The sequence below is a fragment of the Mytilus edulis genome, chromosome 8, assembly GCF_963676685.1.
Source record: "Mytilus edulis chromosome 8, xbMytEdul2.2, whole genome shotgun sequence".
Lineage (NCBI taxonomy): Eukaryota > Metazoa > Mollusca > Bivalvia > Mytilida > Mytilidae > Mytilus > Mytilus edulis.
The window spans coordinates 57,717,975-57,831,290 of NC_092351.1; the positions used below are offsets into that span (position 1 = coordinate 57,717,975).

Here is a 113,316-nt window from a genome sequence, read left to right on the forward strand (position 1 = left end):
ATGAGTCTTATGTAGACGAAACGCGGGTCTGGCGTACTAAATTATAATCCTGGTACCTTTGATAACTATTTACACCACCGGGTCGATTCCATTGTTGGTGGACGTTTCGTCCCCGAGGGTATCACCAGCTTAGTAGTCAACACTTCGGTGTTGACATAAATATCAATAGTGTGGTCATTTTTATAAATTCCCTGTTTACAAAACTTTGAATTTAAAAAAAAAACTAAGGATTTTCTCATCTCAGGCATAGATTACCTTAGACGTATTTGGCACAACTTTTTGGAATTTTGGATCCTCAATGTTCTTCAACTTTGTACTTGTTTTGGCTTTATAAATATTTTGATATGAGCGTCACTGACGAGTCTTATGTAGACGAAACGCGCGTCTGGCGTACTATATTATAATCCTGATACCTTTGATTACTATTGTACTGATTGTTATATTTGTTTTTTTTTTAACAAACCTGACCGCCACATCTAAAATTTAACACAAACTTAAGGTAAATGCAGTAATTGCATTATTCTGCAAAATTGTAATATAAAAAAAAAAAAAAAAAATAATATGCAAACAATTCTCAAGATTTTATGATTTCATGCCATCTTATCTTTGTCTCTTAACTGATAAAACTTCATTAGATGAGAAGAATTTCTTAATTGTAATACAATATTACAAAAATATCAATATGATCGAAACCCTTGGATGGCATACCTTTATAGCGCTTCCAAGCTTTGATAACAACCCATAGAAGAGTGTTTTTTTTAGGTGAATGTTTTGTGCCGAGGATATTAACATCCGAATGGATTTTGTCTGTTTAGATGTTCTTCATGGTCATATTTGATTTGGACTTCCAACTTTGAGCGCTACAAATGCAACTTATTTGCTTTAGTTCTTGTATATGTTTTGGAGTTTAATATAAAGTCTATTTTCAATGAACTAATACACATTTTGTGGTGGTGTTTTTTCTACTCATTTGTCGGGTTTTCATTCTCAATTTTGCTATGTAGACAAACCAGATTACCAACCTAGTATAATTGATGAATTCCAATTCAAAAAGACAGCAATCAGTCAATCAATCTATGATGGGTTTAAACTAAGTAAGTCAAGCTTTTGATTGTGTCAAATTTATGGATCTGCTTACCCTTCCGATGAAACTGAGATCACCTTCAGATTTGTGTACCATTATTTGTCTGTTTGTCTTTTGATTTTTTTTGCTGGGCGTTGTCAGTTTATTTTCGATTTAATAGTTTGACCGTCCCTCTGGTATCTTTTGCCTCCTCTTTTATGGACATCTTACTTTCTGAATTGACCTTTGAGTGCTCGGGTTTTTGTGTTTATACTATATTTAGACCAAAAACCGAAAGACACGTTTTGATAAAAAAAAAGATAAACATCTGTCGATGAAGTCACATCCTATGTACTTAAGCCCAAATGTTTCCTTGTGAATTAATGCAGGACCACATTAACTGCTACTTTGTACATGTATATTGATCTTTACAGTGCGTCAAATTTAATTGTTGAAATATTACTACGATAATTTGTATGTACATTTTCATTGCCAGTTTCAGATTGAACCTACAACATTTGTAAAATATTTTGTGAGACGTAATTAATAGTTCGCGTAGTTTTTAAAAGTTTTATTTTTGTTTATGTAAGTATACATGGTATATTTCTTATAATAATTGTATGGTATCTTTTTCTAATGTAAGTTCATTTCACATAATAATTGTATGGTATGTTTTCTTAATGTAAGTAAATTTCACAAAATATTTGTATGGTGTGTTTTGTAAATGGAAGTATATTTCACAAAATAATTGTGATGGTATGTTTTTCTAATGAAAGAATAATTCACATAATAATTGAATGGTATGTTATTCTAATGGAAGTATAATTCACATAATAATTGAATGGTTTGTTATTCTAATGGAAGTATATTTCACATTTTAATTGTTAGGTTTGTTTTGTGTTTTGTAAATGTGAGTATATTTATAATTTCCATTCTGGTATCTACGATGAGTTTATTCATATAATAATTGCATGGTTTGAAAATAGTTGTCATGTAATTATCATATGGCAAACGTATATCTGGTAATGGTAAACATTACTAACATTGAACCAACCAAAGAGTAGGGTAACCTGGCGAAAAAAGTTTAAATCTGGAGTCGAGAGTTGGTAATATGAAAACAGTCGATTTATATATTTATTCTCATGTGGTTTACACTTTTATCTAGTTTAATTTGCTTTGAAATAACTTGAAATACCCCATTACATCTTGATTTCACAGATCCATATCCGATGTCTGATACGTTAATAATTAAGTCGGTTACAAGTACTAAATTGCTATAGAATAGTATATGAATAGTCGTCAAAATAAGGGCAAGACATACAATACATGTGGAAAGGGTGTAAAAAATCATCAATTCGCTCCCCGTGTTTCAAATCTCATTTTCAACTTTAAAAAACCACATTCTACTATATTCTTTACAAGGACAGTCTACAGTATAAGCTGTCCTTGCTGAAAACAATTGTGATTCATACACGAATGACATTGATCAATTCAATATATGTACATTTTGAAAAAAAAAAACTTGTTGGGTTCTTAATTTTTTAATTGACCTTCATGTTTTTTTTTTGCTTTTAGGCCATGGAGTCTGTTGCTAAGTTCCTGAATGCCGCTATAGTTTTACCATTTACAGCTGGAGACGCATCTGAAAACCAAATAAACAATTTTAATATTCGACCCCACGATGGTAGTATCAGCGGAATGATTCTTATTTCAAGCGTCTTGGTGATTGTTTTTCTTGCTATGTTTGGAATAAGATTGGTGGATTCAAAAGTAAACAAGACTATACCATATTTGACATTACGTTCCTATCTGTGTGTCACAATTTTCCTAGCTATAGTTGTGTTTATTGCTCATTTCATCATTTATCGAGTGAATCGTGTAAAACATAGAAATTTAGCTTTAACGTGCTTAAGTAAACTCGATGCTGTTGCTCAATTGAAACTTGTATTTTTATGGATTTTTACGTTCGGAGGTATTTTGTATGCTTCGGTAAAAGTGATCAGAGTGCCATGTAAAGCAAATACACTAAAGGACTATAGGAATATCGGGTGTATCGACAACAACTTCACATACTACAAAGACTACGAAGAGGCAAGCATAACTTTTCATTGCCTTCAAATTTCATTTTATTTCATACAGTCTTGTTTTATACATTTCTTCATTCGTTCCAGCTTCAGGAGTTCATGGAAAATTTATTATAGTTTTGTATTTATAGTTCTCGCTAACATATCACAATGGGCGCATTATTTTGCGGAAATATACAAGGACTCAAACTCAAAAAGTTATAAACTATTTTGTCCAATGAGTAATTACTCAATTGCTAACTGCTACTGGGAAATTGTTTTGAAAGAAATAGAACCATACTTAAGACCAGTTGAGATGGAATATTTCCTGTTATCAATGGTTCTGATTGCTGAACTTTGGCCATCTAAGAAAACTTACTCAAATGAAATTAATTTGCCTGAAGATGATATCGCAAATGAATACACACCACTGGAATCACCCACACCTGGATTACGAAAAGAGCAAAATGTGTGTTTGTCAAGTCGTGTACGGACTTGTATGTTCGTTACTTTGGTAGTTATATTTTTTCTGCCTTGTTATATCTTCAGTTACTTAGCATTAGAAGAACGCGAGAAGAAAGCGGAATCCGCCAATGTAACAATGAAAACTGTCCATTTATTTTATGATATATTTATATCATTGATTGAGACAATGCTATTGATTACGAGCTTTTATATCATTTCTCAATGGTCATATTTTAAACCCATGAAACGAAAAGAAGGTTTTCATTTTCATCATAAGATGATAATTGCAAGTTTTCTAGGTTCCATTGGATATTTATCATTAGTTATTCTATCGTGCATGCATGAAGGAAACGAAAATATGTTAATCGCCCAGAAATTTCTAACAATGATAAAACTCTACTTTCAAGTTGTTTGCATTCTTCAATTGCATAATTTTGAAAAATGTCACCGAGGCGTTGGCGAATACATTTATCTTGCACTATCGATTCTTAATCTTTGTTCTTGGATTGATGGCAGTATTTTTGGAGGTATATCTATTTACGATGAAGAAATGTTAAAAGAGGTATATGATATCACCACTCAGAGACTCATAATTAACGTTTTATTTCCCTTTTTAATATTCTTTAGATTTAAATCCTTCATCTTATTTTATGGGATTTATCGCCAAACCTCAGTTAATGATACTATTTTAAAAAACACTGATCATTTACGATTCGATGAGTTGTAAATTGTCTACATTCGATTCATTTTATAAAGAATTGTTTTCCTATGTGAGGGTGTTGATGAGGAAAACATAATAGAAAGTAATAGGCAGAAGAAGCAGAAAAAGAAAAATCACAAAAATACTATTAAACTCTGAGGAAAATCAAACGAAATGTCCTTAATCAAAGGGCAAAATCAAAAGCATAACCACAGCAAATGAATGGACAACATACAGGAAAAACTAGATTTAAGAAACAGAGAAAACAGGGCAAACAAATAAAGAGTAGATGATAATGGGGTGCTAAAATATATATGAAGAAAAGAGCATAATGGGGTGCTAAAATATATATGAAGAAAAGAGCATAATGGGGTGCTAAAATATATATGAAGAAAAGAGCATAACGGTGTGCTAAAATATATATGAAGAAAAGAGCATAATGGGTTAAACATATAAAGAATAGAGAAAAAAGGGCCAAAAAAATTAAGAAAAGATAATATTCCCCATCCACACCCTCCTATGTGAATAATAACTGATTTAGATTCAGATGAAACGGGAAATTAATTATTAGTTATGAATAATATTATGATTCACATGAAATGCAACAATTTACTAAAACTGTTGTCAGATCGTTATCTTTTCTTTTTAATATTTGGTTTTGTGAGATAAGTTATTGTTATAATTATTAAAAGATGATGAAAAATACATTTTCATTTTTCATATAATTACTATTATGTTGAGGAATTGTAAATTTGAGAAATATTAGTGATTGACTCTTGGTTGATAAAAGTCCATTGGCAAATATTTCATGCATATCTGGACGAGAACAATACAACAATGAATACAATAGGTAATTCTTGTAACAAATGTCATCGGGGACGAACTTTGAGACACAACACTAATCGAATATGTCGAAAATAGTGTATGGCTATTGATAATTATAGATTATCGTTGATTATCTCAACGAGATTGATTTTCTCGCTTGAGCCTGTACGGCGAAAGCGAGAAAAGCAATCGAGTTGAGATGACCAATGACACTCTGTTTATCGCTATTTTACCTATGACGACGTTGTCAATTTCATGTCAATTTCATTAGCACTGCCACGTGCTCCTTTAGATTCTAGCGATAATTTTCCATCTCAAGCGAGTAGCATGCTATGAAAAATTATCACAAAAAAGATCAAAGGAAAAATGCACAAAATAGCAATAATGCAGTGTGTATGCAATACCTACAAGACACCGATCATTTAATATTAAAATAATTTTGTGTCTTGTAGATATGATTTGAAACAATATTTCCCCCATCATTTTGCGCTAATGTTAATGTGATCATGTTTATATATAGCATGATATTAAAGTACAGCTGTTTGCGTTTCCTGATCAAATCCTTACATGCCTTAGTTATTTCTCTTCCTATAACTAAATTGTGAGATAAGTGTTTCAGGCTGCAAAGAAAAGATATTTGGCGGTTGTACACACTACGATACGTTTTTAAACGTAAAAAAAAAACCAACATAATTGCAGGATCAGTAAAGGTGCTAAATGTAGTGTGAACTACAAAAGATCCTATGTCATCTAGAAGTTTGTCAAAGTCATCTGTAAACATGCCTATATGGTCAATTGATTGATAGTTAGTGTTCAAACGCTATCTTCAGGACTATTGGCTTGTAATTCTCATCAACGGAGGAAGACGGAGTGCCCAGAGAAAACAACCGTTTTTCGGAAAGAAAACTGATAATCTTAGTTAATAAAGATTTGAATCGAATGCACCTGCAACGTGCAAGATTCGAACTCACAATCCCTGTGCGGCTATAAAACATAAGAAAATCATGTTATTACTTTGTCTTACAAGTTTCCAACTTTAAAAACAAAAAACAAGCATTAAATCAACAATTGCTAAAACAAAAACCCACATTTCCACTGCAACAATGGTTACCTACAATGTTTAAATAGCAGCTTTGGTTATTGCAAAAAATTAAAACAATTTGAGGCACCAATATATACTGTGAAGCTAACTAAGTAAAGCCAAAATGTAATATAAATCTAACTATTGAATATAATGGTGGTATACCGATGTTCATTATATTTCACAAGTCCGTGTATTGAACACATAAAATGAGAGTTATTGTTTTGGGGATCGTAGCTCTAAACGGAGTATTTAGGAAAGGTGTACTTGTCTACATTATTAATATCTTATTCTATACATTAACTAACCATCGACTTATCACAAGAATCAGTTTGTAGTTAGTGTAAAAAAAGGATTGATAAATTGGTGTTTAACACGTCTTTTAACACTATTGTTCTATTTCGTGGCGGTCAGTATACTTTTGGTAGAGGTAACCAGATTACCCTGAGAGAACCATTGATCTTTGGTAGGCTAATTGACAATCTTAGTCAATAATGATTGGATTCGAGAGAACCTGTCACGAGTTAGATTCAAACTCACTATTGCAGTGTTGACAAGCTAGTGAATCGGCAGCTCGGCAACTAAGACCACTTCACTACTGAAGCCCCTAAATGAAAAGGAACAGGAAACAATGAGCATCGACATCATAAAACATGGTTGGTATATGATGACCTAATTAAAAAGTCAATAGTAAAATGAATTGAAAAGTACAGAAACCATCATTTAATTAAAAAAAAAACATTCAAAAAGATATTACGCGCTTACCAATTACATGTAATGTGGACAAGATATTTGAACACCAAATAAAATTGTACTTTATAAATGGTCATCGGAAGATAATGATACATATGAATATGCAAAAATAAGAAAACTTTGCCACAATGTAATGTCATAAGATACTAGAATTAACAGTTTTTGTCTAAATTTCCCAAACATTCTGAAACGAATAAATAAGATCATACTCTGTCTCAACATTTGCTTATCGTTGATTTTAAATTCTTCCCTACAAATTCTTAACATTTACAATTTTTCTCAACAGATTATTAATGTTCTGTATGTGTTTTAACAGGTTCTAATTATTGTGATTTGTCTCAACATATTCTCAACATTCGAAACTAATTGTTTTTTGAAGACTTGCATTTTTTTTTCATTTGAAGAAAAACAAAAACACCCTAATATTTGTTTTAATGACAAAACTCAACTCTGTAATACTTTCCATCTTTCTATTATTAGAAACAACGTTTTATCAAATCAAAATCAAAGGATGAATTCTCTTGAGAAAGTTATGTCATCTACACTCTATTATAAATATTTCCTTGTATATCATATACAGGAAACGATTGAGTGTTAGCAGATATCTAATTAATGTGTCTCATGTAGTGGGTGATACTATTGCAAGAACTCGTTAGGACTTTTTCATTAGCTGTTTATGAATTGAACTAAGAACATTAGTGAAGCAGTTTAAGGGAACTATTTCTTGTAGTGGCGTATTTGATACATAATTTCGTTTGCAAATGTAAGTATATATCTCTTTATTAATATAACTTTTACTGTTAAGTCTGTTTTTTTTTAGATATCCTTTTGACGTAACTCTGCTGATGTATTCCATCATACTTTGAACGACAAAATTATTTCATGATGTGACTCTGTACCTATGTATCTTGTCATACCTTGAATGACAAAATTATTTTATTTATTAATATTACTTTTACTGTTAACCCACTGTTTTTGTGATATACATTTGACGTGCCTCTGTACTTATGTATCCCGTCATACTTTGAACCGCACTATTATTTTATTTATTATTATTACTTTAACTGTTAAGCCAGTTTTTGTTATATCTATTTTGCGTGACTGTATTTATGCATCCCGTCATACGTTGAACGACAAAATTATTTCATGTCTACCTGTGCGAATTTCAAACGCGCAATTTTCACCAGTACTCAAAACCCTCCTTCCTTGATGGGTGCATTTTACATAGACAAATAAAATCGTATAATATAATCAAAATGAGGATGTTAATTTGATGTATGCCTTTTTGTGCTTCTTCGTTACATTTGTTGTTTTTATAGTGATTAAGATGATAACACAATGTTGACTGCTGTACCCCTATTTTTGACATTTTTACCTATTGTGTCTGTTTGTTTTGTTCACGCATCGGTTACAATATAATGGAATTTGATGCGACTGTCATACAAGTGAGAGGTTTAGCTAGCTATAAAACCAGGTTCAATCCACCATTTTCTACATTTGAAAATGCCTGTACCAAGTCAGGAATATGACAGTTCTTGTCCATTCATTTTTGATGCGTTTTGTTATTTGATTTTGCCATGTGATTATGGACTTTCCGAATTGATTTTCCTCTGAGTTCAGTATTTTTGTGATTTTACTTTTTATATATGTAAATGCGTATAAACAGATACAAGACAATATGGTTAATGCCAATGAAACAACTCTCCATCTAAGTCAAAATTTGTAAAAAAAACCCAAAACATTATAGGCTAACGTCCGGTATTCGACATGACACACGAAGCTATAAAGCCCAATTAACACCCCTGTCAAAAAAGAAATAAAGAAAAAAAAATAAAGAAGAAATACCAGCGAGAAAACATTTAAACGAGAAACCATCGTTAGCATGGTTTAACATTTATCAACATATAAAAATTACAAGCCAGGATTTTGTTTTAGGTTTACACAAAACAGATATGTTATTTATACGAATGATATAATATGATTCTGCAGATTTTGATTTTAATAAGTTTTTGTAGTTGGATTGCTGTTTTTTATTATTTATTTATGTATCTATTTGAATTTTAGCAATGGAGCACGTAGCAAAGTTTTTAAATGCCGTCATTGTTCTACCATTCACAGCTGGAGATGCTTCTGAAAACCAACACACAAGTTCTTATATACGACCGTACGATGGTAGTATCAGCGGAATAATTATTCTTTCAAGCGTCTTGGTGATAGCATTTCTTGCAATGTTTGGAATACGATTAGTGGATTCAGACTTTTACAAGACCAAACCATATTTAACAATGCATTCATATCTTTATGTCACACTCATCCTATCTTTAGTTGTTTTTATAGCGCATTTCATCATACACCGAGTTAATCGCGCAGAACGTTCAAGAAAATCTGACGCAATAGCCAAATTGAAACTTGGATTTTTATGGATTTATACAATTGGAAGTATTTTGTATGCCTTGGCAAAGATAATCAGAATTCCATGCAAAGAGAAAATAGTCGATCAATATAGAAGCGTTGGGTGTATAAACAAAAACCTAACTTACTACAATGGATATGAAGAGGCTTACATCAGTTATCATTGCACTCAAATTTTGTTTTATTTTCTCCAGTCTTCTTTTATCCATTTCTTCATATGTTGCTGCTTTAGAAATTCATGGAAATTCTATTATAGCCTTGTCTTGATAGTTCTGGCAAATATGTCACAATGGGCGCATTATTTTTCTGGTGTATACAAAGACAAAGATAAAAGAATCTATAACTTAAATTGTTCTATTAGTAATATTTCAATTAACAGCTGCTACGGTGAAACAGTCTTGATAAAGATAGAGCCATACCTAATACCAGTTGAAATGGAGTATTTCCTTTTATCGATGATTTTTATTGCTGAACTTTGGCCATCAAATACCAGTTACACACAAGTAGTGAATATTATTGAAACAGATCGGGCAAATGAATATACGCCTTTTAAATCGTTCACAAATAAATTAACAAGAGTGGCTGTGTGTAGGTCAAATAATATGTGGACCACTCTGTGCGTTAGTTGTGTAGTTATATTATGTCTTCCTAGTTATATTTTTGGATACCTGTCATCAGCAGAGGGCGTGCAGAAGGCCCAATCCGCGAATGTCAAAATAAAAACTGCAGATATACTATATGATATATTTTTATCATTGATCAAGACAACTTTTTTGATAATAAGTTTTTATATGATTTCACAATCGTCATATTTTAGGCCCCTTAAACGAAAGAAAGGTTTCCATTTTCATCATAAGATGATAAGTGCTAGTTTCCTAGGTTCCGTTGGATATTTATCATTACTTATTTTTGCAAGCATATATGGTGAAAAAGCAAATTTGTTAATCGCTCAAAAAATTCTCACAATAATAGAACTGTACTTTCAATTAATTTGTATTCTCCAATTACACAACTATGAAAAATATCAACGAGGCGTTGGGGAGTATATTTATCTTGCCCTGTCAATATTCAATCTTTGCGACTGGATTAATGACAGCTTTTTTGGAGCTGTTTCCGCATATGACAAAGAAGTTTTACAATACGTATATGAATTAACAACTCAGAGACTCATTACTAATTTTTTGTTTCCCTTTTTAATCTTCTTTAGATTTGAATCATTCGTCATTATTTATGGTATTTTTCGTCAAACCTCGTCTGATAACATTGATATAAAGAATACGGAACATTTACTTTTTGATGAGATTTGAATGTATACATGTACTAGTATATAGTATACATGTACTAGTATATAGTATACATGTACTAGTATATAGTATACATGTACTAGTATATAGTATACATGTACTAGTATATAGTATACATGTACTAGTATATAGTATACATGTACTAGTATATAGTATACATGTACTAGTATATAGTATACATGTACTAGTATATAGTATACATGTACTAGTATATAGTATACATGTACTAGTATATAGTATACATGTTGTATATACATGTACTAGTATATAGTATACATGTTGTATATACATGTACTAGTATATAGTATACATGTACTAGTATATAGTATACATGTACTAGTATATAGTATACATGTACTAGTATATAGTATACATGTTGTATAAACATGAGTGTGATGTAATCATGTAGATGATGGATGCTTACTTATTTAAAAGTAAATGGGAATGAACTCCCAACCGTTTTAGTGTAAACTAACATGTAATTTTCTCTACATGGAAGATAGTCAGACCTAAGTATTTACATATATTATGTTTTGTTTTGTCATATTGATAATTATTTTAATAAATGTTGTAATATAACTTTTATCTTTTTATCTTTCTATATATAGAAATATCCTGTCATTATTTTTGTCATCAGAAATACAGGAAAACATAGGTCACGATAAAGCACTTTTATTTTAAGTATGTTACTAAAAATAAAAAACAATGCAATTGTTAAGATCTTTTGAGTCACATCTTATGCACTTAAAATTCCTATTTGAAAGTTTCCTTACATTAGATTACCACAAAAAGACTAGCGAGGATCTGTAAAGGTTTTTTTTAATGTTTTAAGCTAAAGTTTTTCTTTCTTTTTTTCTGTCCATTATGTTGTATTCTTTATTTTGCGAATATGATATCCGATTATTCTTTTGCCGATTATGTTTCATGCTGTAAACCCGAAACATACATCAAATGACATGTTTCCTTAAAGCTTGATTTATAAATTTGAATGATTGTTTGAAAGTTTAATCAAGTTATTTGTGTTACATTTCCCTGATCGAATTCTGTTTTCTATTGAATATAAAAAAGGAGTTATGTAATGATAGCTATCAATAAACACTAAATGACTAAGATGAACAAAAGAAGAGGACACCGTAAGACTATGAGTTTGACTGTTCCTCTGGTATCGTTCGCACCTCTTTTTTAACAATCATTCGAAGCAATACCGTAGAGTAAACTATGAAATCGCCAACGATAAAAAGATATGCGAAATAATTGTATGATTTATACAACAAGAGACGACAAAACACTACCATTGGAAACAGCCACAGCGGTAATCACTGGATTACAATCTATTTTGGCCATCGGCAGCACATAGGTATCATGATGTTGTGAAATGGTCGCAAATACCCGTTTACTATCTTCGCTAACGCGTTGCCAGTAAACTTAATTTGCGACCATCAAATCCCCAATTGATGCCGTCGGAGCTTAAAATACAGTTATCTCCTAATTGCAATGATTATTCTCTTCAATCGTTCAGTAAAAAGCTGATTCTGAATACGAAAAATATAGAAATAAGAAATGTAGTAATACCAGCAATTGAAATCCTATTGAAAAAACAAGAGATTGTACGTATACTCTTGGCACATTATTTTTTCAGTTAGGCCGAATAACTATGACCTTTTAAAATGTCTCAATAGAAAGTAAGATTATATATTAAGACATACAATTACGGAAAAAAGACATGTTCAATTATCGTGGGAACAGTTAACGAACTTTCAACGGTATCTATTGGCATTGCACAAACATCCAAGCTGACACCTTTTGTCGTTTAGTTAGTTATCGTTAAAGCAGAAACATAAAATACTTATGCATAAAAATATTGTATAATTCTGTGTGCATTGTTTGATATGTTTTTGAAAAGTTTAACCAGAAAATATTTACAAACCATAATTAGGCTGTTTGGCAGCTGCTTTTAACAAACCATTAACAGCCTTACTGATGTCTGTTAATATGGATTTTATCGCAGAAATGTTGTCACTGTTATATATAAATAAAGGCAACAGTAGTATACCGCTGTTCAAAACTCATAAATCCATGGACAAAAAACTAAATCGGGGTAACAAACTAAAACCGAGGGAAACGCATTAAATATAAAAGGAGAACAACGACACAACACTAAAATGTAACACACACAGAAACGGACCAATATCAGACAAAATCCCACGAGAATAACAAATATAACATCAAAACCAAATACATGAATTTGGGATAGACAAGTACCGTGACACGTCTTATCGCAATAAAAATTACACTCAAAAATAAGAGAAAACAAACGACGCAACGTTAAAATGTAACACACACAGAAACGAACAATAATATAACAATGGCCATATTCCTGACTTGGTACAGGACATTTTTAAAGGAAAAAATGGTGGGTTGAACCTGGTTTTGTGGCATGCCAAACCTCGCACTTTAATGGCTATGTTAAATATAACATTGAAATGACAACTTAATATTACAGGACTACAATACAAATAAATACGAGAACGTATTAGACAAAGAAACACATGATTAATGGATAACAAAAAACATCAGGTTTAAAATTCAATACGCCAAAAACGCGCCTCGTCCACACAAGACTCACCAGTGACGCCCAGATATAAAAGATCGAAAGTGAAAAAAAAGTACAAAGTTGTACAGCACTGAAGATCAAAAGTTGAAAAAGGTTGTGTCAAATACGGCTATGTTTTTATGCTTGGGATAAGAACATCCTTATTATTTAGAACAATTAATGCTATTGCAAACAGTAAATTTTATCAAATGAATATAACAGATATACATAATGAAACTAAAGTATTAACTCATTACAGAAAACAAACACGAATACATAATGCAAAGACCCACACAGAATAGACACACCTGACTCAGTCCAGGCCCCAACGCAGTAAATCATAATGACGTCACATACGATGGTGAAAAGGCATAACAATTACGTAACAGTTGAATTTATGAAATCTCTGAAACAGCAGAAAAATGACGTCACATATGAAAATCTATATCTCAAAAGTAAGATAGAATTAGGATTGACTAAAGATTATAATAGAACTAAATACTGACATTGCATTTAAACACAATGCATATTGCAATACTTATTAATAGCAATTAACTACAGCATATATATGTTCAGTTTGTTATGAATCCAACTCCAAACGTAAACCATCGCACAGACTACGTTGACCAAAATCAAATTTAATAAATGAAGGCGGTGATTATTTTTTCTTTCCATAACGCATAAATATAATAGAAAAGACGTCAACACATTTGACAAAATCCGATAAGAATTACAAATATAACATTAAACATTTAAACGAAATACATGAATTTTGGATAGACAAGTACCGTAACACGTCTTATAGTAATACGAATCACACTCAGCAAAACAGTCACAATCGGGAATAAGTCACGTTTGGTATTTAAAAGATTAGACGACATAATGACAAACCACAATCTACCATGTGGTAAAAATGTCCTTAGCTAGTTTGGTTAAAGACACATCGTATGGATCCACTAATTCGTGATGGTGTCCATAAAATTTACGGAGTGTCAATTTTAATCTGTCCTCCTCATAACTTTGTTGGAGCAGTTTCTGCGTAAGGAGCACACTCCTGTATATGAAGTCTGTATAGTGTGAACAAGCACGTGAATAACGTATCAATTGTGATATGTAAACACCATACGAAGGGGCAGATGGTATGTTACTGCTGAGAAATGGGAAATTGATAATTGGGAAGTTGAAATCGTCCCGTTTGTCATAGATTTTAGTGTGAAGTCGTCCATTTACGTCAATATTTAGGAAGAGATCAAGGTATGAAGCAGTCCTTCTAGTATCAGTAGTATCCTTAATTTCAAGTTCACTGGATTATATGATATGTAAGTATTGGCTGAAGTATGGGTTATTCAATGATAGAACATCATCAATATATCGGAAAGTAAAATTAAAGAATTTGGCAATGTGCTTTTTTTTGTCTTTTAGAAGATTCTGAATGAATTCTGCTTCATACGAGTACAAAAACAAATCAGCCAGCAGGGGTGCACAATTAGTACCCATTGGAATACCGATTGTCTGTTGAAATATAAATCCTCCAAACTCATCCTTTGAAACTGTCTTCATTTTATTCAATTGATAATCCATCTCCTTTTTGAACAAGTATGATTGCGAATTGCCTATAAAAAGCCACTAATTGGTATTTCTTTCCATGCATTCAATGTGATACTGACCGGTTTGTGTTTTCTCAGACTTGTAACTACTGCAAGATGGATGAATGCAACAAGAACAAAACATTTTTTCATTCTGTCAATCGACCAGGAAAGCATGAAAACTTGATTTTAGATTAATAAACACATAATATACATATTGCATGCTAATGTATTGATTTACTTATGCAGCTGTTGTGTGATACATGACTTTATGTATAGGTATTGTTTACATAAGCAGGTAATCAATATAAAGGTTATATAAGCCAAATCAATAATTTCATTACCTAACTTCCAACAGAATTTGGTTATACATATTGATGGTCTTCTTACACAGTTTTTGGATGAATACTCAGACTGATGCCAAAATACCTGAATAATGTCGTTTTTGACATTTGATTAACCGTTAAAGGTAACCCAAAATATTGGGTTGGACCGTAAAGGTTGTTATAATATGTTTTTAGGAAAAAATAACGTCTTTCGAAAATGGTTCTATGATAAAGACATATCAAAGATATCAAGCTGGGCATTTCATATGCAAAACAAGTGCTTCGTTTGCAGTAGGGGTAATTGGTCCCACTTCTTTGTTTCAATGTTATTTTGTATGATCCTAGCATAAGATTATTGAGATTTAACTCTTGTGCCTTAAAAGAGCATTTAACAGTTTCTGCTTTTGTCTCCCTTGACGGAGTGAAAAAGCGAGACATATGTATGCTGTTTCTGTCGTCGGCAGGGTATACACAAGTACCCGGCCCACCCCCTTAGTCATGGTCTATTGACTTTGAAACTTTTGCTTAGTTTGTATGTATTAGTTTGTGATTATGTCAGTTTATATCGAATCACTAGTGGTATGTCAGTGACAGTTTGTATGCAGTTGTATAAACGTTGGCACATCTCATTACGATGGAGATTATTTGACCCAGCCCCTCATTATAATAAGTTTATTGCTTAGTTTACATGTATAAAATTGGGTTTATGTCTGTTTAAATGGAACTAATTAAGTAAAGTAAATGGTGTTTGGTATGCAGTTGTATTAGCATTGGCACATCTTATTTCCATGCAGATTGTATATACTTTCAGTCATGGTTCATTGCCTTTAAATATTTGCAAAACTTGCATGTAAAAGTGTTGCTATTTTTATCTCGACATTTATCGAAATTACAAAAATGCAAGACATATCTCTGAGATAACAGTTTATATTAATAGTTAGCTTTGTTACAACTGGATCGCTCGACACAATGTTTATGTTCCAGACCATATGAGTATTTGGACCATACGCGTATGTTCATGACCATATGCGTATACTCATATGGTCCGACCGTACGCGTATGGTCGGACCATATGAGTATAATACTCGTTTGGTTATTAACGGGTCGGACCATATGAGTATTTGGACCATATAGGTATATGTTTTGGTAAATTACATTATAAAAGTTTCAATATTACAAAAACTTTATCTAAAAATACAATGATGGTTACATTACAATGTATTATTTTATAATTAAAATATACGTAAATTTATCAAATATTGATGCCATAGTTTGTTTCATGGCTTATAACACATGTTACATTTTTACAAATAGGCTTGATGTGACATTTTACTTCCACACGGTATCATAGCTTTTTTGCATTTGCAAGTCTTAGATGTGCACGATTCTTTTTATTTGCACCTATTGTTTGCGAGTGAAAAGCTAGCCTTTTTGTAGCTGTGTACAGTGATACCGAGGTCCTGGGCCATTCCGATATGTCTACGGTGTTTTTAAGAAGCTCTAGATCTCAAATATCGTAACATGACTGCAATACAACATATTCACAAGACAACTTTAATAAACTATGCTACTTTCCAGTGACTTCTTGTGTAACAGTTCATTAAGAAATTTTTGGAATTATTTTAAGTCGACATATTGCCATTCACTCGTAATAACAAATCGGTAATGACCATCGGTATAACATGTGCTTATTATAGTGTTGACAAGTAAGTGTAATTAACTATGTGAAACTTCTAATTTTTATTTAGCCTCTTTTTTTATATTATATAAATAATAAAATTACCTATATGACAGCGTCTTTTTAATGAATGGGCATACCATATAAAGAGTTTAGAAGTGTTAAAAGTAAACTGTAACAGAGTGTTAATTACCCCGATCATACGCGTACGGTCGGACCATACGCGTATGGTCGGACCATATGAGTATATACCCATATGGTCATGACCATACGCGTATAGTCCAAATACTCATATGGTCCGGAACATTCATAAATATATCATTAATAGTTGAAACCTTTATGTGAATGTGTTTGTCAGATTTCTGTTTGGTTGCTTTTTTTTTATTGAAGTGTACTCCAACATCTTCATTTCATGTAAAAAAAATACAAACAATAAAATGTTGTAGTATTCATATTTTGCACATTATTGAATTATTAAAATGTAAATTTAAATAAAAGATGCCCCATCCGCACTATCATTTTCTGTGTTCAGTGGACCGTGAATAGGTGAATATCTCTAATTTGGCAATAAAATTAGAAAGATCATATCATAGGAAACATGTGTACTAAGTCGGACCTCAACTTCATCAAAAACTAACCCGACCAAAAACTTTTACCCGAAGCGGGACGAACAGACGGACGAACGCACAGACCAGAAAACATAATGCCCATAAATGGGACATGAAACTTATTGTATAAATCTAATGGTAGTAATTGTAGTTCCATTCGGTTATCTTGTTTTTCAAGGCATATTTGGGTATTTCGTTATAACCACATAATTTAGAATTTATTATCATTCCATAAACAATTGCAATATACGGAGAAAGGGAAACAACTACAATGACATCAGGTAAATTGTTCTATATATAAATGAAAACATAATAACATTAGAATTCTAATTTTATTCTTTCTGAATCAATACTTCATCTTTAACATTAAATGTTGTATTATATCATACATTGTCAATTAGACAAAACAAGCATTTCCGATCAATACAGGTCATTTGGTAGGGTTCATATTCTTAAGGCCGTAGTTTTCTGTGTAGTGTTTTGTAGATGTTATTTTCGTCACCCCTTTATTTATCGTACGTTTGGCTGTTGTAATGTCTGTTTTTATTTTAAATTTTCTATTTGATATAATTGATATCATCATTTGCTCCTCCTTTTCGAAATGAAGGAAAACTCATACGATCAATTTAAGAGTGACATTCTTCTATTGATTTTTATTTACACACACAATCTCTTATGTGTGTACATAAAACTTCATATTATTATAGTTGTAAGATCGAAATTATTTACTTACACAACATTTTATCTGGGTGCAGAGCACTTCATTTTATAAGTTCTTGTTATGTAATGCAAACATTTATTTGCTTTGCAGATTTGAGAGATGAAAGTTGAAATTTTATTAATATGAAAATTTAATGATTTATATAAAGAAAATGATATAGTCGAATTTTAAGAGAAATGCATATATATACACCATTCAAGATGTGAATAGAATGAATATTTGTAAATACAGTAATATATAATAATGATAGTTTTTCGATTCATGCTGTTTATTATCATAATTGATATTATAATTTCATCAAACTACGACAAGAACATACATACAAATATAGCATATGTACTGAAGGTTGGTCCAGTCAGCAATATTTCACAAGTAGCAGCTAGCGGGATATCTATAGTCTAAATAAAATCAAATGAATTACGATTCTGTTGTGTAAATAAGCATTTCAGGATGTAACTTGTAACCACGGGAGCATCTGAAAAGTTATTAAATGATAACAGTAGTAAACAAAGGGTCATGGCGGAATTTTAAGGTCTAAATGTTTTGAAAAGAAATGTGAATGCATAATGTGCACGAAGTTTGCCAGCAAAGTTTAAGCATGTCCGAACTAGCATAATAATAGCAGTAGAGGATGTCTCGATTTGCTAAGACTGTCAGTACACGTATTCTAATTTATTAGTTGACTGATTGTATAATGAACTTAGAGTTTATTAAATTGTTTCTATTCTGCTTGAAAAACTCTTTTGATCTGTGCTAAATGTAACTTGTGTTTCGATGATGAACATATAATGTAACAATGATTTTTTCTCACACTGTTACAAAGAGACAAATATTGTCCTGTCTTCTTTAAAACATTCATTTCTATCGATGCAATATCTTGGGACAAGTTATTGTAGCCTTTATTGAACTTGTGAGCAGTGTTCCTAATTTCGTCCGGTTATTGTAAATTTTTATCGATAATTGCCGTTTCTCTTCAATTCCAGTGACAAATACTTCACATATATCTAAGGGAATAATGTAAAAAAAATGAGGAAAATTTTACGGTTCTGAAAATCAGATAAATTTTGAACAGGCACTTGAATAATAAGGTGAGGGAACACCTCTGTTTAGAAATATGTTATGTATCTGCGGATCTCTCGAAGAGTTATTTCCGGGGCTGTGTCTCTGTACATATCACACTGACGGCTAATCATTTTGTTTAACATTAACACTGATTTATGAATACATTTCACAGTTTACAAACAGAGAACTTCGGACACTTAGTAAATCATTATAATAAAAACGTTGACAAGTCTTCACGACTGCTTTAAAATCAGTTTGGATATTCATACAGTTGGTACATAACACTACAAGAAAATAACTCTGTAAAAGTCAGCTGAACGTTTTAATAAAGTTATATTGTTAAGGAAATATTAAGCTCCTCAATTGTCAAAATTAGTGTGTATCAAACTGCTATATATCCGATTAAACTTTTCCGATATATATTTAGTGTGTGGTTCAAGGTTTTTATTAATATTTTTGTCAAAGGGTCAAAGTAAATCTTTTGACAAAATTTGATTCAGACATTACGTCTAATAAGATACACACGCATTTATTATTTTTTTGGATATTTCCTTACTTACAGAAAAGCAAAGTTTAGCTGGTAAGGTTGCCATAGTGATAAGAGCCTCCAGTGGAATTGGATAAGCTATAGGAATAACATTAGCTAACGCTGGAGCGAAAGTTGCATTAGCCGCAAGGCGAGAAGATAAACTAGAAGATGTGAAAAAAAGTAGAGGAATTTGGGGGGGGGATTTTGCATTCAAGTCAAATGAGTCGTTGCTATCAGAAGCGATGTAAGATAACTTCTCCAATAATAAACCGTTAAATAAAAAAACAAAATTCCATTTTACATCTTTTGCGAAACATGGAAAAACTATCTCATCGAATGCGATAATAACAAAATATAATAACTAAACACAGGATAAAGAATAATAATCAAGAACGAATAATTAATAACTAACAAATATTAATACAATGTAACTTTAAACATTTATCTCAATAATGGTGTTCCTAAAGTTCAGAGAAAGAGCGATGAACGTTATATTTATGTCACATAATTCTATAAATATAGAAGAATGTAAAAATATCAACAAACCCGTTATACATGGGATCCTCCGGTCGACATACATGTACGATAGACATCAGGGCATATTCTGCATTTCATGTTTTTGTCCTTTTGGAAATTTGGTACATGTATAGCTGGCAAATTTGTGATACTTCATTGTGAGCACTATTCCCACTTAGGTTAAATCAAGGACTTTCACATTATACATAGACAACTTTTTTTTATTGAGGCCATACGAATTTATTTCTTGATATACAAATTTGGATGTTGCACGATTAGATGTATGTTTATTCTGTATCGTTAGGCTGTTGTCTAAGTAGGATTTTGAAAATGAATATCCTGATATTTTGTAAGAACTGAAAATAAATGAGATTGGATAAAATGAATATTTTGTAACACTGTTAAAAAGTAGGACACTGTTGTGAACAGATGTACAAATAAATTTGACGAGGTGCTGAAAAATATCGCTCTTTGAAGGTTTAGATTGAGTGTTTTAAACACTAGATAGTAATAGGCGAAAAAAAAAATAGAATAGAAATAAATGGAACAAAACAATAGAAATAGACAATAAAATGTGGTGATAAAATATAAAGAATATAGCTCGAGAGTAATGGCAAACAATATATTGCATAGAGATACATTACTTAACGGAAACAAAACACAGGTATGAAGAACCCCAACCCAGACTACCAATCTATAGTTCTAAATGTCATACCAATCCTGCATCATATATATTTAGAAGCTTCGATTAATTTACAACATTTTCTTGTCTTTTTTTAAATTAGTTTTTAAATGCACATCTATTTATGCATATTTTAATTACAGACTCATATTTGTTTCCTTATATTTGCTAACTCAAAACCCTTTACTGTGTATGGGTGTTTCGTCTTTATATAGTTGAACAAGAATGTGTTCCCAGTACACGGATGCCCAATCCGCACTATCTTTTCTGTGTTCAGTGGACCATGATTGGGTGAATCTCACTAATTTGGCAATAGAATTAGAAAGATCATATCATGGGAAACATGTGTACTAAGTTGGACTTCAACTTCAATCAAAAACTACCTCGACCAAAATCTTTAACCTGAAGCGGGACGAACGGACGGATGCACAGACCAGAGCCTTGCATTTAAAATTTAAACTTAAATATTGGACACGATTTGGTGGTGGAATCTGTTTTTCTAATGATTTTCAAACAATATGCAGGCAAACTTATTCCTTTGTTACGAATGATCTGCAAACAGATGTGTTCTTTCTATATAAGGTAATCAGGCATTGTCGCCTTTTTTCATGGTGTCAGAATTGGTAATTCAGAGGAAAGCTAGAAAATTCGACGTCATAATCGTATTTTAACTGATGAAGAACTGAGATTAAACGAACCTCACGTTCATTATTTTTTTTATACAATGGGTGCAGAAAGGGATAAGTTGACGAAAAATTAGAGAAAAATCTTATAAGCCACGAAACCGACCAATTGTGACATTATATATTTATGGCCCTTTTTGTACTTTATTTGAATTTCACCAAAAATTATTGCGAAAAAAAAGATAAACTACCTACTAGTTAGTCTATTTTAGTATGTTCATAAGATTAAATAAAACTGAAAGTTGGTGCTCGCTTCCTTACAGTGATATGTTCATTATGATGACATATTTCACATGTTTCAGTTTTTATCTTATGAACTAAACAAAAAAAATCAAAATATGTATGTACCATCTATTGGAAATGTCCACACAATACCATGTAGGTTGTATGGCAGTTTTTCTCCATTCCTGATAGCAATTGATATTTTCATATTTCTTTTACATAAAATATAGAATTGCAGTTGTTGTTTTATCTAAATGACGCATTTGAAGATAAAACCTTGCTCACTTGCTGAAGTGACCATAGTTTTAATTTCTACTTTCTAAAAGCATTTTCCCCTAATAATTCTATCGTTTACTTTTTGTTCACGACACCATTATTACCCGTATGTAATCCTTACAGAATCATTTCCCTTTTACATAACTTTTACCTTGAAAAAAGCTCAATAACTTTTTAATTTCATATTTAAACAAAACGATATCAAAGTATAAACACTTCTACCATTTTTTGTTCAACAATCTGTAATATCTTTTCCACTGGTATGCTATTTATGACATTTAGATATCAAAAGCATATTATTCTAGAGATTTCCTGGTCTGGCAGTGTATACCGGAAGCAAGTTTTTCATGGAGGGCATTAAGACAGGAAGTATGTAAATTCGAAATTCGAGTCACCGTTGTCCAACCTGGAAGTGTCAATGTTCCGGATATGACAGACAAACATATCGAGAAGTATGAATAATCATCAGTATCCTTTTCCTGTCTTATAACAGTTTCCTTTTTCTTTTGTTTAAATGAATCAAAAAACCATTTTGATCAATTTAAGTCCTGGTCATTGATATTTAACGATAAGCTTTACACATATCGTTGAAGGAACAAACGAACAAGATAAGCCAATAAATTGCAACGAAAGAAGTCGTTACATATTTGACCAAGTCTTTTTTTGAAAAAAATAAGGAAAGTAATACTAATGTTTTATTACAACTTCGTGCAAGATTTATCCTGGATTACTTTAAAAAAAACTAGAGTTCGCTCATTCTTTACCATGAAATTACTAAAATATGAAATGAACTATAATTCTATAAAGCATGTATTTTTACTTTTCGTTCTTAGGTTAAAACATTTGAGGAAACAGAATCTGGTAAATCACTTGAACAAGAAGACATAGCCAATGCTGTTCTGTATGCAGTTACACAACCTGATTACGTCGGAGTAAATGAAATACTAATTCAGCCTAGAGATATGCCGTTCTAAGCAAAACTACATTTTAATTTGTATTGACGCATAAACAATTATTTACTTAATGAGTTGTAGATTAATGTCTTTTGTTAAATGGTTATTTGTTAGCATGTGGGTTTTTTCAACATTTGATTAAAAAGTCGCCAAATAAATAATTGTGCACAAATATTCACTAAAAAACAATTCAAAGAAGATCTACATTTTAGTGGAAGAAACATGTGGAATTGCGTCAAAACTTGTTAATGAAAAAAAAACTGGTCATAGAAATGTTCATAACGGAATTGTGTATGATAGGAAAACTGAGTCTGAGTGCTTTGTTATCCTAGTTTTTGATATTTTTACTGGGAAAACGCTGTTTTGGAGACAAAGAAATGTGACAGCGTTCAGCAATGAAGATATGAACAGTTTTATTGATTATTTTTTTATATGCTTTCAAATACAAAAATGTATAAGGTTTTCAGCGTTCCTAGTGAAGGTAAAACAAGTTTTATAAACAAATTTGCTGGACTTTTTCTTCCAATTCGCATTAGACAACAATGCATATGACGTCATCGACATTTCTGCTACGATGTGTGCGCTTTGTAACGTTAAGGACATTCGATACAGTTTATTTTCATTTAGTCATTTTAATTCGTACATATACCAGAAAATAGACCTTCATGTGCTACGTTCAGTGATAAATTTTGTCGAAATTTGAGGCATTAACACACAATTTCGCTTTTTTATTAACATTTCTAGTCTTGGATAGACAGATCTACATTAAGAATAGACATTTTTAATTCGAAAGATACATTTTGTTTAAATAGGTGTACTCTTATTTTGTATATAAATTCTTTGGAAATAATTAAAAGTTTCATAATTTGAGAAAAGTAACGGCATTTTTGCTGTATATTTATCCAATTAAAATAAAAGCATTGTGACTTAGAAAAAAAAATGGTACAATACAATTTTCATATTCTTTCACGTAATTTTACCTAATAAATGTCTCTTTAAAAAGGGAGTTCATGAACTCGATTTCAATATAAGTTAGTTTGAATGATAAACAAAATCTGTCGAAATATGCATCTTTATCCAATATGTCACAGTAAGACGTCGCGGAAATAACATTTTATGTTAACAACGTCCATACATCTCCTGTAACTGTATCGTATGCTCCTTAGCTCTAGAATATTTTTAACGGTGTAATCAATATGTTTCAAACTGTGTCAAATGTTGTAATTTAAAATTGAGTAATCACTCACTAGACGCAATTAAAAAGAAAAAAAAAATATATGCGATAGATTTTAAGAATATAAATTGCAAAACATGTTTCCGAATCCACTATAAATAAATATGTTTAAATTAAAAAGCAAGTGCATTGACATCTGATGTTTAAATAGCTAATATGCCACAACTGGTGATTATATCCAATTATTCAGTATCAGTTTAGCAAAGCCCATACCACCGTCAGCATTATCGTGCATGATGTCTTTTAAGAACTAGAACGGAGTAATACAATTCATTGAGTAGTGAAATAGATACCTATATCCGAGGAATTCAAGAACAAGTTTACTATCCAAAATCATCGAGTTGACATTGACGGTCAACATATTGACATCAGGATCTCATAAATCTCTTGCAAACTTTATTACAATTATAAACAATTCGCCTCTTCCATCGCGTTGATACTTGTAGAAGTACAGTACAAGGCTTTGATAGTAGACATTCATGTTAAAAGCTTCTGTACATATCGGACAGTCAGATATTTGACGAGTCTGATTGATTGAATGTCCTGAAGCTAGAAAAATTTCATTTTCAAAACCAGAGCATCTGCCATTTGATATGATAGTCTAACTTTATTCTTGGGAATTATGCTTACATTCTTCGCACGTGATTCCTTTTTTGAAAGAAATGACTTCAATCGCATGACATTTATAACGATGTGTCGAAAATCTTCTGGTAGACTATCAATCAACGAAGGTACCATAAGCTCAGTAATCAGTACTTGGTACTGACATGATTTAAAACAAATCATATAAAATGATTGTTTCTAAATTTTGAAATTATACTCTGTCAGAAACTAATGTTTTAACTCCTTCAGGCAAAGTTGGATCGGGCTATTTCTTAGGGTCATCTTGGATTTATAGCTCTCTGACGTTTTTGCTACTTCTACATCATTGGCTTTGAAATATTCTGATTTGAGGGTTCCTTATGACGAACGCATGCAATGTGTATCGTGCTTTTTTCATTGCTTACATAGTATCAATGTATCTGATAGACACTACTATATCAGACATGTCACCGGATTTATTATAAATTGTGAGCTAAACGATGGATACCACATGTGGAGCTGGAGCTGTTTAACCTTCCGAATCTTCGGAGATCTTCTTAATTTTTGATGGGGTCGGTGTTGCTCAATCTTAATATTTCTATATTGTGTTTTGTAGACTACTTTTAGTCTTGTTGTCGTTTTGACTTTCTTTTTAGTTTTATATGTCTGGTTTTTGTACATTTTACACATAAAGATATTCATATAATACAATACAAAAGACTTCACATACTAATAAACCAGATGAAGTGGGATCAAATGAAAGTACAACATCTGCAAGGAGTTTTGTTCTCACAACCAACCCTCCTTCTAACCTTGGAACGTTTTTTTTTCATTCCTGAATTGCCTGCTGCGACTGCAAGCCATTAATATTATCTTTATTGTTTCGTACATGGATTTTTTTTCTTAATAAAGACAACTATCAATATACAAGATCGACGTTTTGTTTCATCAATTCTTTGACGTATATAAAACGATGATAATATATAATAAAAAAATCAAATGAATAAAACTGACTTCGTCATGGCAAAAAAAGACAAATAGACAAATATAAGTACATAAAACACAACGTAGAAAACTAAAGACTAAGCAACACGAACCTCACCAAAACTGGGGGTGATCTCAGGTGCTCCGGAAAGGTAGGCAGATCCTGCTCCATGTGTGGCACCCGTCGTGTTGCTAATGTTATTAAAAACCCTGTAATTAGTCTGATTCGGCAGGTCACATATCGTAAAAAGGGAACGGGATTGTAGTTACAACGTAAAAACATATCCGATATAATCTGTGAAATGGACTATCCATAACTGTCAACCAGCTCGCGATGACGTCCGTGAACTTTACGAAGGAATGAATTCAACTTCACCATTCTGAACTTTTGGTCATATAGCTTCCTCCTCTATCAAAGAAATCATGATAGGAAATACAAGCCTAGGGATAATGTATCAAATGGGAGAAATATTCTCCGTATGCAAGTACTGCTTGAATGTTACTACATAGAAATGGAAAGTTTATAATTGACATCATCTCTTTCGTCGTAAATATTTGTTTTTAACCGACCCAATTTGTAAATGTACGTCAAATATGAGGCAGACTTAACTTAATCTGTTGTATCTTTTATTTCTATTTCGATGGGATAGATGCGTTAAACACAGTCAACAAATTTTGAATTATTTGGTGAGATAACATCATCTATATAGCGGAAAGTTAAGTTTAAGGATATTGCTAACTTCATATCTTTCTTTCAAAGAAGTTCCTGTATGAAGTCAGCCTCATAATAATAAAGAAACAAGTCGACAAGAAGAGGGGTACACTCGGTTCCCATTGGAATGCTGACAATCTGTTGAAAAACACGTCCTCCGAACGTAACAAATATGTCGTCAATCATGAATTCAAGGATCTTGATAATATCATTTACAGATAATTTGTTGATTGAAACAGAGTGATTCTTTACAATAACATAAACGGTATAAATATTTCTGCACCAGAAAGATCTATCCCTCCCTATGATAATAAACCTGTATCTACGTTGGCCATTCTTTTTATGAAAAAGCAATACCAACTCTATCAATTTGTCTTTTAGTTGGGAATGAGGAATACTTGTGTAAAGTGTACAAAGTCAAATTTTTTAATACAATTGCAAGTTGACAGAGTCTCAGATTGTATGTACTCTTTGCATTATTTTAGCATCCATATCTGATTCATGCCACCTCTAGAATAGGCAGCTTCACAATATCTTTGAAGCCCGGCTTTGATTTCTTATAAAATAGATGTTAATTATTAAGAGGTTTCTTAGAGTACTTGGAAGACCCAGTAATATACCGTTATTTGTAAAGACACCTAAGTATATAGTTTAGGTATCCAATACAGTGATGGACAATCCAGTTGTTAACCATTGGTTGAAATTTCAAAGGAACATAGAACAGACTTATGATTATCCAGAATGTTCTCTTCTGTAAGTGTGGTGAGGATATATGTTCAGTTTCCAAGTGAACATATTTATCATGCAGTGTATGCAATGATATTTACACATAAAAACGATGGTATTAGTGTCTTTAAAGATTGGCGTTGCATGTGTATTGATAGACCCATTCAATGTCTTACTTCCGAATTGTATCAAAGACCTCACAACCATAATCCATTTGGAAAGAGTATCTACTTTTTCGTTCTCGCGTTCAGCCCATTGCCTGGAATAATCCTCGACTGAATTTATCAGTATTTTGATGTTGTGTTTCCAATTGATAAATTTAGGCTCACGATATTTTGTATAGGTATAAGACATGTTTGGTACAAACCTTTTATTTTGGATAAAAAGGTATTTTTGATTGAATCAATATTTTTTATTTATAATGAAGGATATTGCCCAAGTTGACGCCATCGAGACCTTTGTTGGCAAAGGGAAGTAAAGAAAATATCGTTCCTCTTTTTTATCTTTTCTAATGCGAACTGGTTTAAAAAATCTGCGACTTGCAATATCCTAAAAGATACCAAAAAAGTCATGTAAAACTGAATAGGTTTGAATGAGGGTGTTTAACATTTTTTTCCAAACATAAATTGAACAAAGAATGAAGTTTTGAAAGGGGAAATGAATAATGTTTCGTTCGTATGTTATGAATACCTAATAGCTATTGTTTAAATGGCAGCAGGTCATTATAAGAGACATTATGCAAAGTATGTGATGTATAATGACAATGACCAGACTGCGTATACGTCGAGAAGTAGGTTTGAAAAAAATCATCACATTCACCGAGCTAGGAAGGACTAGATATAAACCTATACCATCAATTGTATCATTGAAACCCTAAGGTGTCGCAGTTCCCCATTGTTGAATCCAGTAGTCCTCTTTTTGTCAATGGAAAGGCGTTGCAAGATGAGGTGTTTTAGTCATGTGGTATATATATATTTTTTAATAATGCGAACTGTCATAGAAACGATGGAATGATTAGGTTGATTAAAATGCTAGTAAAGAATTTCACTTGCATTGTTGTTGATGTCTTATCTATATGGCCGCGCATACGTTTGTTTAGCCTTGCTGTCGTTAAACTGACGCACGCATATCAATCCGCAAAGGTTACACTCTAATCTGTAGATGCCATTATAAGATTTACAATTCAGATCAACAAGAACCCCACCACAACCAGGCGTTGATCTCTGGTACTCCCGTAGGGTATGCAGATCCTGCAATGTTATGGATTTTGAATAGAGTTTTTATCCTTTATTGTTGTTTTTTATATCCTCATTTATCATTTTCTTAATAATAGTATGAAAAAATATCTTCGCTCCTTTTGAACTACATGCTGTTCGTAATATTACTACGTTATGGGTTAATTTCGTCTAAGTTAAATTAATATTAAAATATAGACCTGGACCAAAAAACAAGCTAACATGCTGTGGCAATTTCCGTAGTGGGATAAAATACAAAATATTTTGACTGGCATTGCTTCACTAGAGATTGTTCAATATAAAAACAAATTCGATACAACTTTTATACTTTTAAACTAGCAAGTCGAATTAGGATTTTTCGCCAAACATATTCCATTTTATATAAACTGTGAGTCATAATCAGAGGCTATGGTTTTCCATTTCAAATAGATGTAATAAACTATTTTGTTTTTAAAAGACCCACAGTATATGACATAAGAGTAGTGCTTAAAGGAAACTTACAATGTTAAATCTACTTGCTTTTATGACAATGCTGCAATTTAGGGATATTGAAAAATAATGGCAGATTATCGTTTTAATCCAATGAGGCAATAACTAGTTTTGCAACATTCACTTGATAATTTCCAACAACAATAAAAAAAAATATCATTGTTGCTTCAATTAGTCTTCTTAAGTGATGTATAGTTACTCCTATTGTCATGGATGAATGATAACAGATGATTTTGATATTATTAAAGTTCTTTGACCTATGTATTCCATGTTCCCTAACTTTTATTGTCATGGATGTATGTAAAAAGATGCTGTATACAGTATTACAGTACTATGATCTGTTTATTTATTACATTGTGTTAGTCATGTATGATTTTTTATTAAATTTTAGTTCATTTATATGTTTTGGTGTTTGGTGTGACGTCAATTTTCATTGAACTAGTACACATTTTATTTAGAGGCAAGCTGAGGCCCTTTTCCGGGTGTGGGATTATGTCGCTGTGTTGTAGACTAATTGGTTAACTTCGGCTGTCTTCTGCTCTTTTGTCGGGGTTTTGTCTCTTTGACACTTTTCCCATTTTCATTCTCAATTTAATCTTACTTCTATTGTCACGGATGTATGAATACAGATTCTTTAGACAGTATTAAAGTACTTTGATCAGTGTATTACATGTTATCATACTTCTGTTGTCATTGATGTATGATAACAGATAATGTAGACAGCTATTCAGAACTGGTCTGATTATTTAAGAGTTTCAAACGTCTGTTGTTATAGATGCATAATACCATGTTGTACACAGCATTTAACATGTTTAATAGTTTTGATATGCGTATTACTTTAGTCTGTTTTGGTTTTTCATTTCTTTTTCAATCGCCACTATTGACCTAGTATTTGGTATCTGGGCAATCGTTATGTAAAGTAAGCATAACATCAATTGTTACATAGTGTTACAACACAGACTTTCTTTAGAATATTTAAGCTAGTGGTCGTTTTTGATGGATGATATAGCACATTTGACTTGTGCTGTGAATTTGTTTTTAATGTGACATGTGGAAGCTTGCCTATCCGGAGCACATGAGCTCACCTAAGCTATTGATGGGGTTCGTGTTTCTCAGTCTTCGGTTTGCTATGTTTTTGGGCTTAAACATTTAGTTTATATATTTTGCGTTCATTTTTTCATTTTATTATTTCCATTTTGTGCCTTATACATGCACTATTTTGGAATAGTCAGGCTAATATGGGCTAATGTGCTATCAAAAATTATTCGGAATAGTAGAAATACTTGGTATAAAAACTACTTATCCCCATGATAATTGTGACTAAGTTTGGTGTAATTTAGTTCTGTACTTTCATAGGAGACGATTTTTGAAAAAGGTAGCGACAACGAAGGACGACCAAATGATGAGACTATCTTTTGGCCAGGTGAACAAAGGCGACAATGTCTGATGTCGTCACGTACAAAGAACCCATCTTTTTTGCGGGCCGTTCGAAAAGAAGGATTAAGATTGTGTGTATTTCGTCTAAATTATTTAGACAGAGTAACATATTTCCTACCAAATATTGTGCAATACAATATTGATTCCCTATCGACAGTTAAACTTCAAACATTTAAAACGCTCGGCGAGCCTCGAGTTTAAAATTTGAAAATTTAACTTTCTCTAGTGGATAAATAATGTATCACTCTCGATTCAGTTGTATAATTTATATGTATCAAGGTATTTGATATATCTGTTGTTCGTTGTTGTTTTTGTTTGTTTGCTTCCAGTTGTTTTCGTTTATTTTGGCACGGCTGTGTAATTTCCTAGACGCAGGTATTTTGAGTTTAAGGTTTGGAAGGACGTCACACTCGCATACACAATCGTTGGTTTGTTGTTATTAATTTTAAAAAAAATATTTCAGAATGTATTTACTAGATATGTAGTTGGAACAAATAAAAAGAAGTATGTCTATTTATTTTCTAATTACATAAAACTGTAAGATGAGATAATAAATTTTAATTTAATTAAGTGAATAAGAATCATTCAGGAAATTGTTTTGACTTGACTTTACCATTAACATTATAAAAACTTTCTCATTACAACAATAGCAATAATTTCAGCCGTTTAGAAGTTTTGACATTCTTTTTTCTGCTGATCTACATACATCATCACATTGCAAAGCCTCGTCATAATAATGATAAGCTATGTCATAATGACCAGATATCGCATAACATACTCCAAGTATTGTTAATCTATTAGAACGATATGGTAAATGCCTGCAGTTTGATATGTTTGATAAATCACTTAATGCCTGCTGTCTGTTTAAAGAATCCCCAATATGATGATAGCAAAGAAATCTAAGGCAGTGACACATTGCAAGAGATATTATACTGAACGAAGTGTCTTGAACCTCCAGCTGTAGTTCCTGTGGTATTAATGGTGAGTGCTTTACGTACTTTAATTCATATGTTATTAGAGCTAGTCTCATTCTGTCATTAAATGACATTGTATGATGTACTGTTTGTCTGTAACTATGTATGTGTTTTTCACATTCTTTATTTGAACAATTAAACGGAAAATCAAATCTTGATATAGCAAAATCAATCAGTCGTAATGTAGCTTTGAACTGTCCTGTTGCATAAAAATATGACGCGTATAACAACCAACCCGGAGTAGCATCTGTCCTGGTGCCATTTTGTAAATGTCTATGATAACATTTGCGTATGGTGTACGTGTTTTCTACTGTGCTTAGAGATGGTAGTAGTTGTGCTATAAATTGACTGGCTCTAGCATAATATAAATGACACACACCTGTAGTAAAGGAAGATGATTCGGACTTGATGAAAGATTCAGTTAATGTAAGTACTTTAAAACAGCTCGTAATGTTAGTTGGTGGCGTTATAATTTTATCAATTCTGTAAAAGAGATAGTCCAACATAATAAACGAAGATTCACTCTTTGGATATAATAAACGGTGAGTTGTATTTTCATGCTGAAACAGATTTGTTATCAATCCACCTATCCCTCCAAATTTTATACTCTCAAGTACACTAAGTAATATCGTATTGTTATTTTGATTGATCTTTCCTAAAAACATATTTTGTTCAGGTATAAAATAGTTCGGACAAAAGCAGATGTTTACCCATGCTATTAATTTATCTAGACATAAAGCAAAACAATGAAACAATTTAGATAACTGAAAAGTATCAATATCTTCTTCCTCCGAGACCCAGAATAAAGTCATCTTCAGAAAGTAGGAACACAATAAATCTTTGACATTATTATTTGTGTTAACGATACATTTCAATGTCAATTTGAGTAGACCGTAACATAATAATTGAGTGAAGTTGAACGAATGTATAAGCATTTGTTCTGCCACAGAGAAAGACAATCTCCATAGAATGCCGTTATCTGGTAAAGTTTTAGGTCCTATAGGTACTAATAAGCATCCATAATTTATAATCCTGTCAATTACGAAATTAGGGGGCCACTGCTGTCGATGACGTGATGCCCATGGAACAACGCTGTGCGGTAGATATTTACTCCGTAAACAGTATGCAACATCAATAGTCTGTTGTTGGTCTGATAGACATGGGCCGTGTACACATACCGGTGTCATAAATACCGAGCTCTTATTACAATCAATGAAGTCGACAACTGAAACATACTTCCTTTCAGATTTGAGTTTGGTTATCTTTTCAGTAATTTTCTCCTCCATTTTACCGTTAGAAAGTACCACGCAGGGGTCATCTTGCTCTATTGCTACATATCTGAGTCTAGCAAATCCAGGATAATCAACATCTGTTTCCATAACTAGTGTCCTACGTTGTATATGTTTAATGTAACTTATGTTCGGAATGACGTCTGTGTCTTCTCTCACGTACATTATATCTATGTCACTTCCTGGTAAATCTAGACCTTCTGCTAAGCTTCCACTTGATATTTTTGTTCCACAAGTCCATAGTGCATTGTCGAAAATATCTTTCAAGATGAACAGTCGTTGTCTCGTTCGTATATCTATTTCAGTACCAATTGCTTTTACTGAATGTTCGTAAAGGGATTTCTCTCTAGGATTATTTTCGATCCAAAAGAAGTCATCTACAAAACAATACATATTTTTACCGATCTATGATAATGCCGTTCGTAAACTGAAGTTATCTTCTATAAGCAATCATGCTTAATGGAAGGTTAGTATTGAGTAGTATACACACACAATTGACACATAGTTTTGTATAGTTTATTATCGATTTATGAGTTTGACGTATACATTTTTGAAACCTTACAGATATAAATATTGTTGTGAAACTAACTATTATTTTGTTACTTTCAAATAATGTCAGTCTTTAGTAGACTAAATAAAAGGCCAAATAAAGTACGTAGTTGCTGATAAAAGACCAAGACCTGTTACATACCGGAATCCCTTTGTTTAATAGTAATCAAAGGTACCAGGATTATAATTTAGTACGCCAGACGCGCGTTTCGTCTACACAAGACTCATCAGTGACGCTCATATGAAAATATTTATAAAGTTAAACAAGTACGAAGTTGAAGAGCATTGAGGATAAAAAATTCTAAAAAAGTTGTGCCAAATACCCGGTTTTTGTTAGGGAACAACCATTTAACTTAAAAAAAAAAGAAGAGTGGGGTTATTTTCTTTATTATAAAAGAAATATTCTGAATCTCAGTTTGATGAAGAAGAAAATAATATCTGGCTGAGCAGATGACGAAAAAAATATCCTAAATTCATAATTCAATTACCTTATAGTGTGAAATATTGAAAACTAAAATAATTTGAATGATAGCCTTGAAAAACTAAAGTTCAAACTTCACACTTTGCGGGAAAAACAATTCAGACTCGGACTCGGAAATATTATGGTTGCTCCCTTAAGGAATCTGCTTTACATTTATTTGTTTCCTGTGCATTATTTTGATATCGTCATTACAAATTTGTCATTTTCCTATGTTTGGCCAGGGTGATGTCTGTTTTTCGTTTCCTAATGGCCATGGTGTTGTCTGTTTGTCTTTTGTTTTTTTATGACTATTTTCCCCTTTTAAGACTGGTTTTTCATTTGTATTACAACAAAATCTAGTAGACGCCGTCATCGTCTGGGGTTCTAGACAAAGTAGATAATGATTACCTGTATTGCTGTCAGTACAATTCTGTAAATATTCCAGATATTCATTTGAAGATTTGTCAGGATATCTAAGGTTTATTATCCACTGTTCTTTTCTCTTCCTTCTTTCCAAACAAGCTTTATACACTCGTTCAAACTGTCTGATTGTTAGTCCGAAAACATCATTTGAAATTACCATTCCTCCATCTAAGGATTGGCTGAGTAAAGGGGTAAATTTACGCTTTCCACGGTATGGAAAACGTTTCACACCGTATATTTCCCAATAAGTGATTTTCCTCATTCCAAATAAATTCCCATCGTCACAAATGTCTTGGTTTGTGGAGTTTGCGTTCATGGTGCTCCTAGACAGGAGGAAACTACGAAAGTAGAAGAGGCCTGCAATAAAGTTGCAATCAGTTAAACTCAACTATGGATTATATGTGTTATGCAATGAATTTAAATGTAATTGACTTCCAATATATTAAAGACTTCCAATATATTAAATTATATACATATTATGAATCAAGTCAGGAATTTGACAATTGTTTTCGAGTTTGAGTTCGTTTTGTTTTTGTGTAATTAATTTTCATCAATAAATATATAATCAGTCCAGGTGTAAAACATTAAGTCGAAAGTTAAGTTACATATTTAGTTACGCTTCACATTTTGTTAAAACATATATATGAAATAACGTTTTAGCCATTTTGAAAACAGTTTTTTTTAATCAATTTGACAAATGGAATATCATAATTATAATCTCGTATAAAAACTGAACAGTTATTTAATCAAACGTATGCCATATTTGATGTAGAAGTTAGTTTTTTTCGATGTGTTCAAATTTACATTGAATAAAAATAATACATTTTGTACATTCCACCTTCTTGATTAAGATACTGCATCACATATATTAGACTAACACAACAGAATGATGTACATAGACAACACAGCATTTTTTAATTTCCTGATTTTAGTGGGAATAAGTAATGCCATCAGTCTTATTAAAATTGTATGAACTAAATTACTGAAGTTCTGTATTAAATTAATTAGAATTGAAAAGTGCAGAAACAATTTCACACGTGAATAGGTAACAATTTCACACGTGAATAGGTAACAATTTCACACGTTCATAGTTAATGTTCTAAGAATTTGGTCCAATAACACAATTATCGTAGTGCATTTCTTTTAGACAATAAATGAAAAATTAAAAAATCCCACCTACGCCTTTTCAAAAATATTTTTACAGTGTGTTGTACTTATTTTGGGCCAAATTATATGAAAATTATAGAAAATTTTATCAGCTCCTACTAAAAATATAGACAATTTTATGTGAAGTGGGTCTAGATATCTTTTGACAGCTTCAAAAATGCTAATTTTTTTACCTTTTTAGCTTGACCAAATCACTACTTTATTTTAAAATTGATGACACAGATTCTTAACATTGTAATATCATCCCCCTACTTGCTATTTGAGGCATAAAACATGAAAAAATAATTTTGAAAGGGGTATAAAACAAAAATTCACACTGTCCACACTATATTCGTGAATAACGAACATAAACAAATTGTTTCCCCGGGTCATATTTACACTTTCCTTTAAATCGTACAGCCATATATCTTTTAGATCATGGACAGGACTTGATACTCGCAAAATTTTGGCATTGAAGTTATGTATCAGTGCAGCATTGTCGCTTGTTCGAGTCAATCTGCGTCAATTTATCAACGAAATGCACGTGACTTTATTGATACAAAGGATGACCTATTTTAACTATATTTGTACGCGTAAAAGTAGTAATACGAACTTTACCATTATAATTCATATTCTCAACAAAAAAGAACAGTTACAACAAATTGCAGATACACAGAATGATGGCATGTTATTTGTCGATACTGACTTCATCAGTTTGTTTATCAGCTCACCCTAGTAGACACGCTTGCTATTCCTGCTAATAGAGTCACTTGGAAAAACAAAAACGCCATTATTCTATATTCATCACATCTAAATAACAGAGCCTTGCAAAAGTTCATCACAACCAACCCCAAGTTTAACATAAATAATAGAGATACTTCAGAATAGCTACATATAATAATGTCGAATCTGTCTCAAAATATGCTGTTCATAGCGGGAATCATATACGACTAACATATTCCCATTGATATCGGAAGCTATACCTTTATTGTAGAGCAATTACTAGAATACTTTGTTGGCAAGTTTTACTTGTGTAATCTACAAGTATTCGATAATAAAATGAACTTATATTCACTTGTCTGCTCGATTAAGGTGACAGTAATATACATCGATGTTCAAATTGTTTAAATCGATTTAAAATATGCACCAAGGTTAAAAAAACATGCATTTATTTAATTTTTTGCACTCCAAAAGGAGTGCGACTGGTTGTGTTGATACATTTACATACTGCGTTTATGATTTACACCTTACCGTTTGTCAATTGAACTTCTGGCTATACACTCAGTACATAATTGTTGATTCACAATATGAATTCACCGATTCAAAGTAGGAGTTTGAGGAACCTGAAACAAAATGATAAAAACTTCCTGCTAAATCAGTATACTTATTTAAACTTATGCTATCTGATTAAGTATACAAACTTATACTTATACTCTCTGATTTTGTTCGTATCACAACAAGGATGGGCGGTCACATGAGCGGTTATATTTATAATAAAAATTTGATTATAAGGACATCGAAACCCAATTTTTTAATTATATTTCGAAACCTATCTCTAGTCTTTTTTTTTATAACATACATTTTCCAATGGTCATATGATAAATGACCAATGCATTTTAGTATTTCTTATCATTTTGTATCATATAAGTTGTTTGCACTTAATATGTATTAGTGTTTTATTTGAGACATGTTCATAATATAACGTAATAAATGTTCTTTTCAAATTAAAAGTAAACTTATCAATCAAGGACTAAAAAATAAAAAATGACCAGGCGGTAAGGTTATTTGTTATCACTTCAATTTGACAACTATCTGTCGAATACAGGACAACATTTTGAAGCTGTGAATGTTACCGTACGGCCTTCAACGATGACACAACCAATACATGTAAATATATATGCTATATTTGAATGCAAAATGCCCCCATATGGCAATATATAAAACAGCTGAAGCGTTAAATACAATTGCATAATTTTAAAATACTACAAGAAAGAAAAAACATGTCTTTTTTTCTATGCATAAATTCCTTATATTTGCGAAAACACTCATTCAAAGGTAAACAATCGTGAATAGGACAAACAGTTTCGCATGTTTTTGATGAGCAGAAAATTGACTTAATTCATAAATATATATAGAATAATTCGGGCTCACCTGATATTTTACTGTGATAAAGTCAGTATCAAAAACAAAAAGTCCTTTATTCTGTTTATCGGAAATTAAAAAAAAAAATAACTGCAATAAATGAGAAAATAACAAACGAACTACTTTTTCGCGTCGAATGATTGCGAATCACACTTGACGTCACAGGCTGCGTTACGTCATTCGAAATTTTGTCACAGTGCAGTAAACATGGCATTCTCTTGCACACAGTATTGAAAATGAATTAATGCATGCGTTTTATTTTAATATTCTGCTTTGGACATGACTCTAACAATGCCAATTATAAAGGGAGCATACCGGTAAGTCAGATTTCTTTATTTTTCACAAAGCATCAGCAGTCAGAAAATTTACGATCAGATTTGTCATCATTTTATACAAATGTAGTTCAACGACAAATTATAATTATATTTTGCTTAGTTTAGTGATTAAAATTCCATTTATCTTGTCATAAATCGCTCAGTGTTCACCATGAAAACGATCACATTGATTTTAAATAATTTTAAGAAAGCATCGTAAGCAGACATTTAATACTACAAGAAAGTTTCTGATTGCGTTCCATTAATATATCCACCAGAACTAGAAATTAAAGAGACAACAGACACGGCTTCATCCGCCTCATTTTTAGACTTATACCTCGAATTTGACATACACAGTCATCTTAGTACCAGAATCTATGACAAACGAGACGATTTTGATTTTGAAATTATCAATTTCCCCCACCTTAGTAGCAACATACCAACTTCACCTGCATATGGAATATACATTTCCCAACTTATTCGGTATTCAAGAGCTTGCAGCTCCTACTCAGACTTTGTAAAACGTCACCAGTGTCTGAGCAGAAAGTTGATGAACCAGGGGTATGTCAAAGAACGTCTCGTCCTTTTGCTAAAAAAGTTCATCGGAAGGTACCCAGAACTTGTTGATAAATATTCCGTATCAACTTCACAAATAATACACGATGGTCTTGAAGTATAGATTTTGCGTACTGACGTTGTTTATCATCTTAATTACGTGTAATATTATTCTTTTATTTGTCTTTATTAATATTACTTTTACTGTTGTCTGTTTTTTGAGATATCCTTTTGACGTAACTCTGTGCTTATGTATCCCATCATACTTTGAACGACAAAATTATTTTATGATGTGACTCTGTACCTATGTATCTTGTCATACTTTGAATGACAAAATTATTTTATGATGTGACTCTGTACCTATGTATCTTGTCATACTTTGAATGACAAAATTATTTTATTCATTAATATTACTTTTACTGTTAACCAACTTTTTTTGTGATATACATTTTACGTGACTCTGTACTTATGTATCACGTCATACTTTGAACCACACTATTATTTTATTTATTATTATTACTTTAACTGCTAAGTCAGTGTTTGTTATATCTATTTTGCGTGACTGTATTTATGCATCCCGACATACTTTGAACGACAAAATTATTTCATGTCTACCTGTGCGAATTTCAAACGCGCAATTTTACACCAGTACCCATACCCTCCTTCCTTGATGGGTGCATTTTACATAGACAAATATAATCGTATAATATAATCAAAATGAGTATGTTAATTTGATGTATGCCTTTTTGTGCTTCTTCGTTACATTTGTTGTTTTTATAGTGATTAAGATGATAACACAATGTTGACTGCTGTACCCCTATTTTTGACATTTTTACCTATTATGTCTGTTTGTTTTGTTCACGCATCGGTGACTATATAATGGAATTTGATGCGACTGTCATACTAGTGAGAGGTTTAGCTAGCTATAAAACCAGGTTCAATCCACCATTTTCTACATTTGAAAATGCCTGTACCAAGTCAGGAATATGACAGTTCTTGTCCATTCGTTTTTGATGCGTTTTGTTATTTGATTTTGCCATGTGATTATGGACTTTCCGAATTGATTTTCCTCTGAGTTCAGTATTTTTGTGATTTTACTTTTTACTATAGGAGGTAATGTAAAAAAGGGGGGAGACAATAGAAGTTCCGTTCACTTGTTAACAACACCTCGATTTTGGCAAAAACAGTTAACAAAAAATGCAAAAATGCTGATAACAGTTAACAAACAGGGTTGAAAACAGTGAACAGCTTTAATTGATACCAGACAACAGTAAACAACACCTTGAAAAGGGCCATAACAAGTTAGCACAAAAGAGGTATTCCCCCCACCACCCCCTCATGTAAGCTGACTGTGAATTGTTTTAACAATCTTATTTCTTGTCGACTTCATATTTCAAACACTTTAATAGACGTCACTCAACTGTTAGCTGAAAATTGTTGCTTTTTTCAAAGTCATGTTCACTAATTTTCAACACGGACCAAATATATGAAACTTAGAGTTTCCCCCTCCCCTTTTTAAATTTATCCTAGATTCCTTTTGAATATGTTAACTTTTTTGTTCTTTGTTTTATGAATATCTGTCTTTATATTGACACTAAATCCACATCTTTTAAAACTGTATATGATCATGATGGTCCCATAAAAATGTCGAAAATGCGTACATTTCATTTTTTCTAGCTTCTTTCGTGCGATAGCGGTACCTTTTTGGTTACTATTTATGTGTTGCGTCTAAATAGTAATTGTGACACTTCATAGTGACTGAACAGGTAAAACACATACTTCCCAAGAAGCAGAAAGAAGAAACACCACTTGGAACAGCACCAGGCTATGTATTGGTATATACTATTGTATCATGAATAAAAACTCAGATTTCTAAATCTATCAAGTTTTCTATACATTTTCTGTTCACATTTTGATTTTCACAACAATCGTTCAAAAAGGCTAAACTAATTTTGTGAAAGTTTCAATCAATGACAAGACTTAGTGTTTCATTCGTCAAAAAAATCGAGCGTTTTTTGCGAAAATAATCACGCGCAATTTTGTGAATGAAAGGGGGAAAGTAGATCATTTTGCGTTGAATTTGAGCATGCCATTTGCGTACTAACCCAATAATTTTTATATCACGGCCAGTCTACTGATACTGACATTATCAGCGAGTACACATCAAAGGAATTATGTACAAATTACCGATAAACAATTTTACTGGGCAATTTTTATAATATCTAGATCATTGGTTCTGGTAAAGTTGGCGTCATTCAGCTGTTATTTCAAAATATGTTCTCTAATAAAGTTCGATGTTGGGGCGCCCATTCTAATATTTGATTGGGCATTTTCTGTAATTGGTGTTCTTGTGTGTGTTTGTGAATATATTTTTGTCACTTAGTGTTATTATTTTAGCAATTTATTTTAACAAAGTCATATAGGCGGAACGTTTAACTACCAAAAAAAAACAGGTTTAATCCCCCATGTTTCATAAAATATCCTGTACTAATCAGGAATATTGCAGTTGCTATGAAATAGTTCGGTTCTATCTATGTTGGCGATTGTTGTTGTTGCACTCTCATAGTTGATGTGCTTCCCTCGGTTTGAGTTTGTAAACCGAATTTGTTTTCTCTCTATCGATTTATGGCTTTTTAACATCGGTATAATAGTGTTGCCTTTATTTATAAAGATGTCATAGTTTGGAACATAATGTACAGTTTCATACTTAGTTGCATCAGTTTAAAGTTATGTTTTCTGCAAAAAGATTATTCATGAATCACAGTCGACATAATCATATATTTCCGATACTTTTCAATGGACAATTAAATCTGCAGGAAAATTGAAAAAAAGAGAGAAAAAACTTCCTTATAACAGAAAAACTGACTTGTTATTCTTAGAAACATCATTTTGCTGGTATTCAATCATTACGATCAAATTTTAACAATCATCAGTTTTAAACACTTGAATAAATGTATTTAAAAAGGAAAATGAAACTTAATAACAGTGATTTTAGTTATACATCTCTCTTTGTTTCTTTAATACAACAATAATCAGTGTACACATGTTGGATGTAGTAATGAATTAAAGTTTGTGTTTGTACCAAACAAAGCTATCTGCCAAAATTCCTAACTGACAGTCATACGTCTTCATAAAATTTTTTGGGATAAGATCAGACAAAGAGAAAAGCGCATTGCATACATCATGGACAAATAATGAATACTATATGAGTTACTTCATGACGATTTAAAAGGAATGAAGGAGTTTAACTTGTCAAATCATTTGACAGAAGCAGAAAAAAAAATCTTATAACCACACTCACCTTCCCCCTCTATGATGATCCAAAAATACAATCGTCTTGTATACGAATGATGACTTGACTGGAGCAGTTATGTTCAACGTAACCAAATCTCAACGATAAACAATATTACCACCTATATCTTGATTCTCTAGAGGAAAACCAAACAGTATATAAAAGAAGAACAAAAGATACCAAAGGGACAGTCAAACTCATAAATCTAAAATAAACTGACAACGCCATGGCTAAAAATGAAAAGGCAAACAGAAAAACAATAGTACACATGACACAACATAGAAAACTAAAGAATAAACAACACAACCCACCAAAAACTAGGGGTGATCTCAGGTGCTCCGGAAGGGTAAGCAGATCCTGCTCCACATGTCGCACCCGTCGTGTTGCTTATGTGATTACAAATCCGGTAAATAGTCTAATTCGGTAGGTCACATTCATGAAAGGGAAGGGGATTGTAGTTACGACGTAAGGAACATATCCGATATCATTTGTGAAACGGTTATTCCATAACGGTCAACCAACTCGTGATGGCGTCCGTAAAATTTACGAAGGGATGATTTCAACTTTACCATTTGGAACTCTTGGTTTAATAGCTTCCTTGTGAGCAGTAACCCTCTATCAAGAAAATCATAATAGGAAATGCAAGCACGGGAATATCGTATCAATTGGGAGATATATACCCCGTATGCAGGTGCTGCTGGAATGTTGCTACTTAGAAATGGAAAGTTCACAATTGTAAAGCGGATGGAACAGTATGTAAAGCTTAACATGAATATATACGATACATAATAACTTAAAGTGAAATGCAATTAAATTTACCTTTCCTTTAATGAAGATGCTTGTAACATTATCAATTAAACTACACCACTTTACGCTGTAGTTTTAGACATATGAAAATGAATGTATAAAACATTATTTCCTGTCGTAAATCGACAGTACTTGTCCTGGAGATTATTTGATTGGCTCATAATCTAACACATAGATATAGATACAGATATTCATGATACATTGATTTTTGTTGTTTTGGTTTTTTTCCTGTTATCATTTTATATACATTCAATGATATTTTACGAATCATTGCGGTTCTCCACAAGTGTGTTCATAACAGAATCCCAGAAATATATGATTCAATTTTTTGTTGTTGTCATGAGAAAGTTCTTTGATCTTACATCTGAACATAGAGAATGTTAATATAAGGTATTAGACACCTAGTTTTTGGCAATTCTTTGTATGTATTTTGTCGTTTTTTTTTTCTTTTTTTTCTTACCACGGTGCTGTCAGCTTGCCTTCGACATATGTGTTTGAGTATACTCTTTGTATATTTACATTCTATTTGATTACCCTTCTATAAAAAAAGGGCTCCCCATCACACACACATGGAACAAGAGTTTTTCATCGAAAACTATCTATAATTTCCGTAAACGGAAGTAGTTGAGAATATATCAAATATTCATTACATCAGACGGTTGACATTATCCATTTTATCAAATGTGTTTGATTATTTAATTTTCAAAATAAAACGTTATGCTTTAACCGTGAAGAAAAGAGTTACAGGTAATAGTCGTTATGTCAAAGTAAGGAGGAAATTAAATCTTAATATGAACCTAATGAGTTCATGGAATAATACAATTTATTTGAATGTACAGCTGTATTCCAAAATTGAGATAAGGGATGGACGTCAACAAAACAGTTAATTATTAGTTTGCAATATACATGGTACAATAGACAAAATAAACAAACATTTAAATGTCAACAGTTTGACCATTACGAATACATAGGAGGAACATTATAAGTTGCTGTTAACCTTTAAATAGCCCCATTAATACCCAAAGCAAATCATAACAAAACCCCTCTAGACAACACTGTATACATTTTTGCTAACTTAAGAATTTAGAAACATTTTGAAACAATTACCCGTATTAAGATAACCTTAATCTATTCGATGATATATTTATTTGTTAGATTCGATAATTAAAAACGTTTTATTGTTATTATTGCAGTCTGTGATAAACATTCGTTGCTTACTGCGTTAATATAGCTAGAATTATATAAAGCAGTCAGTTATGGAAGCTAAAAAAAACCCAGAAAAATCTTCCTGGTTAACGAATTGTAAAGCACTTGTTGAGATGCCTCTGGTATTGTTTGTGGTGAAACAAAGGGATGGAAAACTACTGATAAAAATTATAAATAACTTGAGTAACTTAACTTTAAAGGAAATTGAAACACAAATTTACCATGTTTACTAAATCAATTTTCGAAACCCACTCATTTCCTATCTTTATACATACATTTCCATGTAGTCGCAAGTAAAAAATAGTATGTGTATTAAATCTCTTAATAGCAAACAAGTTATTATACAAATTCCTGTCAGGGGTTATTCCAGTTCATGTTACTTTTCACCAACTAGTACAAGTAGACTTTTCCTATTGGATATGCTTGTCACTTGATGATTGCTGTATAATATCTCTTATATTATGAGATACCTCGAAAACTTTTGTTAGGGTTTGGCATACTGGCCTCTTGATAAAGCAGGAAGCATATAGTACTGATGGAAAATAATTCGATTATATTCTATTTTCATTTTCGCTTTTGAAAATATTAATTCAGAAGTTCCGTAAAGGCTCTCTATTAGGTTCTTTATTATTCCTTACTTTTGTAATTGACATAGCTGATTATTTGATAAGTTTAACTTGATTGTTTGCTAATGACACATCTCCTTCTTACTCCTTCCATCAATAGCCTGTACACAAAACAAGAATTCTTAAATATCGATTTAAAACAAATCTCAACATGTTCTGAAGATTACTTCATAAATTTTAAACCTAACAAGACAACCGCTATGACATTCTCCTGCAATACCTCCCCAGATGGTATTGATATATGATTTCAAAATCAAGAGCACAAACACATCATCAGACATTTAGCATAATCCTGACTTGGAACAGGCATTTCCTTGCGTAGAAAATGGTAGATTAAATTTGGTTGTGTAGCTAGCTAAACCTCTGACTTGTATGAAACGAGTGACAATCTGAATTATATATATGTAAACAGAGACTGTTACTGATAGGCCATGCGTATATTTGTCAGTCACATCAAGGGTCGCTAACTCTTACGCTACAGATCGATTGATAGTTTAAAATCAAGTAGAACAATTTGCCTCCTGTTACAGTGTATAAACACTTACGAATTACTTTTGATATCAATGATAACTTCCATAGGCTATTATACACATAGTTATATATATAGAAACCATTATAAACTATATTCTTAAAATTGAAATATGTCTCATGTGTATAGAAATTAACAAATACGAATATACGAATCATTTTAAGATCAATTATTGCATATATAATGCATGTGAGTTAATGGATAGTTGCACTCAGCCAGATTCCGATAATTTATAACATATTAAGTCAAAAACATGATTGTATTTGTAAAGCAGTAGTAACATGCTATAGCAACATAAAAATTATTAAATTGTGACACACAATAAACAGCACAGATCACTTTTATAAGATATTACAATAGACAAATAATCAACTAATTAGATGTGATTTCAAATAATTACACAGCTTCCAATTAATGATATAGATTTTGTTTGATATACATAATTAAGTTTTGTCATATTAGGCAACGAACAGATATATTTTGGTAAACTCTGAAGCCGTACCAATCTATACACATGACACATAAAAAAAATGGTAATCAACTTCAAGACTTTTCATATTACAGCAAGTTCATAATCTGTTTATTTCTTTGTATATTTGTATATCGCCCAACCTCAACATTTTCGTCATAGCACCACTAAGGAGCTGCGTAAAAAAATGTGAGTTATAATTATATTCTTCGTAATATTCAAAGCAAACACCTAATTTAATAATTACAAAATGTATATATTATTTATTTATTACATAGCTTTTATATAGCGCCTATCTAATAAACATAATTCTGTAAGCGCTTTTAAAATAAAATTGAAGGAATAAATATATCACAATGCATACAATAATAGCAAATGAATATATATATATATATATATATGAACATAATTTTTGTCCATCTGATGAGTTAAGCCTTTTCAACTGATTTTTATAGTTCGTTCTTATGTTTTACTGTTATACCACTGTCCCAGATTAGGGGGAGGGGTTGGGATCCCGCTAACATTTTTAACCCCGCCACATTATTTATGAATGTGCCTGTCCCAAGTCAGGAGCCTGTAATTCAGTGGTTGTCGTTTGTTTATGTGTTACATGTTTGTTTTTCGTTCATTTTCTTAACATAAATAAGGCCGTTAGTTTTCTCGTTTGAATTGTTTTACATTGTCTTATCGGGCTTTTTTATAGAGACTATGCGGTATGGGCTTTGCTCATTGTTGAAGGACGTACGGTGACCTATAGTTGTTAATGTCTGTGTCATTTTGGTCTTTTGTGGATAGTTGTCATATTGGCAATCATACCACATCTTCTCTTTTATATATAAGAATGAAACAGAAATTAAATAGAATAATGATGTAAATTAAAAGCATTGAAAGGGAAAATATATGTAGTAAAATTGAGAATGGAAATGGGGAATGTTTCAAAGAGACAACAACCCGACCAAATAAAAAACAACAGCAGAGGGTCACCAACAGGTCTTCAATGTAGCGAGAAATTCCCGCATCCGGAGGCGTCCTTCAGCTGGCCCCTAAACAAATATATACTAGTCCAGTGATAGGACTCAAATCTATGGCGGGTTCCAAATCTATGGCAGATTCCTAATCTCTGGCAAATGTGACGTTACAAACGTCAAACAAATCAAATCTATGGCAGATTTTTGTTTTCTCCAAATCTATGGAAGATCTTTTTCATAACGTCACGATTGAATAACGCCATATTACATCTTTGCCGACGCTTATGATGGGGGAAGCTATAGATTCGAACACCATTCAAGATGAAGGTATTTGATTCCCTCTACAACAATTTGCGGGTAGTTTAAAGGAAGTTGTGACCTTTTATCAGAAATAGGGACAAAATGTGCTGTACCAGCCAAAGCCCACAATGAATAGGGACACTATTGTTTTCAGTACCGGAGATTTTAGAAAAGAAGTTCTAATAAATATTTAACGGCTGGCAAAGTTCAAAAAGTGAAATATCAAATAACCAGATACCAATTTGATTTAAATTGTCATTTAACAAAAAAAAATATTAACAACTAAATAATAGTATTTGAAAGTTCAAACTGTTCATTTTAATTTATCTTGTTTTTATATATAAAACCTGCCTTTTTGTTAGTTAAGGGACTTACTAGTTAGTTTAATGAATGTGTTAAACAGATACATGTACCATGCATAGATTAAAAAAATATTTATTTAAGGAATGACTGTAATATTTTTTCTGTTTATGAAGAAATAACATAAAAAATTTGGTGCACACTGAATAACGCGCGTAGCGGGTTATTTAACAGTGTGCACCACATTTTTTATGTTATTTCGAATAGACAGAAAAAATATTACAGTAATTTCTTATAATTTAATTCTAAATTCCATTTTAAACCGTAGAAAACCATGAAAAAACGTTGATGACGTCACGGTCACATGACTGAATTATGTCTATGGGCTCATAACAAAATAACGTAAGCCAATCAGGAGACGCGTTACATCGAAATTTAAAATTTCACAAATGGTATAGACATGCTCCCGTCGTCGTCTATTTCCACTTGTTTGAGACCAGTCATTGGTTGTATATGTACTGTATTGTATTCCTATTTGCACAAAATTTGCCATAGATTTGAAAACAAAATAAAATTCCGCCATAGATTAGGAAATCATAAAACCTGCCATAGATTAGGATTATTTAAAATCTGCCATGGATTTGGGATGGCATGACGTCACATTTGCCATAGATTAGGAATCTGCCATAGATATGGAACCCACCATAGATTTGAGTCCTACATATATATCACAATGAATACCATAAAAACATATTAGAATATAACAGTCAACCAAAAAATTAAATAAAATAATGATGAAAGTATTTAGATTCCCTGCATTATATACACAAGTTAAATCTATATAAATTTCCTTGAAGGATTTATTCACTTAGCTAAGAGAAAATATAAGGTAGAAATTTAACCAGTAAAACACAGAGAAAAAATAAATAAAACTGTTTCTTAAATGAAATCTTTAAAACTAAAAATTTAAATAAGATAAAATAGAAAGGCTCTATCACTTAAACTTTTATAATAATGAATAAATATCACAGGTCTTACACATCACAGTACGACAGTCTAAAAATATGTGTATTTAAACCTTTTTTAAAACGAGGAAGCGATTGTTGTTTCCGTAAATGAATTGGTAGGTCATTCCACAATGTAGCTCCAGCTCGGTCGAATCGTCTCTCACCGTATATTTTAGTGCGGACATCTCTTGTTTTCGTTATGAGTCCTTCATTTTCTGACCGAAGTGTTCTAAGAGGAGCGTATAGTACAATCAGTTCTTCGAAATATTTAAGTGCTTTATCGTGTTATGCCTTAAAAGTCCTCTGGCTTGATATGGGAGTCTAGGGCTGATACCATGGAAAATGCTATATAATAATCTATAAATATATACCCAGAGATGGAAGAAATTGTAAAAATTAATGTTCGTGACCTATTTCATAGTATTGGTTTAAACTTTGTATGATATTAGCGGTCTGGTATAAACAGATCAATTGATGTACTAAAACCTAGAAAGTAAAAGTTTAAAATGTGATTGGTATTGCAAGGGAAGCCAATGCAGTTTCATAAGAACAGGTGTTATGGAATCAAACTTCCCTTTTCTTGTGATAAGTCTAGCTGCTGTGTTTTGAACGCGTTGCAGTCTTGCTTTAGTGGAAGAGTTTACATTATATAGCAAAGCGTTCCCATAGTCTAATCTGGAGGTGACAAGAAAACAGACTAGTGTCTCACACGCATTTTCAGTGATATATGATCTAATGTGTCCGATGGTTCGAATCTGGTGGTAACATGATTTTGAGACAGCTGTTACCTGATCTTCCAAACTCAAGGTCTTATCATAGCACCTCCATATTCCTAACACAGTTCGCATCACTTAAAATAGTGCCATCGAAGGGTAGCTCATATTTTGATAACTGTTTGACTCGATGTTTCGGAGCAAAGACGATGTTCTCTGTTTTGTCCTGATTCATGAGTTTCAGCATATTTAAAGTCATCCAATCGCTTATCTCTGACAAACACGTTTTGAAACGGTCGGATAGATCGTCCCAAACACCTTCCGGTTTTATCACTTGATATCCCGGAGTGTCGTCGGCAAACGAGTGGTAAAGCATTTTATGTCGCCTGCATATTTTTCCAACAGGTTTCGAGTACAACTTTGGTCCTAGAACAATATTGAAGACGTATAATTCTGTACATAGTAAATTTCTTACAACCCTGTAAATATCATGAATATGCAAACCAGGTTTCACTATAATGATCATTTATTTTATTTTTTCTAGGTTTTAGTACATCAATTGATCTGTTTATACCAGACCGCTAATATCATACAAAGTTTAAACCAATACTATGAAATAGGTCACGAACATTAATTTTTACAATTTCTTGCATCTCTGGGTATATATTTATAGATTATTATATAGCATTTTCCATGGTATCAGCCCTAGACTCCCATATCAAGCCAGAGGGCTTTAGCCCGAGAGCTTGATATGGGTCTTGGGCTGATACCACGGACCATATGGCAAATGACATGTTATAATTTATGTATCACATATTTTCAAGCAAGATAAAAAAGATAGCATATACCAAGTTATATTTGATATTTTGATATATTTAATTTCTTTCTGCGGTTGGAAAGACATTAAGCATTTGAACATGCATCTAACCCCAAACGGACACATGACTAAGTACAGAGAAACGTACACGTCTTACTCCGGACTGTTACCTTGTGATCCGGCACTTTCAAAATCCGTCTTAGCGTGGTTGTCTAAAACAAAGCAGGATTTTAATTTAAATGTGTCTACTTTGCTGTTGAAAGACCTTTAAATATGGTTCTGGTTAGATCTTTTTACTTCCCTGCGAAAAACTCTCTCGAATATGTTCTGAATATTTTTTTCCAACATTTTGTCGATATTATGATTGGTTTAGCAAGATATTGAAACACATTTTTATGCATGATATCGAACAATGAATACGCCTTTCCAGTTGAACCTGTAGAACCGTATACTCTGTGTACTTCTTATTGTGTTCAAAAATGAAATGTGTTGATTTTTTGCTCACCTGGCCCACAGGGCCAAGTGAGCTTTTTTCATCACTTGGCGTCCATTGTCCGTCGTCGTTAACTTTTACAAAAATCTTCTCTTCTGAAACTCCTGCGCCAAATTAAACCAAACTTGGCTACAATCATCATTGGGGAATTTAGTTTAAAAATTGTGTGGGAAGACCCAGCCAACTAACCAAGATGGGCGCTATGTCGAAAGATAGAACATGGGAGTAAAATGTAGATTTTGCCTATAACTCTGAAACTAAAACATTAAGAGCTGCCCCTGAATTGGTAATTTTAAGGAAATTTTGCCGTTTTGGTTATTATCTTGAATATTATTATAGATAGAGATAAACTGTAAGCAGCAATAATGTTCAACAAAGTAAGATCTACAAATAAGTCAGCATGACTAAATGGTCAAGTTGACCCTTTAAGGAGTTATTGCCCTTTATTGTTAATTTTGAAAATTTTTCATAAATTTAAAAAAAAAAATGAAATATTTTACAAAATAATTTCCTCTGTTACGAAAGGGCCAAGTTCATTACAGATAGATATAATTGTAAGTAGCAAGAACGTTCAGTAAAGTAAGAACTTCAAACACATTACCATCACCAAAACACAAGTTTGTCATGAATCCATCTGTGTCCATTGTTTAATATGCATAAGACCAAGGGGAGTGACACAAGCTCTTAAAAGCCTCTAGTTATATATAGATCTGATAGCTCCTATGTGTATTTAAAACATTTGACAACTTTTGAGTCATCTTGTGTAACTAAACAACAACTCAAAACAACAATTGAAGAAATATGTCATTATTAAAGTATAACACATACAAGTGTCACTATTGTTTTATACTAAACTATATGGATTTATAGTATAAAACAATAGTGACATTTGTATGTTTTGTGAAAATAATATACTCTGTTTACATATTATCAAACTAGTATCAATTAGAACATAGATCATCTCAGAAGTATTTGTTCATTGATCGTATGAACACACGTTTTGATCCTAAAGATTATAAAAACTCCTATAAAAAAATTAATTGCATGAAAAAACGTACATTGATTTTTTTCCAATAAGTTCATTTTTTTAACAAAATATCACAAAATCAATTAACCGAATATGCCAATAAACTGATAATTATGATAAGGATTATGATAAACAAATCACTGCTTTTAAGAAGGCCGTATCTTTCATAATTCTTTATACAGTAAATTTTTTTCTACTTCTTTTCAAATATGTCAAAAACTGTTTATTCACTACAGTACCAAACAAATAGTGAATGAGTTCCTTGAACTGGAAACATTATTTGTCATATCAAAATCATATTTAACAAGGATGCAATGTCTTATGTCTATAAAAATATGATTTTTTCCCTTATTTTCTCAACTGGATTAGTCCACCGCGGGTCATCAAATATTTTTGAACGGCAAATATTTGAAAATGCAGAACATTTTTTGAACATACAATGCATTTGAATGTTGAGTAAAAATTATTTTCTTTTCCTTTTTTTGGTTTGCTTCCTTGTAACTGTTTTTAGCTTAAATAATGACTTCTCGTGTCTTACTCTTGGTCATTAAGGGTCATTACTTAAACCCGTAACTTTTAGAATTACCATTACAAGTAATTAGTAAAAAAGAGGCTCTATCAAATATTACTGATATAAGTAACTTATATAAATATTAATTTTCCATTCATATAGACAGTAATGCTTTCACAAATTTCATTGTTTATTTTCCAACGAAATGAGAAAAAAAACTAATTATGATGAAACATTAATTGAATTTCTGACGCACTTAACTTTCAAACCTCGCTTGTCAACAATTGGTCTCTTGGGACTACCAACATATCATTTTCATTGAAAATCCTGAAGGTAAACTGATATAGTTTTTTAAATTAGGACTTTTATTATTCATAATTTGTATTTAAAACAAATACATATGATCCGTACATAAGTGTAAATGGTGTATACAATTTCTTTTTCGAGTGATATTCTTAAAGTAAACTTTTATTTGCATGATATTTGATGTACTCCTTTCAAATGTTATAAACTCTTAATTCTATGTGATAAAATGATGGAAACAAATCATCAATAATACATTTAGTCCATGCTTTTATTAAAGTTCAAAATGACTTTATTGAGTAAAAAATAATATTTAAAAAAATTACACAACTTAAAAAAAAATCATATAACTAAACAAATACTTGTTCAAGTAACGACCCTGATTGATGGATATTGATCGGTAATAATCACGAAGTTATAAATCAACAAATATGTATTTTAACGTTCTAGTTTACAAGGGACAGTCCTTAATAATACCTTGTTCACGCGTACATTTAATTCGAATTGAATTCGCAAATCGCGTTCACACACTCTTCTTTTTTTTGAATTCGAATTGATTCGAATTCGCTTATTCGAATTATCCAATCGCATAAGAAATACGTTTTGTTAATACGAATTAAAAGTTAACGTCGCTAGGACAGTAAAAGTGAATTTGACGCGCGTTGCAATTCGAATTGGAATTGACGTTAGGACGTAAAACGTTTCGAATGCGAATTAAACTAATTCGAATTAGTTAATGCGAATATAATTCGAATTACGTGTGATCTCAGCATTAGACATGTCGCTCTTTCTAGCCTACAAGCCTACAATTCTTTGTTTTTCTCCCGAAAACCGCTTGCTTAGCGGATAAACAGTAATAACAAATATGGGCGTCTTTGGTTTGACCCGGCCGGGAATCGAGCCCTTGACCTCTCGCATTAGAGGCAAACACACATCGACTGTTCACTGAGGCAGTCGGAAGAATAGAATATCGTACTTAAAACTCAAATGCAAATAACAATACAATTTCATAAAATTCACAATGTTACTAAAGCAAGCAAACAGTATCTAATCTATTGATATAATTTGAAAGTTCACTTCAATATTGACTTCAGAGTACATTAAATTCATCAACGTTTTCTGTATGCATTAAAAACTCTTACAGCAATTACCTGAGTAGTATGTAGGTGGTTAAAATCCTTAATGTCTGTCGAACCTCTCAGTCGACCTCCTATTGCAGCTATAGCAAGGTCTTCTAATTAAATTTAAAATCAATATTTTCTCGTCCTGAACATGCATGAATTATTTACCACAGGACGCAAAGTACACACAATCAATCAACTTCATAATGATGCATTCAAACATTACATGACTCTGAGACAAGATACTGTACGATTCTATAATAAAACATATTCTTTAAGATCACTCGAGAGCTATGAAACTTAAACGTTTAAACCAGTTATTTCTGTGCAAATCATTGCATGACTGAACACTTATGTCTAGCGATTTTAAATATTTTTTACTAAGGTACTTATTTAATGTTTCAATGGCACTATCTATCATAAAAAATCTTAGCTTAATCCGGACGGCCAAATTGCATAGATGAAAAAGTGGCGTATGAGAACCAATAACTTTATGCAGGAAATATGGAAATCTGAGTAAATGGGTGACGAAAGATACCTGAGGGACAGTCAAACTCATAGATCAAAAATAAACTGACAACACCATGGCTAAAAATAAAAAGCATACAGACAAATAATAGAACAGAAGACACAACATAGAAAACTAAAGATTAAGTATCACAAACCCCACCAAAAACGGGGAGTGATCTCAGGTGCTCCGGAAGGGTAGGAAGATCCTGCTCAACATGAGGCACCCGTCGTGTTGCTTATGTTATAACGAATCCGGTAAATAGTCTTATTCGGTAGGTCACATTCGTGAAAAAAGGGTATTGTAGTTACGACATAAAGAACATATCCGATATCATCTGTGAAACGTTTTTTTCATAACGGTCAGCTGCCAACTCGTGATGGCGTCCGTAAAATTTAGGAAGGGATGAGTTTAACTTCACCATTTGGAATTCTTTGTTCAATAGCTTCCCTGTGAGCAGCAAACCTCTATCAAGAAAATCATGATAGGAAATACAAACCCGGGAATATCGCATCAATTGGGAGATATATACTCCGTATGCAGGCGCTGCTAGAATGTTGCTTCATAGAAATTGAAAGTTAACAATTGGAAAGCTGAAATCATCTCTTTTGGGGTAAAGTTTTGTATTCAACCAACCCTCATTGTCAATTTCAAGATGTAAGTCAAGATATTGGGCAGGCTAATTGTATCTGAGTATCCTTTATCTCTAGTTTGATGGAATAGAAACGTTCAAAGTAGTCACCAAATTATGTATTATTTAGTGAGAGAACATCATCTATATAGCGGAACGTACAGTTAAATGATATTGCTAACTTCTTATCTTTCTTCATAAGAAGTTCCTGTATGAAGTCAGACTCATAATAATGAAGAAACAAGTCGTAAAGAAGAGGTGCACTATTGGTTCATCTTTGAATTCCAAACGTAACAAATCTGTTATCAATCAAGAAATCAAGCATCTTGATAATGTCAGTTTCAGAGATTTTTTTCTTGAATCGGAGTAATTCTTTACAAAGAAGGATTTATCTCTCCCCCAGATACTTGTATCGACGTTCGCAATTTTTTTTAATGAAACAAAGTAATACCAACTCTTTCAATTTATCTTTTAGTTTAAATGGAGAATACTTATGTAAAGTGTACAAAAGTCAAATGCATGTTTTAATACTATTGTAAGATGAGAGAGTCTTAGATTGTAAAAACTCGAAAAGATTTTTGGAATCTTTCAGTATCCACATCTGATTTACACCACCTCTAGAATAGGAAGTTTCGCAATAAACTTTAGCGCCCAAGTTTGATTGCTGCCAAAATAGATGTTAATAATATAGAAAGAGGTTTCGTGAAGCACTTGCTTGGAAGACCAATCAATATACAGTTGTTTGGAAGTTTAGGTATCCAATACAGTTCTTAATCTTTGGTTGAAATTCCAAAGGAACATAGAACAGACCTATGATTATCCTGAATTTCCTCCTTGGTAAGTGTGGTGAGGGTATATGTTGAGTTTCCAAGTAAATACCTAATTTATTTATCGAGCAGTTTAAATTTAGGTTAGTGGGATACAATCAAACTTTGCAAGGCGCGGTTTTTAAACTAACAACCTCAGTGTTGACAGGTTCGTGATTACTTTAGACGAATTACAATGAGCACTAAGAAACTGCAAGATTAGAACTAATGTATGACATTTTAGAAGTTAAGTGCAGAGAGGGACGTAGTAATGAAGTAACAATGAATGACATTAACGCCAATTATTAGAGTATGTGTACGTAAGGGGTTTTATACTATCAATGCATGTGGTTTTCTTACGTTTGGTGTCGAACGTTAGTCAAGGAACATGTGTCACACGCAGTATAATAAATATCATTTAATTTTTATTAGGTTAATAACTGTAGATATTTCTACAAAAACCTTTCTTCAAACGGCTTCAAGATGCAGGTCAGATTCTCAGCCCAAACTGAAATGATAAAATATCATTTGTTAAATCTATGATAACATTAGTTGCAAAAATTGATTTGTACAAGATATTACTCAATTTATTTCACTTGACTGGGCGGGGTTTAACTGGTTCGCTCATAATAAACCAATCCATCAATAGATGGGTGTTTTAGGATAAACTCATCAATGAAGTGTCCAGTCATTCTTTTGTAAATTTCTTTGATGGCACTGATAGGTGATTAGAAATCAACAATAATTATAACGGCAATCATTCTTATCGCACACATCCTCAAATAGACTGTCCTAATGCAAATTAAAACGTAAGCTCCGCCCGATCAGTTTAAATAACATTGGTAATACAAATGATGAAGAGGCCAATGTTAGAAAAAAGGAAAAAAGTATATAAGTTTCCATGAATATAACATTACAAATTGTGAAGTGTAAGTATTCGTTGTAAAACTAAAAAGAAAAGCTAAAGTTTATTTGAATTATTAGCATGCATAGTAAGTTCATAATTTATTTTCTCTTCGCAAAAACTGTAGGGAAACTCATATTTTCAAATATTTTCTTCATTGATATTTTATATAAATGAAGTTCAGCTATGTACGCAATTTTCCGGTTCGAGGTATACTCAAAAGCTGATACCAAATAAGAAATAAAGTTAAATTTACAAAATATTGAAAAAAAAGTCCACAGTTTAAATCAGTGGAATTTGTCAAATGCGAATTGGTTTAACTAAACTGATTACCTTCAAATTTCGGCAATGTCATTCAAATTATGACATTGATTGTAAATTTGGAATGAACACGGTACTTTGACAGAAAACTCCAATCTTGCATTCATTAAAAGAGATATGGAACTAATCCGATGAGAACAAATATGAATAATTTTAACACAAGTTTGAATCAATTTTAAAATTATAAAAATAAACAAGAAGTATAAAGGACAAGATGCAACTGCTAATGATGTGATTGACACGCTCTCGGGAATGTCAAAATTCACACAGTTTTGTGGGATAGAGTTCGTGATGCTTATCACACAGTGTATGTCAACTGTTCAAATGAATGTGCAATATATATCACATTTCTGTTTAGACGTCATCATTTTAAAAAGCTCTTCTAAATCGATCATAGTACATAACAACATGTATTCACGTGCAATTACTCATCTTAAGCAGAATTTATACTTCCTCTAACAAGAGTGATGTATTATGATCTTGATTTGAGAAAATATGCTGTTAACGATAATCATATCATTTGTTGATAAATTTTAACATGTTCTACTTACTTACAACATGTCGTCGACCCACAGCAGTCTCCATCTACTACTGTACCACACCAAGTCTGACAGGTATGACGACATGTGTTTACACCTGTATAATTATCCAAGGTTATTTATCTAAATAATTAGCAGTTGAGTACATACAATAGTTTTTTAAGTTTTAACAAAGCTTATTTTCACTGCTGTTTGTCTTCTCCTATTTCATCCATTTTTGTGTATGTCGTTCTGCCACTTAAAGTTTTGATTAACCTTTCAATTATTTTTATTTAAACAAAATTTGACGACCATCACACATTTGATACCGTGCTTTTAATCGTTCCAACTTAACTTATTAACATTGAAAGTACTTTTTCACTTAATAAGATGTTCATGTCTACAACTTGTGTCTTCTCGGTGATATTGGTGGCCATTATATTGTAGAATCCTAAATCTTATACATTTTTGTAAAGAAATTACAATAAAACAGACCAAAAAAACTCCAGACTCGGACATGAATTAAGAGGTTAATGAAAGATACATGTTTTGATTCAAATAATTTTCTTAAATGTATTACAGCAAATTTAAATAAAATAAAAAAAAAAACACATTTTCTTGAATATAAAGAAGCTTATGCTTATAGTTATCGAACTGATGAACATAACTTATAAATGCGATGTTATAGCTAAACATAATTGATCTTTAAACATTTGATGCCAAGTCCTTAACAGTATCGATTTAGCTCAATAATATAAAGCTACCATCTTTTACTGCACCAGCTTCACATTTCTACCAATAATGTCTGTTTGGTAATGGATGGGACGTCAAGATATGAAATATCAAACTTAATATGTTTTTGAAGAGATAATCATATTGAAGTATTGAGCTACTGGAGTGCTGAAACCCTAGGGACTAACAATCAACTAGCATGTGTATCATTAAGTTATATAATTTTGTACCGGAGCACCTGAGATCAGCCCCAGCTTTTGGTGGGGTTCGTGTTGCTTAGTCTTTTGTTTTCTATGTTGTGTCTTCTGTACTGTTTATTGTCTGTTTGTCTTTTTTTATTTTTAGCCATGGCGTTGTCAGTATATTTTCTGTCTATGAGTTTGGCTCTCCCTCTGGTATCTTACGTCCATCTCTTTGGGAAAATGTCATTATTTCAACATTTAACCAAAGAAGCGTCGAATGAGCTTTTGGAGCACCAAGATTTATCACATATAAATTCAGAGAAGATCTGCATTTAAGAGGAACAAAATTAGGACTTACATAAAGAGTAAACCTGTTTCATAAAGATGGTCATAACGGAACATAAGATACGGTTTAAACATCTGATAGCTTTGTTTGTAAGTATTTGATTGTTGTGCGGGGGAAATGCTGTGTTAGAGTCAAAGCAATATACCAGAGTTAAAAGGATGAAGTGATTTGGTTTTTATACATGCTTTTAAATATTCGACTTTGAGCGTTCCGGCAGAAGGTATACGTAAAACAAGTTTTATAAACACATTTCCAGGACTTTTTCCTCCCAATTTGCATTTGACAACAATGCATATGACGTCACCAATTGTTCCGATTGCATTTGGGCGCTTGGTAATGTTAAAGGTGCATCATAAAGCAGCCATTTTGTTGTTTTACAAAATAAACAAAGAAATATCGCTGATGAATTATTCACTTGAAAGTTAAAAAAAAGGTGAACCATTTCGTTGACTGATTAGAACAATTAAAGATGTACATTACTTCGTACAAAATAAACTAACATTGAAATGATGTTTTTATTTGTCATATTTTTACATTTTGAAATTCCATGTAGTTGACAGAAATTAATATCTTTTTTTTAATCTGGTTGAATTAAAATTTCACATACTGGATATAATTTGTCTACTATTAAAAACCTCCTGTCGAACTCCAAACGTCCTTTGTGTCGTTATGTCGATTTCTCATTTACGCATACCACTATTCAATTTTGATTCATATAAAAATATGAAAAATAAATATATTACTTTTATAGTTTTAATCGAAGAACACATCCATTTAGGAGTACACTATCGTGTCACTGTTAAAACCTAGCTAGTAGCCTCAATACAATATAGGAGTAGCTTTGTTGACTAACATATCAATAAACGGAATGCAAAATTGTAAAAGTCAATCGAAGATATGTCTTTAACTGTGCTATCAATTATCTGAATTACAGAATATTGGCGGCTATCAGATTTAAAATTTGAATAACATGAGACATTGAAAAGTAAGGGAGTTCTTAGAATATTTCATCATTAATCATGTTTTTCCTAAATTCAAATCAAATTCTAAAGAACTTTAATGGTTTAAAACTAGCAAATCGAATAAGAAATTTTTTGCCAATTATCTTGCATCTTACTAAAGCTGTGAGCCATTATCTAAGGCCATGCTTTTATAGTTTGAACAGATGTAGAATACTTTTTTGTTTGTGAGAGATCTAGGTATTCGCATTGGAAATCTACAGTTTTTACGACATTACTGCAATTAAGTCATGTTAAAAATGGTGACAGACAAACAGTTTATTCCAACAACTAATTACATCACATGTTTCACACCAAAGTTACTTTTCAGTTTAGCTTCAAATAATCTTCTAAAATTATGTACAGCTATTACATTGTCGTGAATGTGTGATAAAAGATGTTTTTGACAATTTAAAGTTATTCGACATGTATTTACCTAACTACTATTGTCATGAATGTATATAAGCAGATGGTGTAGACAGCATTACATAAATTTACCTGTGAAATACATATAACCTAACTCCTATTGTCATGAATAGATATAAAAAGATGTGGTGTGAGTGTCAATGAGACAACTCTCCATCCAAGTCACAATTTTTAAAAGAAAAACCATGATAGGTCAAAGAACGATCTTCAACACGGAGCCTTGGCTCACAACTAACAGTAAGCTACAAAGGGCTCAAACAATGACAAGTGTTTAAGCATCCAAACGTGAAAACCAATGGTCTATTTATGTTTGGTTACATATGCTGTAGACACTATTAAGAACTTTGATCTGTTTATTAACGGGGTTGTATCTTCTATTGTCATGGATGCATGATAATATATGTTGTAGACAGCATTACAGATATGCGTATACTACCAGTATTCGACAAAGTACTTTTTGTACCCAAGCAATAGTCATGTAAATTAAACATTATATTACTTGTGAGTTAGTCTTCCAATATAGTATTTCTTTAACATGATAAATATGATAAATCTAGTAGTCTTTTTTTAATGGAAGATAAAGTATATATGACTTGTGCTGTGTAATTGAGTTTTAAGGCAAAGGGTATAAATTAGCAAGATATTTCTGCTCATGTTAAACATATATCAGTCTCTATCACATTGCTTGCATTAACTAGCCAGCTATGTGGTCCATGTGCCCGCGTTCATTTGTTGTGTTTGATTTGGTATCTATACATGCAATATATCAATTTAATTCATATCGGTTCAGAATTAACTTATCTTATTGGATAAAAAGAGGCCACATGACAGTCTTTATTCTTCAGTAAATACTTCCATCGGTCATCAATAGAAGAAAACGGACAAGAAAACCGGTCGTTAACGGACGTTAACTTGTTAATGACATCATAGAAAATTAACGCCAAGTTTTTCAAAAATTATTATGTAATTAGTGGCGGTTGATATTGGCTTATTCACTTAAAACAATCATCCATAATTGCTGAAACGATTTGTACCTATAATTATGTCATTACATAGTTATACAAGAAGTGGTGTTTCTAATTATGATTTTGTTCATCGACAATATTCGACAAAATTGATGATAGCCAAACAATTTTCATAATTTATAGCAAAAAGACGGGCATTCTTACAAAGTATGATTTTAAGACCATGTATGGTACAAATTGCAATGCACCAAATATGCATTTCTACAATAAATGAAGTAATGTTAAAATAAAAAAGAATAGGCAAAAGTTAGGACAAACCCGAACAAGAACCAGACAAATACAATAGGGTGATATATTCGATAACATAGTAAGAATTTGGAATTTTGTAACAGCAAATATACACCAAACAACAGAACCGAGGTGTTGGCAACAGTTAATCACACAAACAGCAAACAGAAATTTATGCTTTCACCAAAATTATTATCGATCAAAACGTTAAACAAAATAAATTTCAATCATATAGTCATCTTAAGAAATATTCCATCGATATTGGTCTAATTAAAGATATATTCAAATGTATCAAGGTATTTGATTAAATCTGTTGTGTGTTGTTTTTCCTTGTTTGTTTCTAGAAGTAGCTAATTTCGCACGATCTCTGCAATGTCCTAGTTGTTGATTAGTCTTTAATTTTCTATGATGTGTATTGCGTTCTATTTTTGACTGTTTTTTTTTTCTTTTTTAGCCATTGCGTTGTCAGTTTAATTTTGATCTACGAGTTTTACTGTCCCTCTGGTATCTTTCGCTTCTCTTATGTAGCTATTTTGTATTTACGGTTTGTAAGGATGTCACACTCGTATACATGGTAGTTTGTTGTGATAAAACCTAAAATGTTAATGAATGTATTAACTAGATATGTAGTTGAAAAAAGTATAAAGAAGTATATCTATATATTTCTTCATAAAACAACACTGTTAAACAAGAATCTCAATATTAATTTATTTAGTGAATAAGAAACATTCAGAAAATTGTTTTGACCTCACTTTGTTTTCAAGCGAATACATTTTGTTATAATTTTATTTCAGTTTATTAGGTATGGTCTACATTGTATCATTATACTTTCTATCGTGTTATCAGATATACAGAGAATGACTTAACATCTCTTACAAATGTTTGCACGATATCACAAACGCATCAATTGAAACCTGAAATGTCATAGTTAGGTTCAATAAGACTTTTTCACTACATCGAAAGAATTTGTTCACACGTTTAAAAGTTTTGACATCCGTTTTTCTGCTGACCGACATGTCCGATAATCACATTGCACAGCCTCATCATAATACTGATAAGCTTTGTCATTGTAACCAGATATCGCATAACATACTCAAAGTATGGTTAATGTATTAGAACAATCATTTAATGGCCTGTAGTTTGATATCTTTGATAAATAACTTAATTCGTGTTGTCTGTTAAAAGTATCACCAATATGATGATAGCATAGAAATTTAAGGCAGGGATATCGAAGCTATCGTATTCTACCTCCAGCTGTAGTTCTTGTTGTATTAATGATGAAAACTTTAAGTACATGACATCATGTGCAGAAGTGATTCTCATTCTGTCATTCAATGTCATTTCAGAATGTTCATTTTGTCCGTATCTTTGTATATGTTTTCCACTTCTTTATTTAAACATTTAAACGCCTAATCAGGTGAACAACTTAATATAATAAAATCAATCAGTTTTAGTGTGACATTGAATTGCCCTGTTACATAAAAAAACGACGCGTATAACAACCAACCCGAAGTACCATATGTCCTGGTGCCATCTTGTTAATGTCTATGATAACATTTGCGTATGTTTTACGTGTTTTCTATTGTTATTTGTGACGGTAGTGGATGTGATTTGTTTTAACTGGCTCTAGCATAAAAGTTTGTATAATACATTTGTAGTAAATGAAGATGATTCGGACTTGATGAAAGTTTCAAAAACTGTACGTATTTTATAACAGCGTGGAATTTTAGTTATGCGTTCTAAGTCCATTTATTCTGTCGAAGAGATAGTCTAACATAACTAACGAAAATTCAATGTTTGGATATAATAAAGGTGATTTGTATTTTCATGATGAAATAAATTTGTTATCAATCCACCGAGTCCTCCAAATTATATACTCTCAAGTACACTAAGTAGTACCTAACTGTTATTCTGATTGATTTTTCCTAAGAAAATATTTTGTTCAGGTATAAAATAGTTCGGACAAAAGCAGATGCTTACTCCTGATTTTGATTTATCTAGACAATGAGAAAAACAATGAAACGATTTAGATAATTGAAAAAGTGTCAATATCGTCCCCCTCCGAGACCCAGAATAATGTCATCTTCAGAAAATAAGAACACAATAAATAGTAGATCTTTGACATACATATTTGTGTTAACGATAAGTTTTAAGGTCAATTTGAGAAGACCGTAACATAAAAATTGAGTGAAATTAAACGAATGTTTTAGTAAGGTTTCTATGTTATGTATTCACAAATATTGTCAACAATACAAACCAGTATTACTACACCTGGAAATTAGTAAAAACAACACTTTACACGTACCGTCAAAACTAATTGCTTCTTCTAAGACAACAGTCAGATAAAATATTAATCACTTCTATACGTATAAGATGTAACATTCTCAAATTTCAAAGGCCTACTGTAGTAGTCCTCAAAAGTACATGTAGGTTATATGCTTTTTTTTTTATCAAGACACAGTATGCATTTTATTATAATTTCATTCCCCATTTCCACCAATAATACAACTAAAATCACAAATTAGTGGAAAAAAGCGCTTATATGTATTCATATTGCTTGGAGTGCAATATTCCAATAAAAATAGCCTATACTCAAAAACCACTGATCTCAATATAATCAGCTAAAATATGGCAAGCTTTTTAGAAAAAAACATTACTTGTTTAGAATTTATTATCATTCCATTAACAAATATACGGAGAAAGCGAAACAACTACAATGACATCAGGTAAATTGTTCTATATATAAATGAAAACATAATTACATTAGCATTCTAATTGTGTTCTTTCTGTAGCAATATTTCATCTTTAACGTTAAATGTTGTATTACATCATATATAGACAATTAGATAAATCAAACACTTCCGATCAATACAGGTCATTTGGTAGGGTTCATATTCTTTAGGTACTTGTTTTCTGTGTACATGGTGTAGTGTTTTGTAGATTGTTTTCGCCACCCCTTTATTTATCGCACGTTTGGCTGTTGAAATGTCTTGTTTTTTTTTGTTTTTTTTTTCTATTTGATATAATTGATATCATCATTTGCTCCCCCTTTTCGAAATGAGGGAAAACTCATACGATCAATTTAAGAGTGACATTCTTCTATTGATTTTTATTTACACACACAATCTTTTATGTGTGTACATAAGACTTCATATTATTATAGTTGTAAGCTCGAAATTATTTACTTACACAACATTTTATCTGTGTGCAGAGCACTTCATTTTATAAGTTCTTGTTATGTAATGCAAACATTTATTTGCTTTGCACATTTGAGAGTTGAAATGTTATTGATATGAAAATAAATGATGATTTATATAAAGAAAATAATATCGTCGAATTTTAAGAGAAATGCATGAATATACACCATTCAAGATGTGAATAGAATGAATATTTGTAAATACAGTAATATATAATAATGATAGTTTTGCGATTCATGCTGTTTATTAATATAATTGATATAATACTGTCATTAAACTACAATACCAACACACATACACATAAAGCATATGTACTGAAGGCCGGTCCAGTCAGCAATATTTCACAAGTAGCAGCTAGCGGGATATCTATAGTCTAAATAAAATCAAGTAAATTACGATTCTGTTGTGTAAATAAGCATTTCCGGATGTAACTTGTACACACTGGAGCATCTGAAAAGTAATTAAACGATAACAGTAGTAAACAAAGAGTCGAAGCGGAAGGGTATTAATTTCCCAACGTCTCAGATTATTTTTAAAAACAAATGTGCATGATTATAAACGTGCACGAAGGTTACCAGCAAAGCTTTAGCATGCTCTAGTTAGTATAAAACTAGCATTAAAGGATGTCTCGATTTGCCAAGACTGTCAGTACACGTATCATATTATTAGTTGACTGATTGTATAATGAACCTAGAGTATATTTAATTGTTTCTATTCTGTTTGAAAAATGATTTACGTCTGTGCTAAATGTAACGTGTGTTTCGGTGATGAACAATTTGCATATATTTGTCAAAGGATCAAAGTAAATATTTTTGTCTAAATTTTATGAAAATTAAACGAGTCAAAGTAATTTTAGTCGAGGTGTAAGTTATCACCATAAGTTATATTCTTGGTCTTGTTAAAAAATTCAATTTGTAAAAACGTGCTTGTGACTGAGACAGCACTTCGAATATCTATACACACTCATTTGTTAAATGTTTGGATATTTCTTTACAAACAGAAAGGAAAAGTTTAGATGGCAACGTTGCCATAGTGACAGGTGCATCCAGTGGAATTGGAGAAGCTATAGGAATAACATTAGCCAAAGCTGGAGCTAAAGTCGCATTAGCCGCCAGACGGGTGGATAAACTAGAAGATGTGAAGAGAACGATAGAAGAATTTGGGGGAGTTTGCATTCAAGTCAAAACAGATGTTGCTGTCAGAAGCGATGTAAGATAACTTCTCCAATAATTAACCGTTAAGTAATGAAAAAACATCACATTTAATGTGTTATCTATAATAAAACATCGAAATATTTTGTCATCGAAATGTGGGAATAAACAAAATATAATAACTTAACACAAAAAAAAAAAAAGAATAATAATAATCAAGACTGAATAATTGATAATTAACCCATATTTAACTTTAACCGGTTCGCTCGTTAATGGTGTTCCAAAATTTCAGAAAAAAGGCGTTAAACGTTATGCATGTCATACAATTTGAGGAATGTAGAAAAATGTAAAAATATCACAAAACCCACAATACATGGAATTCTCTGGTCGATATACATGTACGATAGACATCGGAGCATATTCTGCATTTCATGATTTTGTTCTTTTGGAAACTTGGTATTGCTGGCAAATCTTTGATAGCTCGTTGTGAGTTTCCCCCCCCCCTATTCTCAATTCGGGTCAATTGAGGACTTTCACATTATATACAGAATTTTTTTTTGTATTGAGACCGTATGAATAATTTCAAGATATAAACATGAATATGTGATATGATAAGATGTCTGTTTATTCTGTATCATTGAATTGCTGTCTGAGAGGAATTTTGAAAATTAGTATCCTGACATTTAGTAAGTGCTGAAAATAAATAAGACAGGAAGAAAATGCAGAGGTGCTGAAAAAATAGAGATACATTAGGATAGATAGAAATGGAAGGTCTATCCGAGAAGAACCTGCCCCCTCCCAATCCTCCTGAATATAAAAAAAAATGGTATCGTTTATTTATTTGAATGTTTTCATTAATTTTCCGTAGCCACTTATAGTTTCCGAAATTGGTCCTGAATATGCGTCTAATTCTTTTAGGTTAAGGAGCTAGTGAGGAGGACAGAAACAGAGTTGGGACCAGTCGATATAATGATCAATAATGCTGGAGCATGGTATTATACACTGGTCAAAAACTTACACGAAGATAAATGGGATCAAATGATAGATGTAAATTGCAAAGTAAGTCAATAATAATAGCTGAAATCTATGACGCACGGTTAAACCTTTTCTTATGGTCAACAATTTCATTATTTAGAATTACAAATTACGAACGAATCGTGGATTTAGTCTTCTGCGATACCAGTATGATGTGACATATCCTATTCCGATGTCGAACTTAAACTTCCGACAGTTTAATAACTTGTGTACGCTTCATAATGTTTAAACCTCCGACAGCTTAATAACTTGTGTACGTTTCATAATGTTTAAACCTCCGACAGTTTAATAACTTGTGTACGCTTCATAATGTTTAAACCTCCGACAGTTTAATAACTTGTGTACGCTTCATAATGTTTAAACCTCCGGCAGTTTAATAACTTGAGTACGCTTCATAATGTTTAAACCTCCGACAGTTTAATAACTTGTGTACGCTTCATAATGTTTTAGCAATTGACAAGCAAGAATCCGAAAAATTCAAGTGGTTTGTATATAATCAAAGAATCCACATACAACCGTTGCCATGGACGAACAAACTTTGTCTTTACCTTTGTCCTAACAAATAGCCAATGAAAAGGATGTGACGTCTTTACACGTTGCTGGTAAGCCAATAAAAAAACGCAGAATCTCGTATCTCTTTTTCGTATAAATATGAATAGAATTCATAACATGTATTGGCCATGTTTGTGTTAATATCCAACTACATTGAAAAAATTAAGGAATCAACATGATCAGTAAAAGTTTTTTGACAATATTGATTATAATGCTTGATATGGAGTGAGGACATTGTTTATTTAGTATATCTCCTGTGATATTTTAAATAGGGATTGACTAATGGCGTCGGAGCAGTTATAGACCAGATGGTAAAGCGTAAGTCTGGTCACATTGTGAATATATCGTCTGATTCAGGCAAGAGGGTATGTTTTTACATTATCCATAAAAAATTTTATGGTGTTGTGGTTGACTAGTTTGTAAGTATTCAATTTGATTACGGCAATCTAAATATAACTAGTCAAAATGATTAAAGCAATCTAAATATTACTAGTCAAATTACTTAAAGCTATCTCTTAAAAAAGGCTAAAATTATATAAATCACGAAACTGACCAATTGTGACATTAAAATAATCAAATGTATTCATTGGCATATTTTGTACTTATTTGAATTTCCCAAAAATGATTGCGAAATTTTCTTTTACCTACTAGTTAGTTTATATTAAGCCTATGCCCATAAGATGAAATAAAACTGAAAGATGGTGCTGACTTCGTTTCAATGCGATGTTCCATTCAATTCTTATCTTATGAACAAAAACAAAAAAATCAACTGAAAATTTCAAACATGTATGGACCATCAATTGGGCATGTCCACACAATACCTATTAAGGTACTATGGTATTGTTTTGCCTTCCTTGATAGTAATTGATGGTTTCATTTTTTCTTTATAAAAAATTAAAAAAAAAAATTGTCCATGTTAAAAGTCATATACAGTTCATTTGAAGGATTTTTTTTTTATCTAAATGAAGATACTATATTTCTACACATGCTGAAGTGATCATAATTTTTTCAATTTTCTGCAGGCGTTGTTTTTTATCCTAAAAATTTGATCGGTTACCATACTTTTTGTTTTGTTTTTAATTTTATATCTAAACATTTTAGTTGAAACGATATCAACATATAATATGCCAAAGTATGAAAACTTCAATATTGTTTATTGTTTAACTATCTTAAATATCTTTTTCACTGGTTTGCTATTTTAACATTTATATATATCAAACTCATATTATTTTAGGGATTTCCTGGTCTAGCAGTGTATACCGGAAGCAAGTTCTTCATGGAGGGATTCTCCCAGACATTAAGACAGGAAGTTTGTAAGCTGGGAATTCGAGTAACCATTGTCCAACCGGGAAGTGTCAATGTCCCGGATATGGCAGACAAACATATCGATCCAGAGGTATGTATAATAATAAATTTTCCCCCTGTTTTTCAATACGTTCCTTTATTTTTGGTCAAGTGAATAAAAAAGTGATACTCATTAACTTAAGTTCTAATATATATCGGTAAGCTTTACAAGTGTTGTTGACGTAACAGACGAACAAGATAAGCCAATAAATTCCAATGCAAGAAATCGTTAAATAATTGACCGAGTCATTTCTAAAACAAACAAAACTATGCAGTTTAAGCTTTGTTCATGGTTGAAGGCCGTACAGTGATGACCCATAAATGTTAAATTCTGTGTCATAAGGTCTCTTGTGGAGAGTTGTCTCTTTGGCCATCATACCATGTCTTCTTTTTATAAGAACGTTTGACTATTTAAGGTTTAGTACAACATCATGCATTTTTTAATTTTTTTAAATTTTTCTGCAATATTTAAAAAAAAAAAAAAAATAGAAATGCATCTTTTGTCGTTTGTTAGTGCTATCATTCTTTGACATAATATTACTTAAATTTTCAAATAAAACTTTGTTATTACAACATTGAATTTTCTTTTCGTTTTAGGTTAAAATATTTGAGGAAACGGAATCGGGTAAATCACTTGAGCCAGAAGATATAGCAAATGCTGTTCTGTACGCTGTTACACAACCGGATTACGTCGGAGTAAATGAAATACTAGTTCAACCAAGAGAGATGCCGTTTTAAAGGTGAAATGCAAAGGTTTTTAAAAACTTTTTTTGTTTTATATTTTAATAAATTGGTTAAAATAAATACTAAAAAAAATATTGGTAGTCGTATGTGTGTCCTCGTAATACATATAAAACAGGTAATTTCGTGGTTCATCGGGGAAAGTGCAACATGATTATCTCCCTTTGTTCCGGAATGCTGGTGACGTCATATGTGTCCTCTCATTTTGTAAACAAACAAGCATGGCCGCAAATATGTGAACGACAATACAACGATACAACTATGGACTATCGATTCACAGACGATGAACGTGAACAGATAGACATTTCCAAGGTTAAACCAACTATGTCAGTACAATCATACATGTAGGAACCTGTAAGTCGGAGCCAGAGAATTGATCAGAATTGCCGAATCGGTAACTGGATAAAGAAGCCAACATTTTCTACATCCGATGATGAAGATGGAAACGAAATAGATCTTTAACAGCCATAGATCTTTAACAGCCTGTCGGCTTCAAAATCTCTCATGGTGCGTAAATTAGATAGTAAAATAATGTATTTAGGCATACTTTTTGTGAGTCCGCGATTACTCTGACATCCAACGTCTGTTTTGTCAGACAAGCTTGGGCCCTCGGCACGACCCCAGTTTGTCTGGCAAAACAGCCGTTGGACGTCATAGTCATCTCGGACAAAATTTTTGTAATCATATAGGTCCGTGTATATCTGCGTCCATTCGTTTTTCGTTTTGAAATATCAAAAACAAAAAACAAAAAACGAAAGTGTTTTCATTTTTCGTTTTTGATTTCATAAAAACCAAAATGAAAAACGAAAGTGTTTTCATTTTTCGTTTTTGATTTCTTAAAAACCAAAACGAAAAACGAAAGTGGTTTCATTTTTCGTTTTTGATTTTTTAAAAACCAAAATGAAAAACAAAAGTGTTTTCGTTTTTCGTTTTTGATTTCACAAACAAAAAACGAAAAACAAAAGCATTTTCATTTTTCAATTTTGATTTCTCAAAAACTAAAATCGAAAAATGAAAGTGTTTTCATTTTTCATTTTTGATTTCACAAAAACAAAAAACGAAAAACGAAAGTGTATTTATGTTATCTTTCCAACACAGTTTAATTGCCATTCAAAAAATGACAATGTTGCCATTTGTCATTCATTTAACCCTCTTGCTGCCGACCGTTTTTCAAGGTTGCATTTGATACGCCAGGAAATACGGGAAAATGGCAAAAATTAAACCTTTGTTTTACATCGTTTGCTCTTTATTTAAAACTCAAAAACCTATGTAAGCTATTTCATAAACATTTCATCTTCTATATTTTGTTATTTTTTATATCCCAAAGTCGTTGAATGCGTTACGTCATTGAATTAATGAACGTCATAATATCTATATATTGTAGTAGATTGCGTACTTTTTTTGACGTTATCTTGTGTAATCCGACGTCTGTTGCTCTAACGTAATCCTATTAGTATATTGAGTTTCTTTCTCAGATAAATATAAGAACAAGAACACATTTTTTCGCTGATATAGTATATATAATATTTGTTTTAGAAATACAGATATTTTTTTAGTATGGGAGAAATGTATAATTTGTAATAAATCTGTCTCATTTGCCGTAATAATTAATACCAATCAATAAATGGTACAAAAAGAAAACAAATTGTTATTATTTTTCATTTATTTATTCCTCGTTAATACCCCGTCGATGGGTTGCAAAATTTTGACATTTATGATAAATGCGGAAACAATATCCCAGACACAGTCCCACGTTACAATCCGGGCACCATGTACGGACACGTGACCTCTTTTCGTTCCTTCCTCCGAGTGTCTGTCTGGAACACACATGACATGGACGCCGTGATTTTCCTACAATAAATGAGGTTATCATTTTTTTAATTCAGTTATATATAAATAAAATGATACAATATAATCTATAATTTCTTTTGTAAATGAACAATAATATTGAGGCACTGTACATATAAATTAAGGCGTTTTTATCTTATTCTAAATCAATACTTTCTTTTTTAGATATCACTTCATCTGTTTATTTATTTGGCCTTTGTAAATAAGGGACAGGCCAGTTTAAAACTATAGATACTTATTTTTATCTATTTTAGTTCTACTAAAATCTATGTATGATCATAACTACCTGGCAAATTTTCAATGAAGTGTCTTTCAACAAGTCGTCGACTTCCATTGCATGGCCCTCGCGGAATATTCCTGTCAACTCTTAAATCTCCAATCAACTGGTGATAAATTTGGGAATGGAATTCCATCCTTGTCATCTTAGGGAGTAGTCGTCTGTTCCTCTGATACAATACATATGCATTTCCTATGAAATTTAAAAAAAAAAGATGAACGAACAATTACTTCCCGGAGAAATGAAAACTTACTTTTTTTCGAAACGTTTTTTTTATCAATTTTTCTTTTTTTATTATACATAGATAACAATAAGTTTAAAACGTTAAATTGAAATGATTACAACTAAATTCATAACCTCATCAAACTTCAATTAACTTTATAGCTGTTAAATTTATTGATGTATAGATGCTGACGACCGAAAACCAAAGAAAATTAAAATAAACCAACGATGTCTGCATAAAAACGACTGGAGGAACTAATAACTACGCGTACTTAAAAACATATTGCTAAATGGCACACCTACTTACTACTCTTAATATCATGTTTACCAACAACTTTTTCCACAGTTTCACAGATCTAAAGTCAGGGTCATACACTTGAATATGTTGGTCAGCAAGGTCAACACCACCCATTTTTCTGTTGTATATATCTACAACTTTTGGAACATGTCTCTCCACACCTCTGCTGTTTTCGGTTCTTTTTAAACTGTTGAAAACGGAATGGTGTTACTGATCTTGAAATGAGTATTTTTGGTAACATTTTTATTCTAAAGTATTTATATAATTAACTTATCTGAATGAATAACTGATTAATGGTTTGAAACATATTTGTTATGTTATGTATATATATACGAAATTACCTTTTTCTCACATTGTATACTTGTTAATTTAACCTACATTCATGACCTAATTGATTAATTTTAGGTAGCTGAAAATATTTCGATGACAGAAGAAAGTTTTGTTTTGTTTACTATGTTGACGGAATACCTGTGAATTTGTTGACGGAGGACCTAATGTGTTGACAGAAAGCCTGTTAATTTTTTGACGGAAGGCTGTTAATTTATTGACGGAATTGACCCAATTCAATGAACATGCGTGTTAACTGGCATACATACATATCAAAAATTTGTATTGTGTACATGAATTCAGAAGAAAATATGTTACCTAGGTCCTTCAAATGTTGATAAGAATGTGACTTCCTTCCTGTCTCCGTACTTCATGGCCATTATGGGTCCTTGTTGTCTTGCTACTCTTTCCCCTTTTGCAACTCTAGTTGTCTTAAAAGATCTAGGCATCCCTTTTCTGTGCACCCGGACAGTACCTGTGTTGTAAATATTGTGTGTATACAGATCCCGGCATAAAGTAGGACTGGTAAATGCGTTGTCTAGTACAAGATGATGGTTTTTACCGCGATGTTTGGAGGATAGGTCTGTGACTACAGTATATCCTAAACCATGTACAGCTCTGCGAACTCTTGCTTGTTTACCTGCAATGAGTTTAAAAATTAGCGATACAGCATATTATTCATACAAAAATGGTTACTTTTACAAAAAAAATCTTTAAATACATAAACATTGGATTAAAATATGAATGGCCGCAATGACAAGTGACACAAGCTGACATATTAAGTCATTAATTTTTAACATAATGTTTTGCAACTATTCGCTCAGAAACATTATAATTTAAGTTAGCACATAACTTATTTATGTGAGTAATTATAATTAAAGTCAAATTTACCAGACATTAATATACATGTATCTGTGGTTTAATTTAATATCTAGTATAAATACGTACCTGAATATAACATCACTTGACTAGTATAACCAGTGTCAGACTCGGCCAAAACGAACAGTTTTGCACCCCATCGATGCGATTTTTTTCCAGGCATGTACTGAACTAAGTTGTGTCTTCCTTTAAATCCAACCATGGACTCGTCTACTGTTAGATCTCTTGCAAGATTGTATTTTGTATGAAAAGTGTTATTCAAAATATCAAATATTGGCCTAATTTTGTGTCCTGGGTCATAACCTGGAGAACCCCTAGGAATAGCAGTTCTGTTATCATTGCAGTGTAGGAAACGTAAAATATTTTGAAATCTGTTTCTACTGAAAATCTGCGAAAATGATGGTGAGTGATATAGGTAAGTGTCTCCTGACTTATTCCAATAAGATTCGATGGTTGGTTTTTTTTATCATCCCCATTGTCATCATCAGCCCAACAAATGCTCTCATTTCCGTACGGTCAGTTGGTATCCAGTGATGCATCCTAGAAAAAGTGGGTAAAGGCTGTTGGTTGGATTGAATAGTTTGTGTTGCATATCTATTTGTTTCAGATACCAAAATATCTATCACATTTGTATCGTTTTCATTATCTACTGTAAAGTAATCAAAATAATCAATTGGTCGGGCGGTGACAGCTGGGCGGTTTTGAGGTGCAGGTGCCTGTACAAAATCGTTTGGAATTACAGGCATAACATAAGTCTCATCCGTCGGTACACATATCCATGGACCATGAGAAATGTCACCTGGCTCATCCATATCCTCGTCTGTCTCCATTCCACTTTCATTTTCACTGATATCCGATTCATCTCCGTCTTCATTGTAATCAATGTCATCATTTTGCTGAGACATCATTCCAGCTACAGTAGCTAAACGTATGTGACGTCACAAGGACCGGCTATTACGTCATCCGATATATGACGTCATGTCCACATGACGTAATATTGAAGGCCCCCCCAAAAAAAACAATACACCGTATCATTTTTAATGTTTAATAAGAAATAAATACAGAAATAAACAGGTGCTTGTATAAAATAAAAGTATGGACATATGTGTCCCTCCGGCAGCAAGAGGGTTAAAGGTCGTTAAAGTATACATGCACAGCGGTTGTCAGATCAATACTACTTTAATCGAAGATAATGTCGACGGATGCAAAAGTCTTTATCAATCTAAACAATAAGGGTGCGTGATCTTTACTTTTAAGTTTGGAGAGGTTAATCTAAGATGATAATATTGTAGCGTAACTAGTTGCTTTTACAAATAAAGCAAACTATATATTGTTGGCGAGGGAAAGGCTCAAGGACTCCAGAAGAACTGGAAAAAATGATACAAAATCTTTCACACCCTTTCTTAATCTAAAGCGCAAGTTTTAATTTATCATTATGTTCTGGTCTCGGAGCAAAATATATAGATACAGTGTAAGACTTTTAGTATTTACATGTATGAACAATATCAAAAGACATATGTAGGATGATGAAAAAAATAATGTAATCCACAAAGTCAAGTGTGTGGCTATTGTTAGTTTAAACATATTTATTAATAGTGGATTGGAAATTTTCTCACCGGAACAGTGATCGAACCAGGAACTTATGTTTTTGTATAGTCCGATGCACTAACCTATGTTACTTTTGTATAATGAGGATCAATGGTCTAGTTCCTCGTTGAAGACCCTCCAGCTCCTTTCAAGATGAAGAACAGGCATAAAAGCCCTGTTCATTAATAATTTGTATTTTTTCTATATATTGTGTGCGATTTTGTCCCGTGTACATTACTCCACATCTCTTTATTTTCTATTTCGGACCTAAACACGGCTCAATGCTAGTTCAGACCTCCAATGTTAAAGGTCGTATGCTTTTTTTAAAATTATTTGATGCCGTGGGATTGGGATTTTTAGCTTTAATGTAAACCATGTCAGGTTTTTAACTTGTATTTACAGCAAAGATAGCAAGTTTTGTGTTCTGTAATATACTGTAACAGTTTAATTTTACTTGTCCGGTCGCATCGGAACTTCTCAAAACATCTTCCGAACAATAACTGGACGTCGGTTTCGTGGGCATGTACAATTGCTAAACCACACATGAACGTTCTTTAGTCTTCGTAGATCTATTCCAACTTGAAGTCTTTTTGAGTCTACGACAAGCAGAATATGATATTTTATACCATTAAATATTGAAGCCATAGTCATGAAGATCGATTACTTGATTGATGTTCCGTTATGCCCGCGTCACACTGTCCCGATTTTTACGCCGATGGCAACACGATTATGGAAATTTTCAAAATCGGGACTGATCGTATCCAGATCGGGCTATTCGTAGTGCCATCTTTAACCATCGTAGAACCATCGGCCACTTTTTCTAGCCTTCGGGGACAACTTCGGGAAGGGTTCTGAATTTTTTAACATGTTAAAAAATTCCCGAAGGTGCGTCCGATGTTGAGGGTTCGTATTCAGTTCGTATCACCATCCTCACCATCGTAATGTCACCGGGAATGCATCTTTGAACATCGTATTGCATTCGTGTTTCCATCGGGCAGTTTTGACATTACGATGTCTACACGAATGAATCACGAAGCTACCCGAAGGTCTTACAATGGCAACACGACTTCGTAAAGACCTCGTAATCCCGTCGTGTTGCCATCGAATAAAAGTACGAAGGCGACAAGATGGAACTACGACGGCAATGAATTCAGCTAAATGTAAGTTAATTTTCGCACTAAAATACATTTAAAGTGCCATGCGCGATATGCACTGGTCAGTCTAATACGACAGTTAAGAAAGACGTTCACAAAACATGGAGCTGATATCATATGATTCTATGAGAACAAGAAGAGCAGCTATTACAGGCTCAGGATTTACTTTTACAAGTAAAATATTATTTTTTGTCAATTTTTCATATCAAGTAACATAATGAAAATCATAAACGCGCCTCGTACACCAACACTACAGGTACACGTATATAGGGAAACCAACTTTTTCTTCATTATTCTGATTTTTTATGTATCGTCTGAGTTGTCGTCACACGAATGTTTACTCCATAACCGTTTTGTTTTCTATATGTCATATTTTGCCGCATTTGTTGCTTTCCCCAACATCCTTCCTTTTGTCTATATTATTATGATATTCTCCTTTTTTAATAAAAGGGATCAACGAACCCATTACCTTACCTTTAAGATAGATCAGTAAATATGGGCATAATTATGGGTGATTATTCAGACTAGTGCACACATTTTAAAGTTCAAACAAGGCAATGCCGAACGTGGCATCCCCTCGTATGTAACATATTGGGGACAAATATGGACACTATATTTGTATATGACACATGCATAAAATGGTAAATTGAATATGCATATTTGATAAATAAACTATTTTTTTAGAAATCAACAAAAACATTCAGTAACTGGAAGTACCTTTAATATTGTCTTTAGAACAAGCAGGTAAAAAAAAATGAGCAACCAATTTCCTGTGTATTATGCTATTTCAAGGAGAAAAAACAAGTCCATCTACATGACCTTGACCTTTGGCCTTGAACGTAAAAAAGGTCAGATCATTACAAGGAGGAACAATATACCAAATGTGGTTAAAATCTTTTGAAGCATATTGGTTTTAGAGTGTCCACAAGAGTGATATTGCCTTGTATTACAACTGCCACTGTGACCTTGACCTTTGAACTTTAAAGTCAATAGCGCTTAAAACATTATTAACGAGTAGCACCATACCAAGTTTTGAGCATTTTGGTTCTAGAGTGTCCATAACAATTTTATCTACACGCAACTTACATGTAGTAGGCGAGGGGATAATAAACTAAGTTTTATAAGAATTAGACAAAAAGATCGATTTCCCGCCATGCATGGCAGACTTGTACAGAAACGATATGTTGTCGAAATTCTGTTTTACCCTTCAAGCCCACGATCTTCCGTCTTATGATTAAACCAGAAATTAAATGTACAATATAATATATATTCAATATTGATCAAACAATTTAAAACGCGTGATACCTTCGGCATATTATTTAAATGCATCGTAAGCTGTACACGACGTCTTTTAGACATCGTAATCCATCGTGTAGCCTTCGTAACCCATCGTGTAGCCTTCGTGATCCATCGTGTAGGCTTCGGCTGAGATATGAAGCTTAAGTTAACCTTCGTATGTCCATCTTTTGCTATCGTATATAATTTCGGCACCATCGTATAGACTTCGTTATTCATCGTACTTCGGTCACTTTTTTGTATTTTAACGAGATCGGGACCAACTTCGTACGAATTTACAATTTGCGCATTCGGGTGTCCATCGTATATAAAAATCGGGACAGTGTGACGCGGGCATTAACGTAGCCGCAGAACAAAAACGCGAGAGCTACTTTTGAATATTTCTACAATTTTAAGTAGTTTTCCACTCACAAACACAATAATATTTTCAACATTTATTAAAATATTTTTTTTTTTTACACTTTTTAACTTTTATGTTGTTTTAAAATATCAATTTGACTTGAATTATGGATCCCGCTAACATGTTTAACCCCGCCACATTCAAAATGTATGTGCCTGTCCCAAGTCAGGAGCCTATAATTCAGTGGTTGTCGTTTGTTTATGTGTTACATTTTTGTTTTTCGTTCAATTTTTGTGCATAATTAAGTTAGTTTTCTTGTTTGAATTGTTTTACATTGTCATTTCGGGGCCTTTTATATCTGACTATGCGGTATGGGCTTTGCTCATTGTTGAAGGCCGTACGATGACCTATAGTTGATAATTTCTGTGTTATGTTGGTCTCTTGTGGAGAGTTGTCTCATTGACAATCATACCATATTAAATAAACATGTATATACCAAGCTAAGTCAGTTTATATCTTGTTTTTCGTCTGACTATACAAAAGGCGAGGAGAGCTACTTGATAGATCAGGTTGACTGATAAGCTGTCTATATAAAGTAATGGGACAATGCATGGCATGAAGACATCACCAAATCACCGTATGCAATACTCAAAAAGACATCCAGAGCTTACCATATAGTCATCAACTACCCACCAACAGGCCGTGAGCTTTGGTTGGCTCTTAACTCAAATCCAAGAGCACAGCAAAATGTCAAAATATTCTATTCAAACTTGGTGACCTGGGAGAAAAACATTGAAATTTTCCAAAGAAACACACACACCCCTCAACTTTTAATAAGGAGATTTGGTATTAATGCAAATGAGTCAACTATCCAACAAAGTTCAAATGTAGTGGATGTAAGCAATTATATATAGGCAACCATATAATCTTCAACAATGAGAAAAAACATACGGTATTGTCGGCTACAATAGTCCATGAATTGAAAAATATGAAACAGTTCAATTGAGAAAAATAACAGCCTATTTTAAAACAACATGAATTACGAAAAACACATATAAAAGACATCAACAAACGAAAACCATTGAACTACATGCTCCTGAGTTGGAGCAGGCACATGCAATATATTGTGACGTTTAACATTCTTGTAAACAGCCGGGACAGTTTTGTTACAGCACAGCATAAGAACAAACTATACAAATCAGTGGAAAAGGGCTTAACGTATGAGATCGATACAAAACAGAAAGAAAAAAAAGGTCTAACAAAAACACATACCGAATGTGGCAGGGTATTTTTACCTCGTTTTCAAACAATCAAAGTACTAAAGTACTGAACCTCGAATGACTGCAAGTTCTTTTGGATTGTCACAAGCACTTGTCTCAGAAAAAAAAATCACATCTCTATACTTGAAAGTGAAGTTAATGTACAGATATATTTTTTTGAAACTCAGTACACATATTCTATATCATATGATCTTTTTAATTTCAATGCCAAATATAGAGTTCTGACCCTCAATTCCACGGTCCACTAGACATGGAAAATAATAGTGCGAGTGGGGCATTTATGTGGTATGGACACATTCTTATTCAAATCCTTTATTAAAGAAGTCAGTAAATTTACTACAGATAACACTACATTTGTAAATTAGACGAACTAATCTAATCAAAATGTATATCTCTGATTTTGTAATACTTATGTGTATGAGAAAATTAATATACATATTAATTTTAATAAGATTGTTGAACGAACGCGTTCAATCTTAGGATTTTATTCTTGTCAATTTTTTCGACCGAGAAGAGCGAGTCGAAAACAATTAAATAGACGCCTTTCAAGCCAAAGTTAATATGTTTGCTATACACACATATGATTTTATTAAACTTGGTTATCAATTGTTAATCAAAAATACAGTCCTAGATAATAAAAAAGCATGAAATATTTGGTCTAGTAATAAAAAAATCACACAAAAAACAGTAGTTGTCGTTTGTTGATGTCGTTCTCGCTTCTCGTTTTTTAGCTCACCTGGCCCGAAGTGTCAAGTGAGCTTTTCTTATATCTTGGCGTCCGTCGTCCGTCGTCGTAACTTTTACAAAAATCTTCTCCTCTGAAACTACTGAGCCAAATTCAACCAAACTTAGCCACCATCATCATTGGGATATCTAGTATAACAAATGTGTCCGGTGACCTTGCCAACTAACCAAGATGGTCACCATGGATAAAAATAGAACATAGGAGTAAAATGAAAATGTTGGCTTATATCTCAGAAATCAAAGCATTAAGAGCAAATCTGACATGGGTAAAATTGTTTATTAGGTCATTATCTATCTGCCCTGAAATTTTCAGATGAATCAGACAACCTGTTGTTATGTTGCTGCCCCTGAATTGGTAATTTTAAGAAAATTTTTCAGCTTTTGGTTATTTTCTTGAATATTATTATAGATAGAGATAAACTGTAAACATCAATAATGTACAGCAAAGTAAGAGATAAACTGTAAACATCAATAATGTACAGCAAAGTAAGAGATAAACTGTAAACATCAATAATGTACAGCAAAGTAAGACCTACAAATAAGTCAACATGACGAAAATGGTCAATTGACCCCTTAAGGAGTAATTGCCCTTTATAGTCAATTTTTAACAATTTTCATAAATTTGTACATTTTTACAAAATATTTTCCACTGAAACTACTAGGCTAAGTTCATTATAGATAGAGATAATTGTAAGCATCAACAATATTTTGTAGAGTAAGATCTACGAACACATCACCATTACCAAAAAACACATAGACCAAGGTGAGCAACACAGGCTCTTCAGATCCTCTAGTTATATATAGAGTTTAGACCTTTGGTTTTCCCGTTTGAATGGTTTTACACTAGTCATTTTGGAGGATCCTTATAACTTGCTATTCGGTGTGAGCCAAGGATTCGTGTTGAAGAGGGTACTTTAACCTATAATAGTTTCCTTCTACACACTGTGACTTGGATGGAGAGTTGTCTCATTGGCACTCATACCATGCACATCTTCTTATATCTATATATTCTTTCGATATTTTTGATTGGGGTTTGGAGCTGGCATGTCAGTTTTTGCTAGTAGTTCTTTGTTAATTTATGAATCATATTCGTTTTGTGTAGTTTCTTTTGTTTACTATTTTGTCATCGGACTCGGATTTCTTTTAAACTGAGTTTCTCTGTGCATATTGTTGTGTGTTTGTTTATTCTACATGAGCTAGATATAATTGTATAGCGGGAGGGTTGAGATCTAACAAAGCATGTTTAGCCCCGCCGTATTTTTGCGCCTGTCCCAAGACAGTAGACTCTGATCTTTGTTAGTTTTTTATGTTTTTTTTTGTCTAAGTTAAGTGTGACGTCCATTTTCACATTAGTAGTATATATTTTTATTTAGAGACCAGCTGAAGCCCGGATTTTCTCGTTGTGTTGAAGACTCATTGGTGGCCTTCGGCTGTGCTCTTTGGTTAGGCTGAATGTTGTTTCTTTGACACATTTTTTATTTCCATTCTCAATTTTATTGATTGATCAATTGATTGATTGATTGATTGATTGATTGATTCATTGATCATTTTACTACAAGCAAAAGTCATGATCATTTGAGAATCCTTTATTTGTATTGTAATGTTAATTTCACCAATGAAACTCGACATTAATGTTTGTCTTAATATTAAATTTCTTTGTAAACTCTAAAATTACCGTCTGATTATAATAAGACACGCAAGAATAAAAAAAAATATTTGGCCTTTCATGTCTCAACCTTTTTTAATGTGAGTAACTTCATTGTTCACTTAGATTTCGATTTTGATATTGTTTTTTCAAGTTTCCATAATAGATTTCCGGTAATTGTTCTGCATAAAACCCTATGGGAAAGTACATTAACTAAATTTTCCAAACGTTTATTGGAACCTAATGATTTGGCAAGGTGTTGCAACCTGTAATGTAAAAAAGTTACAGCCGATTGCACTGAGTGTGTAGGCAAAGGTAGCCTATCCTTGGTTAGCTTGCTTGTATTATTAGGTTAGGTAAACTACCCTCCTTTAAGAGTAGACTAGTTCGACAAATAACCAATCAATCTGTCTGTAGGACTAGGCTCCTTCTACAGGAGGGTGGTATACCTTACCTAGTTACTTCATAGTTCAGCTACAAACAAGCAATCCAAAGATATTACCTTTGTCTACACACTCAATGTAAACGGCTGTAATGAAAATGCGGAGTTTGTGAGACCAGGCTCAAGCAACCAGTCGGTAGCAGTCAGTTTTCAAATATATAAAAACAAATATTGCATAAGACTCAAACGTACTTAAAATGTTTTTATTAATATATAACCACTATATCATCAGTTTTTAAAATATGATTAAGCAGTCAAAGACACTTTTCAATGAAATTTAAAATTTCATTTCTGGTTTATTTAAGAATTGAATGCTTTTTTTCGTTACTTCATTGAGGTGTAAAGCGATGACCGAAATACATTTTGTATGAAAAGCGGAAGCGCTTCATTCTGAAAATGTACGCACGGTCAACGCTTTTACAACCCTATGAAGTTACAAAAAGAAGCATTCAATATTTATAATTACATGTTTTAGCTAGGATCATGAAAACACGATTTTTATCAAGTTTTTATTAAATTAATCTTTGCACTTTATTGTGGGACCTCGTTTCATCATGAATAATGATTTTCGTTGTGTAATGTAACATGAGATGTGCAGTTAGCGAATCAGAATAACGAATTATAATGAAACATACATCTTATGTTATTATTAGTTATATAAAGCCAAAATCAATCGCTTTCGATATATTACACAGCGTACTGCCCGCTTTACATTTTAAATAGTCAACACTTGGAGTGTTTATAGAATCGTAAATAATTATGATTTTTTTTAATGATGGCAAAATTGCACTATTGGGTGAAATAGCTTTCCTTATTGTCGGCATCCTGTCAAATAGTTCATGAAAAGTAATAATAATTCTGCATTAAAAGAAAAGAAAGTTGCGCTCGTGCTTTAAATTTTTTTTGCCACACAAAGCTGTTTTTACAAAACATTCTACCTCTGAACTAGTGGATTTCGCTTAAATATGACTGGACAAAAGGTTTATTTTTTGTATTCAAAGTATGGTGGGCAAGTAAATTATTTATTAGCTTAAAAAAGATTGATCCGTGCTATAAATTAACTTGTAATTTTGATCAAGTAGGCCCTAGATCTCTAGCTTACGTTCTCACCTAGAGCAGATAAAAGTATTGCCGCAGAATTTTTTTATTAACTGTCTGGTAAGGGTTTTTGTAGGGTATACGACCTCAACTTTAGACCTACTTTAGAAAAAAAAAAACTAAGCAGAACAACACCCTGGATTTTTTCTACTGTAGACCCCAGCTACCCAGCTTCCCTTTGCACCTAGTGAGGACAATTTTTATTACATTTTCGGTAAGGATGGGGTTCGGTGTTCGACCCCAACTTTGGACCTATCTTTGAAAAAAAAAAAGCTAAACAGCAACCTTGATTTTTTTTCTCCAGCAGACATCAGCTACCAAGCTCCCCTTTACACATCGTTCGGACAGAAGTATTTCCGTAGACATTTGTTTATTAACTTTTATGTAATGATGGGGTAGGGTGGGTAACTGCGGTCCACTTGAAAAAAAATTACAGGGACTCCAATGTGGTGTGGTCTATGCAGAACAATTACCGGAAATCTATGGTAGTTTGCAAAATAATAGTCTTTTTTTATAATGTGATATGTAAAATGTTGGTAAATAATGAAAGCATGCTTCTGAATTAATAGACATAGAAATAAAGAGAAACCATATGATAACCAATAGCAATCTCCCAGAGACAAACTAACGTTCATTAAAGCAACTAGTATGATGGTCTGGATTCGGGGTTCTTAATTTCTGTATTCTTTGATATTTTATGCCATATTTCTCTATTCTTTATACTTTTTGACAATTATTCTCTTATCATTACATTTTAACACCATTATTCTAGCTATTTTATTTATTTCTTTATTACATCATTACATGTACAATGTATTTATTACAATATAGTGGGTAATATAAACAAAAGTAGTTGTGTGTGGTAATGTTGAGGGTAATGTACAGTGAATCTACATGTGTGCACTATATATTATATATGTAGACAATTTTTGTCATGAATTATTGAACACCTCTGAATAAATTATATAAATAGTCACTAGTCAGTCCTAATTCTGAACAAATTTGCACATTTACAGTACTTTAATACATGAGTTGGTGAAATATCTTCATACATGTACATTTGTGTAAGTCTCTGGTGTGATGTACTTGTATATATATCAAAACATGGGGAGGGTGGATGCATGTTTGATCATGTTGATTCGTTTAAATTAATGTTAACTGTTTAAGTTGTGAATGGAATAAGTTAAGAAAATATATTTCTCTCTTTTTTTAAATTCAATACATGATGATTGATCAACATATATGGGAAACTTGCTACAGTAAGAGACTGTTGCATTTATGCTTATTAATTTGCTTGAACAGAGCGATTCTCTCTATAAACTCCATCTCATAAATATCAAAGTATTTAAAAAACTTGTTAAGGAAAGTCATGGCTTTGTTTGTAATCAATTGCACTTTGTAATAGTATTACATTTGTAATACACATGACACATGTACATTGTACATGATAAACATGATAAAGCCCAAGTTAATTGGGTTAAGCTCTTGCAGAGTTGATATACTTATATCCCTTTTGATTGATTGATTTTGTCCAACCCAAACCATACCTTCTTGTGCATGTTGTATTATGAATACATTGTACATGGGTGAATACCTTCAAGAACTAATCCATTTATTACAAATCATATGATTCATGAGTAAGTATACTATCACATTGCTTAATTATGCCAGTAGCAAGTAACCCCTCATTATACACTAACTTGTACTACTTAAATGACTATATTCTTTTATTTTGCCAACACAAACCTGTCAATTACCTTGTATGGAATCTAGTTTTCTGGAAAGTTCCCATTTTTTGGTCTCCTAATGACAAACTGTTGTATTGTTAATATTTAAAGACAAGAAGTTAATTAATTTTCTGTGATTAGGTTTTTAACATACAAATTCAATTACAAACAATGAATATCACTTGCATTTATTTGTGACTGGCACAGAGACTGATGCATACAAAGCAATTCATGTTCAGTTTTCATAGATTTTTATACCAGCAGATATTTCAGAAGCACCAGTAAATGTAAATTTTGTATATAATTTCTGTGCCATTTGGGTCTCATTGACACCCATTCCACTACTTCCCTACTGGAGCTATAATAAGATTACAGTTGATTTTGTACTTGGTTTTTAAATCCTTATCATGTTTCAAAAGAGTAAATAAACAACCATATGATTTTTACTACTAAATATGTATAAATAAAGGAGATGTGGGATATACAGACCTTCTAAAATTCAAACTGACCATTATTCCGTGCGTTCATCGTGTATCGTGCGTGTTGCGTGCGTGCATCGTGCGTGTATCGTGCGTTCATCATTCATCGTTCCGTGTATTTTCCGTGTAACGTGCGTGCATCGTGTATTCTTAATCGTGTATCGTGCGTGTATCGTGCGTGTATCGTGCGCTCATCAATCATTCATTCTTAACCGTGTATCGTGCGTGTATCGTGCGTTCATCAATCATTCATTCTTAACCGTGTATCGTGCGTTCGTCAATCGTGTATAATTGTGTATATCAGATAATGTGCATTTGTCAAACGTTCGTCTCTAATTCTGTAACGTTCATACATTGCGGTTTTTATATGATAGTCGGTTATAGAGCTCACCAAAGCTTATATTTTTTCTCACGGTTAAAGTATATACATGTATATATAAACATTCTAAATTGAAAACTACGTTCAAACCTATGATTGCGTTGGATAAAAACCTAAATTTTATACGTGTGCTTGTAAAACAAATTTCGTTGTAGATGGGTCTAAAAACAGCACAAACAACATTTTCCAAAAGACCACAAAAGTGAAAAAGTATATTTAAACAAAACGCATTTGACCATCGGCGATTGCCAAATAAAATTGATCACAAGATGTAATAAATGGATCTTAATATAAATTTAATACTAAACAGAAAAAAATTACTTGTGGCCACGATGTTATGCCACTAACATACGGTGTCAATATTTTTTTATTACACCAGATCCTGATTTCGACAATAAATGTCTCTTCAGTGATGTTAGGGATCGAAACGGTATTTGGAAGGCCATATAAAAAGTACCCTCTTTTTTTGAAAAAGTATCCTCATTTTTTAGATAGACTCTTGAATTTTAAGAGTCAATGTAGGATGAACGGATCATATAAACCGAGGGGAAAATATGATACAAGCCCAAACGAAAAAATATAAACGAGTCTAAATTGAAAACTACGTTCAAACCTATGATTGCGTGGATAGAAACCGCAATTTGTATACGTGTGCATGTAAAACAAATTTCGTTGTAGAAGGGTCTTAAAACAGCAACATGTATATACAGGTTCCAGCCCGGTTCCGGGGAGGAAGTTACGAATCAAATCTACTCTTACATCGTTAGGTTGATTTTCTAGGCACTTTATATATATAGTGTGTGTATGTGTATGTTCCGACTTAAATAAAATTTACAGTCATACTTACTTTCTTGTGAACACTTAAAATTAACTTCAACGTACATAACGTTCATACAGATTTATGACTTTTGTGTAAATATTTTATCATCTGTACATATGTAAATATTTCGTGGTTATTCAGTGAATCTTGGCTGGGACTGACACTTCTTGATATAATGATACATGTTGTACGTACAAACAATAACATGATATTGACATTTCTACGACATTAAAATTGGAATTTCTGTTCAACTGAGCGAAAATGGACTTAAAAATATACTGTTGGCCAACTGTTATTTGTTAAAAATATTCTGTCAATTAAAAACAAATGTGCTTTTGCAAAATTTAAATGTGGGGAAGCTCCACTAAAAAAATCGAAACTGGAAAGTATGAAAGACAAGAAGTCCACGAGATGACATGTGTTGTAGCTCTACTATTGAAGATGAACTTCATGTCATTCTAAAATGTCCATTATATGTAGTTTTAAGAGAAATATTATACATTTTAATGAACATTTTAACCTATATTTATCAGACAGCGAAAATTTTATATTTTTATTTAATAACGGCAATGTTGCTGCTATAGTCGCCAAAAACACCAACAATATTTTATTGAAAAGAATTTATACAAATCCTTGGTTGAACTAGGCTAGATTATAATTCTTCGCTTATTTGGCAAATTTATATGCTACTAAGATATTTTCAAATATTTGATAAATACCATTATAAATATCATTTTTGTCTTAGTTTCTGATGGTCACATGCACGTTATGTTATTCCATTGAGAAAATACAATATACAAGATTGTCGGGTAAATGTGGATTGCGGATTAAAATGTTAAATGTCAAACTTGAATTAACAAATTAAACTGAGGCGAATTAACACGAATATGTATATTCTCTTCAACAGTGTTTGAATTCTCTCTTCTGAATTTCATTTAAACTAAGCTAAAATGTTTTGTGGAAAATTGAATAAAAATAAACATTATATGTATTTGAAGGCATTATTTTAATTAAACAAATATAAGATCAGGCAAATATATCATGTATTATTTTAACTTGAGGAACCTTTAAAAACTTGAAACTGAATTTACAAGTTTAAGATATAATCTTATTTTTTTTTATACATAAAAATAGTTAAATATATGGTTTTATCATAACAAGTCTTTATTTGAATTGAATAAACATGGAACACTTTAACGGATTCATTTTTCATTGTGTTCATGGTTGCCTATCAATGACACCGTTTTTAATGTACTAGTATGTTTAAAAGATTTTTATCCGCAAAAATAATTCACAATAGTACGTTGTTACTGACTAGGTTGGTCCCCTCTGTAAAACATTTAGTATGCCTTCGGAATATAAAAATATTAAGGTATTGTCAAGAATTTCAATAACGGCCGGGAAACAGACTACATGTAGTTGTTAACCGTCTATGATTATTAAAGAATGGCGGATGTTTTTTTTTCGGTACGTCTAAACACTGCTAAGGATTCCTTGGTGCACTAAGGCCTTGACTATACAATTCCACTAAGGACTAGAATGAGTCACGGCTGTTATATGTATTATGTTTATAAATCATGTTAGAGATTGATATTTAATGCATAAATTTCAAATTTACAGAAAATAATCATAAATAAACGAGATATTCAACACTATTGAGACACGTGCCGTTTTTTCTTTGACATGCCGAAAATCAATGAACCGATTGACATGTGCCAAATAACATAGCAACTGATTAAACAATCACGATTTTTTTTTTATTTCAAGTAATTTAAAACAATTGTATCGAAAATATTTATGCATCAAATATTTATAATCAAATGTGTTGTTCTTATTCAAAATGATAAAAAGGACAAATAATTTTGCTGTTGTTTTATTTCCTTCCAAACAAAATTGTTTGCCATAGGAGCACGACTTTAATGTGCGCTAACATATATATTTATAAGTGTTTCGTTTTTATTTTAATTCTGACAAAGATATACGTGTATATACAAATGGTTTCACTAAAAATATGAGTAAATTCCGAAAACCATCATAAGAAACAACTATATGTTAAGTTTCATGAAATGGATAAGCGGTTCTCAAGTTACAGTGCGACATGCGGACGCCCGGCGGACGGACGGACGCCGGACATTTGTATACCATAAAACGTCAAATGTTGACGGGCGTATAAAAAAAGCGTAGTGCGCCCGTATGTCAGAAGGAAATCTGATTTGTATGTTTTTTGACGAGTCTTAGACTTTAGTCGAAAAGGCGAGACTAAGCGATCCTACATTCCGTCGGCGTCGGCGGCGTCTACAAATATTCACTCTGTGGTTAAGGTTTTTGAAATTTTAATAACCGTTTCTTAAACTATCCTGGATTTCTATTAAACTTGGACAGAAGCTTTTTTTATAATCATAAGACAGAATCAAGAATTTTTAAAATATTTATTAGATTCATAAACTGTCCTGGGTTTTTACCAAACTTGGACAGAAGCTTTTTTCAATCAAAAGATAGTATCAACAGGAATATTTTATTGATTTATTTTCTCGTTTTTGTTGAGCATACGATTAACAGAAAGAATAGGCGAGACACTGGGTTCCGCAGAACCTTTACGAATTTTTTTAACAAAGTGTCTGTTTAACATATTGTATGAGATAATCTATGAAATAAATTTAATGACTGTGGTATGTTCATTACTCACTGTTGAAGGCCGTGGGGTGACTTATGGTGAAAACTTCTGTGTAATTTTATTTCTTGCGATGACTTGTCTCATCCCCAATCATACCACATCTTTTTCTTGTTATCAAAACTTCAACACGTATTTTCAAAAACTTAAAGAACGGTTGTACGAATATGTATTGAAACCTCGTAACCAGCTTCAACATGTTCATTTGTGGACAAGAATCATTTGCGAATCTATAAAACACGTATTCAAAATGGCGATTAACTGGAAACAACAAAGTATACCAGAATTTGTTAAAACGCTCCACGAACAAGTCAAGCTGACGACGGACGACGACGAAGTGATACCAAAATACGAACGCAGAATTTGTATGCGGTCTTTTAAAAACCGACATTAGATGTATTGCTCTGTTGAAAAATTTATTATTTACTTGAAATATTTACAAAATATACACTTGAAAAAATACTTCTTCGTTCTGAATTTTTTTTTCAACAACTATTCATTTATCAGTATCCATCTTTACCGATCTTGTCGATTAAACGTTAACACAACAGATAGGAGGATTCCCGTGTAATCAGTTATGTAATTTGACACGTGTAAGACGGTTAATTGATTTACAATCCCATCATGAACAAAAAATGGATAAAAATACCGATTTTTCTATGAAACTTTAGACGCACCCGTGTTTTTTTTTTTTATAATGGTTTTTTTTTTTTGGTTCTGTAACTGAAGACATTTTTTGTCCTTTATGAATCAATATGACAAAGACTCCAATAAGGATAAATTTTGTTTCATAGAAAAATCGGTAGTTTTTATCCATTTTTTGTTCATTTTTATCGGATATAATAGATTGCAAAATACAAACAATTAATTGAAGTTTCGTATGCATCTATCAAGACCAGGCCATGCAATTTTTGACTAGTATAAAGGGTTGCCTTGGTTTTATAGCTCAAAACGGTATTATTCGTTTTGTTTTACATTGGGTCGAATAATGAAATAATAGCTCAGCACACTTCGGCGCAGACCAGCAGACTTTGGCGCAATGGTGTGCGATGGTTTATATAACGCGGGATACCTCAATTAAAGTCTATATATAGCTACATATGTGCAATTATTATGAGCAGTATAATTGTTTCAATGTCAGTATATAAAGCATTTACTATAGTGTTATTGCCTATGGATGTTATAGTTCAATTTGCTGCGTTCTTATTGAGAGATCGTCCTATTTGATGTTTTGAATGTGGAAATCATTCTTGCTTCTACATGTATCTTTACTTAATTTGTTCCTCTAATGAGATTCTCATTTACCATTATATATTCATAAGAAAAGTTTGTGGACCCGTATGTATTTAGGGAATGATACTCAGTCGTACGTATAAAAACAAATCTTTCGTGTATTTCTCGTTTCACAGTCCTACATGTATATTGAATTTTACTCACAACTCAGTAAGTTGATACCAGCGCGGGGTACATGTATGCTTAAACCTCTTATTCTAGATGTCAGGTAACTTTCTTATGTTTATATTCATATGTTGGATTGATGTCTGATTGACGAATACTCGTCATTTTATATATATAGATTTTTTTAAATTTGTTTTTTAGGGTTGCACCCAGTTGCACCTTCTCATTTAAGATATATTTCCGTGGCGTAACCTCGAAAGATTAGTCACATCACTAAAAACAATAAGGGAAATGAAACTTCGTCTCGCATGTTGAACTTTGGGTAATAGTCCTCTTCAACAAAATACTGCCTTGAACTCAATTTTGGTATAAATATAAAGAAGCCACAATTTGTTTTTGTAAACACCAAAAGCTAGGTAGAGCATATCCCTTATTTGATATAGGCTCTTAAATTCTGCAATGTTGAGAGACCATGTTAGGGCTGTTAGCAAGTCAAAATCGCTAAACTCTCATTATCCGTTGAGAGATTTTCTGAAAATACCGAATGGCTTTTGCCTTATTCGAAACTAAAACATTAGCAAATATAACTGGTGGCCTTCGGCTGTCAATTGTTCTTTTCGGGTTGTTGTCTCTTTGACATATTCCTGATTTTCATTCTTAGTTTTAAAATAACTAAAAATATTATTAACAATTGTTAGTTCAAAATACATTTAACAAGTCAGAGTGCGTTGATACATGTTATATTCTACTGAATCTACTATATCCGTTATTATTACGTAATATATATATATATATATATATATATATATATATATATATATATATCATAAGTCCTGTGTCCAGGTGGAAATAACGGGCGGTAATAACAATATGTGATTTGTATGTCAGGTGAAAGTGACAACGTAAAACGGGTGGTATGTATACTACAATGTTTATCGTCTTCTATTATGCATGAGGGTAAGGATGGGGGTTTATAGAAGGAAATTATAGACAAAAAAATACAGAATACAGAAAATAACCAGACAAATATATAGAAAAGAAAATGATGAGGTACTAGAATATATGGAATAAAGAATGATCGGCAAAAGGTAAAACGAATTATAAAACAAATTGCCTAAAATAGAATACAGAAATAATGAATCCCAATTCAGACCCTCATGATCTGACATTTAAAGCTTTAGGACAATTATGCGCATGCGATACAGTTTTAGACCGACAGTGATTTTTTTTACAAAATCAATTTGTACATGTGTGTATATGTGCTAAAAATTATATCTTCATGTGCTAAATTTAAAAGACAAATGGGTTTGAATTATTCGACATTTACTTAATATTTCGGTTTCTTGGACATTTCTGTCCTTTGCGCAGACACCCTTAACATTTTATGTTTCAAAATATAAAGATATGCAGATTAAGGATTATCTTCATTACAAAATTGGGTTGTTACTACATTTGTGTAACAATTCTTTGTTAACAATTGATTTTTGTTAAAAGAAATTGATTTAAGAAAAAACGGTATTTTTGTTAAATATTTATCTAGTTAAAAAAAGTCGTTAGTTTTTTCATAATAGTTGGAACAAAAATCTCCATACGGTATCAAACCAAATTTCTAAAAAGAGGAGACATATGCTCTTAAGCTAAATAAAAATGGTTAAATCTCGAAAAAAAAAAGTTAAAATGCTAAAAGAAACAGTTTAATGTCTGCTTTTTTAGATTAATTCTGCGAATTGTTTTTATCCGCACAAAACATCAAACAGAGAGATAAAGATACTAATACTAATAGATACTTTATTCTCTAAAAACTAAATACAACTAATTGAATAAAATGGAGGATTGAAATGGAGAATGTGTCAAAGAGACAACAATCTAACCAAAGAGCAGAAAATGGTGCGTCTAAACACGGCTAAGGACTCCAAAGTGCACTGATGAGTTATAATATCATACGCAACTATTATCAGCACCCGCAGTGCGCATGCGCTAAATTTGATCGCAATCGATATCGATAAATTTACTATAGATTATTAAAGGAAATATTGAATTTTGGTTAGCTGACAGTAAACAAATATAAATATCTTTTTCATTGGCATCACATTAGAAAATACATTTTCTTAGCTTTCTAATGACATATTTTATAATTGAATCGGGATAGCAGAAGTTACGGCCATTTTCATTTTAAAAAAAGTGGTTCATTCCCTATTACTTCATACAATTCAAAATCAAAAACGTTTGCAAAGGAGTTTTCATATATGATTACATCTTTCACTATTTTTAGAAATAAATTCATTGGCATAAATATATGTTCTTTGCTTTATAATCTTTCCAATGATATATATTTGATATTTTAGAAAATTTAATGAATCGGGGCCTTTTTTATCCAAAACTGGAGTTATTGTCATTGTTTGAAGATTGCGTGAAAAATTCTAAGTCCATGGAAGTATTATATTGATATAGTACTTCCATGGTCCTACCAAGTAAATCGCTCGATCACAAGTCACAAAACAAAGTTTAATCTATTTGCATATAAAATATTTATACATTTAATCAAGGACGTATATTATGTTAGTTATACGTCCTTGATTTAATACAAAGTTTTATATCATGAATTTAAAAATTCAGTAAATAAAGTAAAAGAAGTGTAACTTTTAGTTTAAAAGAATTTTTTTTGTCCAGCCGTCAGTTTTCTTTATTTTTGATAATATAAAATCTTTCACTACTACCAAGGACGTATAACTAACATAATATACGTCCTTGCTACTACATTAACTCAGACTTTTGGATGTTTTTCGTGAAGCGTATTAAAAAAATTGAAATCCCATCTAAAATGATTTTTTTTTGTTGCAATTTTCTTACATATCTTTTTAAAAGTTTTTTTTTAAATAATTAGGCGGCCGTAACTAAACAATTTTGATACTTAAACATGCTCATCTGATTTACATAGAAGTAATAGATACATATTTTATATATATTATTTTCATTTTTCATGTTCTAAAAAGACCAATTAGTTTTGATGAAACAGGAAAAGTGTCATTATCTTAAATTTTTCAGATGCAGTAACACTTTCAGAAGATCATTTGTAGTAGATGGATTTGGAATGAAATCTTAAACGTCAAATTTTCTTTCATCAATTTTATATATATATATATAATTAATTTTAATTTGTCTCTCTCCTTTTAGAAGTTTCTATCGGGAAATATATTTAATTTTATACTTGAACATTTATGTAAAATTTGTATTAAAAAGGAAACTTATTTTAATTTTTGTATTGTTAAGGTAAAGTTTACGTAGAGCTGTCTCATTGGAACTCATACCAACTCATCCCCGGAAATCTTCTTGCATTTATATTGTAATATGTACATGTATTTGCAGATTTTTTTATTTTTTTTATTTATCGAATGAATGAGATAGTTGGAATCGTTAAAATTTAGTATTGTACATGCAAACAGATGCCTGCGACCCCTGTTGTTTTGATTAGCATGTTTTCTAAAGATATCCGTGTGAAGTTCACAAATTTCATCATTCATTTGATCACCTGTTGTGAATTTCAGATAACACTGTCAAGTTCAGTCAGTTCCGTGGTTTAAACTTTCCTATACATATCAGTAATATTATTTTACGGGTAGGGTATTCCCCCCTTTTTTTTATATATTATACTCGGAACATTATTGTAAACACTTTTTCTGTGGGACTTTCTTTACGGTTTTAGGAAAATGTGAGAATATCAGTATATAAATTCATTAGTATGTGCTTCTATTGGCTTATATCTATATAAAAAAAAAGTAATCTAAGACTATATCATTATTGTAAGTGAGAGACCTTTCCATCCATCAACGAACATGTGAAGCGTGCATAAATATTGTTGAAACTGAGAAATGTATTGGTATACTGTCCATTCTAAGATCACCTGCAAACTGATCTTTTATAGAAAAACTTTGTCACTTCGGAACATCCAAACTTTAAAAAAACAATCCAATTTGAAAAATTGTCTATTGTTTTATAGGTAGGCAGTGAATGTGATAGAAGTGCCAAAATCTGCAATCTTATTTTACATAGAAGACGCTGCTTTTCAAATCGTTAAACAGTTTGTCTTAACTGAAGACATTTTTAAAGAAATTAGAAAATTTAGCTGTACATTTATACTTATTCATTATTTATACGACATTTGTCTTTTTTTCACATAGCAAAATTAATGCTATTTAAAGGACAATACGTTGATGTACTGTAGCGTGTTTTCCATTGTGATTTATAAACAAACTGCATCGTCATGGGCAAAAGTATTATTAAACTGCATCGTCGCGGGCAAACGTACTATTAAGCATTTAGTGTTGAAGGCCAATTTTTCTCTCAGAAATCGTGGCTGAAAAGTTAGAGCAAATATTGATAAACAAACAATTCTGGGAGGTAACTGAAAATAAGAGTAAGATCAGTGAATTTATTCTTTTAATAAAAAAGCAAAATGTTGCAATGAGTTTGTGTTTGTGTATGTATATTCAAATTCTACGCTGTCTCATATTCGGGTTTATACGTCGAAAGATATATATATATATATATATATATATATATATATATATGTTTGGTAATCATGATCTCATATTTGTCCTTTTTCGACTTTTTATTTTGTATGCATGGTTTGATATTCGGTAAAATCGAATTGTATATCTTTCGGGAAATAAAGTCAGTTTATAATCTTTATACAACTCGTCTTCATGCCGCGGAACCTAGCATGCTACAGTGTCATATATTTATAATATTGTTTACTTAGGTTAGTCAAATTATTTACGAGTGTCAACATTGTCTTTACAAACTCAGCATGTTGTCTTGATAAGATATCACACACAGAAAAGACTGATCAGACGGATAAGAAATCAAAATCATGCGCGATAACTCGTACTGGCTTACACTGAGGACAATAGTTGGCCATGGCTACTAAGGACTAAAAGAGTGATGTACAATGTAAACACATTTCTTATCTAGATAGAGATTGATATTTAATGCATATATTTAAATTTAATCATTAAAGATCACAAATAATAATTGAACAATGCCTGTGTCGGTTTTCGTTATTTTTTCTGAAAATCACTGAACTATAAGACACGTGTCAAATTACATAACTGATATCAATATTACCTTAAAAAATGAAAAAAATAATTATTTGAAGAAGAAAATTACCCTGACATTTAGATATATTTACCATAAAAATATTTTTAAACATTTTTTAAAAATCATTTAATATGCATCGGTTTATGATTTAATGAAAAAATATAGAAAATTGTTAAGCTGTTTTTATTAGGAAGGAAACAAATGTTTGAATCGAGAAAAATAGCCCCTCCCCTATAAATGATCATTAATTTACCTTATTGGGGGGCTTATTTGGACACCGATCGCGAGACCTGACTGCCATAAACAACATATTACGAACAGCAAACAATTGATATGTATGAAAGACAACAACGGACACAAAATGATTGCACTGAATAATTTCAACTACCATTCGGATCGATTTTTCAAATCTCATCAAATTAGACATGCATTGGAAAAGAAACTTGGGATATCTATTACCGTTTGGTTTCAAATTGTAATTAAAAATTGCATTTCCCCAAAAAGTTTTAGGTAAAATTCCGTGAATCTCACCTCCTAGAAATTTGAAGTGTCAGGATGTTTGAATATATGTCTGAATTTTTTACATTTATTTATTGCAATCAATTATACCAAACATGTAGTTGAAATAATTTCTAGAACCAGTCACTGTCTGTAGATATAACGCGTCGGACATTGTATGCATAAAAATAAAATTAAGATTTTTAACTGTATGAAATAAAATTAGTAAGGGTTTCGCGGAACACAATGTCTCGCCTTCGTTTGCCGTAAACTTGAACTCTCAGGCTGAACAAAATCAAGACACTATATTTTGATTGTTAGGAGCTTCTGTCCAAGTTCACAAACATTTCCGGTGCCTATAAATAGCCGACTTTAATTAAGTTATTTGAATCTGAGCTGGTAAAATAGCATATTATCTATTATGCTGGTATCAGCAAAACAGCTACAAGTAGTGCCTTTAATTAAAATGCATATTGATTTTAAATACTATTCTAAATAAAATAGCTTTGAGAATCGTGTAAAAAGCGTTCGTTGTTCATTCGTCAATGAATCATTCAACGTGCGTGTATCGTGCGTGCGTGTATCGTGTATTTATCATTCATCGTGCATCGTGCGTGTATCGTGCGTTCATCATTCATCATTCATTTTGCGTTAATCCTCCGTGTAACGCTCATCGCTCATCGTGTGTGTATCGTGTATCGTGCGTGTACCGTGCGTGTATCGTGCATTCACCGTGCGTGTATCGTGCGTGCGTGTATCGTGCGTGTGGTCAGTTTGAATTTTAGAAGGTCTGTACATATATTGGACAGCAACCAAACAAAAATAACTAAGACACTTTGTAAAATTTCATTTTTTAAAAATAAGTTCTCACATGTCTCACTGAATAGTTTTTTGTTTTCAGAAATAACAGATATTTGTCACAAAGAAGATTTACCATGTACTAGGAGAAACATACGAGTTGTGTTGCCATCAGGTGTTGTTTGCAAAATAAGGGAAAGTTCCAAGCTGAACAATTAACAAACTTTAAATAGCCCTAATGACCACACAAAGAGTCAAATTATATTAACTATATTGATAATAAAATTTTATCACATTTATTCATTGTTTAATTTATTTATAAGTGGTCTCCTTTTCTTGTCTGTTTGCCTGATCTGCTAGTAGAGGTGGCTCAGCCATTCTTTTATCAACTGCTGCTACAAATGTATATCTAAGCTACTTTTGTATGAAGGATACTTCCATAAGTTCATGCACATTACTTTTAAAAATAAATAAAAAGAGAATTAGTCTTGTTCAATTGAAAAAACAATTTGATTTGCATAGGAACAACATAGATTGAATCTTTCATCATGGTTAATAGTTATGGACAACTTTCATTGGATGCCAGACTCCTAATTGATTTTTTTAAATGATAACACCATAATATGTACTTTCTGCATCATTTAGTCTCTGGTGGAGAGATGTCTCATTGGAAATCATATCTCATCTTCTTATTTCTATGTGTTAATTAATCAGTTTCCAGTGGCGTAGCTTGCATGTATGCTCAGATGCTCAAGCATCCACATCATTTTGACCAAAATTTAAAAAAAAAAAATAGATAAATGTATAATTGCATGTTTTCGCAGCAGAAACACACAGATGTACTAGTATCTAAACGTAACAATAGTGAGGATATGAGAATAGCGTTCAACTTTTTCCGAAGCAGTATACGTGGTCTTTCCTTTAGGCTCATTTAGTTTATGGATAAATCACTGAAAAGTACTCTCGACTTTTTCTTAAAAAGTCTACATCGTAGCACATCGTCGGCTACGGCAAGCGCAGAAGATGATCATATGATACGCAGATCTGCGGACATGTTTGGTCTGAAATTGAGGTATCTTGAGCCAAGCATGCAGAGCGATGACATAACAACGTTATTAGTAACAACTAATCAATCATATCCTGATATCGTTTCCTGGGACATGAAACACGACTAGTATTTATAACGGAGTTTGATAATTCCTGGACTTATAACTTCCCTTTTCCATCTAGGTACACACATTACTTTTATTTTCAATAAAAGAGCGATAAATGTCCCCGCATTGTTCATATTTTATCTATCCAAGATACAAGTGAAATAACAAAAAAAGCATTTTTTTTTTATTAATATCTTGAGAGAAATAAAAGCTTCAGGAGAAATGCGGTATCAGGTCCGTTCGCGCCCAATACACTTTCGCACCCCACATGTTCGCACCTCGCACGTTCGCACTCAAGGTCCGTTCGCACCCAATTTAAAATCAAGTTCCAGTTGAATAATTAGAAAATCGTGATTGTTGTTTTAAATTGCCTTGATGTAAATACTGCATGTATTTAGCTTCATCCCAGTATGAGTAAAACATTGAAAATTTTAAATGAAAACACAAAAGATAATTGTTTTTTAACAGATTGGCCTTTGATCTGAAACAATTAAATAAAAAATTATAGAGATACACTAACAAAAATTGATAAATATTTAAGATTTATTCCACCCAAAAATCCCGGTCGTCAAAATCTCACTTTATCAGAAACAATGATTAAAAATATTTTAACAATACACTATCCAAAACATGATTAAGATTTATTCAACACAAAAAACACGTTGTCTCACTTTTTTTTGAGACAATGACAAAAAATATACTAATAGGAATACACTTGCCAAAACTTGGTTTTAAAGTTATCAAACACAAAACCAATATAAATTGGGCGCGAACGTGTAGGGTGCGAACGTGAAAGGGCGCGAATGTGGTCGGGTGCGAACGTGAATGGGCGCGAACGGACCCGGATTCGAGAAATGCAGTGGGATTTCCGTTATAATTTATATTTCAAAGGTATTAATTGGTTAAAATATTCGATCAGGACTTATTATCGCAAGAGTCAAAAATATTGCTGATGATATAAATATCACAAAAATATGGCAAGAATTGTACACATGACAGGGCTAACAAGTCCGTCCACGGACGTCCGATATTTCCATGTCCCCTGCAACGCGTTTAGAAGAGTAATCAAAAACCTCATTTGGAGGCTCAAATTCCAACAAAAGGGAGTCAATTCGGATCCTTCGAGAAACATATATATTGGTGGGTATTTTGAAATTAAACAAAAATCTAGCAAGTGTCGGATTGTAGGGGCGTCACATGCATACAGGGAAAATGTCAAAAAAATATCATTTTCTGCATAAAATGATCCAAAAACAGTTTCGCATCCACATCATATGAGCCCTGGCTACGCCACTGGTTTCAACAGTTTGTGACTGACTAGAAAACATAATGCCCATCTACTACTGTCATAGATATGTGAACAAAAACAAGAGAAGCTATAAATAAAGCAGGAATGAATATAAAAATAGAAGATCTGGTATGATTTTCAATAAGACAACTCTCCAGAAAAGACAAAATATCATAGAAATTAACAACTATAGGTCATCGTACAGCCTTCAACAATGAGCAAAGCCCATACCACATAGTAAGCTATAGAAGGTCCCATTGACAAATGTAAAACAATTCAAAAGAGAAAACTGATGGCTAAATTATGTAGAAAACATCAACAAAAACAAATATATGTAGCAAATTAACAAACAACATCCACTGAATTTCAGGCTCCTGACACACAAAGGACGTAGCCGGGTACTTGTACATGTATATCCCAACCACAAAAAGACTAATTACTGATCTAAAAATGTACTGGCAGTTACTGACAACTAATAAAAAAGTCTTTCATATCTCAGAATCCAATTATCTCTTCTTTTTCTTTCTTAATTCTTTTTATTCTTTTTTTATGAAAAGGGGGGGGGGGGGCATTATTTAATGATTGCCATACAGAGTTGGATTAGGCTCATTCTTAAAATCTGTAAATTGACTTGATAGTTGTATACAATATAAAAAAGAAGATGTGATGACATAAACAAAAGACAACCACTGAATTATAGGCTCTTGACTTGAGACAGGTACATACATAAATAATGTGGCTGGGTTAAACATGTTAGCGAGATCCCAACCCTCCCTAACCTGGGACAGTGGTATAACAGTACAACAAAAGAACGAACTATAAAAATCAGTTGAAAAAGGCTTAACCCATCAGATGGACAAATACAAGTGGACGTGGCCAGGTACTTATACATCCCGACACAAAAAGACACAATGAACAGATCTGAGAGTACTCACAGTTATCTGACAGCTAGTTCAAAGTCACTTGCAACTAATAAAAAAAATCATGCATCAAAGACTAAACTATCGGCCTTGTTGTTTTGTTTCTGTTAAGGTTTATCTCATTGAAGGTTTTATACTGACATGTACATGTACACTGTAGGTGAAGTACATTTTATATCATTTTTATCGAGCCTTCGACTTTTGTTGAAAAATTGAGACATAGCGATCCTGCATTCGATCGGCGGCATCGTCGTCGTCCACAAATATTCACTCTGTGGTTAAAGTTTTTAAAACATGTAAAATATCAGTACCTTTCTTAAATTGGCCTGGATTTCTACCAAACTTGGACAGAAGCATCAAGATACAGCAGCTCATGATCATAAGAAAATACATAGAATATAGAAGTAAATTTTGTTTAAAAATAATCCATTTTCTCCGTATTTTACTTATAAAATAGACTTAGTGTTTTTGCCAGTTAACATTACATACAGTCTACAGTTCAAGTTTTTAAATATAGTTAACATTACATACAGTTTACAGTTCAAGTTTTTAAATATTTATTAGATTCATTAACTATCCTGGGTTTTTACTAAACTTTGACAGAAGCTGCTCACAATATAAAGATAAAATCAAGTGGATTTTTTAATTATTTTTCCCCTCATTTTTGTTGAGCCTGCAATTAACAACAAAAGTAGGCAAAAGAAACACTGTGTTCCGCCGAACCCTTACATATTGTATACAATACTATATATATATACATAAAGGAGACAGCAACCTATAAACAAATTATTTTTTTAATACTATATATGCATAAATCAGACAGCAACCTATCAGCAAATTATTTTTTGAAGGTTTTATGTTTTCCTGGTATATATAAGCTCCCCGCCCCCTTTTATAGATCAGTGATTGACTTTCAAACCTTCCATTATTTTGTTTTCAGTCTTAGAAAACATTTCAAATGTCTGTATTTGGTCTGTCGTACATGTAACTGCAAGTAACACACGTGTGTTCATTCATTTTATGCAGGTCTACTATGACTTCTAAACATTTTATAGCCTCGAAGTTAAAATATCTTTTAAACCGGTCTATTTAGATCGAGCTTCAATAAAAATAATCCTAACCAATTTATAAACACAAATGATGCCTACCCTGCTTTAATTTAAGAACCAAATATGCCTTACGAATAATGAAATATATGATTTTGTAATGTAGATACCTCTAATCTCCGTCATTTTCCTATGGCTATGTTCTAGATGCATACTTGGGCTGGCTCCCTGCAGGAAGGGCAAAAGTCTGTTCCTGTCGTCTTGTCATAATTAAACAAAGTCATAACATTTGCTTTCAGTCTTATTCTGATTTGGTGTGAATGTCATGAACGAGGCAAATTGATCAAAATCAAAGTGTTTGGGGTCATAATCTGGAATGCTCCGTTGAACGAAATTTAATTTGCTTCTTCACCTTTCGTGTCCAAATCTTTCGTCTTTGTTGGTCTTTCGGAAATGTAAAATGTTTTTTTTTTCACTATAATTATTTGTTGGTAGTACCCACAAACCATGTTAATTACCTCTTACTATATTTTTCGTAAAAATAATAATGACATGGAAAACATTTTTTTTTAAATGTTAAATAATGGCCTAATATGGGAAACAAGGATAAGTCTATTTAAAGACAAATTTCTAAAATGCGTTTGCGACACTCAATCAACACAGAATATTTCACGTTTGCTATAATTGAGATAAATAGCATGAAAGTTTTTAAACAAAGTATATACATTTGTATAATGCCACAGTTAATTTACCCCAACTAGTCTTTGTTAAAATGACACCCCCAAAAAAATGATTGAATTCATCTTTGGAATATAAGATAAAACTCATCACGGGAAGTTAACCTATTTTCCCTATTAGCAAGCTTAAGTGACCACATCACCTTTAGTATTACATATATTTTATAGCAACAACAAATATAAAAAGAAAAATGCGCTAAGGGAGCTACCATTTGATTTTTATGGGGGGGGGGGGGGGGGGGGGGGGGGGGGGGGGGCTAGGATGAAATTTGAAAAAAATAGGCAGGACAGGAGTTTTGAGTAAAAAAAAAAGGCAGGATGAGCAACTTGGTAAAAAAAAAAGGCAGGATGACAATTTGTGTAAAAAAAGTCAGGATAACTAGTAAAAAAAAAGGCAGGACCGAATAGAGTAAAAAATAAAAAGGCAGGACAGAGATTACAACTAAAAAAAAAAAGCAGGACAAAATTTTTCATCCTAGCCCCCCCATAAAAATCAAATGGTAGCTCCCTAAAATACCCAAGATATATGTTTTTGAGTCGGATGTTTTTTTTTTTGCAATGAAATTCAAGGTTGATTTATTATAAATGTCAAAATCAGGGAAACTATTTCTCATCCTGTTTCTTATGTAACCAGTAGACTGCAATTGTGAAACGTTAGTTATACACTGAAGATTATTTAGTCCATCCAGAGACATTTAAACCGCTCCTTTTGGAAATTCGGTCATACGGTTATTAGTACTTTATAAACAGTTGAACATTTACCCTTATATTATTTCTATGCGAATATAATGAAACTATTGTGCACCGATTTCCTGCTTATTTTTATTTTCAACCCTAGTTTTATAATAGGGTTTAAACGACATAGCACAGATTTTGATGATAAATCTATAAAAAATGAAAATAGTAAAGGTATGTAAACATAAACATTTATATGGTATATATTTGTCTTAACTTATTGTTGTTTATATATTTATGTTGCTTTAATATCTTTTTGTTTTAATTGAATTAAAGGAAATTAAAGAATTACACGTTTCAAGTGCAGTAATTCCCTCTTGTTTTTGAAACAGTGTGACCATGAACCTAAAACGTATTTTCAAATTGTGCTCGCAATGAATTTGTTTATTTGTTTACTTTTTTTTTTTTTTTTGCTCTGGTGATTTGACAATTTTCCTAAATTTAATCAATATGCTTTTAATTTTTGAACAAGAATGTTAGTTAAGCCTTCCAACAACAAGGATACTCAAAAGTATGTTTTTTTTTTATCATTTCTATATATTGCTTATCTGTGCAAATAATTAATTGAAATAAATAATATTCTACATCAAATAAAGTAACTATTGACCTTTAAAAGTTAGTTCGGATCTTGAATTTTATGTTACTTTAAAATTGAAGCAAAACTCATATACTAAAACATAAAGTGGAGGTCTTTGTCGTCGAATGATTTCAAAAGCTGAACAAACTTGACCAATAGCCTGTCGACACTGATGTTAGCAGCTTGAGTGCGACACTTGGCAATGGTCACTACTTTCTACTCGAATCTAGTTAGGTTTATCCGTTTAACTATAGAAGGTGGATGGTTTTCTTTGAGTATTCCAGCTTCCCCCACCTCTAACAATAACAACAGACCCACACTATGTTGTACACAAGCTTAGGGCTAACAATGGCGTAACACTTCAATGACTCAATAAATCGTTCAATATGAAATGCAGTGAAGTAAAAACAAATGCATTGATGTTTTATTATATATTTTTGTACGCATATGGTTTAAAGATCATTTAAACCTATAAATGAGCTCCTAATATTTCTGTCAGTGTTTTTTTTTATATATATTCTAGTCTTCTTGTGTTATAACTCCTTAAGTTAAAGAGTAGTATGAGTACTCTCAAAACCTTGACAACATACAAGGCTGGTTTTTTTTTTATCTGATTGTTGTCTCTTTGATACAGACCCCTTAGCAATTCTCTATTCTCTAGTTAACAGCATAACATATGCATCAGATCCAAAAAAAAAACAACTGCATTTTTTTAATGTTAACCTTGTTCCTATTTTCAAAATTAATATACTCTATATTTAATAATTGGTTTCAACTTACATACTGTAACCAATTTTTAAGTTAGATTGTCTGTAGATTTGAAGTGGTTTTTTTTTCAGAAAACTATATATTATAAGCAATATGGTAATCTCCAATATCGAAGGACTTTGAGGAGATGCCCCAAGCATGACAAAATGTAAAATGTCAAAATGTCAAAATCAGGGGTTCAGCAGTCAACGCAGTGTTATAATCTTAATTATTATAAAACTAACCAAATACATCACAAAGAAGCATAAACAGGCACCTATATGTAATTCATCCATAAATGATTGAAGGAATTTTAGTACTAGAACCGAATGCTTACTCTGACAGGCACATGGTTAAGTTAACATTAATTCTGACATATAATCGAGCGTTTAACCTGCGGAGATACCCGTAGATAAACATGTAAACGTCACACAAGAAGATAGAAATATTTTAAATAAACGAGATGAACATAACATGTATCATGTCGACAACTGGTTTTAGAATTAATGTATTTATGTTCGATACAAAGACCTTATGAGTGAATCAATATTAATACCAAAATATGCCATGTTTTATATTTACGAAAAACATGAATAATGTCCCTTTAACTAGTCTTAAACTGTATGATTAGTTTGTGATATAAAAAAACCTGGTGTAATATTATTATAGAAATACAGATTTTCTTTCCTTAAAATCATATAAGTTGTTACATACATGAGCGGATCGAACAAGTTGATATATATATACACGCCATAAGATGTCGACAAGGGGACGTCACCATTCAAAAATGGATAATTAACAATAGCAAATGAAAAACGCTGTTTTATCATAAATGTTGGTACTAATGCATCTCTAAAGTAAATAATAGTTGTGTGTATTTCTACCAGTTTTGATTAAATACAAAACAATACAACACGAAATACTATATTTACTTTTAAGGAATGGCATTGAAATTCATTCAAACTCATTTGAAACGCACACATAAAATCACATTCACAAAAACACTTGACAACATGAATCATGTATTTAACGTCCAAACAACCTATTGTTTGTGTATATTCGCTTATGTAACTTGATTATGACATAGAAAATCTATGACATTGTTTTGGTTTTGACCTTAGGTTGTTAACCGGTTTTTTGTTTTTCGGTTTATCGATTTTTGATTATTGAAGAGTGGTAATCTACTGTTGCCTTTATGTCTAGCTCTGAGGCAGATCAGAACGTCTTGTGTGGCGTATTTCATGAACTCGAATACGATGTTCGCATCTTTACTGGATTTGTAAAAATAAAACTTGGATAAAGCGCTGCAAAAGCTAGCTTCATGTACATGTACAGTGAAAATGAAAACAGAGATGAACACAAAATATACAACAAATGTTGTTATAGTTTACGTGTGAAAATGGGTAAGTCTTTTTTGACTGACGCCTCGATTTCAACTTTTGTGATTTACACAATTGAGTCAACAGTCAACTGTAGTGGCGAGGGATAAAATTATTTTGAAAAAATACAGTTAGATATTTTGTAATCCCGGAAACGTTTTTCGTTCTTACATACTATTTGAAACAAGAATGGAATAAATCATACTTTCTAAGATTAAAACATCAAGAATTTTAAACTCTAAATATTTCATTCATAAATACAAATGTCATTTTCAATATATAAAAAAGACCTAGGCGTATAGGTTTTGAAATAGCAACTTAATAATATTCCTATTGAGAGACAAAACACGAAACTCAGGTTGCAATTGCGATGAGACAGAGAAAGTGTACCCCTATTATTTTGTTCCCTGAGTAAGAACTACTATCACACAAAACAAATCATGGATATGACTGAATGGGTTGTATGGTTTTAAATCTTAGATTTTTATTGCTTTTGACTGCTACGATAATGAATTTAAAATACATTATGTAAATACATTTAAGTTATGACAGCGAAACTGCAAAGCGTAAACATCATTTCAAAAGAACATCATATTCAACTAAAACATTTAAAAGTAAGTACTCCGTTTTCGGTGCATAGTTTTAATCGGCTTCTAACGCAATGGACTATTATATGTATTGTCGAAGGCCTTTGGCTACCTTGATATTATTTTCATATACTGAGGATTCATTTTTTTTTCTTGGGTATAAATTTTTTAGTGATTGAAGTAAACTTGTGTTTGTGTGGTAATTTATTTCATGGTTTTATCAAACTCTGCATACAAAACATGTAGAAAATTTGTAATACGTTGAACATTTCATTTAATGGTTAACCTGTACACATGAAACACACGAAAATTGGTACCCAATGTGATAAAATGAATCCACAGTATCCAAAGTGCAAACATATTTTTGGGAAATATATATTGTTTTTGTAATTATTTTATTTTTCATGAAACATGTGAAATTACATACTACAGTATTCGATACACATTAAAAACAATAAATTAGTACTTGAAAGATCAATGAAGTCTTAGGATATAATAAGATATAAATTTGAATATAAATATTTTGGGAAATATATATATAAATTCATAGATATTTAGTTGTTTTGTTTAAGTGTTTGATCCCAGATACGATCGAGCTCTGTGTTTCATCTCAAACAAAGACAACATATATACAGGTATAAAACACATGGTAGCGGCGAAGACCAAACGTAAACGTCGGAGTAGGACAGATTTTGTATTATAAGTTTAAGATCTAATTAGTTCAGGGCATACACTTACACATCTCAATATTTCTATCTTTGAATAAAATAGTATTGCATATCAACTTTCTATTCAAGGATATATTTTTTTTATGAAAACTCATAGTAAAAGTGGCAGTTGCATATAACTGTTAACAAATTCTACTTTCAGATTTCATTAATAATAGACCGATCCGAGCTGCTGGTGACCAGCCAGCAGAGAGAAAATACCAAGTTTTTAAGTGGGGTGAAATATCTGGAACTCACTGGTACATTTGCTGCAACAATTGTAATATTCCGGGAAATCCTCCCTCATGCAACGGTAACACTTACCAATCCGTTAGTAGCAATAACTATTGTAGTAAATGCGGAGAAGACAACGGCACTAGTAAAGCTAGTAAATATAAAAACGAATTCAAATGTGGTGATTGTGATGGTCAAGATACAAACCGGAAAAAGTGCCTTCAGGGATTAAGAATGATATATAACATCCCTGGCCTTTGTTAGGCGCATATCTTATGTTTTAAAAAAATTTGTGAGCAGTCATACAGCAGAAGAAAGAGGGATCTTAACACTACCCGATTCCTGCTTTAATCTTCAATGAGAAGTAGGAGAAACAACATCAAATTGTCCGGTTGATTGCTGTTCTAAGAAAAATCCATCTTGTACATGGAAAAAAGATACGTGTTTAGCCCAATGCTGTGGAGAACCAGCATGCTGTTTGTCTTCTATTGGAAACGTGCTGAAACTAAACACCTACATGAATTTCGGAATTGGACTATTTTTGATTATTTTCCTTGTACTATAACTGTATTCTATTTTAGTTAATTTCTTCTTTTTCCTTTATTCTCTTCTTCCTTTTTGAAAAGTCCATCATTAACATAGAATGACTAGAACTAAGTTGTTTTAACTTTATATATATATATTTCCGGGACTCCATATATCCTGCTATAAAGACATCGCTTTAACAACTACTATATCTTTTGTGTTTTGTGTGATTGCATAAATAAACTATGTTAAAAGATAACGTATGCCTCGTTGAAACATTAACACAGTGATATAAAAGAACATAAAACGTACAGACGATACACTTTGTTAAAAATGTCATTCATAATATAGCAGGAAAGTTGTTTAAAAGTTCAATTGTGACATTAACAAATTATATTCAAGAGTTAAATCTAAATTATATACATTCTAATTTTTATAATATTGGTGTGTCTCTAAAATATATTAAAGACGACTCTTGTGAATGCCCGACTTCGAACATGAATATCAACATTACTCTGCGATGCATAATTTTTAGAAGCACGTTTCTGTTTTTCTAGTGATCAGGGAGTGAAAAAAGTAACTTGAAACCCATACAATGCTAATTAGACTAGACGGCATATTTAGATATAGAGTATTTGGCAATTATATGTCAATAATCATGGCTGCTCGTGTACAGTATATTCTATGTCTGTGAAATGTTTTCTTGTTTAAACTTGCTACATGAGTGAACGATAAAGGATATGGATGTCAATCAGCTGAATAGAAGATCTATAGTACAGAGTGGTATGACAATTTTTTTCTTAAAATTCTTAAATCAAGAAAAAATTTATTCATGTTATGCTCTATGGTCAATTTAACATGAGTATGCATTTCATTGGTCGATATTTTACACAGCGTTAGCAAAATGTGCTCAACTAGTTTGCCTACCCATTATAACATGAGCATATATCATGGAATGAAGGAATTATATCGATTCTAAGAGGATAAATACAGTATTCGTATGTATGAGTAACCAACCAGTTCAATTTTAAAATTTAGCTTGTTTTACAGTTTGATTAGTAGCAATACCGACATAGCTAGATAATACAATTAATTATCGAATTACTAACACATTTCTTGATAAACATCAAGTACAATAATTGCAAACCTAATACTTGATTATATCCAGTTTTTAGAAATGTTCCTGCGATGTCACTTGTGTGGCGTCAATTCACTCGTGTGACAGTGCGTGGTTTTGTTGTGCTATTTTTGTGTGCCGAAGTGTAGTGGTTAGTGCATCGGTCTACTAAAAACAAAGGTTCCTGGTTCAATTCCGGTTTTGGGATGAAAATTTCAGGGACTACATGTTTGGCTCTCCCTAGACACCTTATACGAGTATGGCCTTGAGGAAACGATGATAGTTCGTCGGATGAGGAAGATAAAATGCTGATCCGATGTACATTGATTGTAATTATCGTTTTAAATTATTATCAATAAACTTAAAACAGTATTGCTCAAAATTAAAACATTTTTCTTTTGGCAACATTTGGTAACATGCACATCATTGTATAGCAGTTAACGTGTATTTCCGTTTGAAATAAAATTTGTCGACTTTGACATAGAATGTGTGTGTTGTTGTTTTTTTTTTTTTTGGTTATTCGAAAGTGGTGGTCGTGGTAAGTTTGTAATAAGGACTTTTCGCGTCATCATGATCATGGAGGTCCACTACCATTTTTTTAACATGATCTAAAACATACATGTAGTGACCAAAAGTAGTCGTAGCTGATATGTCAAAAAGTCGTAGTAAGGATTCAATTAGACCTATATAGGTGCACAAGCATTTTATTGGAAACGTGGTGCAATAGGCGAAGCCAATGACTACTATTTTGCTGCGACCTAACTGAGATTTGACTGGGACTATCAGGATTTCACTACGTCTTTATCTCGCTTCTACTACGACATTGATACGATTATACTATAATGACGAAGACAATGATACTCTGTTGTTATGCGTTTGTCGTCCTCAAAACGACCTCAATACGTTTCTACTACGTCCTAAATTGCACGACCTCATTATGTTGATATCTATACTTAGCACCACGACCTTTAAGTGTTTTTGATACCCTTAGTGGCATGTTTTCTCAATGAAACGGGTGGGAAAGTGATGATATTCATAGCAATATAGAGCGTGGAAAGAACGTGGTTGAGTCATGGTAGACTCATATTGAGATCGTAACGCAACCGGGAAAGTCTGTGTTGAAGCTTACAGATATTGATTAAGTGGTAATAAGGTATCTTAGACGTAGCAAGGGCGTGACAAGATCATTACTAAAACGTTCTACTGCCGTAGCAGAACCATAGGTCGGGCATCCTTTGATATAGTTACTTAGCACAAAATATCAAATACGCTATCTTTGTGTCTGTGACAGTGTGGAAGGAACATTTTTGTAATAGAGGTCATTTTCAACATTCATATTGTAGAATGTTTTTATTGGTGGATTCCTGTATCATTGATATGTAACTCACATATTATCTAATCATATGAAACACTCATCATTGAGGATTAATTACTATTTTTTTTTAATTTACAGGGATTAAAATACCTTTGTAGACAATTGCGTTAGGTCATGGGTTCTAACCTAGCCTGGTCAAAACCAAAGACTTTATAATAGATAGTTGCTGCTTTTCCGCTATCCACGTGGCATTAAGGAGTAAGACCAAAGACTGATCGACTCGGAATCAGATTATCATTGTGTCCGAGATAGGTGATATGTCTTCCTGTGGACTACTATTTTATGAGCTAATACATATGAGCAAATAAAAATCTGGTTCATCGTGTCAGTGTTGTACCAGCAGGGTTAATATTTAAACACTGTATAACATTAACATGTTCTTAACTTGCCACAAGAAGTTAATCAACCCTCTAGCATCATCATTTTCAAATAGTTTACAGAATCTCTTCAAGAACAGTCAGTCATAGTAGTGTCGAGGCTAACCTCTATTATCGTTTACAGAAAACAATACAACTATACAGTTTAACGTTTACTTCATATATATCAGAGCTGCTATAGCTGCGTTCCATCATGACGCCAACCCTAGATACATAAAGGAAAAACGCGACGTCTTAACTTCCGCGGTATTCTCAACAAGTAGAATACTGTATAAAACTATTATAAGTTATGTTGATTTAAGAAGATGTGGTATGAGTGCCAATGAGACAACTCTCCATCCAAGAAACTATTTATAAAAGTAAATAAACACAGAGCCTTGGCTTACACAGCAAGCTATAAAGGGCCCAAAAACAACAAGACAATAAGTGTAAAACCATTACAAATGGAAAACCAACGGTCTAATTATAGAAAAAAATATTGTTCGTTACTGACCCACTACGAACCGAGAGAGAGTTAGTAAAATCCGTAGCGGTGAGGCCGGAGTCCAATTCCCCTCTGGATTTAAATTACCGTCTTTGATCCGTAGGGGTAAGTAGTTAACCGTATAACGAATTTATCGCTCGATGAACTTTTTCTGCTGCGTTTTGTTTAAAAATAAACAATGAAAACATTTATATATGACGTCACCATTAAAGGTAGACGTGATGTCATGCGCCACCTATGAAATTTACTAACCCCCCTATAAGGATCCATAAGGGGTCACCACGTGACAGTTTGAAACTAATCAAAGCGGGATTATTTATTTGGATACGATAAGTGTCTTTGTATTTTTCCCACGTGCAATAAAAGGTAATATATTCGTTTTTGTTTCTCTAGTCGCAGTAAATGTGAACATTAAGTTTGACTTTTGTATTTTATTACTAATAAGCATATTTAGTGTATGACAAACGATACAGAATCAAAACGTATTATACATATAAAAAAAAGACCAATCATGAATTGAAAGTATTTAAAAAATAATAATAAAAATAAAGAAATAACTATCACGAATATCATACATTACTATGAGTTCTCTTTAAATATTTAAAAACTACAATGAACAATTTCCAATTGCAAAATTTTAATAAAAAATATACCAATACGACAGTTTGCAGTTATGCAAGATTTAAAAGTTAAAACAACTATATTATACTTTGCTGAACATTATTGCTGTTTACAGTTTATCTCTATCTATAATAGTATTCAAGAAAATAAACAAAAACATTAAAATTTATTTAAAAATTATAAATTGGTGGGCGGCAACCCATTTACCAGTTGCTAAATTCATCTGAATATTTCAGGGCAGATAGATGAACAATTAAAATTCTTGTCAAATTTGCTCTAAATGCGTTGGTTTCAGAGTTATAAGCCAAAATCTACATTTTACCCCTATGTTCTATGTTTAGCCATGGCGGCCCTCTTGGTTGGTTGTCTGGGTCACCGCACATATTTCTTTTAAACAAGATACCCTAATAATGATTGTGGCTTAGTTTGGTTAAATTTTGTCCAGTAATTCAGGAAAATAATTTTGTAAAAGATTACAAAAAGTTACGAAAAATTGGTTAAAAGTGACTATAAAGGGCAATAACTCCTGAAGGGTTCACATGACTATTTCGGTCATGTTGACTTACTATTTGTAGATCTTACATTGCTGAACATTATTGCTGTTTACAATTTATCTTTATCTATAAACATATTCAAGATAAAAACAAAAAACGACAAAATTTCCTTAAAATTACCAATTTAGGGGCAGCAACCCAACAACCGGTTGTCCGATTCATCTGAAAATGTCAAGGCAGCTAGATCTTGACCTGATAAACACCTCAACCCCAGATGTGCTCTAAATGCTTTGGTTTCAGAGTTTTAAGCCAACATCTACAATTTACCCTTTTGTTTTATTTTTCGCCATGGCGGCCATCTTGATTGGTTGGATACCCCCATGATGTTTGTGGCCAAATCTAGTTAAATTTGGCCCAATAGTTTAAGAGGAGAAGATTTTTGTAAAAGTTAATGACGACGGACGAGCTAAAAAGGCATATCTTGTTCCCTTAGCTAACCTACTTTAAGTTATTAATTATATAAACGATAAATTTGGAAGCATGTTATTCCTGATGTGAGTAACAAAATGTTCTTAGTAAACATGACAATGGTGCATTGCAGTTTAATAAATAAATTTTCAGCTGGTTCTTAATAAAAGTTTTTCTATGATTTGTTCATACTGGCTGTAAATAAATATAGTATGTTGTGCGTACAAAATAGACTGATGACATAAGACATGGTAAAATATACTTTTAATCTTTATTTAGGGGAAAACAATTGTCAAACTTTAGTAGTGATAAATCAACGACTAGTACATAATTATAACAAAAAACTAAAAAATATATACATATGTTATAAAGGACAGGCGAGATACCAAAGGGATATTCAAAGTCATAAAAAACTGACAACGACAGTTTCTAACCATATCGCATTAAAAAGAGGTACATGTGCTACTATTGAAAAAAAAAAATAGCCCGTTTCAGTTTAAAACCAGAAAACTTAATTTGTTTTTATGTGCATTGAAAAAAAATATGCTAAATCTTCAAAAAACCATATACTTTTGAAAATTTATGAAATATTCAATAATGATATCCAGCCAAGGCTGGCAAACTCTTAAAACATGTTGGAAATTCTGCAAAATATTTATCAGCAAAAATGATTTGACATCAACATCATACTTTATACACAATTGTATAGAAAAACTTAACATACCAAATAAATAACAAATAACAACAGTAAGCCAAAAAAGCAACATAGAATAAAAAGGGCAACATGAACCCAAGAAAAAATCTAGGTGACCTTAGTTGCAATGAACGGATAACCAGAACCTGTTTCACATGAGGTACCAGTCGTGTTGCATGCTCATGAAAGAACAGACCCGTATAGTATAAATAATCAACGGACAAGTTTATTATAAATAATTACAAAACCAAAATATTCACTACTGTAAAAGGTAAAAAAGAAATATTAATATTTAGATCAATAAGGACCGAATGAATAATGAACTACAAAATCGATCATATATCTAGTCAAAATGTTAGTATTGTGACATTTGAGTATACCCGTAATCTTCGTCTGGGAGTAAAACAAATTCTGCATGCCAACTTAGAAATTCTGTGTCATCTATGTGCTGTATCGATACTATCTATTATTATAATAATAAAATTACACTACATTGAACATTAGTCGCTTGTTGTCTTTATAGTTACACGTGATATACCTCATCGTGTTGTACAGGACCTATATGCCACAGAGTTTCCAAGGTATGCATGCAACGATTTGTTTTTACTCTCACAAGAAGAATAATTCTCACTTGCTAATCACTAAACAACAATAATTAATTTTCATATGATTCTACGAATAATTAATTAACACTCATATAATGTGGTCGCTCTACAGCATAAAGTACACTTTTGGTAATGTCACTTGATACTAGGATCGTATAGAAGGCCGTCAAATGAAATTTGGCTTCCGTCTGTAAAATAAAGATTGGGAATTATACGCGTATATCTATCTTTATATATATTACAAGTATTATGCAAAATGATATTTCGTACACGTGGTGCCAAAATGACATAAAATCACCCAGACAGTGTCTATGATACGTATATACCCCACTCGCATAACCCTTTTACAGCTTCAGTGAAACGTGAAAATGGGATCAAAACTCTTATCTGACACTAAATTAGAAAGACTATATCAAACATGTGTAGTCGAAGGTTTTTTCGGGCACTACTTTTTCCACTACCAGTAAAAATTGACCGCCATAAAAAGCCTGAATGCGGTGTGTAAAAATGGCGTTAAAACACCAAAAAATCAAACATATGTACTTCATGAAAGTTCCAAGTTGATTAGACTAACACATCATAACTTACATTGACCAACAACTTTGACATTAAGCTTGACACATGGTCGAACTGACATGACGTATGGAAGAACACA

At 32.1% G+C, this 113,316-nt stretch overlaps 3 protein-coding genes and 3 long non-coding RNA genes across 7 annotated transcripts; 4 read left to right on the plus strand and 2 right to left on the minus strand.

Moving 5' to 3' along the window:
* Positions 1-1,440: 1,440 nt before the first annotated feature.
* On the plus strand, positions 1,441-4,574 carry LOC139485947 (uncharacterized). Its single transcript, XR_011655430.1, has 2 exons — positions 1,441-1,648; positions 2,639-4,574. It is a non-coding gene; the product is annotated as an uncharacterized lncRNA (long non-coding RNA).
* Positions 4,575-7,519: 2,945 nt separating this feature from the next.
* LOC139485948 (uncharacterized) lies at positions 7,520-11,245 on the plus strand. The gene is made up of 2 exons (XR_011655431.1): positions 7,520-7,713; positions 9,015-11,245. It is a non-coding gene; the product is annotated as an uncharacterized lncRNA (long non-coding RNA).
* Positions 11,246-22,457: 11,212 nt separating this feature from the next.
* LOC139485991 (uncharacterized) lies at positions 22,458-23,201 on the plus strand. The gene is made up of 2 exons (XR_011655445.1): positions 22,458-22,600; positions 22,982-23,201. It is a non-coding gene; the product is annotated as an uncharacterized lncRNA (long non-coding RNA).
* A 7,798-nt stretch (positions 23,202-30,999) lies between these two features.
* LOC139485949 (uncharacterized) lies at positions 31,000-42,550 on the minus strand. Of its 2 annotated transcripts, XM_071270629.1 has the most exons (5): positions 42,464-42,550; positions 41,654-41,741; positions 36,593-36,684; positions 34,181-34,552; positions 31,000-33,140 (listed from the first exon to the last, which is right to left on the minus strand). In XM_071270629.1, the coding sequence occupies exons 4-5, from the start codon at positions 34,509-34,511 to the stop codon at positions 31,159-31,161; spliced, it is 2,313 nt and encodes a 770-aa protein (XP_071126730.1). In that variant the 5' UTR covers positions 34,512-34,552; positions 36,593-36,684; positions 41,654-41,741; positions 42,464-42,550; the 3' UTR covers positions 31,000-31,158. The 2 variants fall into 2 exon arrangements, with proteins under 2 accessions (XP_071126730.1, XP_071126731.1); XM_071270630.1 differs by lacking the exon at positions 41,654-41,741 and having other exon boundaries at positions 42,464-42,528.
* A 20,609-nt stretch (positions 42,551-63,159) lies between these two features.
* LOC139484215 (uncharacterized) lies at positions 63,160-68,483 on the plus strand. Its single transcript, XM_071267949.1, has 6 exons — positions 63,160-63,192; positions 64,664-64,872; positions 65,733-65,873; positions 66,674-66,766; positions 67,636-67,797; positions 68,343-68,483. The coding sequence occupies exons 1-6, from the start codon at positions 63,183-63,185 to the stop codon at positions 68,481-68,483; spliced, it is 756 nt and encodes a 251-aa protein (XP_071124050.1). The 5' UTR covers positions 63,160-63,182.
* Positions 68,484-70,140: 1,657 nt separating this feature from the next.
* Positions 70,141-73,348, minus strand: LOC139485992 (piggyBac transposable element-derived protein 4-like). The gene is made up of 5 exons (XM_071270675.1): positions 72,407-73,348; positions 71,777-72,098; positions 71,137-71,318; positions 70,621-70,803; positions 70,141-70,337 (listed from the first exon to the last, which is right to left on the minus strand). Exons 1-5 carry the CDS (start codon positions 72,537-72,539, stop codon positions 70,153-70,155), a joined length of 1,005 nt encoding a protein of 334 aa, XP_071126776.1. The 5' UTR covers positions 72,540-73,348; the 3' UTR covers positions 70,141-70,152.
* Positions 73,349-113,316: the final 39,968 nt, after the last annotated feature.

Bases quoted from the DNA above. Each gene is read 5' to 3' on its own strand.
- LOC139485949 (XM_071270629.1), bottom strand. From the start codon at position 34,511: ATGAACGCAAACTCCACAAACCAAGACATTTGTGACGATGGGAATTTA. The intron at 33,141-34,180 runs GTAATCATTATC...ATTGTTTTGTAG, and splicing joins TTGTACTGACAGCAATACAG to ATGACTTCTTTTGGATCGAA.
- LOC139484215 (XM_071267949.1), top strand. The intron at 66,767-67,635 runs GTATGTTTTTAC...ATATTATTTTAG, and splicing joins CGTCTGATTCAGGCAAGAGG to GGATTTCCTGGTCTAGCAGT. The intron at 67,798-68,342 runs GTATGTATAATA...TTTTCGTTTTAG, and splicing joins ACAAACATATCGATCCAGAG to GTTAAAATATTTGAGGAAAC.
- LOC139485992 (XM_071270675.1), bottom strand. From the start codon at position 72,539: ATGGTTGGATTTAAAGGAAGACACAACTTAGTTCAGTACATGCCTGGA. The intron at 72,099-72,406 runs GTACGTATTTAT...AACTCATTGCAG, and splicing joins TCAAGTGATGTTATATTCAG to GTAAACAAGCAAGAGTTCGC. The intron at 71,319-71,776 runs GTAACATATTTT...CGTTTTCAACAG, and splicing joins TCAACATTTGAAGGACCTAG to TTTAAAAAGAACCGAAAACA.